This window comes from Tachysurus fulvidraco, chromosome 2, assembly GCF_022655615.1.
Source record: "Tachysurus fulvidraco isolate hzauxx_2018 chromosome 2, HZAU_PFXX_2.0, whole genome shotgun sequence".
Classification (NCBI taxonomy): Eukaryota; Metazoa; Chordata; class Actinopteri; order Siluriformes; family Bagridae; genus Tachysurus; species Tachysurus fulvidraco.
Window position 1 is genome coordinate 21,026,980 of NC_062519.1, and position 142,500 is coordinate 21,169,479.

General features: G+C 37.9%; 16 protein-coding genes, 3 long non-coding RNA genes and 1 pseudogene across 35 annotated transcripts in view; 8 read left to right on the top strand and 12 right to left on the bottom strand.

Annotated features, from left to right (window-relative positions):
• The first annotated feature begins 2,968 nt into the window (after window positions 1–2,968).
• LOC113658970 (putative nuclease HARBI1) lies at window positions 2,969–4,177 on the top strand. The gene is made up of 3 exons (XM_047809751.1): window positions 2,969–3,701; window positions 3,813–3,925; window positions 4,008–4,177. The coding sequence occupies exons 1-3, from the start codon at window positions 3,500–3,502 to the stop codon at window positions 4,125–4,127; spliced, it is 435 nt and encodes a 144-aa protein (XP_047665707.1). The 5' UTR covers window positions 2,969–3,499; the 3' UTR covers window positions 4,128–4,177.
• A 15,531-nt stretch (window positions 4,178–19,708) lies between these two features.
• Window positions 19,709–22,023, top strand: LOC113658925 (tubulin alpha-1B chain-like). Its single transcript, XM_027171418.2, has 4 exons — window positions 19,709–19,859; window positions 20,382–20,604; window positions 20,698–20,846; window positions 20,934–22,023. The coding sequence occupies exons 1-4, from the start codon at window positions 19,857–19,859 to the stop codon at window positions 21,912–21,914; spliced, it is 1,356 nt and encodes a 451-aa protein (XP_027027219.1). The 5' UTR covers window positions 19,709–19,856; the 3' UTR covers window positions 21,915–22,023.
• A 2,694-nt stretch (window positions 22,024–24,717) lies between these two features.
• LOC113651103 (histone H2B-like) lies at window positions 24,718–30,737 on the bottom strand. The gene is made up of 2 exons (XM_027159758.2): window positions 30,310–30,737; window positions 24,718–25,584 (listed from the first exon to the last, which is right to left on the bottom strand). Exons 1-2 carry the CDS (start codon window positions 30,678–30,680, stop codon window positions 25,578–25,580), a joined length of 378 nt encoding a protein of 125 aa, XP_027015559.1. The 5' UTR covers window positions 30,681–30,737; the 3' UTR covers window positions 24,718–25,577.
• Window positions 30,738–31,222: 485 nt separating this feature from the next.
• On the bottom strand, window positions 31,223–34,125 carry LOC113658969 (histone H3-like). The gene is made up of 2 exons (XM_047809791.1): window positions 33,759–34,125; window positions 31,223–31,596 (listed from the first exon to the last, which is right to left on the bottom strand). The coding sequence occupies exons 1-2, from the start codon at window positions 34,107–34,109 to the stop codon at window positions 31,276–31,278; spliced, it is 672 nt and encodes a 223-aa protein (XP_047665747.1). The 5' UTR covers window positions 34,110–34,125; the 3' UTR covers window positions 31,223–31,275.
• A 420-nt stretch (window positions 34,126–34,545) lies between these two features.
• LOC113651101 (histone H2A) lies at window positions 34,546–35,150 on the bottom strand. The gene has a single exon (XM_027159756.2). It carries the CDS (start codon window positions 34,984–34,986, stop codon window positions 34,600–34,602), a length of 387 nt encoding a protein of 128 aa, XP_027015557.1. The 5' UTR covers window positions 34,987–35,150; the 3' UTR covers window positions 34,546–34,599.
• A 562-nt stretch (window positions 35,151–35,712) lies between these two features.
• Window positions 35,713–36,515, bottom strand: LOC113658964 (histone H1-like). Its single transcript, XM_047809736.1, has one exon. It carries the CDS (start codon window positions 36,414–36,416, stop codon window positions 35,853–35,855), a length of 564 nt encoding a protein of 187 aa, XP_047665692.1. The 5' UTR covers window positions 36,417–36,515; the 3' UTR covers window positions 35,713–35,852.
• Window positions 36,516–41,772: 5,257 nt separating this feature from the next.
• Window positions 41,773–68,437, bottom strand: LOC113651104 (histone H2B). 6 transcript variants are annotated; one of them, XM_047809737.1, is made up of 4 exons: window positions 68,027–68,437; window positions 60,276–60,362; window positions 59,623–59,730; window positions 57,734–58,271 (listed from the first exon to the last, which is right to left on the bottom strand). In XM_047809737.1, the coding sequence occupies exons 1-2, from the start codon at window positions 68,395–68,397 to the stop codon at window positions 60,296–60,298; spliced, it is 438 nt and encodes a 145-aa protein (XP_047665693.1). In that variant the 5' UTR covers window positions 68,398–68,437; the 3' UTR covers window positions 57,734–58,271; window positions 59,623–59,730; window positions 60,276–60,295. The 6 variants fall into 6 exon arrangements, with proteins under 6 accessions (XP_047665700.1, XP_047665693.1, XP_047665694.1 ...); XM_047809738.1 differs by having other exon boundaries at window positions 59,527–59,730; XM_047809742.1 differs by lacking the exon at window positions 60,276–60,362.
• LOC113651105 (histone H2B) lies at window positions 44,131–49,907 on the top strand. The gene is made up of 2 exons (XM_047809765.1): window positions 44,131–44,537; window positions 49,886–49,907. Exons 1-2 carry the CDS (start codon window positions 44,167–44,169, stop codon window positions 49,890–49,892), a joined length of 378 nt encoding a protein of 125 aa, XP_047665721.1. The 5' UTR covers window positions 44,131–44,166; the 3' UTR covers window positions 49,893–49,907.
• On the bottom strand, window positions 53,515–55,846 carry LOC113651095 (tubulin alpha-1B chain-like). The gene is made up of 4 exons (XM_047809724.1): window positions 55,692–55,846; window positions 54,935–55,157; window positions 54,692–54,840; window positions 53,515–54,604 (listed from the first exon to the last, which is right to left on the bottom strand). The coding sequence occupies exons 1-4, from the start codon at window positions 55,692–55,694 to the stop codon at window positions 53,624–53,626; spliced, it is 1,356 nt and encodes a 451-aa protein (XP_047665680.1). The 5' UTR covers window positions 55,695–55,846; the 3' UTR covers window positions 53,515–53,623.
• Window positions 62,794–63,781, top strand: LOC113651098 (histone H1-like). The gene has a single exon (XM_027159752.2). The coding sequence runs from the start codon at window positions 62,839–62,841 to the stop codon at window positions 63,478–63,480; it is 642 nt and encodes a 213-aa protein (XP_027015553.1). The 5' UTR covers window positions 62,794–62,838; the 3' UTR covers window positions 63,481–63,781.
• Window positions 63,866–64,515, top strand: LOC113651102 (histone H2A-like). Its single transcript, XM_027159757.2, has one exon. It carries the CDS (start codon window positions 64,075–64,077, stop codon window positions 64,459–64,461), a length of 387 nt encoding a protein of 128 aa, XP_027015558.1. The 5' UTR covers window positions 63,866–64,074; the 3' UTR covers window positions 64,462–64,515.
• On the top strand, window positions 64,680–65,461 carry LOC113651099 (histone H3). The gene has a single exon (XM_027159753.2). It carries the CDS (start codon window positions 65,010–65,012, stop codon window positions 65,418–65,420), a length of 411 nt encoding a protein of 136 aa, XP_027015554.1. The 5' UTR covers window positions 64,680–65,009; the 3' UTR covers window positions 65,421–65,461.
• A 598-nt stretch (window positions 68,438–69,035) lies between the features above and the next one.
• LOC113651106 (histone H4) lies at window positions 69,036–69,437 on the bottom strand. Its single transcript, XM_027159762.2, has one exon. The coding sequence runs from the start codon at window positions 69,394–69,396 to the stop codon at window positions 69,085–69,087; it is 312 nt and encodes a 103-aa protein (XP_027015563.1). The 5' UTR covers window positions 69,397–69,437; the 3' UTR covers window positions 69,036–69,084.
• A 4,491-nt stretch (window positions 69,438–73,928) lies between these two features.
• LOC113651096 (tubulin alpha-1B chain-like) lies at window positions 73,929–76,466 on the bottom strand. Its single transcript, XM_027159751.2, has 4 exons — window positions 76,318–76,466; window positions 75,353–75,575; window positions 75,113–75,261; window positions 73,929–75,025 (listed from the first exon to the last, which is right to left on the bottom strand). The coding sequence occupies exons 1-4, from the start codon at window positions 76,318–76,320 to the stop codon at window positions 74,045–74,047; spliced, it is 1,356 nt and encodes a 451-aa protein (XP_027015552.1). The 5' UTR covers window positions 76,321–76,466; the 3' UTR covers window positions 73,929–74,044.
• A 173-nt stretch (window positions 76,467–76,639) lies between these two features.
• Window positions 76,640–77,864, top strand: LOC125140648. Its single transcript, XR_007139867.1, has 2 exons — window positions 76,640–77,009; window positions 77,092–77,864. It is a non-coding gene; the product is annotated as an uncharacterized LOC125140648 (long non-coding RNA).
• Window positions 77,865–81,379: 3,515 nt separating this feature from the next.
• On the bottom strand, window positions 81,380–88,922 carry LOC125140642. Of its 2 annotated transcripts, XR_007139863.1 has the most exons (4): window positions 88,140–88,922; window positions 87,920–88,006; window positions 86,289–86,417; window positions 81,380–82,172 (listed from the first exon to the last, which is right to left on the bottom strand). It is a non-coding gene; the product is annotated as an uncharacterized LOC125140642 (long non-coding RNA). The 2 variants fall into 2 exon arrangements; XR_007139860.1 differs by lacking the exon at window positions 81,380–82,172 and having other exon boundaries at window positions 85,370–86,417; window positions 88,140–88,920.
• A 325-nt stretch (window positions 88,923–89,247) lies between these two features.
• Window positions 89,248–91,858, top strand: LOC113651094 (annotated as a pseudogene).
• Window positions 91,859–96,389: 4,531 nt separating this feature from the next.
• LOC113651061 (heat shock factor protein 5-like) lies at window positions 96,390–100,461 on the bottom strand. Of its 5 annotated transcripts, none has more exons than XM_027159691.2 (6): window positions 100,302–100,460; window positions 99,528–99,980; window positions 99,260–99,318; window positions 98,963–99,070; window positions 98,681–98,806; window positions 96,390–97,856 (listed from the first exon to the last, which is right to left on the bottom strand). In XM_027159691.2, exons 1-6 carry the CDS (start codon window positions 100,342–100,344, stop codon window positions 97,815–97,817), a joined length of 831 nt encoding a protein of 276 aa, XP_027015492.1. In that variant the 5' UTR covers window positions 100,345–100,460; the 3' UTR covers window positions 96,390–97,814. The 5 variants fall into 5 exon arrangements, with proteins under 5 accessions (XP_027015492.1, XP_027015493.1, XP_047660846.1 ...); XM_027159692.2 differs by having other exon boundaries at window positions 96,390–97,963; XM_047804892.1 differs by lacking the exon at window positions 96,390–97,856 and having other exon boundaries at window positions 98,475–98,806; window positions 99,528–99,619; window positions 99,761–99,980; window positions 100,302–100,461.
• Window positions 100,462–102,013: 1,552 nt separating this feature from the next.
• On the bottom strand, window positions 102,014–105,341 carry LOC113651240. 3 transcript variants are annotated; one of them, XR_007139943.1, is made up of 4 exons: window positions 104,449–105,341; window positions 103,979–104,276; window positions 102,680–103,574; window positions 102,014–102,181 (listed from the first exon to the last, which is right to left on the bottom strand). It is a non-coding gene; the product is annotated as an uncharacterized LOC113651240 (long non-coding RNA). The 3 variants fall into 3 exon arrangements; XR_007139942.1 differs by having other exon boundaries at window positions 102,018–102,181; window positions 104,005–104,276; XR_003442622.2 differs by having other exon boundaries at window positions 102,019–102,181; window positions 104,005–104,276; window positions 105,233–105,308.
• A 32,934-nt stretch (window positions 105,342–138,275) lies between these two features.
• The window catches only part of dennd1b (DENN/MADD domain containing 1B), an 81,187-nt gene continuing 76,962 nt past the window's right edge, over window positions 138,276–142,500 (bottom strand). For all 5 annotated transcript variants that reach the window (XM_047808823.1, XM_047808818.1, XM_047808815.1 and 2 more), the window contains 2 exons: window positions 142,187–142,406; window positions 138,276–142,030 (listed from right to left, as the gene is read on the bottom strand). In XM_047808823.1, the coding sequence (XP_047664779.1) occupies window positions 141,491–142,030; window positions 142,187–142,406 (760 nt within the window). In that variant the 3' untranslated portion in view covers window positions 138,276–141,490. The remainder of the gene's footprint in view (window positions 142,031–142,186; window positions 142,407–142,500) is intronic.

The window sequence follows — 142,500 nt, forward strand, 5'->3', positions numbered from 1 at the left end:
TAAGTGAACAGTCTCAGTGTTCAGTACTAACTTTCAGACATACCTCTGATAGTCATTTGCAGTTTTTACACAAAGGAGAGAGGTGAATACTTTGCACCTTTTGCAGGAACTATAGCAGGAAATTAAGTCGCTTTCATGTTGTTACAAATCACATCAGCAACTAGTTTAAACACACAATATGGCCAAATATTTGTGGACACCTGACCATCAAACCCATATGCGACTTATAAATAATAAATATATTGGTTTTATAATAACCTTCACTTTAGGTAACCTTTAGTTTAGGGACGAACCGGATACAGATCAGATATTAAGGTGACCGTAAACATTTACCAATATTTGATAAATATTGCAAATGCGGCTATACTGAATATCAGAATCTGAGAAAAGCTGTGTTTTGGCCATGGCTAATAATTGCCCAATTGTGATTACAATATTGCTTTTAGGCAATGATTCTATAAACAAGAAATTATTATGAGTTATTATTAATGAGAGTGGATATGAGTGACCATATATTGTGATTGCAATATTGCTTTTAGGCAATGATTCTATAAACAAGAAATTATGAGTTATTATTAATGAGAGTGGATATATGAGTGACATTTAAAACACAAATGTCCTGTTTATTTTTTATAGATCCTGAAAAAGCCACACTAACTTTATGGTGCTTTAATGTTAACTTTGCTGTGGCAATGGTGTTGAACTAGGATGTGGAATTTGACTTAATATTAAAGGTAACACTGCTCGACAAATTTTGGGAAATGATCAAATTCAGAGAAAATGTGCTAACTGTAATATGATGAAAATGATGCCTTGTAAATTATCAACAAAGTATGGTAGAACTATGAAAGTTTATACATTTCTACTCACTTTGAGATGAAAGATTATTACCTAACTGTAATTGATCTTTTGTTGCAGTGTACATTTGTCTTGGCCATAGCTACACATCAGTCAGGTACATTTGGTAACATTTCCAAGAAACATTGCGTGATATTTTCCCTCAGAAACCAAGATGCCTTGAAACTGTGTAAGCAATGCAGATAACTTCTACTACATGTGTGAGGAGGTTACATATGCACCTCACAAGTGAAGTATGAAAGTAAAAAAAAAGCCATACCAACTATATTTTGAAAATAGGTAATCAAGACAAGAGCTGGGCCCCTCATTATTGTTGTAACTGATCTGAATCATTTATCTGCATCATCGTCTGCTAAACAAGAAGAAAAGGTCCATGTCTTTTGCAGTCCTAATGGTGTGGGGCAGTGAGTGATGAGCTTGGAGAAAAGATAACAAGGGAAATGGAGTTTTTCCATGCTTGTTAATTACTGCTGAATCTCTGCAGGGATGATCCTACTTCAGTTCACAATAGACTAGCCAAAAACCATGGAACCCTATCATTTATTCTGCTTGATTGTGGGCTAAGGATATGGTTTTTGTGCTGAAGTTGAATGTTAAAAAAAAAAAAAAAAGATTTATACATGGCACGTGCACACACACACAAAACAAAAAAAAATAATACACTAAATGTCTCCTTTTTGTGTCATTTGACCTCAAGTTTAAACATCTCTTGTGCCATGTGTGTGTTTTAGGAGGGTGAGAGCGAGAGGCTCACAGAATCCTACAAGAAGAGAAGGAGGAGATGATGAAGACTCTGGCACATGAAGAGGAGTTACAGTACAACATTTCTTCTCAAAAATACATGGCTACTTTTGTGAACCCTGTGTGTGTGTATGTGAGTGTGTGTGTGAACATGTGAAAGCATCTGAGTTTGAACCACGTGTGTGTTTTAGGAGTACGAGCAAGAGCAGGTGGCTTACAGTATCCTCCAGGCTGAGAACAATGAGTCCATCACTCACCTGGAGAAGGAGAACAATGAGAGGAAGAGGACTCTGATTGACCAGAAGAAGTTACTGAAGGTAATTTCTTCTCACTGAACTACGACTGCTATATATATGTACGTGTTGTTCCCTCAGGTCAATCTGGCTGAAGGTGAGGAGAAACAGCAGAAAGATCAGGAGATCATCACTCAGCTGGAGAAGGAGAACAATGAGATGATGAGGACTCTGATTGATCAGGTGAGCATCACTCAGCTAGAGGAGGAGAACAAGATGAAGAAGACTGAGTCACCAGGGGCCTGTTTCAGAAAGGAGGTTAAGTGAGAACTCTGAGTATTTTAACCCTGAGATGAGGGAAACTCTGTGTTTTCTGTTTCAGAAAGAGAGGTATGTTAAACCCGAGAAAGCAGGTTAAAGGCAGGGTCTCCGATGTTTGAAAGCCAATGTCGACATTTGAAATCACCAAAACAAACACGCCCCTAACCCAAATGGGTCCCATCCCTGTATCGATAGCTCCGCCCAAACATACATACGTAACCCAGGCGACTAACAGAAATAAATGTGTATTTATCATAGCTGAAGGGAAGAACAATACGATTGTAGATAAACAAACAAGCAAAAATGACACACAAGCATAATCATGTAAAGGACAAAGGCATATTAGTTCTGTGTAACAAAGCAAAACCAACGTTACTCACCTATCGAGAAGGAAAAAAGCGCCCCTGCGTTTTAAGTAAAGTTGAATTTCCTGAGTCAAGAACTCCTGAGCTAAACGCTGTTACTACACAAAACGCGGTTGTAGCTGCCTCTCTACATTACTACTGTACGATAGAAAAGAGGTATTTGTGTAGTAAGAGCGGTTAGCTCAGGAGTTATTGACTCGGGAAACTCCAACCTGTGAATATGTGGCCAACTTCCTGCTCCTTCAGTTCTCTCCAGTGCTCGAAAGCTGATCCTATATTAACATGTCCTACTTCTTGCCATATCATAAGCATTTCTTCGCTTTCTTTCTTTGTTTTTATCCTCCATGTCAATGCTTAAACCGCTTTCTAATGTCACACATGCGCACTGAACACTCTCTCCGCCCATATTGACAAGCCCCGCCGCTTTCTGCTCATTGGCTACATGTTTGGTTTGATTTTTGTTTATCATCTGCCTGACTCAGCTTTCTGAAACATTTCTCAAAAATCGGAGACCCTGCCTTTAAGTCAAGCCCGTTTCTGAAAGAGAGCTAGCTTATACTCAGAGTCCGTTACCATAGTAACAGTTACCATAGTAACTTACTCTGTGAACCTAACCTAGTCGGGAGCAAGTTTTCTTCAGTAAACCCAGAGTTTCTTTCGGTCTTTTCGGTTTTTTAAAGAGGAAGCGATGTTTAAACACTTCATTCACTGCACACATTTCAGTTACACAGAGAGCATCAAAGGGAATGAAATGTCCTTTTATGGACGATCCTGTTGATGAAGAGGCTGTATTAATTCGTAGGGAGTTACATTTACATCTGGAGAGGATTTTGAGGCCCAGAGTGGATTTTGTCATATCCCTATGCATTTTTATTTGAGCGGTACCGTTTTTCTTTACAGTCAATAAGATACATCCATAATCTCATCCATCCTTATATTAGAAACATCAGCCATCGCGGCCGTGCTCTTACATCTGAGCAGATGCTTTGTGTTGCCTTACGTTTCTTTGCAAATGGTAGTTTTGTGTATAACATCGGGGATGCAGAACATATTAGTAAGGCTACTGTTTTCAGAGCGGTCAGGAAAGTGTCCCTCGCTCTTAAGCGCTTTCTGACAATTTTTGTGTTGTTTCCTTGGCACAAACCAGTGAGAGTCATCAAAGAGGAGTTTTACAGGATTGCAGGTCAGTGGTGTATAAATCGGTTTAAACAAGGCTAACCTGATAAATAACATACAGTTAAGAATATCTTGATGAGACCCCTGGAAGTAACCTAATAATTAGAATTCCCTTTAGGATTTCCAAATGTGGTTGGATGCACTGATAGCACACAGATTCTGATCATTGCACCTTCTGAAAATGAAGTGGATTATGTCAACAGAAGGTCCATCCACAGTATTAATGTGCAGGTACACTGACAGCCTACTGTTTCTAATGGTCAAATACTACATCACAATACTGTACATGTCCCATTCTTTGCACTGTCCACAGATCATATGTGATGCTGCACATATAATCACAAATGTGGAGGCTAAGTGGCCCGGCTCTGTTCATGACTCAAGAATGTATCGGGAGTCAACCCTGAGTAACAGACTGGAAAGTTGTAAGTAAATGTATGTCCTATACATGTATTTCAATGTATGCACTACACCAGGGGTGTCAAACTCAAATTCACAGTGGGCCAAAATATAAAACTGAGATAAAGTCACGGGCCAAACTGAATATTTATTTAAAAATTAATTGCAACTGATATGTAATGTTCAACCTTTTTCATATGGAAACAAACTTTAGTTTTGCTTAAATACAGGATTTGGAACAACCAGAGCTTGATATTACAAACACATAAGAAATTAAATTTGAAATAAAAGATACATGGGGACACGGTGGCTTAGTGGTTAGCACGTTCGCCTCACACCTCCAGGGTTGGGGTTCGATTCCCGCCTCCGCCTTGTGTGTGTGGAGTTTGCATGTTCTCCCCGTGCCTCGGGGGTTTCCTCCGGGTACTCCAGTTTCCTCCCCCGGTCCAAAGACATGCATGGTAGGTTAATTGGCATCTCTGGAAAATTGTCCGTAGTGTGTATGTAAATTTATATAACTCTTTAACTGGCAACTGAAAACACAGTAGATTAGAGTCACATAATGTAGTTCTAAAATTCTACAGAATTAAACTGTGGCATTTACAGTAAATCACCGAACTGTGTTCATCTGTGCACCAGAAGTTGATGGACCTTCCTCCTGCTGTTCTTCCACACTTGGTGGGTGTACATTGTGAATGTGTAGATTGTTTAATGTGTAGACACATATTAACATTACCTCTGTAGGCCTCTCTGTGGCAGCATAAATTAATTAACAATAACAAAAAAAAATGAAAAAATCACTAAACAATTGAAATCAAAGAAAAAAATGCAACATGGACTCAATGTGTCGCAGCCTCGGACTTCCAATGTTCAGCTCTGTAAGTGCTGATAGGGGATACGAATAAAGAAAGAAAGCAAGTCCATAAATCAGATGTTCCTTCTGAAAACATTTAACAGCCAGAACATATCTGGAAAGCTTGAAGATTGCTATATATATATATAATATACACACACCCAGGGCCGACCCAAGGGGTTATGGGGCCCCAAGAGAGACTATGAAAATGGGCCCCAATGTTGAAAAATTGTCATAGCACTGCAATTTGACAAGTGAAAATACAGAATAATTACTATAGAGTGATATAGTGTTCTGTATACTGTTTTTGAACCTTACTATAGTGCATTTTTTTAGTATCTAATAATTTTACCACAGTATACTATAATAAATTATATTGTATAATAGTCTTTTTTTCATGTGGGTTCATTTTTAGGGTGGTGGACATTTTATGTTTTTAAATTAGCATACACATTAAACAATGTTAAGTAAAACATACCTTTACTTTGAGCTCGCTTTTCTTCCTCTGCTTTTCTCTTTTTTCACTTTTCAGCTCCTGAAAGATACCGTTTTGATGCCATAGTTTGCCTACCACCTCAACCTCACTAAAATAAGTCTTTTTATTTTAGTATTTTTTATCTGAAAGATGTAACATGATCATTACGTTGTTATATGATACTACATTAGCCATAATCCTAAACGTTTTATTTCCAAGCATGAGCAATGAGACGTATTTTGATACCTTCGCAATCGCGTCATTAACATTATACAAATTAGCCCTCTCTGCTTCTATTTTGTAAGGTTTTCTGTCTTTATTTATACTGATGTTTTGTATTTATTGTCATGTGTGGAGAGTTTATAGAGTTTATACTGTTGTTAAATCCCTGTGAGGATCTTCATCTACCGTTTTTGTGATCCCTGTGTTAATCAATAGGGTCCTTGCACACGCAGTGCGTATTAGTTGTTGATCACGACTTTGAAGCAGTCGTGAGGTGCAAAGCCAAACCTATTTTAAATCATTTTTGTCCAGTTAGGTGGATTTAGCATTGGGTAGGCTTAATGTGTTGTCTGATTTGGATATTATTTTATATATTTTGGAGAGTAGGTTTTTTGGGGAAGTTATATAAATTAGTTCTGAGATTGGCGTGTCGATTTTTGATTGAATAGATGATTTGATTTGTAAATATTCCAAAAACAATTACTCCCAATGCCGTATTTCTGGACCAAGTGGGAAAATGATGCCAAGTTGTTATTGAGGAGGATGTGTTGAAGTTGTGTGATGCCCTTATCTACCCATGTGCGTAAGTTGAGTGGCTTCTTATTACTATAAAATCTGGGTTATTCCAGATCGGGGTGTTAGATGGTGCAAGAGGGGTGTTTGTGATTTGATGACATTTCCACCAGGCTGTCAGAGATGCGCTTATTGTTGGTGTTTTAAAACAGTGATGCTTTTTGATTGTCTGACTATAGAAAGGTCATTCTGAAATGTTCAGCTCTTTACAAATTGACTGTTCAACATCTAGCCATGTGCTTTCTGATGGGTTAGGATGAATCCATTTGTGTATGTTTTGGAGCTGATTGGCCAAAAAGTAGTGGTAGAAATGTGGTGCTTCCAGTCCTCCTTGTGTTTTTGGTTGCTGTAGTTTAGTCAATTTAATTCTTGGGGTCTTATTTTTCCAATAGAATTTAGTGAGTATTGAATCTAGTGATCCAGGTGAGGGTGGGTAGTTCTGTCATTGTAAATAAATTGTTTAATTTAGGGAGTATAGTAATTTTAATTACTGATATTCTGCCCATAATGTATAGAGGTAAATTCATCCAGCGATGAAGGTCATCATTTATTGTTTTAAGTAATGGAGTAAAGTTGAGTCCAAACAGCTCTGACAGCCTGGGGGAAACATTAATGCCTAAGTGTGTTATAGTTAGTGCACAAAGGAATGAGCCAATGATTGACGATGTTTTGCTTTTACATATCTTCTTTACTTGAGTTCTGTCTATAAAATCTTGATGCAATCAATGATGGTGGCCCTTCATCTCTCATGCTATATGTGGAGTGTTGGGTCCTCCTTCTCAGCTGAACACAATAAATTTCCACGAACTTCCACGACAAGCTACAAACTTCACACACAGTACAGCAATCTACAGCCACCATGGATCACTGGTGAGGAAAATTAACTCTTGTGTTGAAGTGTAGAAGATAAAAGTGTGAATGTAAGATCAGATTAATGCAGAATTTATTAAATAATGCCTGTATGAGGCAGGTAAAGAGTCCTAAGTGCAGGTAGAGGATTATTATCATAATTTGCCTTGTGTTCTGTATTTCATCATGTCTCCTTTCCATGTTGTTTGGTCATCTTTCTTGGTAACACAGCAATTTACAGCAAAATTCTTGCTTTCTGCTCAATATTTTGCACATTTCCAATTTCATTAAATATACAAATTTGTATATACATTTAAGTCAAGTCAAGTCACCTTTATTGTCACATCACCACGGCACATGTGCCTTGGTGAGTGAAATTCTTGGGAGCGAGCTCCAGACATTGCAGAACCATTTACATACAGTAGTAACATAAACATAAATAGAACAGTTTACAGACAGGTTATATATATATATATATATATATATATATATATATATATATATATATATATATATATATATATATATATATATATATATATATATATATATATATGTAATATTATGTTGCAATGGACTGTACAGATACAGAAGTGTCCTGTGGTACCGATAGCATATTGTCAGATAGATTGTTATTTTAGATTAGATGCAGTGTGTGTATAGTCCCATACTCGTCCGCTCTGTCTGCGTCGGTAGTGAAGCGATCCGTGGTACACGGTGGCCCCGGTGCTCCCCATCGACTCTGGTAAAAGTAGGACCTTTGTGGGGTAGCAGTTAATTCTCGTACTTCACTGCGCAGTACGATGGATCTCAGGCTCACTGACAGAAACAAGTTCCCCACAGCCTTTTATACACTGTAAGAAAGATTCCTCCTCGCACTTGTCCGCGTCCCTTTATCTCTGCAAAACAATAGGAGCTCTCCGGAGCACTGAGGGAACAAACCACACGAGTGAAATCAAATCTGGTTTATTCCAAACAGCTGCTCAAAGAACTGAGCGACAGAACAGAATATATACGCAATGAAATACAGTAAGCTATGGTGTATAAGGTAAGGCGAGGGCTAAGTTTTATCAACATAGATAGGGGTATGCCAGAATGCTGCTTCCTCACAACTCTTATCCAAGCATTGAAGGTCAGAAAGCCTGTACATGAGCAAAGAGAAACTGAGTGTCCTGCGAGTAATCTCACAAGCAGGTCAACCTATCTTGTCTTCTTCATCCTGTCAAGAGCACTGAAACAAGATAGACTCAAATCAAGAACATTAAAATACATTTTTGTATAATAATAATAATAATAATAATAATAATAATAATAATAATAATAATAATAATAATAATAATCTTATAACGGAAATCAGAATGTTGACTTCTACAAAGCCAACATAACAAGCTTCGGTACTATTAGACTCGCCATTCTTCTAATCTAATGTCCTTTTAAGAGCAGCAACGGCTCTTTTAAGAGCCACCCATTAATTCAAATTAAGCGCATTTTTTCTTTGTCTCCTAACATTACATAATTATGTATATCACAAAGGATGATAAGAATGACTTTAATATAATAAAGCTTGGGTACTGTTAGACTCGCCATTCTTCACATTAGTGAATTAATACATAAAACCGCAAAGGCTTTCTCGTGTTCCTGAATGGAGGAGGGGATAGCGATTCTGTTTAGCATGCAAGAGTTTTGTGGTTCGAATCCACCCTTGGACAGTATTTTTTTTTTTCTAACACTTTATTATAAAGGTTCATTTTTATTATTTTAACAAAGATTACTAAATACAATAATTTATTGCTCATGGTTAGTAAATGTTAGTTAATACATTACATTTGCACTAATGATCCTTATTGTAACGTGATTTATATTTTTTCCCAGTAAAATCACTGATTGATGCTTTAGTTTAAGATCTTCATGACGCTTGTTTAAGGAAAAGATAAATGGATTTTCAGGTGTGCTCTTTTGTTGCAGGTGAGAAACTAGTCTGCAAATATAACCATAGTAACTGTGCAGCCATACCCTAGCAACCATGTAGTGCACGTTACGAACCATATTGCAATATAAAGAAGCCATATCTCAGTTACACAACATAAAACACTCAGCACGATGAGGGGAACTGAAGTCACGTGCAAGCACATTCACGTTTTCTTTAGGAAATGTACCGTTCTAGTTATTATTAATGTGCTTGCTAAAGCACATTCTTATTCGCTGGCATACTTCTTCTTCTGGACACTTTTTCGGCGTGTAACTTGTCCCGCAGCTTTTGTCCTAGACCCATGGATGAGGTGTCAAATCGACCGGCTCATTGAGGAGAGGTGTGCTATGTCTTTTATAAGCGATCGGAATTCTGGATTTCCCAGTATGGAAGCTCAAAGGGGTGTTTTTTCACCATAGACTTGAATGGGGAATTCTTAAAATCTCTCTGTAGATGTGCTAACATCCAAAAGAGGGCAGCAGACACCAGTGAATCTGTCAGATCACACAACCTTGTAAGTAAAGATCTAGTAAAGGTCTTTAAAGCTTGTTGCTATATTTCACAGTTGTTAGAATTGGTGAGCTTCCTGTTTCATTCATATATATATATATATATATATATATATATATATATATATATATATATATATATATATATAAAATATTAGTAGTCAACTTTTGAGATTAAAAAACCTTTAGAAATGGTAATTATGCTAACCAGAGTGTATTGTTGTACACATGAAATCGTTTATTAGGCATTCATATCATAGCTTCTTATATATGTTTACTTAATTGCTGATAATTGACACGAGTATTCAAATTTTATACATATATGCATGCTTGACATTGATAGAGATGTTTGACCAGGGATTTTACACTGACTTTTTTCCCAAGGACCTGTGCTCCTAAGTTTATATATTTTTTCTAATATATACACACATTTTAATAAACAGATTTTTTCCGCACCAGTAGGCAGTGTTATAGTTTTTTGTTGTTGTTGAGTGGAACTTGCCACGTGCAAGCACATTCACATTTTCTTTAGGAAATGCACCGTTCTAGTTGTTTTATTATTATTATTAGTAGTAGTAGTAGTATTTTTTTAATTATTATTATTATTATTAGTTGTAGTAGTAGTAGTAGTATTTTCATTGCTATTATAACTACTACTATCATCATTACTATTAATGGCTGTATCAGCATTATTATTGCATAAACTACTACTGTTTCTTTGTCCTCTTCCCCCTTCATTCCGGATGAAATGATTATATTTGTAAATATGTTTATCATTACTACTGTAATGAGTCTGTCTGTGTTTTTGCCCTGTTTCTGGCTGCTAACATGCCCTGTTGTTAATTGTTTGCTCCACCCACTCATTGGTTACCATGGACACTAATTGTACTCAATCATTCCCTCAGGTGTGTTGTCTTAGTCTCTGATTGTCTCCGCTTTGTGATTGGTTCCTGTTTGCTATATCTACTCTGTTTGTTCACTTCCCTGGTGCGAGTTGTTATTGTATGTGTTTCTGTTTCCTGTCTGCCCGGTGTTCTGCCTAGTCTTGCCTACCTGTCTGTGTTCCTGTGTCTTGTTTTGTTTATTAAATGTTTAACTGCAATTGGATCCTCACTCGTCTTTACCTCATCGTGACAGACTGACACCTACTGCGCCCCCCCAAAAAAAAAATAAAATTATAAACAAGACATACTTCATACTTAAACTTACTTTGGTAAGTTTTTGTCACCAAAACATCTGTCTTTGTATGTACTGTATGTATTTTAATGTGTGTATATGTTGCATGTTACACTTTATAGTTTATAGGTGACTGAAAACCTGTCAGCTATGCACGAGCCCAGAGCATCTGCTGAAAGACTGCCCTGATTTTGTGTTTTAAATCCCTGGTGCGAGTTGTTATTGTACGTGTTTGTTTCCTGTCTGCCCGGTGTTCTGCCTAGTCTTGCCTACCTGTTTGTGTTCCTGTGTCTTGTTTTGTTTATTAAATGTTTAACTGCAATTGGACCCTCACTCGTCTTTGCCTCATCGTGACAGACCGACACCTACTGCCCCCCCCCCCCAAAAAAAAATAATAAACAGAACACAGACAGGTAGGCAAGACTAGGCAGAACACCGGGCAGACAGGAAACAAACACCTACAATAACGACTCACACCTGGGAAGTCAACAAACAGAGTAGATATAGCAAACAGGAACCAATCACAAAGCGGAGATAATCAGAGACTAAGACAACACACCTGAGGGAAAGACTGAGTACAATTAGTGTCCATGGTAACCAATGAGTGGGCGGAGCAAACAATTAACAACAGGGCAGGACAGCAGACAGAAACAGGGCAAAAACACACTCATTAAAACTACTACTGCTAATACTATTATTACTATTTGCCATTTCTTATTAATTGGATTTTTTATTATTATTATTATTATTATTATTATTATTATTATTATTATTATTGTCACCTTCCTCATACCCCATTTTCCAGTTTTTTTTTGTTAAACTTCTTTTATGTAGTTGTTTTTTGTGTGATACTATTATCTTCATCATTGTCATTATAATTATTATTTAAATGTGTGTGTGTGTGTGTATATATATATATATATATAAATAAAATCTCTGTTGTACTTCCCTACATGCTCCTTGTGTTTTTACTCCTGGAATCTTTAAGTTTTTACTCCACACAAAATGGAGCTGCTGATTTTCACTCTTACTGACACTGGTCTAACTGGTTTGTCTGGTTTATGCTGATGTGTGTGTGTGTGTGTGTGTGTGTGTGTGTGTGTGTGTGTGCATCTATCCAACTAATACATACAGTGTACAAGATATAATAAAACATACAATGACTACACTATGCTATCATACTTGATATAAATATTTATTAAAACACAAATGACTAAACAAAAAAAATGATCTCAGTTTCCTTCGAATGATTAATTTTTATTTTTCAGAGTCTGATATCTGCAGCTGGAACATAGTCGAGGTATAGCAGTAATGAATCTAAAAATATGGATGATGGTCAACACTTTTTCACCCATCCTTTACCAGAGCAACACTGCTTCTTTATTATCACTAAAGAATGTAGTAAACAGTTTAAAAAGAAGGTTTAAATGCCTCTAATGGACCAACATTATTGCAAAGGGACTTCAGTCAGTCCATCCATACTGTTCGTTTGCATTCAATTTGTGCTGCAGAAGGTCATTTTAGGCAAGGCAAGTTTATTTGTATAGCACATTTCATACACAGAGGTCATTCAAAGTGCTTTACATAGAAATTAGAAAACAGTTTATAAAAGAGAATATATATATATATATGAAAAATAACAAACATCATAAAATCATAACAAAAACAATTAACAATTAAAGAAATTAAAGTGATTTTAATAAAAGCAGTTTAAAATATGTTAAAAAGAATAAAACAGGAGTAAAATGATTTGGATAAAAAGTGCAGTCAGTGTGAAGCAGCACAGCGCTCATTCAGTAAATGCAGAGTTAAACAGATGTGGTTTTTAATCTTGATTTAAAAGTGTCTACTGTTGAAGCACATCTGATCTCTTCTGGAAGCTGATTCCAGCTATAGGTGGCGTATTAACTAAATGCTGATGCACCTTGTTTTGAGTGAACCCTTGGTATCTCTAACTGACCTGATCCTAATGATCTGAGTAGTCTGCTTGCTTGGTTTATATTCAATTAGCATATCTCTAATGTATTTCAGTCCTAAGCCATGAAGTGATTTATAAACGAGTAACAATACTTTAAAATCTATTCTAAATATAACTGGAAGCCAATGTAAGGACCTGAAGACTGGAGTGATGTGCTCAGATTTTTTGGTTCTGGTCAGAATTCTGGCAACAGCGTTCTGTATGAGCTGCAGATGTCTAATGGTCTTTTTGGGGATCCCAGTAAGGAGTCCATTGCAATAATCCACCCTGCTGGCGATGAAAGCATGAACAAGTTTCTCTAAGTCCTGTCTTGAGACAAAACATCTAATTCTGGCTATATTTCTGAGATGATAGTAAGCTGATTTGCTAATCACTTTCACATGACTACTGAAATTAATGTCAGACTCTAAAATTACACCAAGATTTCTGACTTTATTTTGTGTCTTTAGACCCCTAGAGTCAAGGTGTGTGTTAATCTTGAGAATGTAATCTTTATTTCCGAATACAATTACTTCGGTTTTGTCTTTATTTAACTGGAGGAAGTTTTGATGCATCCAACTGTTAATTTCATCAATACACTTACATAGAGAGTCAATGGGGCTGTAGTCATTAGGGGACAGGGCTAAGTATATCTGGGTGTCATCTGCATAGCTGTGGTAAGCAATTTGGTTCTTTTTCATTATTTGACCAATTGGGAGCATATACAAATTAAAGAGAAGCGGTGCAAGAATTGAGCCCTGTGGGACTCCACATGTCATGGATGTCCACTCAGATTTATGGTTACCTATGTTCACATAGTAACCTCTCCCTTTAGGTATGATTTAAACCATTTGAGGACCATCCCAGAAAGCCCTACCCAGTTTTCCAGTCTATGTAAGAGTATGGTGTGATCTACCGTGTCAAAGGCAGCACTAAGATCTAGTAGCACCAGCACTGATATTTTTCCTGAATCTGAGCTTAAGCGAATATCATTTATTATCTTTATGAGCACTGTCTCTGTGCTGTGATGCTGGCGGAAACCAGATTGAAAATAGTCTAGATAGCCATTTGAGTATAAGAATTTTTTCTGCTGTTTGAAAACAACCTTTTCAATGATCTTGCCTATAAAAGAAAGATTTGAGATTGGTCTGTAGTTGCTAAGTATGGTTTTGTCTAGGTTACTCTTTTTTAGGAGAGGCTTAACAACTGCCATTTTTAGGGACTCTGGAAAAGTGCCTGTGAACAGAGAGGTATTTACTATTTTTAAGAAGTCAGTTTCTAAGCAGTTAAGTACCTTTTTGAGAAAGGATGTGGGGAGGGTCTCAAGGCTGCAAGTTGATGCTTTAAGATGTTGTACTGTTTCTTCCAATGTTTTTATATCCTTCCATCCATCCATCCATCCATCCATCCATGTTCTACCGCTTATCCGGGCTTGGTCGCGGGGGCAGCAGTCTAAGCAGGGACGCCCAGACTTCCCTCTCCCCAGACACTTCCTCCAGCTCTTCCGGGGAAATACCGAGGCGTTCCCAGGCCAGCCGAGAGACATAGTCCCTCCAGCGTGTCCTAGGTCTTCCCCGGGGCCTCTTCCCGGTTGGACATGCCCCAGGGAGGCGTCCAGGAGGCATCCTAAACAGATGCCCGAGCCACCTCAGCTGACTCCTCTCGATGTGGAGGAGCAGCGGGTCTACTCTGAGCTCCTCACCCTATCTCTAAGGGAGCGCCCAGCCACCCTGCAGAGGAAACTCAAACCCAAAGCTCATGACCATAGGTGAGGGTAGGAACGTAGATCGACTGGTAAATAGAGAGCTGAGCCGCAACAGATCAGTATATCGACCGCATCACTGCCGAAGATACACCAATCCACCTGTCGATCTCCCTCTCCATCCTTCCCTCACTCATGAATGAGACCCCAAGATACTTAAACTCCTCCACTTGAGGCAGGAGCTCTCCACCAACCTGAAGAGAGCAAGCCACCCTTTTCCGGCTGAGAACCATGGCCTCGGACTTGGAGGTGCTGATTCTCAACCCCGCTGCTTCACACTCAGCTGCAAACCATCCCAGTGCACGCTGAAGGTCCTGATTTGAGGAAGCCAGCAGGACAACATCATCTGCAAAAAGCAGAGACGAAATCAGCTCTGCTTCCTCAGTGGAAGACATGTCGGTGGGGTTGAGTAGAACCTCGAAGTACTCCTTCCATCGTCTGAGGATGTCCCCAGTCGAAGTTAGCAAATTCCCACCCGCACTATAAACAGTGTGGGCAGGGCACTGTTTCCCCCTCCTGAGGTTGCCAGAATTTCTTTGAGGCCAACCGATAGTCCTTCTCCATGGCCTCACTGAACTCCTCCCAGACCCGAGTTTTTGCCTCCGCAACCACCCGGGCTGAAGCTCGCTTGGCCCTTCGGTACCTATCAGCTGCCTCCGGAGTCCCCCAAGCCAACCAGGCTCGATAGGACTCCTTCTTCAGCTTGACGCTATCCCTTACTTCTGGGGTCCACCACCGGATTCGGGGATTGCCACCACGACAGGCACCACGACGCACCCTTACGGCCACAGCTCCGAGCAGCCACGTCGACAATGGAGGTGGAGAACATGGTCCACTCAGACTCAATGTCTCCAACCTCCCTCGGGATCTGGTTGAAGCTCTGTCGGAGGTGGGAGTTGAAGATCTCTCTCACCGTAGACTCTGTCAAACGTTCCCAGCAGACCCTCACAGTACGTTTGGGTCTGCCAAGTCTGTCCAACTTCCTCCCCCACCATCGGATCCAACTCACCACCAGGTGGTGATCAGTTGACAGCTCCACCCTTCTCTTTATCCGAGTGTCCAAGACATACGGCCTGAGGTTAGATGAAACAACCACAAAGTTGATCATCGACCTCCGACCTAGGGTGTCCTGGTGCCATGTGTACTGATGGACACCCTTATGCTTGAACATGGTGTTCGTTATGGACAAACTGTGACTAGCACAGAAGTCCAATAGCAGAACACCACTCGGGTTCAGGTCGGGGGGCCGTTCCTCCCAATCAGTAGAACGACGGAGTCCCCGGTCGGAGCACTTTCCAGCACCCCTTCCAGAGACGCCAAGAAGGTCAGGTACTCTACACTGCCATTTGGCCCATAAGGGCAAATAACCGTGAGAGACCTATCCCCGACCCGAAGGCGCACGGAAACGACCCTTTGGTTCACCGGGGTGAACTCCAACACATGGTTGCTGAGCTGGGGGGCTATGAGCAAGCCCACACCAGCCCGCCACCTCTCACCATGGGCAACTCCAGAGTAGTTTTTATATCAATTATGTCAAATTTTTGAGGTTGTTGTAGTGAGGTCTGACTGACCACATTACAATATGAGGCCGTATTGATTGCCATTCTGATATTAAAGCTAAATGTAAAAAAAAGGTCAAGAGAGTACAAGGAATGATTTATTTATTATGGTGGAGAACCCAGACAGAGCTAACAAGGCAGGGGCACACAAACAGACACACACAAGGAAATGAAAGAACAACATTGGACAAAATAGGAGTAATCATGCAGTTAAATAGTTTTTAATAAGTAAACTCAACACTATGCTCAAATATTTGCTAAAAAAATCCAACTTGCAAATAGTAAACTTAGTTTTAGAATTTTAAACTTAGTTATCTATTTGCAAGTTGGATTTTTTTAGTGTAACATGGAGCTGATCCCCTCAATCTAGACTGGAGTGCTAAAACTAAGGAATAGATAATAGTTCTGAACATGAATCAAATAAATTTTTAGATTTGTTTATATTTAACAAAGATAATTACTTTTGTCAATGAAAACACTGAATACATTTTCTTTGTTGTTTTGTCTGTTAAATAAAGGTTCAAGAAAAGTTTTTAGAAAGTGTTGCAAACTGATCTGTAAATTGGGTTTTTAGCAATCTGGATAGCAAAAGAACAGAAACAGAAAGGGGAAATGTAGCTGGTAGCCAAGAAAATGTAATTAAACTGAAGAATGCTTTCTTTAAAACAACATGAATTAGTATAATACATTTTATCACCTAATGTAATCAAGTCAAGTCATATCAATAAGCTTCTGTTGTCATTTCAACATAAAAGGTAGTGTGTCATGAATGATCCATGAATGATGGCCAATGGACTTCTTGGTTTTGTAAGACTCTCACAGACAGAGAAAGTAACAGACAATTTTTACAAATCAACTGGATTTTTCTCTTGAAATATGACGTATAATCCTGAAACACCATTAGTAAGATCAAATTTAGTGTTATGGCTGCTCGGTTGTTTTGTGTTTTTTTCCTTCTAGTTCTGTGAGAATTGTTCACAGAGTGATGAGCCTTATACCGTTATATTCTGTAGGATCTCAGCTTTCCAATCAACCAAGTTTGTGTTTGTATCTATGGATGAAATATTAAGATTTATTTTTCTGTCTCTCCATTTACCTGCTTAATGTTGGAATTATGCTTTATTTGGAGCTGATCCCCTCAATCTAGACTGGAGTGCTAAAACTAAGGAATAGATAATAGTTCTGAACATGAATCAAATAAATTTTTAGATTTGTTTATATTTAACAAAGATAATTACTTTTGTCAATGAAAACACTGAATACATTTTCTTTGTTGTTTTGTCTGTTAAATAAAGGTTCAAGAAAAGTTTTTAGAAAGTGTTGCAAACTGATCTGTAAATTGGGTTTTTAGCAATCTGGATAGCAAAAGAACAGAAACAGAAAGGGGAAATGTAGCTGGTAGCCAAGAAAATGTAATTAAACTGAAGAATGCTTTCTTTAAAACAACATGAATTAGTATAATACATTTTATCACCTAATGTAATCAAGTCAAGTCATATCAATAAGCTTCTGTTGTCATTTCAACATAAAAGGTAGTGTGTCATGAATGATCCATGAATGATGGCCAATGGACTTCTTGGTTTTGTAAGACTCTCACAGACAGAGAAAGTAACAGACAATTTTTACAAATCAACTGGATTTTTCTCTTGAAATATGACGTATAATCCTGAAACACCATTAGTAAGATCAAATTTAGTGTTATGGCTGCTCGGTTGTTTTGTGTTTTTTTCCTTCTAGTTCTGTGAGAATTGTTCACAGAGTGATGAGCCTTATACCATTATATTCTGTAGGATCTCAGCTTTCCAATCAACCAAGTTTGTGTTTGTATCTATGGATGAAATATTAAGATTTATTTTTCTGTCTCTCCATTTACCTGCTTAATGTTGGAATTATGCTTTATTTCAGTGAATACTGTATCTAGTATTCTAGTTTCTAGTCGAAGAGTTAAGATTCTTCTTTGTTGTTTTGTGCTGCATGTGTAGATACATTCAAGTTTTATTTGTTTATGAACCTGATTTACATATTAAGCCCCTCCCCAGGGGCTCTTCGGATGAAGAGGTGGTTAAGGCTCTGGGTTGTTGATCAGAGGGTTCAAGTCCCAGCACTGCCACTGTTGGGCCCCTGAGCAAGGCCCTTAACCTCTTACGGGCCCTGTGCCGTACACGGCACGGAAGTAGAAGTGACCACTAGGGGCTGACCCAGAAACAAGCTTCAATTCAACTTTAAAGCATCAAATCCTCCAAAAACACGAAAAAACCTATTTACCTAGTAAAGTTTATACTCTCAATAATTTTTTAAGCCCACACACAAAGCACAATATGATTCACAGCCTTCATACAATTAGAAAAAAATTTTGGACAAAACTGACCTAGGTGGCGCTAGACCGGTTTTTCCCTTACCTTTAGACGCATCTCTTTCTTCACTGGGGTAATATATTCCAACAAAAATAATCCACAAAAATCCACACAGGTCCAAGGAATTGAAATCCAAAACGCTCTGGTCGCGCCGCAAATATTCCGTTAGTGTTCTGAAAACTGGAAACAGAAGTGCACCATCATCTGGTTTTGCCGCTCTAACTCCTAATTGGGATATTCAAAAATTCAAAGTCTACATCATATTTATAGCCCAGGTCCTAACGAATCAAATAAGCCCTCATTTGAACCAATCGGTGCTTGTATGGCAGAGATAGACGGCTGGGAAGCCAATGGTGGCATGACCTAATTTTTGGGAACCCGCCTTTGACTGACAATTACTCCTTCCAATAGCAATGAAATGGGCTGGGACCTATACAGCCGTTTAGCCAATAAGCAGACGATTCCAACGGTATATGACATACCTTACATTCTTTGCCTGTGTCTGCGTGAACTGGATGCGCAGAAGAATTCTTGCGTAATCCCTGACCTTTTGTCCCTCTCACAGCTCAGGGTGTCAAGTTACAGGCCTGTTTTCACACCAGATTGATAGAGAGAGAGTCTAGGCTTATTTATTTCAAAGTTATATAGTGAACAAGTACACAAAAACGCTGCACCCGACGACCAGGGCCGTAGAAAAATATTCATATAAAATCCATTTTTGAGTCTTTTGACTTGAATTTCTTTTTGGTGAAAGCCAAGACATGTGGCTATGACTCACAGTTGTTGGTTTGTCTGACCCTGCATTCTGGCCCCAAGCTACAGAGTTGGGATATATGAAAAAATAATTTCAATGTGCTTATATATATATATATATATATATATATATATATATATATATATATATATATATATATATATATATATATATATATATATATATATATGTGTGTGTGTGTGTGTGTCTGTAATTTCTGGGCAGTTTTTGCACAGGACTGTTTTGTGTGTTTCTTTACTTGTATTTTTTTATTATTTTTATACGTACTATTCTTCTTGAGCTCTGTTTCGAGCTATTGTGTTTCATTTTGTTAAATGTTCCAGACAACCTGTTCCTTCTTTCGCTGTAAAGTTTAATAACTATTGCTTTCATCCTTTTGTTCTACTACATTGTAAATTGAAAGCTTTAATTGAGAGCATTTAAAAAACCTTTCATTAATGTCCCCAGGTTGAAAATGTTTTCAGAGGAAGAAATTATTCAAAAATTAAACGCACCAATGAAGTGCGGCTTAGCGTTTCCCCACCAATGAGAGTCAAATTAGGAAGAGGAAATGTCCCGTCTCCATGACGACAGAGCCAAGAAGTATAAATAACTCCACCCCAAATTTAAGACCATTCCGTGTTCTCGCTACAGACTCATTACATTTGAGCTGTGAGAATTCAAGGTCAAATTCAACTTTTTTTTTACAGACGCTTGTATTTAGATACACATTAAAGCCACCGTTTTCAAAATGGTAAGTATTAACTGTCTTATTATTTGTCTAACATAAATATTGCTAGCTACCGATCACTTTATTCATTCGTTATGAATGACGTTTGTAGAATCGTTATGTGGAAATTTATTTTACCTTAATGTATGCAATATAATGTTTCAATCAACTTTGTACTGAATTTACTAAACACTTTAAACTGTTTGATAATATATTTATTCTTAATAAAGAATTAAGGTTTCACACTTAATTATTTCCTTCTATGAAATAAAGACATTTAGAATCAGAATCAGAAGGAGATTTATTGCCTAGGATGCTTGTGCAAACAAGGAATTTGTTTTAGTGTAAAAAAAAAAAATAATAATAATTCTGTTCAGAAGAAATTTAGTGTGCTCTGTTTTAACAGTTACTCACTTAGTGAGGTTACTAACAATTATTAGTTGTGTTCTGCCTCTAGTTTTCTTTTTGGAGAGAGGCCAACAGCACAACAAATATGGCATGTAGCAATAATAAAATGTCTTGCATCTGTCCTTTTTGTTGCCACAGCGTGAGTGCATCTCTATCCATGTGGGTCAGGCTGGTGTCCAGATTGGTAATGCCTGCTGGGAACTCTACTGTCTTGAACACGGCATCCAGCCGGACGGACAGATGCCCAGCGACAAAACCATTGGAGGTGGAGACGATTCCTTCAACACTTTCTTTAGTGAGACTGGAGCTGGAAAACACGTCCCCAGGGCTGTGTTTGTGGATCTGGAGCCTACTGTTATAGGTAAGATTAAGATCTTATGGCACATGACTTTCAGTTACCAGTGCTCTGGATGTTAATGTAATTGATTTATATTTGATTTCTTTTTTCCTTTAGATGAGGTGCGTACTGGAATATACCGCCAGCTGTTTCACCCTGAGCAGCTCATCACAGGAAAGGAGGATGCTGCTAACAACTATGCTCGTGGTCACTACACCATTGGCAAGGAGCTGATTGACCTGGTACTGGACAGGTGCCGAAAACTGGTGAGCACCTTTTGGGCAATTATGTTGTAAAATTATCGATAATCTTTTGAGAAATCAATCTGACCAGCTTTTTAATCATCTCTCCAGGCTGATCAGTGTACAGGGCTCCAGGGTTTCCTGGTTTTCCACAGCTTTGGTGGAGGAACCGGTTCTGGTTTCACCTCCTTGCTGTTGGAACGTCTGTCTGTTGACTACGGTAAGAAGTCTAAGCTGGAGTTCTCCATCTACCCAGCTCCCCAGGTGTCTACAGCTGTGGTGGAGCCCTACAACTCCATCCTGACAACACACACCACCCTAGAGCACTCCGACTGTGCCTTTATGGTAGACAATGAAGCCATCTATGACATTTGCCGTAGGAACCTAGATATTGAGCGTCCTACTTACACCAATCTCAATAGGCTTATTAGCCAGATTGTGTCCTCAATCACTGCCTCTCTCCGTTTCGATGGTGCCCTCAATGTCGATCTTACTGAATTCCAGACCAACTTGGTGCCCTACCCCCGTATTCATTTCCCACTGGCCACCTATGCTCCAGTAATCTCTGCAGAGAAGGCTTACCACGAGCAGCTCTCTGTGGCCGAAATCACAAACGCCTGCTTTGAGCCTGCCAATCAGATGGTAAAATGTGACCCACGTCATGGCAAGTACATGGCCTGCTGCCTGCTTTACCGTGGCGATGTGGTGCCCAAAGATGTGAATGCTGCTATCGGCAACATAAAGACAAAGCGCAGCATCCAGTTTGTGGATTGGTGTCCCACTGGGTTCAAGGTGGGCATCAACTACCAGCCCCCCACCGTGGTTCCAGGTGGAGACCTGGCCAAGGTGCAGAGGGCCGTCTGCATGCTGAGCAACACCACAGCCATTGCCGAGGCCTGGGCCCGTCTCGATCACAAGTTTGATCTGATGTACGCCAAGCGTGCCTTCGTGCACTGGTATGTGGGTGAAGGTATGGAGGAGGGTGAGTTCTCTGAGGCCAGAGAGGACACTGCGGCCCTGGAGAAGGATTATGAAGAAGTTGGTGTTGACTCCATTGAAGGTGAGGGAGAAGAAGAGGGAGAGGAGTATTAAAATTTTAAATGAATGTCATTGTCTACTGTGGGATGTAATAAATCTTAAATAATAATAATAATAAAAAAATCACTGTATGCAAAAACATCAAAATAAACTTTCCAGTTCACACACTTGTTTGTCTTTAATTGCATTGTGCATTCTAATAATAATTATAATAGAAAAAAAAACTCAATTTGCACAGTTTTAGCAGGCAAATAAATATTTAACACACATTGCGAAAGTTTTGAGAAAATAGCACACTGGTAGGCATGTTGGGAGTGTTATAAGGTTCGCAATTTATTTCCCAGGAATGGCTTGGACTGTTCTTAAACATTCTGGCAGCTTTTGTTGTGTGATTTTGTTTTTGCTTTTGTGTATCATGTGTGTTGCACCGCCCTTCCATTAATCTATTAACACACCTGTTCCTTGTGTTTCAATGATAGGCACAGGTTTATATATGGATGACAGTTTTATGCTGAGTTTATCCTTTAGGTGCATGGTCTTACATGCATCAATTTATTATAGTAAAGAAGCAATTTATTTGGCAAGTATGGTTTGTCATTGGGGCTGTACCAAACCCCCACTTCTTACCACACATCCATTACCAAACCCCCATTTCTTACCACACATCCTGCTTTTCTCCATGCTGCTCTTTTTTTTTTTTTGCTGTGCAACATGCCTGAGGTCAACTGTGGGAGTACATATTATCAAAATGCATACCGTTTCTTATAAATTGAGGATTTTTGTTCGGCTGCCTTTGCTGCTGCATCAGCTTTGGCATTGCATTGTGAAATAGTCATTTTCCTGTATGTGCTGCACATTTATATAGCACTATATTTTGTTAATATGACTTCATCCAGGAAAACAGAAATCAGGCCATTATATTTATCTAAAAAGGAAAACCATGTTTCCACAATGTGCCAAAATCATGTGCTACTCTGGAAGCATATATGCTATCAGTATAAATTGTAAGACTTTTGCATTGTAATTTACATGCTTCTGTTAGAGCAATTAACTCTGCTGGTGCAGAGAGGTGTCCTGCTAGTGATTCAACTTTCACTATTTCATATTCTGTGACCATGTCTTACATAACTACTGACTTTTTTCTGGTTTCTGATGGCTGATCCATCTACAAATAGTGCAAGGTCTGGATTCTGCGATGGCACCTCCTTTAATTTGGACCTGCCAATTTAATTTTAAATTAGATAAGATTATATTCAACTTTACTGTCATTATACATGTGCAAGTACAAGTCAACAAAATGCAGTTTTGCATCTAACCAGAAGTGCAATAAGCAGCAAGTACAAGATGTACAGTATTTACAGTATGATTACAATATGAACAGAATAATAATAGGTTGGGCTCTTTAGACATGAAATATACACATTGTTATATATTATATTGACAAATATAATATTTGCAACTGTTACACAATTGTGCTGTTCTCCTTCCAACTGCTGTGAAAGAAGGGGCTGCAAGGTTTAATAGTACAGCATTCCACTTTGACATTTGGCATTTTAGAGTAAGACATTATCTCTCAACCATCGTGCTGTTTGCTGACATACTGTATGTGCTGTTTTCTGTTAAAGGAGTAGATGTTACTGCATCTGGAAATATTCACTGTATTCTACAATGTCACCAGAAGCATTGATTGCTTTTTCAGATGTTCTTACAGATCTTAAATACATAGGCAAAAATAAAGTCAGATATTAGTCAATTATAGTAAATCATTAAATCACAAAAGAGAGACTAATTCACATTTCCGATATTTTATCTGTTCACATATAACCCATACAGGATTTTAAAAAAAAATCCATAGTGTAATAAAATAATACATTTGAAGAAAAAACATGGATATTAAAAAAATGCTTGGGGAATATTATAGAAAATTAAGAAAGTAAGAGAAATAATGGCAAATATCAGGGTTGGAAGTGAAACAAAGATTTCATTATTTGTGTGATAACAAATACATTTATTGGCACAATTTAAACTACAGATTAATGTTAATGGCTGTCTAACAAATAATTATCTAAAGTTCTGCACTCAATCAATTTACACAAAATAGTAAAAAAAAAAGTCATTAGAGAGTACAAGGATTCAGAACGGTGGCATGTGCTTTTTATATATATATATATATATATATATATATATATATATATATATATATATATATATATATATATATATATATATATACACTTGTATGAAACTTGTATAAACTTGTAAAAGTGTATAAACTTGCCACTTTATACACTTTATACAAAATACTGCACATGGACATTTTAAGGACAATCATTAAACACATTTATGTATATACACTATTTTCTCACATATTTTATTATTTATTTATTTACCCAAATTGCATTCCTTTTTACTTTTATGCTTGAATAAAAAAGCATTTCACTGCTTTTGTAAAATAAATAAATAAATAAATAAATAAGCATTTAAAAAAGTAGAAAGCATTTTACTGCATGTTGTACTTTGTATGTATGTGTCAAATAAAATGTGATGTGATTTGATTGATTTGATACACACAAAAAAAATACACACGCAAATGCTCTCTCTCTCTCTCTCTCTCTCTCTCTCTCTCTCTCTCTCTCTCTCTCTCTCTCTCTCTCTCTCTCTCTCATATAGATGTGCTTTATGCAGCACAAGGGGGCTCCGTTACAATTACTACACACAACACTCAGCCGCTACAAATACATCAGTTTCATTTCAGTCTAAATGGAGCTGGAGCTGAATAAAGAAGCAATAGGCTGAATTATTGTTATTATCTAATTCATAAATACAAATTAAAATAGAGTAACATGGACAAAATATGTTAAAGAAAAATAGTGTTTATTCTTTGTTTTGTGTTTAAACAGAGCGAAAATCACCAGTGTTTATTATTATGAGCTAATTATGGCCACAGGTACAGAGCTCTAAAATTTCAATGAATGTTTGATTGCCAATTTTGCTTTTATTTGCGCCTACAATTTGCTCATTTAAGTAGTAGTAGTACTGTTGCTGCTTCCTTTATTATTATTATTATTATTATTAGTAGTAGTAGTAGTAGTAGTAGTAAAACTCACAATGGTTACAAATAGTTGCAGGTTACTATTATTATTAGTAGTAGTATTTTTTATTATTCTTTTTTTTTTACCCGGTGCTACATTTGCACATTTTAGAATACAAGAAAACAATAAAAGCAATAAATTACATAATTAAAACTTACTGTTATGAATACTATTTGATCTTATATGTTGTTGGCCAAATTTCAAAATTACAACAATACATTTAGTTCTTGACTTATAATCTTTCAAACTAGATTACACTTGTCATATACAGTTCGGTCCATATATATTTGGACACATGCACATTTTTAGGTTTTTTTTTTAGGTATTTACTGTACCAAAACATATTCAAGTTATAGTTGTATAGATATAGTGGGCTGAAATAATTTGAGGGTATTTGCATCCAAATTGGAGTAAGGGTTTAAGAATTGAGTGATCTTGAGTGTAGCCACCCTCCTTTTTTCAAGGGACCAATTTTTGTAAATTGGACATTTGAATCAAAAGCTGTTTCATGGACAGGTGTAGGCTATTCCTTCATTATTTCTTCATCAATTAAGCAAGTAAAATGGCTGGAGTTGATTCCAAGTGTGGTATTTGGTGATGTCCATGGTCTCCAGACTTCAGGCAGTCATTGCCTGCAAAGGATTTTCAACAAAATATTAAAAATGAACATTTTATTTATGATTATATTCATTTGTCTAATTACATTTGAACCCCTGAAAATGGGGGACTGTGCATAAAAATTGTTGCAGTTCCTGAACCTTTTACCTGATAATTTTGTTCAACCACTTGAATTAAATCTGAACGTCTGCTCTTCAAATGCATCTTTTTTTTTTTTTTTTTTTTCATTTTATTCTATGGCATACATAGCCAAAAGTATGAAAATTGTGCCTGTGTCCAAATATATATGGACCTAACTGTGTATATATATATATATATATATATATATATATATATATATATATATATATATATATATATATATATATATATATATATATATATATAACATGTTTCAGTTATGTCTGTATATTCTGTACTGCTTTTGATTTCTTTCTTTCTTTCTTTCTTTCTTTCTTTCTTTCTTTCTTTCTTTCTTTGTGTATGGTATTGGTTGGTTCTAAAATTCTGAATTTTGGTTAACCCTTAGTTTGAATAATGCATATATCAGTGATTAATAACCAGTTCACATTGATTTCCAGATTCTGGCTGTCACACAAACTATTAGAATCACACTTCATTGCTCTGCTTTCAGTACAATAGAGTGTACAGTGTATCAGACTCTGTTGTTCAGCTGTTGTATTGTTTATTTATAACAGAGTCTACTTATATACATGTAATCTAACATAGATGTTCAAATGATGGCCACCAAAAGGTTTTGTTTTGACCCACGTTTGATGTTTGAATGTTGACTTCAATGAGCTTTCCTTGTGAATGACACTGAGTTTTAGAATGAGATTAGTGTTGGAGAAAATGTAGCTCACTTAGACTATAAACCTTATAGATTCTGCAATATGTTGTGTTTTACAGCTGATAACATGACTCCTGAAATTACAAGTTAATTGATTTATATTTATATATGTCTCTATCTCTCCCTTTTTTTGTGGTTGTGTGTGTTTGTCTGAGTGAAAGACGTGTAAAGTCTGGTGGTAGAAACAGGATTTTTTGGCAATTGTAATTACAAATTAAAATATAGTAGCACTGATGAAATACATACCTGAAATAAAGTGTTTTCCTTTGTTTTGTTAATCTCTCTCTCTCTCTCTCTCTCTCTCTCTCTCTCTCTCTCTCTCTCTCTCTCTCTCTCTCTCTCTCTCTCTCACAGACAGACACACACACACACACAGAGAGAGAGAGAAAAGGATATTTGTACCTTTTATGAGAAAGTGGGTGGTTAAAAAATAATTTATAAAAAAGTTTCTTTTTTTCTTGCTCTTCCTATCCTCTTTCTCTATGAGTTCATATCTTTTATCCATCCAGTCTTTCTTTCCATTGCCTTTGTCACATGTATTAAAAGGACAACGTGAGTTGATAAACTTTTTCCCCTCAAGACAGATATCTTTTCTTATTTTTTTGGTCAACAGGACTTTAGGTGAATGTTCAGCTAACGTCACTGCACTGAGTCACAAAAAATCTCAGAACTGTTTATAAATTTAATTGAATTTGAATTATTATTCATATATTGTTTTTTAATTGTTGTTCTGCATACTGCTGTATTTTTTATTTTTATTGTTTTCCATTTTTCTTTTCTTCACTTTGTTCACTTTCTAGCCATTTAAAATTAGATCCAATAAATAGATTAGAAAATTAAAATTATAAACAGGTCAAAGGTTAATTTAGATCGGATTTTACAAATTAGGAACGACTTTATAAATAGGCCAAACCAAAATCATACATCTATAACATTGGGATTTAATTTGATTAGATTTTGAAATCTGCTGATATGTATTTTATATGTTCATTGTTCACATACCATTTTGGATTTAATATACAGCTTTTATATAAATATTTTTGCTAAGCTGATTACACCTTATGATGTCTGTTTGTCTTCAGTTTTTCACCACTGCTCTTCTTGAACCTACACATTTGCCCACTTACTCTTTTAATTGTCCCATTCACTCACACTCATCTAAGTCACAGGGTGGAGCTATAATTCATAAGGGTCCGTGATTGTAAATATATTTACATTATTGCATATTTATATTATTGTATGAAAATTTTCTGAAATACTCAAACTAGCTCATTTTGTACAATAGAACATGACATCACTCAGATCATATTTTTCAGATTATATTCTGATATTTGATTTGAATAATAACTGAAGCACTTGACCTGTATCTGTTTGATATTATCCATAGCACTGCTGCTGTTCTCTTATTCATTCATGTTGGAACCCTCTTTATTTTTATATGAGGTGCATTTCTTCCAGCTGCATGTTTTTTTTTTTGTTTTTTTTTTAGGTCTGTGGTTAACTGATAAAAAGTTTTTTAGAAACCTCTTGCATGTGTCTATGACATTTTGTATAGTTTTTGTACAGCCTGTCACTGACTCTGTATTATGTCTGTGTTATGTTTCTAAAAGAACAGTGATAAAGTACAGAATCTGAGAGCTTTAAACCTCTGATAATAAGTTCATTAGAGTCTCTGGTTGTTTCTGTCTCAAATATTGCTGTATGTGCTGAACTTTACATGTCTCTAGAAAACCAGGAAGTGATGCTGTTGTAGTTTAACTGTACAGATCATCAGTTCACATCAGTGACAGTGAACTGAGGCACCAATAAAACACAGAACTATTCCACTGTTGCTGTTCAACTCACTGCATCTGACTTCACCTCTTAAACATCTTTACATTGTCTTGTGATTTTTCTTTTATTGTTCATGAATCCTGGTTTTAAGTTTGAATAAATAATATGAATAAAAAACAACTATTAAATAAATAAAATAAATTAAATAAATAAAAAACATTCCTGAGACAGGAAACTTATTAAGTTTGCACACGATTTATATTTTCAGTACTTATCGAAATATACCTGCATGATCTTCAGTAATTGAAAGGTCTAGACTGCAGGCAGCCGATTTAGCACCGGACTCTTCTACGACGAAGCTATGCTATTGTAATAGCTGCAGTATTTGGTTTTCATTGTAATAATAAATTTGATGTTTTCCATTAAATGTGTGTGTGATCCTGCACACAACCTACATGCAACATCTTCTCACTCCTCACACAACTGCTATTCAAAACAAGGATACATAATGTAAGAAGTGTTTTTAAATGTTTGTCTGTTTGTTACCAAATGATAAAAAGAGCACACAGATTAAATAATTAATAAGCTAAATAATACACAAATAATAATATCATTGTGGATGGATGTTGACCGCCATCGTGTGGCCAAATTTAGGAAGTGCAGGTTACTCAAACCTTAGAAATATAATTTGTAGTAAATATTATTATTAGTATTAATAATAATAATAATAATAATAATAATAATAATAATATTTGTAGTAGTAGTAATTTATTAGTTCATTTTTATTTATTTACTATTATTGCTAATACTAATAATACTAATACTGCAATTAGACCAGTCTTACACAAAATCAAACACGATGAAAGAATACAAGGTGTAAAAACAATGGCAGGAAGAGTGGTTAAGGTTACAGCTTATGCTGATGATTAATTCAAAGTGAATGTTAATTAAAATTGTTATAAAGGTGATAATGAGACATTTCAAGAAATATTAAAAAATATCTGGCACTAAACTGAATCAAAACAAAACAGAAGCATGTATGGCTGAGCAATAGTGTTGTTCCACCCTAGACACCCAAACCAAAGAAGAGGTGAAAGTATTAGGCTTATCAATTACAAACAGTAATTGTGCTGATAAATAATATTAAATAAAAACTGAAATTGAAAACTGGAAATAGCTAATTATAAAACAAGAATTCAGTTAATTAAGACATTTGTATTGTCTAAATTATTGTCTTTGCCCCTGACAATAAAATGATAATAAAATTAAAAAAGTGTGTGTTGGTTTTATATGGGGAAACAATAGAAAAGTTACAACACAAACATTTCTATACAAACCAACAAAGTTGGGACGTCTGAGTGCTACTGATCTGGGTGATAAATTAAACATAGCTTTTTGTAAACACGTGACAGAGGCTGAAAAGAAGGACTGAATGGATAAGAGACATGAACTCATGGAGAAAGAGGATAGGAAGAGCGAGAGAAAACTTACCTTTTTAATAAACTAGTATACAGAGATTTTACATTTAAATATAAAGACTGGTTTAAACAATGTAACAAAAGTATATATGTGAAAATAAATAAGTATGAGTATAGTGAAATATAAAACATCTTACTTTAAATGAAAGTGAACAATGTATTAAAAATGTAAACTTAAAGCTTATATTATAAAACATTAGTGATGTATTATGGCTTGTAACTATTGAAGACTTGCTGTGAGATGTGTAGTTAAATATAGTTTTGCATATAGTTCATTTACAAAAGAATGCCCTGTAAATGAACAGGTAACTTCAAAACTTTTTCATTGTAACTTTGAACAATGTTTTAAACTCATGGTATCTGGAGTCTGTTACCTAGTGAACCAGCATTAATATATCCAATGATATTGTTCAATAATGTTTGAAATAAAAAGCAAAATCCTTAGCAAAGCTAATAATTGCAAATACAAATTAAAATATAATAGCACTGATGGAATAAATAGATTAGAAATTTTATTGATCGTTTACAGCCTGTGTGTGTCCTCGACTTACAGAAAGGAGATTTGCACGTTGTATGAAAAAGTAGGTGGCTCTTAAAAGAGCCTTTGTGTTGATAAAGACGGCGGTAAGGCGCTTTACTTGGAGCTGGTGTACTTGGTGACGGCCTTTGTGCCCTCAGACACGGCGTGCTTGGCCAACTCTCCGGGAAGCAACAGACGCACGGCAGTCTGGATCTCCCTAGAGGTGATGGTGGAGCGCTTGTTGTAGTGAGCCAGACGAGAAGACTCACCGGCGATGCGCTCAAAAATGTCGTTGACGAACGAGTTCATGATGCCCATGGCCTTAGAGGAGATCCCGGTATCAGGGTGCACCTGCTTCAGGACTTTGTACACGTAGATGGCGTAACTCTCCTTCCTGGTCTTTCTGCGCTTCTTGCCGCCTTTCCCTGCAGTCTTGGTCACGGCTTTCTTGGAACCCTTCTTGGGCGCGGTCTTAGCTGGTTCAGGCATGGTGTTGCTGTTCGAGTGAACTGCGCGAAAATGAGTAACACCTACCTAGCAGCTGCTGTATATACAGGCTGAGATTGTAATTATGCACAAGAGAACAAATGTGTGTTATTGGTCAAAATCCCAAAGCGCCTCCTCCCGCTCCTCCTACACACTTACTCCTCCCCACTGTTCCCGCTGTGCTTTGTTCCCCTTCCGCCATTTTACACTCAACTTCGTGTTTTATGACAAAAAAAAGGGGGGGGGGGAGAGATCCTATTTCTACCACCAGACTCTGCACGTGTTTCACTCACACTATGAAAGAAAACAAAACAAAAAAAAAAAAAGTAAAATCAAGAGGTATATACATGATTTTGCATCACACACTAGACGAAAGAAGAGAACTATAGAGAGAAATACCAAATCAATGGACTAACATTATTCGTACTCAAGAACATCGATTATATACATATATCTGATATGTTTTATACACGACTTTTAACGTCATTCGCGTCTTTTCCCGACACATACAAATACAGTAAAGAAGGAACATCTCTTTGTGGATATTTGGGTGGCTCTTAAAAGAGCCGTTGTGTTGACGTGGTTCGGAGTTGAATGTTTATCCGCCGAAGCCGTACAGAGTACGTCCCTGGCGTTTCAGAGCGTACACCACATCCATGGCGGTGACGGTCTTTCTTTTGGCGTGCTCGGTGTAGGTGACGGCGTCGCGGATGACGTTCTCCAAGAAGACCTTCAGCACACCGCGAGTCTCTTCGTAGATCAGGCCGGAAATACGCTTAACACCGCCACGGCGAGCCAGACGGCGAATAGCCGGCTTGGTGATTCCCTGGATATTATCGCGAAGGACCTTACGATGACGCTTAGCGCCCCCTTTGCCGAGTCCCTTACCGCCTTTACCTCTACCAGACATGCTGCTGCTCTCTCGAAGTGAAGCCGCGCAATAAAATACACCACACAGAGGCTGATTACTTATCCTCCATCTCCTGGACCCAGTTGAGAACAGGCAAGGAGGCGGGTCAAAGGCCAGCGCTCAAACAATAGAACACGTTCATAAACAAAGAGAAAGCCACAGCTTTTAACTTACTAGTGAATTTTTCTGCTGCAACCTCTCTGTACACACAAGGATCATCATCATCATTATTGTTATAAGACTTAGTAGTAGTAGTAGTAGTAGTAGTAGTAGTAGTAGTAGTAGTAGTAGAATTTAACCCAAGGTATGCAAAGTAAATATTTCAATAAAAATATACAGACAAACACTTAGCAATGTATGGAGGTTAGTAAAATGGTGTGGTTGGACAACATTAAACTTCACTGTTTAGATGTAAAACGTCCATTTGAGCACGTCTGTGGCTTGAGGCCTGTATTCTATACTCCTTGGTCCACTACTAGGGGGCCCGGTGTTCCCTGTTCGTCTGGGTACATTAAACCGAGTCCATGTTTAACCCTGAGAGTAGATTACAAGCAACACAGAAAGGAATGCAAAGACAAGATTCAGGGGTCATTTTATCAGCTGTAAAACACAAAATATTATATAATCTATAAGGTTTATAGTCTAAGTGAGCTACATTGTCTCCAACACTGATCTCATTCTAAAACTCAGTGTCATTTACAAGGAAAGCTCATTGAAGTCAAAATTCGAACATCAAATGTGGGAAACCAGACAGAACCAAACAATACACAAAGAATAAAAGAAAAAAAGAAAAAAAAATCAAAAGCAGTACAGAATGTACAGACATAATTGAAATACGTTTTAAATATACAGTACACACACACACACACACACACACACACACACACACACACACACACACCACACAAACACACATTAGGTCCATATATAGGTCCATACTTTTGGCTATGTATGCCACAGAATAAAATTAAAATGTAAAAGATGCATTTGCAGAGCAGACGTTCAGCTTTATTTCAAGGGGTTGAACAAAAATATTAAGTAAAATGTTCAGGAACTGCAACCATTTTCATGCACAGCCCACTATACCTATACAACTATAGTCTGTATATGTTTTGGTAAATACCTTAAAAAAAAACCTAAAAGTCTCAGTCTGGTATAGCAGGGCATTGCAGCGGGTGGTGAAAACCGCCCAGAGCATCACAGGAACTCCAATTCCTGCCATGGAGGACCTCCACAAGAAGGTCTACGTTGAGCTTTCAGCCTTTTTTAAATTTTATTTTATAGTAATAGACATCTGTATATTATATTCATAGCACATACTGTATATATTCATTTGTATATTATATTCATAGAACATACATATCTGTGAATTACTGTTTAAAGTAAAAGCCATATATTTTGTTACAGCACATATCCTTCTGTAAATCTGTTCTGTTCATCTATTATGTGCATAGTACACACACACACATCTGTAAATCACTTCCTAATTACCAATTTATTTATTTAAATCCTGTAAAAAAAAAAAAACAACAACAACAACTGTATATCCTGCACTTGCTACTATTGCACTCTGGTTAGACCTAAACAGCATTTCCTTGCCTTGTACATGTGTAATGACAAAGTTGAATCTAATCTAATCTAATCTAAAATTGTGCCTGTGTCCAAATATATATGGACCTAACTGTATATGAAAATTGTAATCTTGTTTGAAAGATTATCAGTCAAGAACTAAATGTTCTATTGCAATTTTGAAATTTGGAAAATAACTTAGCAAATAGTATTCATAACAGTATTTTTTTAATTATGTAATTTAATTTAGTTTCCTTGTTGTTGTTGAAAGTAGTAGCAATGTATTTATGTTCAATTACTCTTCCTATCCCTCAACACAATTTTCCTTACACAAACACACTGTACTGTCTTGAAATAATTTCTCTAAAGCAAATTCACGTTTACATGCATGTGTTAATATATACATTTACATACATACATATTTATATAAATTAAAGTGATGCTTACACGATAATTTCACACACAAAGACATGAAGAAGTGCTCATTTATCAGAGAGAATGTGGTGGCTCTTAAAAGAGCCTTTGTGTACATTATAGAGAATTTAAGCGCGCTCTCCGCGAATACGGCGGGCCAGCTGAATGTCCTTAGGCATGATGGTCACTCGCTTTGCGTGAATGGCGCAAAGATTGGTGTCCTCGAACAGACCGACCAGGTATGCCTCGCTAGCCTCCTGCAAGGCCATGACGGCCGAGCTCTGGAAACGCAAATCGGTCTTAAAATCCTGAGCGATTTCTCGGACCAAGCGCTGGAAGGGCAGCTTACGGATAAGCAGCTCAGTAGACTTCTGATAACGGCGGATCTCCCTGAGAGCCACGGTGCCGGGCCTGTAACGGTGAGGCTTCTTCACGCCGCCGGTAGCCGGGGCGCTCTTGCGAGCAGCCTTAGTGGCGAGCTGCTTCCTGGGCGCTTTGCCACCAGTGGATTTACGGGCGGTCTGCTTGGTTCTTGCCATTGCGTTGATCTGTGAATTTCACGGAGTAGAAGCACAATAAACGTCGCTGACGAACGCTGTCTTTTTAAGCCCTAACGCCGCCCTGTTGTCATTGGGCGTATTGAAAGCACACGTCTGCCATTGGATAGAACGTGTTACGTCACCTGATGACTATTGGATCGTTCTCTGTCACTGACAGTTCGAAACCCAAACCGCCCGCCCCTATTCTATTGGCGTTCTCAGTAACACAGCGCTTTTGTTGTCTGTCAGCAACCTACCGTCTCATTCTATCATTTAGACAGCAGGCTTCACCATCATTTATTATTATTAGTCATCAGTGTTAAAACAAGACCGGTTATTATTATCATCGTCAGATTTTAATGCTTATTCGGGGAATTGTCACACTCACAGTATTAATAAAAAACTAGGATGAAATTGCACTTTTTCAGAGAAAGTGGGTGGCTCTTAAAAGAGCCTTTTTGAGTGGTGAGAAACGCAGCAGTGCGCGAGTTTACTTGGTCTTGACGGCCTTCTCAGTCTTCTTGGGCAGCAGCACGGCCTGAATGTTGGGCAGTACACCTCCCTGAGCGATGGTCACTCCTCCGAGCAGTTTGTTCAGCTCCTCGTCGTTACGCACAGCAAGCTGCAGGTGGCGGGGAATGATGCGGGTCTTCTTGTTGTCACGGGCGGCGTTGCCAGCCAACTCGAGGATCTCAGCAGTCAGGTACTCGAGCACTGCGGCCAAGTAAACCGGAGCGCCGGCACCGACGCGCTGGGCGTAATTACCTTTACGCAGAAGCCTGTGCACACGACCCACAGGGAACTGCAGTCCAGCTCTGGATGAACGAGTCTTGGCCTTAGCCCTAGCTTTGCCGCCGGTTTTACCTCTTCCGCTCATCTTGTAGTTCAGACAAGTTCCAAGAGCAACAGCGAAATAACAGCGCTGTTCTTCTAGCGCTCTGTGATATATAACCAACACGTCAACTCTCTTATTGGCTAAGATCCTTGTGACCGAAGAACCAATCCGAAACACGCCGTAGAATTCCAGCGTCAGTCCATCATTCTATTCTACGCCACATACCCCTCCCATTCCCGTGTGTGACACTGTGTGTGTGTGTGTGTGTGTGTGTGTGTGTGTGTGTGTGTGTGTGTGTGTGTGTGTGTGTGTGTGTGTGTGTGTGTGTGTGTGTGTGTGTGTGTGTGTGTGTGTGACACTGTGTGTGTGTGTGTGTGTGTGTGTGTGTGTGTGTGTGTGTGTGTGTGTGTGTGTGTGTGTGTGTGTGTGTGTGTGAGAGAGAGAGAGAGAGAGAGAGAGAGAATGAAAATTAAAAAAAAAGACTGATTGCATACATATCATTGTAGAGAGAAAATATTTTGTCAACTGATTTATAATCAGGAGCCTTATTATTCACTGATTTTATAGCTATAAATCATATATTAGTATAAAAGAGAGTGAAGACATGCATTTGCATTTAAAATGTAAACTGGCCAATTCTCCTAAGTTGTCCATACGCTTATGTGAACGTGAATGTACAACTCTGTAGCTTCCTAAACACTCGGTACAGAATCCACTAAAGTCATCATGGAGTCATCATTTTGACTATGATGTCTATCAGAATAGTAAACAGCTCTTTAAGGGAAAATATGGGTGGCTCTTAAAAGAGCCGTTTGAGGAGTATAAAACAAACACGTTTACTTCTTCTTGGGAGCCTTTTTGACCTTCACCGCTTTGGGCTTTGCAGTCTTGGGCTTTACAGCCTTTACCTATTTGGGGGTCGCCAGCTTTTTGGCCCTCTTGGGGCTCTTGGCTGCCTTCTTGGGGGTCGCCGGCTTTTTGGCTGCCTTCTTGGGACTTTTGGTGGCTTTCTTGGCGGCAGCGACGGGCTTCTTCGTCTTCTTGGGCGACTTCTTGGCTGCAAGTTTCTTGGCCGCTACTTTCTTGGGCTTCTTAGCCGCGGCGGGTTTTTTGGCGGCTGCCTTTGTTGTTTTGGGCGCGGTTTTCTTTGCGGGCTTCTTAACTTCGGTCTGCTTGTTCAGCTTGAAAGATCCAGACGCGACGGTGCCTTTGGTCTGCACCAGAGTGCCTTTAGTAATGAGGCCCTTGACGGCGAGCTTGACGCGAGAGTTGTTCTTCTCCACGTCGTATCCGCCGGCAGCCAAAGCTTTCTTCAGGGCGGCAAGAGACACGCCGCTCCTCTCTTTGGACGAGGAAACCGTTTTGACGATAAGCTCGCCGACGCTAGGGCCTGTTTTCTTGGTCCTCGAAGCTGCCTTCTTTTTGGGCGCTTTGACCGGCACGGTGGTGGGAGCGGGAGCAACTTCAGCCATCTCTCTCTGGGAGCTAATAGTAGAATAACCGAGTGTAACGCTGTGTAACACAGGAACCTTCCTCCACTCGACCGGGAGGGGTCTGGCCTTAAAAGTAAGCATGAGAACGTTGTAGACTCAACCCGACTGTGGCTGAATGACTGCGCTTCCGAGACACAGTGACAAGTGTGTTTTCTCTCAGGCTCGGGGCTTGTAAGTCGTGTTTACAGAGTTGCTGGAGAACCTTGTGAATGACACTGATGTATTTGTAGCGACTGAGTGTTGTGTGTAGTAATTGTATTAGAGCTCCGTTTGTGCTGCGTAAAGCACATGTATACTGGAGACTTTGTTTTGTGTGTGTGTGTGTAATTATTTTTTTTCCTGCCATTGTTCTGAATCCTTGTACTCTCTAGGACTAATAATAATAATAATAATAATAATAATAATAATAATGTTATTTTGTGTAAATTGATTTTAGAGTTCCCCCTGTTGTTCTTGGTTTCCTGTGTGTGTGTGTGTGTGTGTGTGTGTGTGTGTGTGTGTGTGTGTGTGTGTGTGTGTGTGTGTGTGTGTGTGTGTGTGTGTGTGTGTGTGTGTGCTTCTGTGTTGATTGATGCAGTGCTTCAGAGAAAGAATTCATTGACAGTCATTAACATTAATCTCCAGTTTTAATTGTGCCAATAAATTTATTTGTTATCACACAAATAATGAAATCTCTGTTTCACTTTCAGCCCTGATATTTGGCATTATTTCTCTTACCTTTTAAATTTTCAATAATGTTCCCCAAGCACATTTTAATATCCATGTCCATGTTTAATATCAATGTTTTTTCTACAAATTAAATTAATTTATCACACTATGAATTTTTTTTAAATCTTCTTTGGGTTATATGTGGACATATAAAATTAGGAAGTATAAATGAATTATTTTTATATGAACATGTCATCTCCGAGCTACATGCTGAATTATTAGTCTCTCTTCTGTGATTAAGTAATTTACTATAATTTTGTGTGTGTGTGTGTGTGTGTGTGTGTGTGTGTGTGTGTGTGTGTGTGTGTGTGTGTGTGTGTGTGTGTGTGTGTGTGTGTGTGTGTGTGTGTGTGTGTGTGTGTGAATATTTAACTTGACTGTCACTGCTAGATAATCTGCAGGTAGGCAAGACAAGTTTATTTGTATTGCACATTTCATACACAGAGGTCATTAAAAGTGCTTTACATAGAAATTAGAAAAGAGCTTATAAGAGAGAAAAAATATGTGTAAAAATAAGATACACACGATAAAATCATAATAAAAACAAAGAACAATTAAAGAAAATACATGTGATTTTAATAAAAACAGTTTAAAGTATGTTAAAAAGAATAAAACAGGAGTAAAAGTGATTTGGATAAAAGTGCAGTCAGTGTGAAGCAGCACAGCGCTCATTCAGTAAATGCAGAGTTAAATTAATCTTGATTTAAAAGTGTCTACTGTTAAAGCACATTTGATCTCTTCACTTGAATTTTCACTTTCAAATATTCTAATAAAAAAAAAATCACGTATCTCAGTTCAGAAGGAGCTCTTATATGAAATGTTACTTCGAATGTTTTACTCACAGTTCATATTAAAGTCTGTAATCCACCTGAATTGACAAAGTTCACTGTTTATCAGTTCAGTCATATAAAAAGAAACCCCAGTGGGAAGAGAGATGACCCTGATGTAGAGATAAGTGTCCTGGTGCCACCCACTGTACTTTTGGGTAGTTTAGATTAGGGCATGCAGCTAGTTTTTATTTTCTGTCAATTTGGTTGCTCAAAAAAAATGGGGAAAAAGGGAAAATGTCATATTGCGATTATTGAGGTCAATATTGCGACTGCGATATGCGATTGTGATATAATAAACAAATGGTATCATGAGTCAACTTGATTGGTTCTCAAGGAAAATGCACACACAGATTACTGATAATGCTGAAAATTGTGTTTCTAAACTCAAACTAGCAACAACAACAAACAAATGCAAAACGTTTTCAAATTAAAATATAAAATAACACATTGCTGATTAATGAAAAGCCTAAGATCAAAACTCTAGGGGTGTGTGTGTGTGTATATTATATAAGCATGCAAGTTATACATGGTATTGCATACACCATTATCGATAATATTTGGAGCAATATTACATGTAAAGGTGATTATTCTGGGGAAGGATTTATCTTTTGTCCTTTACCTGGCCTTTAATCAGGAGGGCTGCTTCTTTGGTGTCTTTTCATATAACAGTGAAGTCCTTTTCTGGAGATTTTCTTCTTGTTGTTTTTTTCTCTCCTTAAAATTAGCATAAAGCCTCATAGTGTCTGGTGTTGTTTATATTGAATAAAAATCACATTCAATAACCAATAAACAAATATAATAATTCACTATAACTCTAATGTATAACATTTTTAAATGCTGTCTATGTTCAGTGGAACATTCTTGTCTGACGTAAGTGAACATTTCCTTACAAATCTAAAATACATGATTTAGTCATAATAGTTTTATTCTCTTCTTTAGATCAACCAGAAACTGATGATTTAATTGAGGACAGAGAAGATCACAGTGAATTGGTGCAATTCACTGCAGAAAATAATACTCCAGTAGTAAATAAAGTCTGAGCTCTAAATATGAATTTTTAAGTTATCTTTAGGTTAATGATAATTTTGGACTAACTGTTAAGCGGTTATATTTAATATATTAGCATGATGTTAAATATCTTTCTAAAGATAATAATAATAATTGAAAGGTAAACACGCTAGATTAGATATACCTTTATTTTTTCCCTGTGTGGACATTTCTATGTTACAGTAGCAAAGGAAAGTAAAAGTTTGGAAAAAAAATTCTGCCTCATTTTCAAAAATAATATTTGTGATAAAAAGATAATTGTGACTGTATCTCTCAAAAAACTGACTTTACATCTCAGAACACTGACTTTTCTCCTTGCGACACACATCCACTAGATGGCGACATCTGACCGCAGTAAGTGAACCACACAATGTGCTGCATCTGTTGCTGCGCTCTTTCAGTAAACTTTCATCCTCAACATTATCCAAAAATGGTTAGCCAAAGAGAGTGAGAGACAGCATAACCCAAAGACATCATCATACTATGGTGAAAACACATTAAAAAATCCGAAAACACAACGACAAGTCAGACAACCCGGAAAAGGTAGGTATAGTTTGTAGATGGAAACTTACCGATCATCGGACGAGACACGGAACAGAAATCAATACACTGATGCCGACAAAAGTATGATGACCCCGCAAAGCTAAACACAACACAGAGAAATTAAATACACTAATTAAACCAATAACAGATAGGTGAGTGAAACAAGACATGTGACAGAAAACACACTGCCGGAACACCCACTAATGTTTCGGGAGAGAAAATCCAAGCAGGAGTCTTGACAATAACTACTGATTTCACAGATCTTAAAGGCTGTGAGAGAAGACCTGTGGCACATACAGAACATGTGGCTGTTTTCTGAGGCTTTCAGTGCACTATGACAGCTACCCTGACCTCAAGGCAGGTGCATTAACCCCTTTGTGCCTTGATCCTTAACAGGAAGCAGAGTCCAACTGGAGCTGGAGCTGAGTAAAGAAGCAATAGGCTGAATTATTGTTATACAAATTAAAATATAGTAGCATGGACAAAATAAGTTAAAGAAAAGTGTTTATTCTTTGTTTTGTATTTGTGTTTAAACAGAAAGAGAGCAACAATCTCCAGTATTGATTATTATGAGCTATTTATGACCTCAGGTACAGAGCTCTAGAATTACGATGAATGTTTGATTGCCAGTTTTGCTTTTATTTGCTCCTACAATTTGCTCCATTAAGTAGTAGTAGTACTGTTGCTGCTGCCTTTATTGTTATTAGTAGTAGTAGTTGTAGTAGTAGTTGTAGTAAAACTCCCAATGGTTACAAATAGTTGCAGGTTACTATTATCATTAGTAGTGTTTTTTTTTTTGTTGTTGTTTTTGTTTTTTTTTTTACCCAGTGCTACATTTGCAGATTTTAGAATATTGCCTCTACTACTACTACTGTTAATAACAACAACAAGAAAACTGATATAAAAGCAATAAATTACATCAGTGGTCCCCAACCCCCGGGCAGCGGACCGGTACCGGTCCGTGGACGAAATGGTACCGGGCCGCCCAAGAAACATTAAATTATTTCCATTTTATTTACTGTGGTGTATTTCTCTCGGGTTTGGGCGACTTTCCATAGACGAGAGGTTAACCGGGAGCTGAGAGAAGTCACCTAAAGCCACACCAATACTGCGCATGCGCAAAATATCATGATATTGGGCCGGGTTTAGGTGGCGTCTGGAGCTGAGCGGCTGCAAGTGGCAGTGGCGTTGTAGCTTTGGTGGAGAGAGAAGGTGTGTATCGCTCTTCTCTCTGTTCACCGGTACTTTGTCATGTTTAACAGTGCTTGGTGTACGTGTATATTGTGTGTGCTCAAATTTAACCCATAAATTAGCAAAAATGAGCATGAAACAGACGTCGTTAGAAAGTTAGAAACTCTGCCGGTGTTCTGGATTAAAGTCATGGCGGAATACCAGATTGCCACCACAGCACTTAAATCCCTATTGCCATTTCTAACATGCTATCTGTGTGAAGCGGGGTTTTCTGCAGTGACGGCAACCAAAACAAAACAACGGAATAAACTGGACATAAGCAACACACTTCGGGGGTCATTGTCTCCTATTACCCCAGATGAAACCGTCTCGTTGCAAAGAAACAAGCTCAGGGTTCTCATTGATTTAGCGTTGTAGTGAGTTAAAAAGGCATGTTTAAATACAATTAAATTAACATTTTACATTTTAATTTAATTGTATAGCCGGCACCCCACACCCCCACCCCCAGCGGGCCGCGGTAAAATTATCAAACATTGACCGGTCCGCGGCGAAAAAAAGGTTGGGTACCACTGAATTACATAATTAAAACTTACTGTTATGAATACTATTTGATCTTATGTTGTTGGCCAAATTTCAAAATTACAACAATACATTTAGTTCTTGACTTATAATCTTTCAAACTAGATTACATTTTTCATATACAGTTATTTCCATATACAGTATATATTTGTACACATGCACATTTTTAGTTTATTTTAGGTATTTACCAAAACATATTCAAGTTATAGTTGTATGAAAGCCTCTCAGCTTTAATTTGAGGGTATTTAAATACAAATTGGAGGAAGGGTTTACGAATTATAGCTCTTGAGAGTAGCCACCCCCCTTTTTTCAAGTGACCATTTTTGTAATTGGACAATTGAATCAAAAGCTGTTTCAATCTACAGATGTAGGCTATTCCTTCATTATTTCTTCATCAATTAAGCAGGTAAAATAGGTGGAGTTGATTTCCATGGTCTCCAGACTTCAGGCAGTCATTGCCTGCAAAGGATTTTCAACAAAATATTAAAAATGAACATTTTATTTATGATTATATTCATTTGTCCAATTACATTTGAACCCCTGAAAATGGGGGACTGTGCATAAAAATTGTTGCAGTTCCTGAACCTTTTACTTGATAATTTTTAAAGTGAAAGTGACCACTTTAAAGTGATGTGACATACGGCTAAGTATGGTGACCCATACTCAGAATTTGTTCTCTGCATTTAACTCATTCAAAGTGCACACACACAGCGGTGAACACACACACACAGCGGTGAACACACACACGCACACCGTGAACACACACCGGGAGCAGTGGGCAGCCATTTGTTCAACCACTTGCATTTGAACTCTTCAAAATGCATTTTTTTTTTTCCCATTTTCATTTTATTCTATGGCATACATAGCCAAAAGTATGAAAATTGTGCCTGTGTCAAACACTGTTGTTCAGCTGTTGTATTGTTTATCTATAACAAACAGGGTCTACTTATATACATGTAATCTAACATAGCTGTTCAAATGATGGCCACCAAAATCCCATTTACAGTGAGGCCTGTGTCTAGATGTTTACTAAATATTTCAAGTAGAACAGTGAGGTTTTGTTTTGACCCACATTTGATGTTTGAATGTTGACTTCAATGAGCTTTCCTTGTGAATGACACTGAGAAAATGGGTTGTTTAAAAAGTAATTTATAAAAAGGTATTTTTTTTCTTGCTCTTCCTATATCCTCTTTCTCCATGAGTTCATATTTCTTATCCATTCAGTCTTTCTTTCCATTGCCTATGTCACATGAGTTGAAAGGACAACATGAGTTGACAAACTTTTTCTCCTCAAGACAGATTTCTTTACTTATTTTTTGGTCAATTTTTTGACTTTAGGTGAACGTTCAGCTAACCTCACTGCACTATGTCACTTTCTGTAGGAACTGATATTGGAAAAGTGAAGTGACTTTAATCATGTCAGAACTGTTTATATATTTAATTGAATTTGAATTATTATTGATATATTGTTGTTTAATTGTTGTTCGGCATACTGATGTATTTTTATTTGTATTGTTTTCCATTTTTCTTTTCTTCACTTTGTTGATTTAGCAGGGTTTAAATTTAAAACAGATCAGAAAAATCTAGAAGTGTTGGGAAAATATACATTCTAGCCATTTAGAATTTGATCCAATAAATAGATTAGAAAATTAAAATTATAAACAGGTCAAAGGTTAATTTAGATCGGATATATATATTATAAATAGGCCAAACCAAAATCAAGTATAACATCTGGATTTGATTAGATTTTGAAAAGTTGTCTGCCTTCAGTTTCTCACCACTGCACCTCTCGAACTTTCTCATCACTGCACCTCTTTTAATTGTCCCATTCACTCTGGCACTCATCTGTCACAGGGTGGCGCTATAATTCATAAGGGACCGTGATTGTAAATAAATGTTTATATAAAATACATGGAAAGTTACTGAAATACTCAAACTAGCTCATCTTGTACCAAAGCACAATACAAGAATGTATTGTAATATATTGTAATGTAATTGACACAAAGCTAACAAAAATGTTTTTTTTTTCCTGATAGATCCTTGTAAATATGTCTAAAATGTTAAAGCAGATATGACTACACTTATCTTATTTTCGTATTCAAGCGTATGATTGTAAAACACATGTACTTGCGAATGAGAATTTTGTAAAAGTTATTTGAAAATCGTTCAATAAAAGTTTGAAAAAAAGTCAAAATCGGCGGCGAAGCTACGAATGTATTACGAATTAAAATATAGAAGCACTGATGGAATACATAGATTAAAAATACTTTTATCGTTTAGTTATGTGTGTGTCCTACTTACAGAAAAGAAACTTGCACGTTGTATGAAAAAGTGGGCGGCTCTTAAAAGAGACTTTTTGTTGTTAAAGACGGCGGTAAGGGAATAAAGCTGATTCTGATTCTAGTATGTGTGTGATGCAAATGACGTCAAAAGCCGTATGAAATGAAATTTATAAAATAGATGCTTTTAAGTGCAGTTATACAAGTCCATTCATTTATATGCCTCTTGATTTTACTTTTTTTTTTTTTTTTCTTTCATAGTGTGAGTGAAACGCGTGTAAAGTCTGGTGGTAGAAACAGGATTTCTTCCCCTTTTCTTTTGTCATAAAACACAAAGTTGAGTGTAAAACGGCGGAAGGGGAACAAAGCACAGTGGGGAGGAGTAAGTGTGTAGGAGGAGCGGGAGGAGGCGCCCCGCATCAGGAGCCTTGGGATTATGACCAATAACACACGTTTGTTCTCTTGTGCATAATTACAATCTCAGCCTGTATATATAGCAGCTGCTAGGTGGGTGTTACTCATTCTCGCGCAGTTCACTCGAACAGCAACACCATGCCTGAACCAGCTAAGACCGCGCCCAAGAAGGGTTCCAAGAAAGCCGTGACCAAGACTGCAGGGAAAGGCGGCAAGAAGCGCAGAAAGACCAGGAAGGAGAGTTACGCCATCTACGTGTACAAAGTCCTGAAGCAGGTGCACCCTGATACCGGGATCTCCTCTAAGGCCATGGGCATCATGAACTCGTTCGTCAACGACATTTTTGAGCGCATCGCCGGTGAGTCTTCTCGTCTGGCTCACTACAACAAGCGCTCCACCATCACCTCTAGGGAGATCCAGACTGCCGTGCGTCTGTTGCTTCCCGGAGAGTTGGCCAAGCACGCCGTGTCTGAGGGCACAAAGGCCGTCACCAAGTACACCAGCTCCAAGTAAGGGGCGTTACCGCCGTCTTTAACAACAAAAAGGCTCTTTTAAGAGCCACCTACTTTTTCATACAACGTGCAAATCTCCTTTCTGTAAGTATAGGAATAAGTATAGGAAACGCACTAAACGATAAACTTTTTTTTTTTTTTTTTAATCTGTATTCTCTTAGTGGTATCATATTTTAATTTGTAATTGCAATTACTAGTTTTGCTGCCGCTTTTGACTTTATTGAACGATTTCAAAACTTTTTTTTAAATTCTCATTCACAAGTACATCATGTGCACAATCATAAATTTGAATACAAAAATCTCAAACTTACATCAGAAGTTTACAACAAAAAATACAGCAATGTAGTCATATCTGTTTTAAAATTTTAGACATTTAATTGTATCAGCAAAACACTTTTAATAAAGTCCAAGGTCATTTGTTTTTTTCATTGTTGGTTCATGCTCTTTTGTGTTTTTAGCTCACAATTTTTGTACACTACCTCAGCAGGAATATGGCACTGGTTAATCATTTTTCATCTGGTTTTCCAAATTTTAGAATTGACCATACAAACAATTAGCCAGTAAAATTACATCATATTTTTGTTAGCTTTGTGACAAAAATTACATTACAATATATCACAATACATTATTGTTTTTCCATTCACATTCATATTTAAATCTACATTTTTCACTTTGCCATATTTCTGCCATTTGATGTACAATGCAAAATCAAAATAAAATGTTAAATTCAAATCAATTGTCAAAATATGCTAAATTTGTTCATCCGCTTCAAAATCATTTACATTTACAGCATTTGGCAGACTCTCTTATTCAGAGCAATGTACATAAGTGCTTAAATCTCTATCATTGGATATATTAATGCTGGTTCACTAGGTAACAGACTCCAGATACCATGAGTTTAAAACATTGTTCAAAGTTACAATGAAAAAGTTTTGAAGTTACCTGTTCATTTACAGGGCATTCTTTTGTAAATGAACTATATGCAAAACTATATTTAACTACACATCTCACAGCAAGTCTTCAATAGTTACAAGCCATAATACATCACTAATGTTTTATAATATAAGCTTTAAGTTTACATTTTTAATACATTGTTCACTTTCATTTAAAGTAAGATGTTTTATATTTCACTATACTCATACTTATTTATTTTCACATATATACTTTTGTTACATTGTTTAAACCAGTCTTTATATTTAAATGTAAAATCTCTGTATACTAGTTTATTAAAAAGGTAAGTTTTCTCTCGCTCTTCCTATCCTCTTTCTCCATGAGTTCATGTCTCTTATCCATTCAGTCCTTCTTTTCAGCCTCTGTCACGTGTTTACAAAAAGCTATGTTTAATTTATCACCCAGATCAGTAGCACTCAGACGTCCCAACTTTGTTGGTTTGTATAGAAATGTTTGTGTTGTAACTTTTCTATTGTTTCCCCATATAAAACCAACACACACTTTTTTAATTTTATTATCATTTTATTGTCAGGGGCAAAGACAATAATTTAGACAATACAAATGTCTTAATTAACTGAATTCTTGTTTTATAATTAGCTATTTCCAGTTTTCAATTTCAGTTTTTATTTAATATTATTTATCAGCACAATTACTGTTTGTAATTGATAAGCCTAATACTTTCACCTCTTCTTTGGTTTGGGTGTCTAGGGTGGAACAACACTATTGCTCAGCCATACATGCTTCTGTTTTGTTTTGATTCAGTTTAGTGCCAGATATTTTTTAATATTTCTTGAAATGTCTCATTATCACCTTTACAACAATTTTAATTAACATTCACTTTGAATTAATCATCAGCATAAGCTGTAACCTTAACCACTCTTCCTGCCATTGTTTTTACACCTTGTATTCTTTCATCGTGTTTGATTTTGTGTAAGACTGGTCTAATTGCAGTATTAGTATTATTAGTATTAGCAATAATAGTAAATAAATAAAAATGAACTAATAAATTACTACTACTACAAATATTATTATTATTATTATTATTATTATTATTATTATTATTATTATTATTATTATTATTATTATTAATACTAATAATAATATTTACTACAAATTATATTTCTAAGGTTTGAGTAACCTGCACTTCCTAAATGTGGCCACACGATGGCGGTCAACATCCATCCACAATGATATTATTATTTGTGTATTATTTAGCTTATTAATTATTTAATCTGTGTGCTCTTTTTATCATTTGGTAACAAACAGACAAACATTTAAAAACACTTCTTACATTATGTATCCTTGTTTTGAATAGCAGTTGTGTGAGGAGTGAGAAGATGTTGCATGTAGGTTGTGTGCAGGATCACACACACATTTAATGGAAAACATCAAATTTATTATTACAATGAAAACCAAATACTGCAGCTATTACAATAGCATAGCTTCGTCGTAGAAGAGTCCGGTGCTAAATCGGCTGCCTGCAGTCTAGACCTTTCAATTACTGAAGATCATGCAGGTATATTTCGATAAGTACTGAAAATATAAATCGTGTGCAAACTTAATAAGTTTCCTGTCTCAGGAATGTTTTTTATTTATTTAATTTATTTTATTTATTTAATAGTTGTTTTTTATTCATATTATTTATTCAAACTTAAAACCAGGATTCATGAACAATAAAAGAAAAATCACAAGACAATGTAAAGATGTTTAAGAGGTGAAGTCAGATGCAGTGAGTTGAACAGCAACAGTGGAATAGTTCTGTGTTTTATTGGTGCCTCAGTTCACTGTCACTGATGTGAACTGATGATCTGTACAGTTAAACTACAACAGCATCACTTCCTGGTTTTCTAGAGACATGTAAAGTTCAGCACATACAGCAATATTTGAGACAGAAACAACCAGAGACTCTAATGAACTTATTATCAGAGGTTTAAAGCTCTCAGATTCTGTACTTTATCACTGTTCTTTTAGAAACATAACACAGACATAATACAGAGTCAGTGACAGGCTGTACAAAAACTATACAAAATGTCATAGACACATGCAAGAGGTTTCTAAAAAACTTTTTATCAGTTAACCACAGACCTAAAAAAAAAAAAAAAAAAAAACATGCAGCTGGAAGAAATGCACCTCATATAAAAATAAAGAGGGTTCCAACATGAATGAATAAGAGAACAGCAGCAGTGCTATGGATAATATCAAACAGATACAGGTCAAGTGCTTCAGTTATTATTCAAATCAAATATCAGAATATAATCTGAAAAATATGATCTGAGTGATGTCATGTTCTATTGTACAAAATGAGCTAGTTTGAGTATTTCAGAAAATTTTCATACAATAATATAAATATGCAATAATGTAAATATATTTACAATCACGGACCCTTATGAATTATAGCTCCACCCTGTGACTTAGATGAGTGTGAGTGAATGGGACAATTAAAAGAGTAAGTGGGCAAATGTGTAGGTTCAAGAAGAGCAGTGGTGAAAAACTGAAGACAAACAGACATCATAAGGTGTAATCAGCTTAGCAAAAATATTTATATAAAAGCTGTATATTAAATCCAAAATGGTATGTGAACAATGAACATATAAAATACATATCAGCAGATTTCAAAATCTAATCAAATTAAATCCCAATGTTATAGATGTATGATTTTGGTTTGGCCTATTTATAAAGTCGTTCCTAATTTGTAAAATCCGATCTAAATTAACCTTTGACCTGTTTATAATTTTAATTTTCTAATCTATTTATTGGATCTAATTTTAAATGGCTAGAAAGTGAACAAAGTGAAGAAAAGAAAAATGGAAAACAATAAAAAATAAAAAATACAGCAGTATGCAGAACAACAATTAAAAAACAATATATGAATAATAATTCAAATTCAATTAAATTTATAAACAGTTCTGAGATTTTTTGTGACTCAGTGCAGTGACGTTAGCTGAACATTCACCTAAAGTCCTGTTGACCAAAAAAATAAGAAAAGATATCTGTCTTGAGGGGAAAAAGTTTATCAACTCACGTTGTCCTTTTAATACATGTGACAAAGGCAATGGAAAGAAAGACTGGATGGATAAAAGATATGAACTCATAGAGAAAGAGGATAGGAAGAGCAAGAAAAAAAGAAACTTTTTTATAAATTATTTTTTAACCACCCACTTTCTCATAAAAGGTACAAATATCCTTTTCTCTCTCTCTCTGTGTGTGTGTGTGTGTGTCTGTCTGTGAGAGAGAGAGAGAGAGAGAGAGAGAGAGAGAGAGAGAGAGAGAGAGAGAGAGAGATTAACAAAACAAAGGAAAACACTTTATTTCAGGTATGTATTTCATCAGTGCTACTATATTTTAATTTGTAATTACAATTGCCAAAAAATCCTGTTTCTACCACCAGACTTTACACGTCTTTCACTCAGACAAACACACACAACCACAAAAAAAGGGAGAGATAGAGACATATATAAATATAAATCAATTAACTTGTAATTTCAGGAGTCATGTTATCAGCTGTAAAACACAACATATTGCAGAATCTATAAGGTTTATAGTCTAAGTGAGCTACATTTTCTCCAACACTAATCTCATTCTAAAACTCAGTGTCATTCACAAGGAAAGCTCATTGAAGTCAACATTCAAACATCAAACGTGGGTCAAAACAAAACCTTTTGGTGGCCATCATTTGAACATCTATGTTAGATTACATGTATATAAGTAGACTCTGTTATAAATAAACAATACAACAGCTGAACAACAGAGTCTGATACACTGTACACTCTATTGTACTGAAAGCAGAGCAATGAAGTGTGATTCTAATAGTTTGTGTGACAGCCAGAATCTGGAAATCAATGTGAACTGGTTATTAATCACTGATATATGCATTATTCAAACTAAGGGTTAACCAAAATTCAGAATTTTAGAACCAACCAATACCATACACAAAGAAAGAAAGAAAGAAAGAAAGAAAGAAAGAAAGAAAGAAAGAAATCAAAAGCAGTACAGAATATACAGACATAACTGAAACATGTTATATATATATATATATATATATATATATATATATATATATATATATATATATATATATATATATATATATATATATATATATATATACACAGTTAGGTCCATATATATTTGGACACAGGCACAATTTTCATACTTTTGGCTATGTATGCCATAGAATAAAATGAAAAAAAAAAAAAAAAAAAAGATGCATTTGAAGAGCAGACGTTCAGATTTAATTCAAGTGGTTGAACAAAATTATCAGGTAAAAGGTTCAGGAACTGCAACAATTTTTATGCACAGTCCCCCATTTTCAGGGGTTCAAATGTAATTAGACAAATGAATATAATCATAAATAAAATGTTCATTTTTAATATTTTGTTGAAAATCCTTTGCAGGCAATGACTGCCTGAAGTCTGGAGACCATGGACATCACCAAATACCACACTTGGAATCAACTCCAGCCATTTTACTTGCTTAATTGATGAAGAAATAATGAAGGAATAGCCTACACCTGTCCATGAAACAGCTTTTGATTCAAATGTCCAATTTACAAAAATTGGTCCCTTGAAAAAAGGAGGGTGGCTACACTCAAGATCACTCAATTCTTAAACCCTTACTCCAATTTGGATGCAAATACCCTCAAATTATTTCAGCCCACTATACCTATACAACTATAACTTGAATATGTTTTGGTAAATACATAAAAAAAACTAAAAATGTGCATGTGTCCAAATATATATGGACCTAACTGTATATGAAAAGTGTAATCTAGTTTGAAAGATTATAAGTCAAGAACTAAATGTATTGTTGTAATTTTGAAATTTGGCCAACAACATATAAGATCAAATAGTATTCATAACAGTAAGTTTTAATTATGTAATTTATTGCTTTTATTGTTTTCTTGTATTCTAAAATGTGCAAATGTAGCACCGGGTAAAAAAAAAAGAATAATAAAAAATACTACTACTAATAATAATAGTAACCTGCAACTATTTGTAACCATTGTGAGTTTTACTACTACTACTACTACTACTACTAATAATAATAATAATAATAATAAAGGAAGCAGCAACAGTACTACTACTACTTAAATGAGCAAATTGTAGGCGCAAATAAAAGCAAAATTGGCAATCAAACATTCATTGAAATTTTAGAGCTCTGTACCTGTGGCCATAATTAGCTCATAATAATAAACACTGGTGATTTTCGCTCTGTTTAAACACAAAACAAAGAATAAACACTATTTTCTTTAACATATTTTGTCCATGTTACTCTATTTTAATTTGTATTTATGAATTAGATAATAACAATAATTCAGCCTATTGCTTCTTTATTCAGCTCCAGCTCCATTTAGACTGAAATGAAACTGATGTATTTGTAGCGGCTGAGTGTTGTGTGTAGTAATTGTAACGGAGCCCCCTTGTGCTGCATAAAGCACATCTATATGAGAGAGAGAGAGAGAGAGAGAGAGAGAGAGCGCAAGAGAGAGAAAGGTGAGGAGAGAGAGAGAGAGAGAGAGAGAGAGAGCACAAGAGAGAGAAAGATGAGGAGAGAGAGAGAGAGAGAGAGAGAGAGAGAGAGAGAGAGAGAGAGAGCATTTGAGTGTGTATTTTTTTGTGTGTATCAAATCAATCAAATCACATCACATTTTATTTGACACATACATACAAAGTACAACATGCAGTAAAATGCTTTCTACTTTTTTAAATGCTTATTTATTTATTTATTTATTTTACAAAAGCAGTGAAATGCTTTTTTATTCAAGCATAAAAGTAAAAAGGAATGCAATTTGGGTAAATAAATAAATAATAAAATATGTGAGAAAATAGTGTATATACATAAATGTGTTTAATGATTGTCCTTAAATGTCCATGTGCAGTATTTTGTATAAAGTGTATAAAGTGGCAAGTTTATACACTTTTACAAGTTTATACAAGTTTCATACAAGTGTATATATATATATATATATATATATATATATATATATATATATATATATATATATATATATATATATATATATATATATATAAAAGCACATGCCACCGTTCTGAATCCTTGTACTCTCTAATGACTTTTTTTTTTACTATTTTGTGTAAATTGATTGAGTGCAGAACTTTAGATAATTATTTGTTAGACAGCCATTAACATTAATCTGTAGTTTAAATTGTGCCAATAAATGTATTTGTTATCACACAAATAATGAAATCTTTGTTTCACTTCCAACCCTGATATTTGCCATTATTTCTCTTACTTTCTTAATTTTCTATAATATTCCCCAAGCATTTTTTTAATATCCATGTTTTTTCTTCAAATGTATTATTTTATTACACTATGGATTTTTTTTTAAATCCTGTATGGGTTATATGTGAACAGATAAAATATCGGAAATGTGAATTAGTCTCTCTTTTGTGATTTAATGATTTACTATAATTGACTAATATCTGACTTTATTTTTGCCTATGTATTTAAGATCTGTAAGAACATCTGAAAAAGCAATCAATGCTTCTGGTGACATTGTAGAATACAGTGAATATTTCCAGATGCAGTAACATCTACTCCTTTAACAGAAAACAGCACATACAGTATGTCAGCAAACAGCACGATGGTTGAGAGATAATGTCTTACTCTAAAATGCCAAATGTCAAAGTGGAATGCTGTACTATTAAACCTTGCAGCCCCTTCTTTCACAGCAGTTGGAAGGAGAACAGCACAATTGTGTAACAGTTGCAAATATTATATTTGTCAATATAATATATAACAATGTGTATATTTCATGTCTAAAGAGCCCAACCTATTATTATTCTGTTCATATTGTAATCATACTGTAAATACTGTACATCTTGTACTTGCTGCTTATTGCACTTCTGGTTAGATGCAAAACTGCATTTTGTTGACTTGTACTTGCACATGTATAATGACAGTAAAGTTGAATATAATCTTATCTAATTTAAAATTAAATTGGCAGGTCCAAATTAAAGGAGGTGCCATCGCAGAATCCAGACCTTGCACTATTTGTAGATGGATCAGCCATCAGAAACCAGAAAAAAGTCAGTAGTTATGTAAGACATGGTCACAGAATATGAAATAGTGAAAGTTGAATCACTAGCAGGACACCTCTCTGCACCAGCAGAGTTAATTGCTCTAACAGAAGCATGTAAATTACAATGCAAAAGTCTTACAATTTATACTGATAGCATATATGCTTCCAGAGTAGCACATGATTTTGGCACATTGTGGAAACATGGTTTTCCTTTTTAGATAAATATAATGGCCTGATTTCTGTTTTCCTGGATGAAGTCATATTAACAAAATATAGTGCTATATAAATGTGCAGCACATACAGGAAAATGACTATTTCACAATGCAATGCCAAAGCTGATGCAGCAGCAAAGGCAGCCGAACAAAAATCCTCAATTTATAAGAAACGGTATGCATTTTGATAATATGTACTCCCACAGTTGACCTCAGGCATGTTGCACAGCAAAAAAAAAAAAAAGAGCAGCATGGAGAAAAGCAGGATGTGTGGTAAGAAATGGGGGTTTGGTAATGGATAGGTGGTAAGAAGTGGGGGTTTGGTACAGCCCCAATGACAAACCATACTTGCCAAATAAATTGCTTCTTTACTATAATAAATTGATGCATGTAAGACCATGCACCTAAAGGATAAACTCAGCATAAAACTGTCATCCATATATAAACCTGTGCCTATCATTGAAACACAAGGAACAGGTGTGTTAATAGATTAATGGAAGGGCGGTGCAACACACATGATACACAAAAGCAAAAACAAAATCACACAACAAAAGCTGCCAGAATGTTTAAGAACAGTCCAAGCCATTCCTGGGAAATAAATTGCGAACCTTATAACACTCCCAACATGCCTACCAGTGTGCTATTTTCTCAAAACTTTCGCAATGTGTGTTAAATATTTATTTGCCTGCTAAAACTGTGCAAATTGAGTTTTTTTTTCTATTATAATTATTATTAGAATGCACAATGCAATTAAAGACAAACAAGTGTGTGAACTGGAAAGTTTATTTTGATGTTTTTGCATACAGTGATTTTTTTATTATTATTATTATTTAAGATTTATTACATCCCACAGTAGACAATGACATTCATTTAAAATTTTAATACTCCTCTCCCTCTTCTTCTCCCTCACCTTCAATGGAGTCAACACCAACTTCTTCATAATCCTTCTCCAGGGCCGCAGTGTCCTCTCTGGCCTCAGAGAACTCACCCTCCTCCATACCTTCACCCACATACCAGTGCACGAAGGCACGCTTGGCGTACATCAGATCAAACTTGTGATCGAGACGGGCCCAGGCCTCGGCAATGGCTGTGGTGTTGCTCAGCATGCAGACGGCCCTCTGCACCTTGGCCAGGTCTCCACCTGGAACCACGGTGGGGGGCTGGTAGTTGATGCCCACCTTGAACCCAGTGGGACACCAATCCACAAACTGGATGCTGCGCTTTGTCTTTATGTTGCCGATAGCAGCATTCACATCTTTGGGCACCACATCGCCACGGTAAAGCAGGCAGCAGGCCATGTACTTGCCATGACGTGGGTCACATTTTACCATCTGATTGGCAGGCTCAAAGCAGGCGTTTGTGATTTCGGCCACAGAGAGCTGCTCGTGGTAAGCCTTCTCTGCAGAGATTACTGGAGCATAGGTGGCCAGTGGGAAATGAATACGGGGGTAGGGCACCAAGTTGGTCTGGAATTCAGTAAGATCGACATTGAGGGCACCATCGAAACGGAGAGAGGCAGTGATTGAGGACACAATCTGGCTAATAAGCCTATTGAGATTGGTGTAAGTAGGACGCTCAATATCTAGGTTCCTACGGCAAATGTCATAGATGGCTTCATTGTCTACCATAAAGGCACAGTCGGAGTGCTCTAGGGTGGTGTGTGTTGTCAGGATGGAGTTGTAGGGCTCCACCACAGCTGTAGACACCTGGGGAGCTGGGTAGATGGAGAACTCCAGCTTAGACTTCTTACCGTAGTCAACAGACAGACGTTCCAACAGCAAGGAGGTGAAACCAGAACCGGTTCCTCCACCAAAGCTGTGGAAAACCAGGAAACCCTGGAGCCCTGTACACTGATCAGCCTGGAGAGATGATTAAAAAGCTGGTCAGATTGATTTCTCAAAAGATTATCGATAATTTTACAACATAATTGCCCAAAAGGTGCTCACCAGTTTTCGGCACCTGTCCAGTACCAGGTCAATCAGCTCCTTGCCAATGGTGTAGTGACCACGAGCATAGTTGTTAGCAGCGTCCTCCTTTCCTGTGATGAGCTGCTCAGGGTGAAACAGCTGGCGGTAAATTCCAGTACGCACCTCATCTAAAGGAAAAAAAGAAATCAAATATAGATCAATTACATTAACAGCCAGAGCACTGGTAACTGAAATTCATGTGCCATAAGATCTTAATCTTACCTATAACAGTAGGCTCCAGATCCACAAACACAGCCCTGGGGACGTGTTTTCCAGCTCCAGTCTCACTAAAGAAAGTGTTGAAGGAATCGTCTCCACCTCCAATGGTTTTGTCGCTGGGCATCTGTCCGTCCGGCTGGATGCCGTGTTCAAGACAGTAGAGTTCCCAGCAGGCATTACCAATCTGGACACCAGCCTGACCCACATGGATAGAGATGCACTCACGCTGTGGCAACAAAAAGGACAGATGCAAGACATTTTATTATTGCTACATGCCATATTTGTTGTGCTGTTGGCCTCTCTCCAAAAAGAAAACTAGAGGCAGAACACAACTAATAATTGTTAGTAACCTCACTAAGTGAGTAACTGTTAAAACAGAGCACACTAAATTTCTTCTGAACAGAAAAAAAAAAAAAAAAGCCATGTTGGAAGCGTTTTACACTAAAACAAATTCCTTATTTGCACAAGAATCCTTGGCAATAAATTCCCTTCTGATTCTCATTCTAAATGTCTTTATTTCATACAAGGAAATAATTAAGTGTGAAACCTTAATTCTTTATTAAGAATAAATATATTATCAAACAGTTTAAAATGTTTAGTAAATTCAGTACAAAGTTGATTGAGACATTATATTGCATGCATTAAGGTTAAATAAAGTTCCACATAACGATTCTACAAACGTCATTCATAAAGTATGAATAAAATGATCGGTAGCTAACAATACTTATGGTAGACAAATAATAAGACAGATAATACTTACCATCTTGAAGACGGTGGCTTTAATGTGTATTTAAATACAAGCTTCTTTAAAAAAGTTGAACTTGACCTTGAATTTGACAGCTCAAATGTAATGAGTCTGTAGCGAGAACATGGAATGGTCTTAAATTTGGGGGTGGAGTTATTTATACTTCTCGGCTCCGTCGTCATGGAGATGGACATTTCCTCTTCTTGATTTGACTCTCGTTGGTGAGGTAACGCTAAGCTGCACTCCATTGGTGCGTTTTAATTTTTGAATAATTTCTTCCTCTGAAAACATTTTCAACCTGGGGACATTAATGGAAGGTTTTTTAAATGCTCTCAATTAAAGCTTTCAATTTACAATGTAGTAGAACAAAAGGATGAAAGCAATAGTTATTAAACTTTACAGCGATAGAAGGAACAGGTTGTCTGGAACATTTAACAAAATGAAACACAATAGCTCGAAACAGAGCTCAAGAACAATAGTAGGTATAAAAATAATAAAAAATACAAGGAAAGAAACACACACAAAACAGTTCTGTGCAAAAACTCCACAGAAATTACAGACACACACACACACACACACACACACACACACACGCACACACACACACACACACACACACACACACACACACACACACACACACACACACACACACACACACACACAGATATTTGAAAACCATCAACAGGCCTGTACCAAGTCTTCCCATTAAAATGTTTATGCTGGAGTAAACAAACACTCATACAATACTTGAGCACATATAAACTAATTAATGTGATTATTTTGACTTAAGAACATTTTTTCTATACTTTTATGTCATTTTTATACACTTTAATCCAAAGCTTGTTTACATGGCTGTCTGTCTCAACACCCTTCATTTCTTTCAAAGCACAAAGCAAATCAAGTCATTTTTAAATCAGATTTTTTAAATAAACTGGATTTATGTCTTTGTCAGCATTAGCAAGAATGTCCACGCCTTTATAATGAAATTAACCCCATTTTGGACAGGTTTCATATTTCCAATGAGATTCCATCGTTCTTTATTAATAGAATATATTAAATGTGTGTCTTTTCAATGTAATAAAGTGGACAGCATTAGCAAATTTCTCCACAATGCACCAGTTTTGGAAGAATCAGCCTCTGTTTCTGAATATGTTCCTGTCCCGGTCTTGGTCATTTGTTGACACTTGGGTATGATTGTAAAGATTTCCTCCCATACCAGTTTCACTTCTGCAACATGTTATTTAGAAATCCAAGTGCCTATGTGCCTTGGACAGTTTTATGCAAGCTTGAAAAGTTGGGGTCTGAAACCAGAGTTTTACAGTATGTTGATGTTGCATTTGGGAATAACATGCCTCTCCAAGATCTATACTTCTCCAGAGTGTGAAAAATGGCAAAGACAATCACTGTGGACCCCTCACATCCAGCACACTCACTCTTTGAACTGTTGCCATCTGGTCGACGCTACAGAGTCCTGAGCACCAGAACGACCAGACATAGGAACAGTTTCTTCCCTCAGGCAATCCATCTGATGAACACTTGACATACACAGAACACACAACACTACTCTTATATTATTTACTTAAAACACATACTTACTTATATTTCAATTTGCACATTTATATTTCAATTTGCACATTTTTCCACTGCACATACAACTGTCTATATTATACATGTGTTCGTGTCTTGTCAATGCCATTCTGTTTACACTGTGGAGCTTCTGTACTAGAACAAATTCCTTGTATGTGAAAACATACGTGGCAATAAAGATCTTTCTGATTCTGATCAATGAGTATGCACTGGCTCTTAAAAAGCAAATAAACACCTAATAAAAAAATTAAATAAATTGTCCTCCAATAATACAATTAGTTGAAAATGTATTATGTTTGAAGATTGGGAGCATTTCACCTCCCTTTCACTTTGGCCACATCAAAATGTGTCTCTATGTCTCTATGGAATCAAATTTAAGACAAAACAGCTGACTCAGCTGATGAAACATTATATATTGTAGCACAGTCAGCATGATGACACGGAAGAACAAGCACAAGAGACTGGAGTAGGGAAACCATGAGTTGGCTTTATTTTACTTTAAGGTACAGATGCAATTTTAGTGCGGACAAAACCCCTGATAAGGTGGAAACAAAACTTGTCCCTCCTTTTCCAGGGTGATAGGGGCTCTTGTGCAGGGATCCAGGGTCCCAGCCTAGTCAGCATGAGGATGGACGGCAGTAGCAAGGTGAAGCAGTCCTCTCCATGAGCGTGGTTCAGGCACAGCAGGCAGGCAGGAAGGAAGCAAATTTGTCCAGGAGAGAGCACAACAGCACATTAGTAATCCGATTTCTTTCCCCCTTACCACAGGCAGAGGGTGAGTGCCCTAGCGGCGCTCCTGATCAACTCTCTGCTTTTATCACCGTGTGATTGAGAGCATCCTGAACAACTGTGTCACAGTCTTGACAATCACCAGATTGTAAGTATACGATAGGGTCCGGTTAGCGGAGGAGGACAAAATAGATATGTTTGCCAGCAGACGAGGCAAACCTTGTGCTGGTTGCGGATGACCGCACACATGGGAACAGCAAGAGCCAGAGCCAGAATCTGCAAATAAACAAAAAAGACATACTTTATATGAAGTATAACAAGGTAATACAGAGTAAAAGCACATTTAAGCAAAACATTCAGTACAGACAGTTTATATAATCTATTCAAATTAAAAGACAAAAATGGAGTGCGTTTTCTCTTGTTATCCAAAACAGTATATTTCCCTATTACCAGCCCTTCCTCATAAACACACACACAAACACACAAAAGTTTTGGGGAAGCTTTGAACAATCACATCTCATACACATGGAAGTTTTTTAGAGCAAGATCGGAATCACAATTGATGAAATGATCTCGTGTTGAATCGATTATCTGTATAGTTACACAAAATTATAACAATGATGTCATTTTGTGACTAATGTGAATAATCCCTTGTGTTATCCCAGAGCAGAAATGACTGGAGATCTTACTGTGTATAAACTGCTTAATTTTAGTTATCAGAAGAAAAAAAAAAAATGTTGGATGGATGCACATCGATCTGTATTATTAAAGCATTTTTCTGGTTGTAATCCAGTGCACATTATAGAAATACAAATATATAAGTACATAAGTACAAATATAATGTTAAAATGCAGTATTTTTTGTCGCTGTATAACAATCATAATATACATATATTATATGCATACACACACACACACACACACACACACACACACACAAATAATGTGTGAAAGTATAATGCAACATAATAAATAAAACATTATCTTTGTGTAAGAGCTTCTGGTACACCAGCTTCGACCCACACTCTAAAAACATGCAGATGAGGTAAATTCAACTCACTGTAAATTGCTCTTAGGTGTGTGTGTGTGTGTGTGTGTGTGTGTGTGTTTGTGTGAATGCTTAGGGTGTACTGGGTGTACCCTGCCTGTACCCCGAGATGCTGGGATAGGCTCCTATCCTCCTGTGACTTTACAGAGGATAAGACATTTTGGAAAATTGATGGATGATGAATAGATGGACTGAAATTATTTAATGAAAATGTTGCAGTGCTCTGATTACTATGGTGTGTAACTTTAACACTGTATACATTTTACATCAGCTTGATGATGATTAAAACATCAATCTATAACTTAGTTAACAATATTAAAAATTATTTTATATAAGTATTAGAATGGTTTTATACTCTTGGGACAGTTTAGAGATCCATCTTTGTTAGATAAAAATTCTGAGAAGATGTTGGTCTATATCAGCTTTACTGATGCTGGCAACATTGATGTAATGAACTATTCAATATTGTACAGTAATATCATACCTTGTTGACCTGAAATGTTCTGCACGATAATGTTGAGGATGAAAGTTTACTGAAAGAGAGCAGAAACAGATGCAGCACATTGTGGGGTTCACTTACTGCGGTCAGGTGTCGCCATCTAGTGGATGTGTGTCCCAAGGCAAAAGTCAGTGTTCTGAGATATAAAGTCTGATATAAGTCTTAAGTCCTGAACTTCATACCAGGTGACTGTGGAGGAGCAGAACAAACACGAGGACGTTAGGATAAGAATAAGGACAGAATAAGACTTTTATGACTAAAAAATCATAAAATTTTGATTTTTATGAAAATGTTTTCTTACATCAGACTTAAACCCAGCAAGAATGTTCCACTGAACATAGACAGCATTTAAAAATGTTATAGATTAGAGTTATAGTGACTGTCAGTAAATTCATTATATTTGTTTAGTGGTTATTGAATGTGATTTTTATTAAATATAATAAACACCAGACACTAGATGATGCTTTATGCTAATTTTACGGGTCGCTGTGCCGTGCACGGCACGGAAGTAGAAGTGACCACTAGGGGATGACCCAGAAACAAGCTTCAATTCAACTTTAAAGCATCAAATCCTCCAAAAACACGAAAAAACCTATTTACCTAGTAAAGTTTATACTCTCAATAATTTTTTAAGCCCACACACAAAGCACAATATGATTCACAGCCTTCATACAATTAGAAAAAAAAATCGGACAAAACTGACCTAGGTGGCGCTAGACTGGTTTTTCCCTTACCTTTAGACGCGTCTCTTTCTTCACTGGGGTAATATATTCCAACACAAATAATCCACAAAAATCCACACAGGTCCAAGGAATTGAAATCTGTAAGCCAAATATTCCGTTAGTGTTCTGAAAACTGGAAACAGAAGTGCGCCATCATCTGGTTTTGCCGCTCTAACTCCAAATTGGGATATTCAAAAAATTCAAAGCCTACGTCATATTTATAGCCCAGGTCCTAACGAATCAAATAAGCCCTCATTTGAGCCAATCGGTGCTTGTATGGCAGAGATAGACGGCTGGGAAGCCAATGGTGGCATGACCTAATTTTTGGGAACCCGCATTTGACTGACAATTACTCCTTCCAATAGCAATGAACTGGGCTGGGACCTATACAGCCGTTTAGCCAATAAGCAGACGATTCCAACGGTATATGACATGCCTTACATTCTTTGCCTGTGTCTGCGTGAACTGGATGCGCAGAAGAATTCTTGCGTAATCCCTGACCTTTTGTCCCTCTCACAGCTCAGGGTGTCAAGTTACAGGCCTGTTTGATCTATCACCAGATTGATAGAGAGAGAGTCTAGGCTTATTTATGGCTCGTCAGACTGAGCCTGCAGCCTTTTATTTCAAAGTTATATAGTAAACAAGTACACAAAAACGCTGCAACCGACGACCATGGCCGTAGAAAAATATTTTTATTGAAGCCATTTTTGGGTCTTTTGACTTGATTTTTTTTTTTTGGTGAAAGCCAAGTCATGTGGCTATGACTCTCAGTTGTTATTTGGTCCCTAACATGTTCCAGAAAAATAAGATTAATCAGTTTATCAGGTAAACAACCCAGGCGGAAATGAAAATCTGCATTCAAACCCTGTAACTTTGTGCCAGTAAGGCCTAGAATCAAAACTAGAGAATCTCTTCTTTCAAATGAGCTCACCCCTGTGTGTCAAAGTATGTGGGAGCTGTACCACTTTTTGTTGGGTAGGTCATGTAGGCGAAAAAGCTGCAAAAGGGGGGCAATGCTTAAAGGGGTAGGGGGGAAAAAATCTCCCCAAAGGACTTGACTATTATATGAAAAAACACTAAAGAAGCAGCTCTCCTGAGTAGAGGCCAGGTAAAGGACAAAAGATAAATCTGTTCCTTCCCCAGAATAATCAGCACACTCTATTACATAGAATTTGTATTAGTATCATTTACTTAAAGTGGATACTTTATTACTAGACAATTAATTATATATACTGATTTCATATCTATATATATATAAGAATATATATAAGGGGTGAAAATCATGAAAATTTAGGAGGGGAAAAGCAGCTACTGTATGGGCAGATTATTACTTTAATGATTCAAATGACAAGAAATTACAGACAGAACATGAGGACTCAAGACACAAAGGGACAGGGGAGCTAGACTCACAAAGGTAGGAGAACATGGACAGTGTAAAGAAATGAACAGAAGTAAAAACAGAGCCTCGTGTAGTCCGTTTTTTTTTTAATAGCTAAACAGATTAACAGCAAAGATAGGCTAGCTGCATACCCTAATCTAAACTACCCAAAAGTACAGTGGGTGGCACCAGGCCTCTACATCAGGGTCATCGCTCTGCCCACTGGGGTTTTTCTCTCTCTCTCTCTCTTTTTTTTTTTTTTTACAGTAGACTTTAACACGAACTGTGAGTAAACATTTGAGGTGTCATATAAGGGCTGGTTCTGACCTGAGATCTCATGATATTTGAATGTGAATGTTAGAAGGTGAAAATTTGAAATGAATTCTTGAAAAAAATGCAATTAATTTTGAAGATTAATAAGGAATTTGTGAAAAGTGAAAAGTTTATTGTTTTATTCCTTTACTGTTGTAAATTATTTTTAACTACTTTAATGTAATTGATCACTCAATCATCGGTACTAATTAATTTAAAATAATAGTGTTTAATTTCTTTATCACTACCTGAAGTTGTATTGAGAGCTGTCAGGGAGAAGGGCGTCTCACTTCGACACACGCAAATGGACATCCACAACTCGCTCTGACTGTCTGTCTGTCTGCAGTATACATGTGCTTTACGCTGCACAAACGGGGCTCCGTTACAGTCACTACACACAACACTCAGTCGCTACAAATACATCAGGGTCATTCACAAGGTTCTCCCGCAACTCGGTAAACACGACTTACAAGCCCCGTGCCTCTTTTTGTCTAGTTTTTACACGCCAGATCGCCCCAAATGCGCTGCAAGCCGGAGAGAGCCTCAAACGCGCCGTACACTTTTGTGTCCGCTGCACGACATTGTCCTTTTCCCCGAGACCCGACGTGAGCTCGTAGCGAGCAACAAAGTCCCTGCTCAACAAACATACTGCTGAACGCTCGGGATCTTGTCTGCGGCGTCGTATTTTCGCCGAGAAACGCCGTGAGAAAACACACTTGTCAGTGTGCCTCGGAAGCGCCGTCATTCAGCCACGGCCAGGTTGAGTCTACAACGTTCTCATGCTTACTTTAAGGCCAGCCCCCCGGTCGAGTGGAGGAAGGTTCCTGTGTTACACAGCGTTACACTCGGTTATTCTACTATTAGCTCCCAGAGAGAGAGAGAGAGATGGCTGAAGTCGCTCCCGCTCCCACCGTCGTGCCGGCTAAAGCGCCCAAGAAGAAGGCAGCTTCGAGGACCAAGAAAACAGGCCCTAGCGTCGGTGAGCTCATCGTCAAAGCGGTTTCCTCGTCCAAAGAGAGGAGCGGCGTGTCTCTTCCCGCCCTGAAGAAAGCTTTGGCTGCCGGCGGATACGACGTGGAGAAGAACAACTCTCGCGTCAAGCTCGCCGTCAAGGGCCTCGTTACTAAAGGCACCCTGGTGCAGACCAAAGGCACCGGCGCGTCTGGATCTTTCAAGCTGAACAAGAAGCAGACCGAAGTTAAGAAGCCTGCAAAGAAAGCCGCGCCCAAAACGACAAAGGCGGCCGCCAAAAAACCCGCCGCGTCTAAGAAGCCCAAGAAAGTAGCGGCCAAGAAACTTGCAGCCAAGAAGTCTCCCAAGAAGACGAAGAAGCCCGTTGCTGCCGCCAAGAAAGCCACCAAAAGCCCCAAGAAGGCAGCCAAAAAGCCGGCGACCCCCAAGAAGGCAGCCAAGAGCCCCAAGAAGGCAGCCAAAAAGCCGGCGACCCCCAAAAAGGTAAAGGCTGTAAAGCCCAAGACTGCAAAGCCCAAAGCGGTGAAGGCCAAAAAGGCTCCCAAGAAGAAGTAAACGTGTTTGTTTTATATTCCTCAAACGGCTCTTTTAAGAGCCACCCATATTTTCCCTTAAAGAGCTGTTTACTATTCTGATAGACATCATAGTCAAAATGATGACTCCATGGCAGTGGATGACTCCATTAGGCAGCTACAGAGTTGTACATTCACCTTCACATAAGCGTATGGACAACTAGGGAGAATTGGCCAGTTTACATTTTAAAGCCATATGCATGTCTTCACTCTCTTTTATACTAATATATGCTTTATAGGTATAAAAATCAGTGAATAATCAGGCTACTGATTATAAATCAGTTGACAAAATATTTTCTCTCTACAACGATATGCATTTAGTCTTCTTTTTTAAATTTCATTTTCTCTCTCTCTCACTCACTCACACACACAGAGTCACACACGGGAATGGGAGGGGTATGTGGCGTAGAATAGAATGATGGACTGACGCTGGAATTCTACGGCGTGTTTCGGATTGGTTCTTCCGTCACAAGGATCTTAGCCAATAAGAGAGTTGACGTGTTGGTTATATATCACAGAGCTCCAGAAGAACAGTGCTGTTATTTCGCTGTTGTTCTTAGAATATCTCAACTACAAGATGAGCGGAAGAGGCAAAACCGGAGGTAAAACTAGGGCAAAGGCTAAGAGTCGCTCATCCAGAGCTGGACTGCAGTTCCCTGTGGGTCGTGTGCACAGGCTTCTGCGTAAAGGTAATTACGCCCAGCGCGTCGGTGCCGGCGCTCCGGTTTACTTGGCCGCAGTGCTCGAGTACCTGACTGCTGAGATCCTAGAGTTGGCTGGCAACGCCGCCCGTGACAACAAGAAGACCCGCATCATTCCCCGCCACCTGCAGCTTGCTGTGCGTAACGACGAGGAGTTGAACAAACTGCTCGGAGGAGTGACCATCGCTCAGGGAGGTGTACTGCCCAACATTCAGGCCGTGCTGCTGCCCAAGAAGACTGAGAAGGCCGTCAAGACCAAGTAAACTCGCGCACTGCTGCGTTTCTCACCACTCAAAAAGGCTCTTTTAAGAGCCACCCACTTTCACTGAAAAAGTGCAATTTCATCCTAGTTTTTAGTAATTCTGCGAGTGTCAACTTCTAAAGACAATTCCACAAATAAGCATTAAAATCTTACACTAACAATAAGTGGTATTGTTTTAAAGACGGATGACACACAATATTATAATAATAATAATAATGACGACTAAATAATAATAACCTACGCCGCATTTTCTTTAATAAAGCCTGCTGTCTAAATGACCGAAAGAGACGGTAGGTTGCTGACCGAGAACAAAAGCGCTGTGTTACTGAGAACGCCAATAGAATAGGGGCGGGCGGTTTGGGTTTCGAACTGTGTCTGTGACAGAGAGCGATCCAATAGTCATCAGGTGACGTAACACGTTCTATCCAATGGCAGACGTGTGCTTTCAATACGCCCAATGACAACAGGGCGGCGTCAGGGCTTAAAAAGGCAGCCTTCGCCAGCGACGTTTATTGTGCTTCTACTCCGTGAAATTCACAGATCAACGCAATGGCAAGAACCAAGCAGACCGCCCGTAAATCCACTGGTGGCAAAGCGCCCAGGAAGCAGCTCGCCACTAAGGCTGCTCGCAAGAGCGCCCCGGCTACCGGCGGCGTGAAGAAGCCTCACCGTTACAGGCCCGGCACCGTGGCTCTCAGGGAGATCCGCCGTTATCAGAAGTCTACTGAGCTGCTTATCCGCAAGCTGCCCTTCCAGCGCCTGGTGAGAGAAATCGCTCAGGATTTCAAGACCGATTTGCGTTTCCAGAGCTCGGCCGTCATGGCCTTGCAGGAGGCTAGCGAGGCATACCTGGTCGGTCTGTTCGAGGACACCAATCTGTGCGCCATTCACGCAAAGCGAGTGACCATCATGCCTAAGGACATTCAGCTGGCCCGCCGTATTCGCGGAGAGCGCGCTTAAATTCTCTATAATGTACACAAAGGCTCTTTTAAGAGCCACCACATTCTCTCTGATAAATGAGCACTTCTTCAAAGTTGTGTGAGATTATCGTATAAACATCACTTATTTATATAAATGTGTATGCATGTAAATGTGAACTTGCTTTAGAGAAATGATTTCAAGACAGAGTGTTTGTGTAAGGAATATTTTGTTCAGAGATAGGAAGAGTAATTGAAAATAAATAAATACACATTTATTTGTATAGCACTTTTCAGAAGGCTGAATTATTATTATCTAATTTGTAATTACTTATTAAAATATAGTAGCATGGACAGAATGTTTTGTGTTTGTGTTTAAGCAGAAAGAGAGTGAAAATCACCAGTGATTATTATTATGAGCTAATTATGGCCTCAGGTACAGAGCTCTAGAATTACGATGAATGTTTGATTGCCAATTTTGCTCCTACAATTTGCTCCTTTAAGTAGTAGTAGTACTGTTGCTGCTTATGCTATTATTTATTTATTTATTTATTTATTTATTAATAAGTACTAGTAGTTGTAGTTGCCATTGTGGTGGTATTAGTAGTAAATTGAAATAAAAATAAAAAAGAAACTCAAAATGGTTACAAATAGTTGCAGGTTACTATTATTAGTAGTAGTAGTAGTAGTTTTTTTTTTTTTTTAACCAGTGCAACATTTGCACATTTTAGAATATTGCTACTGCTTTCAACCACAACAACAAAAACAACAAGAAAACTACTATAAAAGCATTAAATTACATAATTAAAAATTACTGTTATGAATACTCTTTGCTGTTATAAGTTGTGGACCAAATTTCAAAATGGCAATAGTACATTTAGTTCTTGACTGATAATCTTTCAACCTAGATTACAATTTTCATATACAGTTAGGTCCATATATATTTGGACACATGCACAATTTTAGATTAGATTCAACTTTGTCATTACACATGTACAAGTTTCAGGCAACGAAATACAGTTTAGGTCTAACCAGAGTGTTTACAAGAATTTACATAATATGTTCTATGAATATAATATACAAATGAATATATATATATATATATGCGCTATGAATATAATATACAGATGTCTATTACTATAAAATAAAAATTTTTATGCTGCGAGCTCAACGCAGACAGCGCTTCTTGTGGAGGTCCTCCATGGCAGGAATTGGAGTTCCTGTGATGCGCTGGGTGGTTTCACCACCTGCTGCAATGCAATGCGCTCTGCAACAGAGCAGCTCCTATACCAGACTGTGACTTTTAGTTGTTTACCAAAACATATCCAAACTATAGTTGTATAGGTATAGTTGTATAGGTGTAGCTGAAAGTGCACTCTCTCAGCTGTAATTTGAGGGTATTAATATATACACAATATATAATATATATTATTAATAAGTATTATTAATATATAAAAGTGAGCCTGTGTCCTAATATATATATGGACCTAACTCTGTGTGTGTGTGTGTGTGTGTGTGTGTGTGTGTGTGTGTGTGTGTGTGTGTGTGTGTGTGTGTGTATACTGTATATTTAAAATGTGTTTCAGTTATGTCTGTACATTCTGTACTGCTTTTTATTTGTTTATTTGTTAATTTATTTATTTTATTCTTTGTGTATTGTTTGGTTCTGTCTTCAATTCTGAATCTTGGTTAACCCTTTGTTTGAATACAGCATGTCACAGTGATAACCAGTTTACATGTTGATTTGTCACACTTCAATGCTCTGCTTTCAGTACAATAGAGTGTACAGTGTATCAAACTCTGTTGTAGATAAACAATACAACAGCTGAACAACAAACAGATGCCATTCTAGCCATTTAAAATTCAATCCAATAAATATATTAGAAAATTAAAACTATAAACAGGTCAAAGGTTAATTTAGATCAGATTTTATAAATAGGCCAATCCAAAATAAAGTATAACATCTGGATTTAATTTGATTAGATTTTGAAATCTGCTAATATGTATTTTATTTGTTCATTGGTTACATACCATTTTGGATTGAATATACAGCTTTAATATAAATATTTTTGTTAAACTGATTACACCTTATGTTGTCTGTAGTTTCTCACCACTGCTCCTCTCGAACCTACACACTGGCCCACATACTCTTAATGGTCCCATTCACTGTGGCACTCATCTGAGTCACAGGGTGGCGCTATAACTCATAAGGGGTCGTGATTGTAAAGAAATGTGTTATATATATATATATAATGTTATTGCATGAAAAGTTACTGAAATACTCAAACTAGCTCATCTTGTACCAAAGCACAATACAAGTATATCGTAATATACTGTAATGTACTTGACACAAAAGCTAACTTTTTTTTCTGATAGATACTTGTAAATAGGTCTAAAATGTTGAAGCAGGTACGACTACGTCTTTTTTTTCGTATTCAAATGCAAGTTTGTAAAAAAAAAAAAAAAAAAAAAAGCAAAGTCGGCAACGAAGCTAGTAATTGCAAGCACAAATTAAAATATAGCAACACTAATAGAATACACAGACACGTGTGTCCTACTTACAGAAAGGAGGTTTGCACGTTGTATGAAAAAGTGGGTGGCTCTTAAAAGAGCCTTTGTGTTGGTAAAGACGGCGGTAATGCGCCTTACTTGGAGCTGGTGTACTTGGTGACGGCCTTTGTGCCCTCAGACACGGCGTGCTTGGCCAACTCTCCGGGAAGCAACAGACGCACGGCAGTCTGGATCTCCCTAGAGGTGATGGTGGAGCGCTTGTTGTAGTGAGCCAGACGAGAAGACTCACCGGCGATGCGCTCAAAAATGTCGTTGACGAACGAGTTCATGATGCCCATGGCCTTAGAGGAGATCCCGGTATCAGGGTGCACCTGCTTCAGGACTTTGTACACGTAGATGGCGTAACTCTCCTTCCTGGTCTTTCTGCGCTTCTTGCCGCCTTTCCCTGCAGTCTTGGTCACGGCTTTCTTGGAACCCTTCTTGGGCGCGGTCTTAGCTGGTTCAGGCATGGTGTTGCTGTTCGAGTGAACTGCGCGAAAATGAGTAACACCTACCTAGCAGCTGCTGTATATACAGGCTGAGATTGTAATTATGCACAAAAGAACAAATGTGTGTTATTGGTCAAAATCCCAAAGCGCCTCCTCCCGCTCCCTCCTACACTTACTCCTCCCCACACACTTACTCCTCCCCACTGTCCCCTCTGTGCTTTGTTCCCCTTCCGCCATTTTACACTCAACTTTGTGTTTTATGACAAAAGAAAGGGGGTGGGGGGGAGTGGGGGAATCCTGTTTCTACCACCAGACTCTGCACGTGTTTCACTCACACTATGAAAGGAAAAAAAAAAGAGTAAAATCAAGAGGCATATACATGAATTGACTTGTATGATACTCCATTTAAAAAGTATCTATTATATAAATTTCATTTTACACGGCTTTTGACGTCAATTGCATCACACACACACACTAGATGAAAGAAGAGAACTATAGAGAGAAATACCAAATCAATGGACTAACATTATTCGTACTCAAGAACATCGATTATATACATATATCTGATATTTTTTTATACACGACTTTTAACGTCATTCGCGTCTTTTCCCGACACATACAAATACAGTAAAGAAGGAACATCTCTTTGTGGATATTTGGGTGGCTCTTAAAAGAGCCGTTGTGTTGACGTGGTTCGGAGTTGAACGTTTATCCGCCGAAGCCGTACAGAGTACGTCCCTGGCGTTTCAGAGCGTACACCACATCCATGGCGGTGACGGTCTTTCTTTTGGCGTGCTCGGTGTAGGTGACGGCGTCGCGGATGACGTTCTCCAAGAAGACCTTCAGCACACCGCGAGTCTCTTCGTAGATCAGGCCGGAAATACGCTTAACACCGCCACGGCGAGCCAGACGGCGAATAGCCGGCTTGGTGATTCCCTGGATATTATCGCGAAGGACCTTACGATGACGCTTAGCGCCCCCTTTGCCGAGTCCCTTACCGCCTTTACCTCTACCAGACATGCTGCTGCTTTCTCGAAGTGAAGCTGCTCAATGAAACACACCACACAGACGCTGATTACTTATCCTCCATCTCCTGGACCCAGTTGAGAACAGGCGAGGAGGCGGGTCTAAGACCAGCGCTCACACAATAGAACACGTCCATAAACAAAGAGAAAGCCACAGCTTTTAACTTACTAGTGTATTTTTCTGCTGCAACCTCTCTGTACACACAAGGATCATCATCATCATCATTATTATTGTTAAGACTTAGTAGTAGTAGTAGTAGTAGTAGTAGTAGTAGTAGTAGTAGTAGTAGTAGTAGTAGAATTTAACGCAAAATGAATATTTCAATAAAAATATACAGACAAACACTTAGCAATGTATGGAGAGGACACGCACGCACGCACGCTCTAAACGATAAATATTTTTTAATCTATTTATTCCATCAGTACAGCTTTACTCGATTTTTGCTTTTTATTTCAACGATTTTTTTTTTAATTCTCATTCACAAGTACATTGTGTTTTTACAATCATACATTTGAATACAAAAATAAACTTACAAAAAATCAGTTACGAAAAAATACAGAAATGTGGTCATATCTGTTTTTAAAAATTTAGACATTTAATTGTATCAGCAAAACACTTTTAATAAAGTCCAAGGTCATTTGTTTTTTCATTGTTGGTTCATGCTCTTTGTGTTTTTGGCTCACAAACAATTTGTTTGTACACTACCTCAGCAGGAATATGGCACTGGTTAATCATTTTTTCATATGGTCTTCCAAATTTGACCATATTGACCAATTGACCATACAAACAATTAGCCAGTAAAATCCCATTTTTGTTAGCTTTGTGTCAAAAATGACATTATTATAATATATCAAAATACATTATTGTTTTTCCATTCACATTTATATTTAAATCTACATTTTTCACTTTGCCATATTTCTGCCAATAGTGTACAAATCAAAATAAAATGTCAAAAATGTTAAATTTGTTCATCCTCTTACTCGTACTTATTTATTTTCACAAATATACTTTTGTTACATTGTTTAAACCAGTCTTTATATTTAAATGTAAAATCTCTGTATACTAGTTTCTAAAAAGGTAAGTTTTCTCTCGCTCTTCCTGTCCTTTTTCTCCATGAGTTCATGTCTCTTATCTATTCAGTCCTTCTTTTCAGCCTGTGTCACGTGTCTACAAAAAGCTATGTTTAAATTATTACCCAGATCAGTAGCACCCAGACCTCCTAGGTTTGTTGGTTTGTATAGAAATGTTTGTGTTGTAACTTCTCCATTGTTTCCCCATATTAAACCTACACACACTTTATTTAATTTTATTGTCAGGGGGGAAAGACAATAATTTAGACAATACAAATGTTTTAATTAACTGAATTCTTGTTTTATAATTAGCTATTTCCAGTTTTCAATTTCAGTTCTTATTTAATATTATTTCTCCTCCCGGTTGTGTTCAGCACAATTACTGTTTGTAATTGTTAAGCCTAATACTTTCACCTCTTCTTTGGTTTGGGTGTCTAGGGTGGAACAACACTATTGCTCATCCATACATGCTTCTGTTTTGTTTTGATTCAGTTTAGCACCAGATATTTTTTAATATTTCTTGAAATGTCTCATCACCTTTACAACAATTTTAATTAACATTCACTTTGAATTAATTATCAGCATAAGCTGTAACCTTAACCACTCTTCCTGCCATTGTTTTTACACCTTGTATTCTTTCATCGTGTTTGATTTTGTGTAAGACTGGTCTAATTGCAGTAGTATTAGTATTATTAGTATTAGCAATAATAGTAAATAAATAAAAATGAACTAATAAATTACTACTACTACGAATAATAGCAATAATAATAATAATAACAATAATAATAATAATAATAATAATAATAATAATAATAATAATAATAATAATAATATTTACTACAAATTATATTTCTAAGGTTTGAGTAACCTGGGGGCCAGGATCGGGGTTCGATTCCCGCCTCCCCCGGTCCAAAGACAGGTTGATTGGCATCTCTGGAATGTGTGTGTGTGTGTGCGTGTGTGTGTGAGTGGTTGGCACTCCGTCCAGGGTGTATCCTGCCTTGATGCCCGATGACGCCTGTGATAGGCACAGGCTCCCCGTGACCCGAGGTAGTTCGGATAAGCGGTAGAAAATGAGTGAGAGGTTTGAGTAACCTGCACGTCCTAAATCTGGCCACACGATGGCGGTCAACATACATCCACAATGCTATTATTCTTTGTTACCAAATGATAAAAAGAGCACACAGATTAAATAATTAATAAGATAAATAATACACAAACAGAGAAACATTTAAAAACACTTCTTACAATATGTATCCTTGTTTTGAATAGCAGTTGTGTGAGGAGTGAGAAGATGTTGCATGTAGGTGGTGTGCAGGATCACACACACATTTAATGGAAAACATCTAATTCATTATTACAATGAAAACCAAATACTGCAGCTATTACAATAGCATGGCTTCGTCGTAGAAGAGTCCGGGTGCTAAATCGACTGCCTGCAGTCTAGACCTTTCAATAGTTAAACTACAACAGCATCACTTCCTGGTTTTCTAGAGACATATAAAGTTCAGCACATACAGCACTATTTGAGTCAGAAACAACCAGAGACTAACGAACTTATTATCAGAGGTTTAAAGCTCTCAGATTCTGTACTTTATTACTGTTCTTTTAGAAACATAACACAGACATAATACAGAGTCAGTGACAGGCTGTACAAAAACTATACAAAATGTCATAGACACATGCAAGAGGTTTCTAAAAAAACACATCAACTTTTTATCAGTTAACCACAGACCTAAAAAAAAAAAAAAAACATATGCAGCTGGAAGAAATGCAGCACATATAAAAATAAAGAGGGTTCAAACATGAATGAATAAGAGAACAGCAGCAGTGCTATGGATAATATCAAACAGATACAGGTCAAGTGCTTCAGTTATTGTTTTTTATTCAAGCATAAAAGTAAAAAGGAATGCAATTTGGGATAAAAAAAACAAATGAATGAAATAAATAAATAAATAAATAAATAAATAAATAATCAAAAATAGGTAGATAAATAAAGTTTAAACTATATAAGATCTATAAAATATGAAAATATCAAAATATGTGAGAAAAGTGTATATACATAAAGTGTATATGCATAAAGTGCAGCCCCTTCTTTCACAGAAGTTGGAAGGAGAACAGCACAATTGTGTAACAGTTGCAAATATTAAATTTGTCAATATAATATATAACAATGTGTATATTTCATGTCTAAAGAGCCCAACCTATTATTATTCTGTTCATATTGTAATCATACTGTAAATACTGTACATCTTGTACTTGCTGCTTATTGCACTTCTGGTTAGATGCAAAACTGCATTTTGTTGACTTGTACTTGCACATGTATAATGACAGTAAAGTTGAATATAATCTTATCTAATCTAAAATTAAATTGGCAGGTCCAAATTAAAGGAGATGGCATCACAGAATCCAGACCTTGCACTATTTGTAGATGGATCAGCCATCAGAAACCAGAAAAAAAGTCAGTAGTTATGTAAGACATGGTCACAGAATATGAAATAGTGAAAGTTGAATCACTAGCAGGACACCTCTCTGCAACAGCAGAGTTAATTGCTCTAACAGAAGCATGTAAATTACAAGGCAAAAGTCTTACAATTTATACTGATAGCATATATGCTTCCAGAGTAGCACATGATTTTGGCACATTGTGGAAACATGGTTTTCCTTTTTAGGTAAATACAATTCAGACACAATGGCCTGATTTCTGTTTTCCTGCATGAAGTCATAACAAAATCTAGTGCAATTTGTAAATGTGCAGCACATACATGGAAAATGACTATTTCACAAGGTGATGCCAAAACTGATGCAGCAGCAAAGGCAGCTGAACAAAAATCCTCAATTTATAAGAAACGGGGTGCATTTTGATAATATGTACTCCCACAGATGACCTAAGGCATGTTGCACAGCAAAAAAAAAAAAAGAGCAGCATGGAGAAAAGCAGGATGTGTGGTAAGAAATGGGGTTTTGGTAATGGATGTGTGGTAAGAAGTGGGGGTTTGGTACAGCCCCAATGACAAACCATACTTGCCAAATAAATTGCTTCTTTACTATAATAAATTGATGCATGTAAGACCATGCACCTAAAGGATAAACTCAGCATAAAACTGTCATCCATATATAAACCTGTGCCTATCATTGAAACACAAGGAACAGGTGTGTTAATAGATTAATGGAAGGGCGGTGCAACACACATGATACACAAAAGCAAAAACAAAATCACACGGCACACAACAAAAGCTGCCAGAATGTTTCAGAACAGTCCAAGCCATTCCTGGGAAATAAATTGTGAACCTTATAACACTCCCAACATGCCTACCAGTGTGCTATTTTCTCAAAACTTTCGCAATGTGTGTTAAATATTTATTTGCCTGCTAAAACTGTGCAAATTGAGTTGTTTTTTGTTTTTTTCTATTATAATTATTATTAGAATGCACAATGCAATTAAAGACAAACAAGTGTGTGAACTGGAAAGTTTATTTTGATGTTTTTGCATACAGTGATTTTTTTATTATTATTATTATTATTAAAGATTTATTACATCTCACAGTAGACAATGATGTTCATTTAAAATTTTAATACTCCTCTCCCTCTTCTTCTCCCTCACCTTCAATGGAGTCAACACCAACTTCTTCATAATCCTTCTCCAGGGCCGCAGTGTCCTCTCTGGCCTCAGAGAACTCACCCTCCTCCATACCTTCACCCACATACCAGTGCACGAAGGCACGCTTGGCGTACATCAGATCAAACTTGTGATCGAGACGGGCCCAGGCCTCTGCAATGGCTGTGGTGTTGCTCAGCATGCAGACGGCCCTCTGCACCTTGGCCAGGTCTCCACCTGGAACCACGGTGGGGGGCTGGTAGTTGATGCCCACCTTGAACCCAGTGGGACACCAATCCACAAACTGGATGCTGCGCTTTGTCTTTATGTTGCCGATAGCAGCATTCACATCTTTGGGCACCACATCGCCACGGTAAAGCAGGCAGCAGGCCATGTACTTGCCATGACGTGGGTCACATTTTACCATCTGATTGGCAGGCTCAAAGCAGGCGTTTGTGATTTCGGCCACAGAGAGCTGCTCGTGGTAAGCCTTCTCTGCAGAGATTACTGGAGCATAGGTGGCCAGTGGGAAATGAATACGGGGGTAGGGCACCAAGTTGGTCTGGAATTCAGTAAGATCGACATTGAGGGCACCATCGAAACGGAGAGAGGCAGTGATTGAGGACACAATCTGGCTAATAAGCCTATTGAGATTGGTGTAAGTAGGACGCTCAATATCTAGGTTCCTACGGCAAATGTCATAGATGGCTTCATTGTCTACCATAAAGGCACAGTCGGAGTGCTCTAGGGTGGTGTGTGTTGTCAGGATGGAGTTGTAGGGCTCCACCACAGCTGTAGACACCTGGGGAGCTGGGTAGATGGAGAACTCCAGCTTAGACTTCTTACCGTAGTCAACAGACAGACGTTCCAACAGCAAGGAGGTGAAACCAGAACCGGTTCCTCCACCAAAGCTGTGGAAAACCAGGAAACCCTGGAGCCCTGTACACTGATCAGCCTGGAGAGATGATTAAAAAGCTGGTCAGATTGATTTCTCAAAAGATTATCGATAATTTTACAACATAATTGCCCAAAAGGTGCTCACCAGTTTTCGGCACCTGTCCAGTACCAGGTCAATCAGCTCCTTGCCAATGGTGTAGTGACCACGAGCATAGTTGTTAGCAGCATCCTCCTTTCCTGTGATGAGCTGCTCAGGGTGAAACAGCTGGCGGTAAATTCCAGTACGCACCTCATCTAAAGGAAAAAAGAAATCAAATATAGATCAATTACATTAACAGCCAGAGCACTGGTAACAAAGTCATGTGTCATAAGATCTTAATCTTACCTATAACAGTAGGCTCCAGATCCACAAACACAGCCCTGGGGACGTGTTTTCCAGCTCCAGTCTCACTAAAGAAAGTGTTGAAGGAATCGTCTCCACCTCCAATGGTTTTGTCGCTGGGCATCTGTCCGTCCGGCTGGATGCCGTGTTCAAGACAGTAGAGTTCCCAGCAGGCATTACCAATCTGGACACCAGCCTGACCCACATGGATAGAGATGCACTCACGCTGTGGCAACAAAAAGGACAGATGCAAGACATTTTATTCTTGTTGTATGCCATATTTGTTGTGCTGTTGAACACATTATTTAACTTCAGATATGAAAATCAGATAACTTTCTATCTCCACATTGAACATATATAATGTGTGTGTGTGTGTGTGTGTGTGTGTGTGTGTGTGTGTGTGTGTGTGTGTGTGTGTGTGTGTGTGTGTGAGAGAGAGTGTGTGTGTGTGAGAGTGTGTGTGAGAGAGTGTGTATGAGAGAGTGTGTGTGCATGTTCATGTGTATATAGCATAACTGGCCTCTCTCCGAAAAGAAAACTAGAGGCAGAGCACAACTAATAATTGTTAGTAACCTCACTAAGTGAGTAACTGTTAAAACAGAGCACACTAAATTTCTTCTGAACAGAATAAAAAAAAAAAGCCACGTTGGAAGCATTTTACACTTAAACAAATTCCTTATTTTCACAAGAATCCTTGGCAATAAATCTCCTTCTGATTCTGATTCTAAATGTCTGTTTATCTCATACAAGGAAATAATTAAGTGTGAAACCTTAATTCTTTATTAAGAATAAATATATTATCAAACAGTTTAAAATGTTAGTACAAAGTTGATTGAAACATTATATTGCATGCATTAAGGTTAAATAAAGTTCCACGATTCTACAAACGTCATTCATAAAGTATGAATAAAGTGATCGGTAGCTAACAATTTGTATGGTAGACAAATAATAAGACAGATAATACTTACCATTTTAAAGATGGTGGCTTTAATGTGTATCTAAATACAAGCTTCTGTAAAAAAGTTGAACTTGACCTTGAATTCTCACAGCTCAAATGTAATGGGTCTGTAGCGAGCACACGGAATGATCATAAATGGGGGTGGAGTTATGTATACTTCTCGGCTCCGTCGTCATGGAGACGGGACATTTCCTCTTCCTGATTTGACCCTCATTGGTGGGGAAACGCTAAGCTGCACTCCATCGGTGCTTTTTAATTTTTGAATAATTTCTTCCTCTGAAAGAAAGAAAGAAAGAAAGAAAGAAAGAAAGAAAGAAAGAAAGAAAGAAAGAAAGAAAGAAAGAAAGAAAGAAAGAAAGAAAGAAAGAAAGAAAATGAATGAATGAATGAATGAATGAATGAATGAATGAATGAATGAATGAAGGAATGAAGGAATGAATGCCTGCAGGAAGAAGAGGAAGTCGAGTACCAGGACAAGGGAGAGGAGTTAGAATGCGTGGTGGCGCTCAAAGAAGGACCAGAGCTAGGGTAACTGATCAAAGAGCTACAGTACTATCATTGACCATGTCATAAACCATGGGCTATCATACAGAGAGGCTGGTGAACGAGTACAGCCAAATCTCAGCCGGGACACAGTGGCATCCATTGTCCGTATTTTCAGAGAAACCAACAGATATGATATTGCTTCTCCTACAGCAAAGTGTAAATAATTTTACTATTTACTGTATTAGAGTGACTGTATGCCTCTGGTCTCTAATATGTAACTGTATTTTGTCCCTCTAAGGATTCAACATCTACCTCCCTCAGGGGGCAGAGGAAAGCTCTTGAATGAAGAACAGGAACTTGCTATTGTCAACATGGTGATTGCTGACAATGAAATAAAACTGAAGGACGTTCAGTCCAGAGTTGTAGAGGACAACCTTGTCTTTGGGAACATTGCAGCAATCAGCATAAAATCATTTCTCAGACTCGAACTAAACACAGAGTCCGAATGAAACAACTATACAAAGTTCCTTTTGAAAGGAACAGTGAGCGCATCAAAGAACTCCGTCACCAATTCGTCTAGGTAAGGTTATGCAATAAGCCTGGTTTGACATCCATCCAAGGATGATGTCCCATTTCCTTGATCCTTACTCCCCTTTCCTCAACCACATTGAGGAGTTTTTCTCAGCCTGCTGATGGAAGGTTTTTGACCATCGTCCACATGACCAAATGTCCCTCCTGGATGCAATGGATGCTGCATGTCAAGACATCACAGCTGAACATTGCCAGGGGTGGATAAGGCATGCCAAAAGTTTTTTTCCACGATGCCTTGCCAGAGAAGATATCAGGTGTGATGTGGAGAACACGTGGCCAAATGCAGAAGACCGGGCAGATTAGAAGATTACTTTGGTTTTTTTTTTTATGTTTTTTGTTTGTTTGTTTGTTTGTTTGTTTTTTACAGTATTATAATTCCGGTGCTTTCTTTATAATGTCAAAAGACTCTTTTATAAAGTCAATTCTGTGTCTGTATTTTTTTTTAAATGTACATTTTATAAAGCTACTCTGAGATGGTCATTCATTTTTTTGTATTGAATTTCTGCAGCAAAAGGAACAAAATGCATGCATTTACTAAACCCAACAAAACAAAAATGTAGAGAGGCTTCAAAAGAAACCACAGTGCAAAACACAATCAATGATCAATACATTTACATTTACATTTACGGCATTTAGCAGACACCCTTATCCAGAGTGACTTACAACTGAGCAACCGAGGGTTAAGGGCCTTGCTCAGGGGCCCAGCAGTGGCAGCTTGGTGGACCTGGGGTTTGAACCCATGACCTTCCGATCAGTAGCCCAACACCTTAACCACTGAGCTACCACATCCCCAATACAATATACTGTCTATTGTATACGGGCAGACCTGACACATAAAATAATGCAGTTTCTGTAATTTCAGCTGATGATAGTGTTTTTTTTTTGTCATTGTGTTATGATTGACTAAATATTCCTGTTGGAAGAGAACATGTGTTAGTGTTTTGAATAATTTGCTTTTGAAACATGTTGACAGTGTAATTGTGTTAGTTTATTATTGTATTTTGAAAATGAGTTTTGGGGTTTAGTTGACAATGTGTGATTTTGAGCATGAAATTAACCGTTTTGCCAATTGTGAGTTTTAGGTGTGTTGGTGCGTTAAGAGTTTAGGAAACTTGTTAAATGTATTGAAAAAACGGTCATAGCCATTGTAAAAAACTGTAAGCGTGTGTGTGTGTGTGTGTGTGTGTGTGTGTGTGTGACCAATGCAGGAAAGATATTCGCACCTTGTATGAAAAAGTGGGCGGCTCTTAAAAGAGCCTTTGATTCAAGTCTTCTCTATCTCGCAGTTCACTCGAACAGCAGTGATGACGGCCGTGATGATAGAAATTTTTATACTTCTGCATAAATAAAGACGGACTTCCCGAATTCTCTTCACGCCACCGCCTGCCTCTTCTCCTCATCCTCCTGCTGCTTCTCTACCAGCGCGCGTTCCAATTCTTCGGGTCGGTCCTCGGAGGGCGCGGGGCTGTTGCCGTCGTTGAGGTCAATACCGTCGGCGGCGGACAAGGCGCTACCAGTTTCAGAGTACTGGTCCAGGCATGGTGTTGCTGTTCGAGTGAACTGCGACAGAATGAGTAACACCCACCTAGCAGCTGCTGTATTTATAGGCTGAGATTGTAATTATGCACAAGAGAACAAATGTGTGTTATTGGTCATAATCACAAAGCTCCTGATGCGGGGCGCCTCCTCCCGCTCCTCCTACACACTTACTCCTCCCCACTGTCCCTTGTTCCCCTTCTGCCGTTTTACACTCAACATTGTGCCTCATGACAAAATAAAGAGGGGGATGGGGGATCCTGTTTCTACCACCACTTTTTACACGTCTCTCTCTCTCTCTCTCTCCCTCACACACACACACACACACACACACACACACACATACACACACACACACACAATATGAAAAACAGAGAAAGATAGAGAGGTTTATAAATATAAATCAATGAAATTATATAATATTGTACACTTATAATATTGAGAATCTATTATCTAATATCGGATATTTCATTTTGGAGCCAGTTTATTTTTCACTATGGAGCCAGATTAAATAAAACAATTCTACAACAACCAACACGCAGATGACGTCAAAGATGCCATGTTGTATTGAGATGATGATGATGATGATGATGATGATGATGATAATAATAATAATAATAATAATAATTATTATTATTATTATTATTATTATTATTATTATTATTATTATTATGTTTGCATTTTTCAAAGACTTTACAGTTTTTTTCAGTTGCTAACAAGCAATTGTTCAATACCGAAACCACATTTTCAAAACTCTTCACACAGTCAGCGAAACAGAAGTCAATGCAGACCAAACTGTGCACCATTCTTCATTGCTTTCAGACAAAATGCATTCAGTGACCACACTTTTCAAAATTCAGGAACTCTCAGGAACATTCGTACTCCACAACATGCAAAATACTATGTATTTTCAGCACATTTTTCTAATGCTAACACACTGCATTCGAAATGATTAAAAACACATTCAAAACAGAATGATGGCAGATTCCAAGCATTTATGCCGTAATTATTTTATAATATTCTCAAATTTATAGCCACAAATTAAGAAAAATAATCATTACAAGGTAATTGCAATTAAAAAAAAAAGTCAGAATCTGTTTTGATGTGCAAGAAATAGCCATTGTGAATATGGTATTTGCCAACAATGCAATAAAACTCCGGGAAATTCGGGAGAGAGTGCTGGCGGACAATGGCACTTTTGAAAATGTGAATATGGTTGGCACAACAACAATTGCCAGAGTCCTAGAGAAACATAAAATAAGGATGAAGCAACTGTACACTGTACCCATTGAGAGAAACAGTGAATGTGTGAAAGAACTCCAATGTCAATGTGTCCAGGTAAGATGTCTGTTCAGTAACCAAACAGGGTACAGTACATACACATTGATGCATAATGTCAATTGCTGTGAAACTGTCTGTAATTTAGAAAGTAATGGAGATGGAAGCCAGACGAACTCCACATACTTTTATCTTTGTGGATGAAGCTGGACACGACGCAGGGGAAGAAATGTAATGGGACAGAGAGCGACTGTGGAGGTCCCAGGCCAAAGGGGAGCTAACATCACCACGTGTGCAGCAATGTTCAATGAAGGTTTGCTGTTACACAAACCACTCATTGGCCCCAACAATACAGAGAGGCTCATTTCGTTTCTAAATAACCTACATATTCCACTTGTGCCAGCAGAGGATAGAAGCCAAAGGGCATCAAACTTCCCTTCCTTCATTGTTGTGTGGGATAATGTGGCATTCCACCACTCTGCTGCAGTCACAGAGTGGTTTGCGGCACATCCCAGGATGTCACTATTATACCTGCCTCCATACTCCCCTTTCTTAAACCCCATAAAGGACTTTTTTATCTCCGTGGAGGTGGAAGGTGATGTTGATGATAATTTGTGGTCAAATGCAAGAGAGAGAGCAGACTAGAACCATCACTGTAATTTACTATAATGAACAACTACACATGTTACAGTAATGTGTAGAATGCATTTTATTTATTCTTTTTATTATTATCATTGCAGCCCTGGAGATTTTCCCTCTTCTTTCAACTTTTGGTTATAATTTTCAAGTACTATATTCATATAAAAAAATACATTTTGATTAATTTCTGATTCATTCGTGTTACAAATGCTTTCAATACAGTGAGATTGTGTTACAGTATTTTATTTGAAGAACTGATTTATGTGGAAAATCATTGAAACTTTGAAAAAGAAAAGTTCATCAATTATGTAATGCTTCCTGTTGTTAGTGTTTTTTAGGCCAGTGTGTTGTGAATGAGTGTGTTTTCTGAAGGAGAATTGTTGCCAGTGTATGTTGGTCTGAGTTTTGTAGGTGAGATTAACTGTTTGGCCAACATTCATGCTGGTAATGTAGACTGTGTGAAGGGTTTTGAAAATGTGGTTTCGGTATTGAACAATACTTGTTAGCAACTGAAAAAAAACTCAGTTCAAAACAAACATATATGGACATATACTGGAAAATATAATACAATATATTAAACAATACATTCTCTTTGTGTAAGAGTTTCTGCTACAGCAGTTTCTACCAACAGTCTAGAAACATGCAGATGAGGTAAATTCAACTCACTGTAAATTGCTCTTAGGTGTGTGTTTGTGTGTGTGTGTTTGTGTGTGAATGCTTAGGGTGTACTGGGTGTACCCTGCCTGTACCCCGAGATGCTGGGATAGGCTCCTATCCTCCTGTGACTTTACAGAGGATAAGACATTTTGGAATCATTGATGGATGATGAATGGATGGACTGAAATTAGTTAATGAAAATGTTGCAGTGCTCTGATTACTATGGTGTGTAACTTTAACACTGTATACATTTTACATCAGCTTGATGATGATTAAAACATCAATCTATAACTTATATAAAATAATTTTTAATATTGTTAACCAAGTATTAGAATGGTTTTATACTCTTGGGACAGTTTAGAGATCCATCTTTGTTAGATAAAAATTCTGAGAAGATGTTGGTCTATATCAGCTTTACTGATGCTGGCAACATTGATGTAATGAACTATTCAATATTGTACAGTAATATCATACCTTGTTGACCTGAAATGTTCTGCACGATAATGTTGAGGATGAAAGTTTACTGAAAGAGAGCAGAAACAGATGCAGCACATTGTGGGGTTCACTTACTGCGGTCAGGTGTCGCCATCTAGTGGATGTGTGTCCCAAGGCAAAAGTCAGTGTTCTGAGATATAAAGTCTGATATAAGTCTTAAGTCCTGAACTTCATACCAGGTGACTGTGGAGGAGCAGAACAAACACGAGGATGTTAGGATAAGAATAAGGACAGAATAAGACTTTTATGACTAAAAAATCATACATTTTTGATTTTTATGAAAATGTTTTCTTACATCAGACTTAAACCCAGCAGGAATGTTCCACTGAACATAGACAGCATTTAAAAATGTTATAGATTAGAGTTATAGTGACTGTCAGTAAATTCATTATATTTGTTTAGTGGTTATTGAATGTGATTTTTATTAAATATAATAAACACCAGACACTATGATGCTTTATGCTAATTTTAAGGAGGAAAAAATACAACAAAAATAAAAAAATCCCCAAAGGACTTCACTATTATATGAAGACACTAAAGAAGCAGCTCTCCTGAGTAGAGGCCATGTAAAGGACAAAAGATAAATCTGTTCCTTCCCCAGAATAAGCACCACACTCTATTACATAGAATTTATATTAGTATCATTTACTGACAGTGGACACTTTATTACAGTTTTTTTTCAGTTGCTAACAAGTATTGTTCAATACCGAAACCACATTTTCAAAACCCTTCACACAGTCTGCATTACCAGCATGAATGTTGGCCAAACAGTTAATCTCACCTACAAAACTCACTCAGATCAACATACACTGGCAACAATTCTCATTCAGAAAACAAACATTTCATTCACAACACACTGACCTAAAAAAACACTAACAACAGGAAGCATTACATACATTACATTGATGAACTTTTCTTTTTTAAAGTTTCTATGATTTTCCACATAAATCAGTTCTTCAAATAAAATACTGTAACACAATTTCACTTTATTGAAAGCATTTGTAACACGAATGAATCAGAAATTAATCAAAATGTAATTTATTTATATGAATATAGTACTTGAAATTATAACCAAAAGGTGAAAGAAGAAGGAAAATCTCCAGGGCTGCAATGATAATAAAAAAAGAATGAATAAAATACATTCTACACATTACTGTAACATGTGTAGTTGTTCATTACAGTAAATTACAGTGATGGTTCTAGTCTGCTCTCTCTCTTGCATTTGGCCACAAGTTCTCATCAACATCACCTTCCACCTCCACGCAGATAAAAACTCCTCTATGGGGTATGGGGAGGCAGGTATAATACTGACATCCTGGGATGTGCCGCAAACCACTCTGTGACTGCAGCAGAGGTGGAATGCCACATTATCCCACACAACAATGAAGGAAGGGGAGTTTGATACCCTCTCCTCTGCTGGCACAAGTCAAATATGTACTGTAGGTCATTTAGAAACTAAATGAGGCTCTGTATTGTAGGAGCCAATGAGTGGCTTGTGTAACAGCAAACCTTCATTGGACATTACTGCACACATCGTGATGTTAGCTCCCCTTTGGCCTGGGACCTCCACAGTCGCTCTCTGTCCAATTACATTTTGTGTGTTTTTGCCAGGTTGAATCCAGCTTCATCCACAAAGATAAAAGTATGTGGAGTTCGTCTGGCTTCCATCTCCATTACTTTCTAAATTACAGAGTTTCACAGTAATTGACATTTGCATCAATGTGTATGTACTGTACCCTGTTTGGTTACTGAACAGACATCTTACCTGGACACATTGACACTGGAGTTCTTTCACACATTCACTGTTTCTCTCAAAGGGTACAGTGTACAGTTGCTTCATCCTTATTTTATGTTTCTCTGGGACTCTGGCAATTGTTGTTGTGCCAACCATATTCACATTTTCAAAAGCGTCATTGTCTACCAGCACTCTCTCCCGATTTTTCCCACAGTTTTATTGCATTGTTGGCAAATACCATATTCACAATGGCAATTTCTTGTGCATCAGAACAGATCCTCTCCCGGGAAACCTTTGGATCCTACAGTAAATCACAACTATTACTGTATTGTTTTTTTTTTTTTAAATTGCATTTACTGTAGCTTGTAATGATTTTTTTTTTGACTATAAAATTGAGAATATTTATTGCCATAATTCTGTTTTGAATGTGTAATGATTTTGAATGCAGTGTGTTAGCATTAGAAAAATGTGCTGAAAATACATAGTATTTTGCATGTTGTGGAGAACAAATGGGAAAAGCGTTCCTGAATTTTGAAAAGTGTGGTCACTGAATGCATTTTGTCTGAAAGCAATGAAGAATGGTTCACAGTTTGGTCTGCATTGACTTCTGTTTCGCTGACTGTATGAAGAGTTTTGAAAATGTGGTTTCAATATTGAACAATTGCTTGTTAGCAAGTGAAAAAACTGTAATAGCATCACTCCCCAGACACGATTCACCTCTGACTTTAGTGGAAAGTCAGCCACAGATTATATTAAGTAATATTTAAATAATATTTAAAGTAAACGTTAGACTCTTATAAATGTATTATGATTTATTGCATTTATATACATATGTATATATATATACATATGTATATATATATACATATATATATATATATATATACACATATGTATATATATACACATATGTATATATATACATATATATATACATATATATATATACGTATATATATATATACGTATATATATATATACGTATATATATATACCTATATATATATACACGTATATATATATACATATATATATATACATATATATATATACATATATATATACATATATATATATATATAAAAGCATTACTTTAGTAAAATTTACAAACAAAGAGTCAATAAAATGTACTCGGAAGTAAACTTAACTTAATTAAAACTACTAATAATTATGTTTAGGCTTTTACATTTGCAAATGTTTGTACATTTTCTGAGTGAAAAAAGTTTTCAAGTGAATCCTACTGCACATCCAATCTCCACAGAATTAGACAGGGATGCAGAAGGTCAACAACCCAGCAGCAGAACTGCTATCTGCTCTTAAGTGTTAGGAGGAACATGATGTGTTCCTCCAACTCCCCTGGTTTACAAGACCAGTGCTCTAACCACTGAGCTATGGAGCCATTGTATATAATTATAACATAATATTTTAAGTATATGACTGTGAGCCACGTGATATCCAAATCTGGAAGAAGAAAAAAACTGGAGCCATTTTGTGATTCACATTTGAAGACGGTGGAAAGAGGTAAGCTTAACTTTCTATAAACTAAGCAAAATATTCGATTTTGAGGTTTTGACATTAATAAACACTTGTTTGTAGTGTTAGGTGAATATATTTTCTGAAACACAAAGAGACGAAGACACTGAGAAGAGTTAAGATTTGTCGTTTTAACATACATTCGTTTATTTGTGTTAATGTGTTTGTGGTCAAGAAAGAAACTGTTTTAAATTGAATTCCTGAATTGCTACGAATTTAGCTTCAACAATTAGAAACGTGTTACTTGAATACTAATGAAAGTCCAGTTTGTACAAGTAAGTTATTGTATGAAAGGAGGAACGAGTGTGCACGCAATTGTCCGCCCAAAATCAGTGTGCCTCCATTGAATGAATGTACTAGTGGTTAATTTGTTTATTTCAGAGGTACAGTATATAACCATGCATCGCGTTGGCACGTTTGCATTGAGATAAGGGCGAATTCGGACGAAGCTGTTCCCGCCCTGGTCCGTGTAACGCTTTGCAGTTCTTTGTTCAATTCCCACCATCAAAATGAACCAAATGAAAAGTTGGCTTCAAACTTTTCATTCATTCATTTTCTACCGCTTATCCAAACTTCTCGGTTCACGGGGAGCCTGTGCCTATCTCAGGCGTCATCGGGCATCGAGGCAGCATACACCCTGGACGGAGTGCCAACCCATCGCAGGGCACACACACACTCTCATTCACTCTCAGACTCCGGACAATTTTCCAGACATGCCAATCAACCTACCATGCATGTCTTTGGACCGGGGGAGGAAACCGGAGTACCCGGAGTACTCACTTGCAAAACATTGAGCAAATAAACAAAGTTTGAGTGCCAAACAAAATGGCCAGCTAGCAGACTTTCATTAATAGCTTTCTCTGCAAAGAGCTAACTTTTGGAGAAAATTTCAAAGCATCCAGTCCAAGAAATACTTTCTGAAACACTTCAAATGTGTTTCTTAGCTTTGAAGTATAGCTTAAGTTCAGGGAGTAAATGAAGCCCATGAGCAGAAGGCAGGCATTTGTGAGATTCTTGCATCCCGACAGTACCTCAGTTCCCTCAATGACGATGATTACGTCAGCTATGTTAGCATCTTCCTCTCCTGTGGTGCTGCCCAGTACAATGATCTTCATTACATGATTGGTGAAGCTATCTTCAATAATGTCTCTTCTGACATCCTGTCAAATACACAAATGAGTGAAAAAGTTGTTACAATACTGTACAGTAAGTTGTGTATTCTCTTTATTTTTTATGTGATAAGTGCCCTACACAGAGGTTAAATCTGTTATTAAATGAAGAATGAAAAAATTAAGAACTGAAGAACTCCAAGACACTTAAAAAACTACTTGCAAAGCTTCAGTACTGTAAAACAATTAAAGGCATTTGTGTAAATATTCTGTAAAGTGGGGATGTCTTTAAAATGTTTTCATAAATTAATTTTCATTTACCTTCTATTGACTAAATCAATATTTGGTGAGATCATCCTTTGCACTTAAAGGGTTAGTTCACCCAAAAAAAAATTCTGTCATTAATTCCTCCCCCTCATGTTGTTCCACACCCGTGAGACTATCGTTCATCTCCAGAACACAAACTGAGATATTTTTGGTGAAATCAAAAGGGCTTCTGATCCACACATAGGCTTAATACCATTGCACCTTTTGAGGTCCAGAAAGGTAGTAAAAACATTGTTAAAAATAGAGAATGTGACTGCATTGGTTCAGCCTTAATGTTGTGAAGCGACGAGAATACTTTTTGTGAGCAAAAACAAAACTATAAATAACGACCATAGTGAAACTGTGTTTACATCCGAACGCCGATACGGTAATGGCCGAAGCTTAACATGTGAGCACCACGACGCATGGGTGTGATGCTGACACAGGAGCCGGCCAATAAAATGAGCCGCCGTTTGGACGTAAACACGGAAGCCACTACGTTCACTACGTCAACTGCATATGACAACAGTTCAAATTGTTGAATAAAGTCATTATTTTTGTTTTGTTGTTGTGCACAAAAAGTGTTCTTGTCACTTCACAACATTAAGGTTGAACCAATGCAGTCACGTTCTCTATTTTAACAATGTTTTTACTACCTTTCTGAACCTCAAAAGGTGCAATGTACGTAGTTGCTGCCTATTTGTGGATCAGAAGCCCTTTGATTTCACCAAAAATATCTCAATTTGTGTTCTGGAGATGAACAAAGGTCTTACGGGTTTGAAATGGCATGAGGGTGAGTAATAAATGACAAATTTTGGGTGAACTAACCTTTTAAAGTAGTTTTTGGCCTACAGTAGGTACATTTGATATAGTTCTTAAGGTAACTGCATGTAAGTTTTTTTAAGCATTTTGGAGATATTACCACAGTTTTTCTTGATTTGGGCTGTCTCAATTTTATCTCTTTCTTTGTGTTATAATAGACAGACTCAATGAAATGTGAGATCAGAACTTCTGTGGAGCACCAACTGTATGACTCCCTGTGCATACAAAAATCTCACTTGAATATTACAAATAATGGCAAAATGAATGTTTTGGAATGTAAACTGATATTTCATGACAAACTACGGCAAAAAAGTAAAAAATAAAATAAAATAAAAAATTAGGATGAAAATGCTAGTGCCTTAGACCTTTGCAGTACTGTACACATACGAAGTCAAGACAAAATTTGAATGTATCTAATAATGTACCTGGTAGGCTTCAATGAGCTCCTCAGATGATTCTCCCAGGTAGGAAAGCAGGCACTGAATCACAGCATCTCTCTTATCTTCAACTTGCTGTTAAAACAAAAGAAAATTGCAGCGAACATTAACAGTGTACAACTAGGTTCTTCAAAGTAGACACCTTTTGCTTTGATTACTGCTTTGCACACTCTTGGCATTCTCTTGATGAGCTTCAAGAGGTAGTCACCTGAAATGGTCTTGAAATAGCCTGAAATAGCACTTGTTGGCCCTTTTGCCTTCATTCTGCGGTCCAGCCCACCCCAAACCATCTCGATTGGGTTCAGGTCCGGTGACTGTGGAGGCCAGGTCATCTGGTGCAGCACCCCATCACTCTCCTTCATGGTCAAATAGCCCTTACACAGCCTGGAGTTGTGTTTGGGGTCATTGTCCTGTTGAACAGGGGGTGTGTCCAAACTTTTGGAAGGTGTGTCCAAACTTTTGGTCTGTACTGTATGTTAGCGTTAGCGACAAGCATATGTACATGCATACACACTTATATAAACAGACGAAAAAATCACCTGAGACATATGCTAGCGTTAGCGACATTAATATGAACCAACAGAAAAAAAAACTTATGCCAGCAAAATACAATCGTAACTGGAAACTTATAACACTGGATAACATTATTAAATGTTGACAGAAATAGCACAAATAGGACATGTCCCCCGCACTTTTTATAAAAAGTAAATTCGTCCCCCTCACTTTTTTAGTGGAGAGTTGTGTTCACCACATGTTGAGGTTTTAATGGAGCAATGTATATAAATGCAGAGTGATTTAAAATTCAAAGAGACAAGAAAGATTAAGATTGTCTATCCTTCCTCTTGTGTTAGGGTCAGCATTGACCCGTTTTAAGGATTTCAATGCATAAAAGTGCCACATAAATTTGATTATTGCATCAAGGTTTTTTTTACTTTGTCAGAAAACTCTATTTAAACAAAATAAAAAAAATAATTTTACTAAATTATAAAATGCTTTGGTGAAAATTATGACCTTTGTGTTGTTAGGGTCAGTTTTGACCCAGTTATAGTATAAGATTGTAATACAATAATTAGTGCCAAATCTGAAATCATAAACAAACTGTCAGCTCACTAATACTGTCAGCAAACAGCCCACTGACAGCCAGCTTCTCTTTCAAACCTGTGAGCTTTAGTTAGGGGCTTCTCTCTTCACCTGTTTGTCACCTTTCCTGAACAAACAAAACAAACAAACAAAGACGGACATGTCCAGACATGCAAGGCATGCATAAGACCAATTCAGTTTAGAGTTAGTGACTTGCAGAGTACACATCTCCATTTTGCAGCATACGAAATGAAAAGATTTACAGCAAGCCAAGCTCTGGATCATATCTTTGCTGGAAATGAGGTAGAGGACACTGAACAGAATAGTGATATGGATGAGCAGGTTTCTGAGGAGGAAGATAATGTAGAGTATCAACCGGAAGACACAGACACATCTGATGAGTCTGATGGGGTGGTTTCCGATGCTGAAGCTGCTCCCGCTCCTGCTGAAATATTCAAATCCAAAAGTGGTAACATCTATTGGAGCTCAGTACCTCCTGACTTACATGGCAGGGCAGCTGCTGCAAATGTCATCAAAATGATCCCTGGAATCACAAGGTTTGCTGTGACGAGAGTAAGTGACATCAAGTCATGTTTTGATCTGTTTATGCCATTGTCACTAAAAAAAGTCATAATTTCTATGACAAACCTTGAAGGGAAAAAAGTCCATGGCGACATGTGGAATGACATTGATGAGGAATGCCTGAAGTGTACAGATCCAGCAATGAGGCTACTGATAGTCTCTGGGATGCGTCGACAGGCAGAAATATCTTCCGGGCAACAATGTCACTTCAGAACTTTCGAATGATATCAAGAGTCCTCAGATTTGACAACAGAGATACTAGAGCAAAATCTGACAAGCTTGCTCCCATCAAGGATGTCTGGGAGAGATGGGTGCAGCTCCTTCCACTGATGTTCAACCCAGGGCCAGAGGTGACAGTAGATGAACGTTTTGTTCCTTTCCGTGGAAAATGCCCCTTCCGGCAGTACATGCCCAGAAAGCCAGGCAAATATGGCATAAAAATCTGGGCAGCCTGTGATGCAAAAACCAGCTATGCATGGAATCTACAGATTTACACAGGCAAACCTGCGAGTGGCATCCCTGAGAAAAAGCAGGGAAAACGTGTAGTCCTTGATATGACTACTGGACTGCGTGGTCACAATATCACATGTGACAATTTTTTTACCAGCTATGACCTTGGACAAGACCTTCTCAAAAGGAAAATTACCATGGTGGGAACAATAAAAAAAAATAAACCTGAGCTGCCCACTGAAATTTTGCAGGTGAAGCACAGGGCTCCTCTTTCTTCGAAATTTGCTTTTACAGACACCACCACTGTTGTTTCATATTGTCCAAAAAAAAAACCGGAATGTTGTACTTATGTCCACTTTTCACAAAGATGCAGCTGTGTCATCAGGAAGTGACAAAAAGCCCATACTAATCCTGGACTATAATAAAAACAAAGGAGGAGTGGACAACTTGGACAAGCTGACTTCCACCTACACTTGCCAGCGAATGACCAGGAGATGGCCAATGGTTGTGTTTTATAACATGCTAGATGTGTCTGCATACAATGCATTTGTGTTATGGACCCACATTCACCTAGGGTGGAACTCAACCAAAAAAAACAAGCGAAGAATGTTTCTTGAGGAGCTAGGAAGTTCCCTTGTCAAGGCACACATTGAGCAAAGGGAACGGGTGCCCCGAGACCCAGCTGCCGCAACCTTGGTCAGGCAGGTACAGAGTTCACCTAGCACCCCATCCATGCCATCAGCAACACAAAGAGCATCAGTGCCTGCATTCTCCTCCGCCAGCCCTGTCTCAACCTTATCCAGCACAGCCACAACCCCACTGAGGCCACCTGTTTCTAAAAGAAAGCGGTGTCAGGTCTGCCCTAGCAATAAGGACAGAAAGACAAGTACATTGTGCTTTTACTGCAAAATATATCTCTGCAAAGAACACACTAAAAGTGTCACTTTTTGCCACACATGCATCTAAACACACATACTCATGCATGTTTATGCACACAAAGACTAAGTAATGAATTTCTATTGGTTTGATTTGCTTGATTGGTTGTTGTGATTTGCTTGATTGGTTGTTGTGTTTTGGACCTTGCAAATCTACATTTTGTGTTATTACTTGTTCTGCTTTTCATTTTGTTTTTGTATTAATGTTTTATTATAAAAAATGACTTTTTGTAAAGTAAAAATATATGGGTCAAAATTGACCCGTAACACCATATATGTTACTATAGTTAATAATATTAAAATAAAAAATATATAAAACAAATGTATTTAAGAGATGTGTCCTAATACCCCTCCGTAATAGTCTGGTAACATAACAAACTTTCATTTATTTATGAAATTCTCTTGAGGTTAATTACACCATTTTATGGTGATTGAAAATATAAAGTATGCTGTCAATAGAAAGGCCCAGGGGTATCTAAGAGGTAAGAAACATATCAGATGATAAATTATTGTTTTGAGGCTATCTTATGACTGATTTAAGACACGGGTCAAAACCGACCCGTTAACATAAGAGATAGTAACAGAAAGCTAACATAAGAGGAAGGCTATACTTGTGCTGCACGATTAATCATATCGCAATCGCGATATCAAGCCTGTGCGATTATATGACGCAAAATGCTGCGATTTTATGAAATAAATAAATGCGTGTGGACATGACAACCCATTCTCTCTGAAAGCGATTGCCTATTTCATACACTACACAGCTATCCGATAATAAAAAAAAAAAAGACCTGTGAGTTTCAGTTTAGGTAGTGGCACGTGTGGCGCGTATGACCATGTTGTGACTTTTTCCGGTGTGCAGTGCGGAACTGGATGCTGAACAGACTGACACTGAACTGGTGGCCAGAAAAAATGCTACCTCTGTTATATGTAGTGTTATTTTCGTCAGACGAGACAAAACGAAATATGTTCATCAACAATCTTTTTTTATGACTAAGACGAGACGATGACAAGACTGCACCACTGTCCAGAAACGCTGACTAAGACTAAATTAACATGCATTATTGTTGACGAAAAAAGACAAGACGAAAATGTTTTGTATAAAATAAAATGTAAGATAAAATCTCTCTTCATTTCCGTCTACAATTGTCTCTGCTTTTTAATCAGCTGTTACGACTTAAAAATATTCGGAAAGAGTTCGCGGCTTCGCACTGTTGCTCGTTACAGGTCTCATACGCCTGTGGCTGCAACACGAAACTGCGGAACAATTGTATTGCTTCCGCTAAAGAAAATAGTGCGCTCCGTCTCTATGGTTAGAATCCTGGGTGTCCATGGCAACGCTCTGTTTTTCATGACAACGGTGCGTTATAATTAGCAGCGGTCTGTTATCAAGAAATAAAATTGTGCGATAGAAAGAATTTGTACACACGCCGCTCAAAAAAAAAAAATCCTGAGCGCAAGTTCACCGTCTAGGCGGCTTTTTGTGTTAAATGATATTTCCTGTCGCTGCGCAGGCGCTTTTATTGTACATGACAGCTTATGTCCCGATGACCGGTCTTTACATTACGATTAAAAGCAGTATCAATAAAGTAAAAAATGTGATGTGCAGTCAAGTTGGAGTGTATCCACTGTTTAAACGAGTGTTCTCAACTTCTCAATGATACTTTTGTGATTCGCAGAGTTTTGACAAGTTTTATAGCCATGATATTGTTTCTTATTCAAAAGTGGTGACAGAAAAAACTCTTTACCCCCAACCTGAAACCTCTTCCCATGCCCCCGTCACAATCACACCATAATCAAAATTAATAATTAGGCAGATGTATATGTAAGCGAATGAAGTTTAACAATTACATGTAATATCATCATTAATGGTGTTTGCAATACCATGTATAACTTTCATTTAAGTTGGCAATTTACTTATAAATTTACTTATAAATATATATATATATATTAGGGCTGGGCAAGTTAATGCGTTTTTATCATGTTAACGCATTAATTAATTAACACCGACAATTAGTTTATCATGCGTTAACGTACTTTTTATTTGGAAAGTCCGTTGCTCACTGCGTTTGAATACACATAGATAGACTGTAATAATACAATCGACTGTAACAACACAAACCATGGGTCACAGCAGGGGTGGGATGTTTATCAGTAGGCTACTGTCTGCTTGGGATGAGCGTTATCACGTGTCTCAAACATTTGTTGTGTGCCTAAGAGAGCTACAGCGCAAAACAGAAAATATCTGGTGCGTACAGAAAAAATGGAAAAACCTACCGAAATCTTAAATGGACATTTACATGGACAGCTATTTGTAACCACTGCACAGTTGATGCCAGCAAATCACCCACCCAAACAAACAGTGGAGGAAGGCTTCCGAACAATTTTTTTTTATTTATATGTTAATGTTTTATGTAATAAAACATTAATGTTTTAATGTTTTATGTATATGTTAATGTTATATTTAATTTGATTAAATTAATGTTTAACTTAAGATTTACAAGAAGTGTTAACTGCTTCTAACTCTTAACTGCTGTAAAAAAGCACTTTATTTGTTTAAAGTTTTGACAAACCAAATGTTATTTCACTTTTGTTCATACAGCAGTACTTTGAAAGAATAAATAATACACTACTTTTGATTTCATTATTGAATTTTGCGCATGCTGCGATTAATCACAATTAATCACAGAAAAATCATGCGATTAATCGCGATTAAAATATTTAAATGTTGCCCAGCACTGTACACCTACAGTTTTGATGTTAGGCTTTTCATTAATCAGCATTAATGTGTTATTTTATATTTTAATTTGAAAACGTTTTGCATTTGTTTGTTGTTGTTGCTATTTTGAGTTTAGAAATACAAATTTCAGCATTATCAGTGTGCATTTTCCTTGAGAACCAAGCAAGTTAACTCATGACTCACCATTTGTTTATTATATCGCAATCTCAATATTGACCTCAATAATCGCAATATAACATTTTCCCTAAATCGTGCAGCCCTGGTCTATACATGACGTTCACGGCAATCAGTCACTCACTTGTCACGTCATCATCACACGCCCCAAGTGCTGTAGCTCAAGTCGCACCCGCGGTCCAGCATTCGGTTACGATGAGCTCAAACCGGAAAAAAACGCTTCACTCCTTTTTTTATAAAAATATCAAGCAGTGCAAGTTGGCATATGGTGTCCGAATTGTGTTGCACAATGTTTAGTAACTCTGCCTGTTGCTCTTGTTGAATAATTAGCAAGTTTTAATTCAAAGGATTATAAGCTGCTTTGACAAACATTATATAAACTCTTTTATAACGTTTTTTTGTTTTATCAAAACCCTTCAAATAAGAATAAAGATAATGTTGAACTGAGATTTTACAGCATGCTTAACTCTGCCAATTCTACATAATATCAAGTATGTGTCACTGTATGTACACGACAGAGACGAGGACGACGAATAGTGACATTAAAGATGTCATTTTAAGGGTACTGTCCCAGTGGCAAGCTGTTCTATTTCTTTCTTTCTGTTTTATAATCATATATAATCATAACGCATATAAAGCATGATTAAAAAAATTAATGATTAAAAATAAAACCTGTCATTTACACAAGGGTTAACTGAAAAAAAAAAGAAGAAGAAAAAAAAATAAATAACACTAGACATTTCGTCGTCGTCGTCGTCGTCGTCGTCCCGCCTCTGTAAGTCACCTCTCTAAAATGATTGGCCTTTGCCATTTTTTGAGTCCTGCCTCTCTAACCCACGTCGCTGTTTGATTGGCTTTGTCTTCTCGCTAATGTGTTGAGGGCGGCTGCAGCTAGATTCCGTTGTATGAAGCAATATGCAACGTGATTATGCAGGCTACCGGTATGAGAGTAAGAAAGTATTCTTATAACAACAGTTTTATGCACAAAATACGGGGAATGTTGTCCCCACCATTGTCAAATTATGTCCCCACCAATGTCAAAATCAAACTTTCGCCATTGGCTACGCCCCTGGTTCACACACATGGAAGTTACTAAACTGAACAACCTAAAAGTTAAAAAAAACATCTTAAACACATTAGTTAAAGTATAAAACTAAGGGACAAGACAACTAGGGTGTCAACCCTAAAATGAACGACCTGTGTAACTTAGAAAGCTCACCACCCCACTACTGCTCATCAATACAAACAAGATGATTAAAAGCCAATAATTATAAACATATAAATTACATTCAACTAAAAAACACAGTAGGCTAACGTTCGTGTACTTGCAAGCACTAGAGTTTAGCTTAGTCTGACAGTGAGAATTATTATTCTTTCTTTTTTCTTTTTAAATGTTCAAACATGCGCACTTCATTTTTCATTTGACGAGACAGAAAGCGGCTGCTCTGTACCTCTCTCACACGCAGCTAAAGGCACAAGTTTGAAATAAATTTACTTTTGCCTTAATCCACGACACTACATATAACGTTCATTTTTCTAGCTGATAATAACAGCCATAATGTCTAATTTATATACATTCAGTCTACAGAATAATGTTACCTCACCACTTTATTCCCCAGTGGTTAACTTACCGCAAAAAGATGCTGTGGGAAGAACTTACAGTAAAGAAAGAGAAAACGTTGTAAGCACCAAGAAAAGCTTAAGTTAACAGATAATGTTTATTTATTTATTTTTTTTAAATAAGGCTTAAAATATGGTCTCACAGTACACTTAACACTGTCAACTGTTAACGTCTGTTCATTTCTTTCTTTTTTACATTCCAACCTACACGAGTGACAACAAAACCTACAACTAACGTAATTTGGCTGATACTTCATGCACTATCACATATATTTAAAAAAACAAACAAAAAAAATCAGTCATTTAAGTGACAAATTTGGACATTTTAAAACTTACCACTGAATCCGCAGAGACGCGAGAACTCAAAGATAGCGCCAGCGCGGGAGGAATCTCACAGACGCGTCCTGTGATTTCGCTGATGGCACTATTTTCACAATAAAAGTCTCAACACTGTACTATATTTGACATGTCACAGTTAATGCCTGTGAAATGCTAATACTGTAAGCTACTGTGAAATATTTCAGTTTAAAAAAATCAATATAATAGGTGTCTATTTATAGTAGGTATATACACAGTCAGTTTTAGAATTATTGGCACTTTTAGTAAACATTAGTATGAAAAATGTATTGCCATCTTGTTGGAACACACTCATTAAACACTATTAAACATCTATGTCTTTCTTTTTTCTTTCTTTCTTTCTTCTTCTTCTTCTTCTTCTCATTATTATTATTATTATTGTTATTATTATTATTATTATTATTATTATTATTATTATTATTATTATTATTATTATAAAGTAAATGTAAAAAGTTATAAATGTAAAATGTCCAGTAAATTTTCAATAAATATTCTGACATCCTAAAAAAAAAGTCAGATGACGATTTTTAACATGCTTTTTATTTTTTCTGCAACATTTTATATCTGTATTTATGTCGTTTTGGTTATTCTAAAATTCTGTCATGTGATTAAATTATTGATTTATTTACTCTACTTAATTGCTATTCACTTTTTAAATCATTTCTGATTGAAAACCTCATCCTAACTTTCTCTCACTTCTTATGCACCGATATTCAAACCGACATGATTCTGTTTGAAGCTGGATGCTCATTTACTCTAAAACTAAAAGGATTTACACTCAAACTAGGAAAAACATGTATTATATTGTTATATAGTGACTAGTCACCTAAAATAGCCGCCGCCTCAGAAGGAAAAATACAAAATGGCCGCCGACCCAGGAGTGACGTCACGAACCAGGACGTGTGGGAAGAAGTGCTGACAAATATGGCTTTGAGTTAAGAAGAATAAAACACCTCAGGATGTTCTGATACTATATGATAAACTATATGTTTGTTAGTACAGTATTTCTGCTTCATGTCAGGCTGTATCACACCTCTCCACTCTTAATTGTTCATAACAAACCTGTAAATGCTTTGGCAATAACATGTAGTAGTGCAGGTGTACTTCTAATTTACTGTTTACCGTCTTTACTGAAATAGCATTGTACCTTATATCACATCCCTTTACTAGTACAAATTCAATCTTTGTGCATTCTACTCACTAAGCTGGACAGTTGAAAGCATCTACAACTCAGTGTTTTATGATTTATTATACACACTGATATTAGATCAGAAACATCATCACTAATGTGAACTACACCTTTTAACTAGATTTACATCAAGGCCTGCTGTCTGTTACACCTTGCATGTCCTACAGTATCTTAAATGACGTCCGTTCAGAGCACTTTGTAAAGACTGACCAGTGTCTGTAAGTTAAACCTCTATGGCACTGTTTAAAGCTTCATACATGTTCTACACCACCATCAGCCTATAAATAATTCTTAGGCAAAATATTAAATTTTCTCCTGCATTGATTCTTGTTTCAGATTATTTGATAAATATTAGAATGTTATTCATAACGTATTTCCAAACATTACCACATGAGTGTATAGAAAAGCTACAAAAAATAAATTACTTTGTTGAATAAATCATTTAGTACATTTCATGCATCAGGGCTCACATTTCTGTGCATTGTTTCATACATACACCTTTATAGTTAGAATAGAATACCGTTCCTATTGTATAACTAGGTCAAATTTGCATTAAAATATTACCTGTCAAAGTCCCACTAAATTTCTATTAAAATCTAAAAAGAATGATCAATACATATAATGTTGTACTTGAATAGTTCTTCTTAAATATCAATAGTTATGATTAGACTAATTTACAAATGTTAAATTCATACAAATATCACATTGCATTTAATATAATAAATGCCTCTGCAAGAGTTATTGGTATTGTCTTCATCATAAGTCGACATCAGTAAGCAGAGTGAAGAAAGCAGCAGCCTGAATAAGGAGAAAACACACACACACACACACACACACACACAGATCTCAGCCATCCCAACAATGGACTCTTTTCTTTGTTGCATTCAGGGAAACGCTTCTGCTCCCTGAAAGCAAACACAGAGAGAATGAGGAGAAGCTTCTTCCTGCAGGCCATTCGGAGTCTAAATGAGGATCTAGTACTGGACCTCTCTCTCCATCTACACTGTTTTCATACACACCTTTCTTTGCCTGAACACTTCAACTCTGGACTGTCACTGTCACTTTAACTCTGGACTTGCACAGCACAGTGCCTCTTTATACACTATATACACTATTTACACACCATACTGCACCTGGAAACTTTAAGGACACTTTAATCCTGAACTTGCACAGCACGGTGCCACTCCGTACACTTTTTGCACTATATACAGTACTGTACACTATTTACACACAATACTGCACCTGAACACTTTAAGGACAATTCTTTAAAAAAACCATACACATTTATGCATATGTATATACATTATTTCTCAACGTATATTTTCATATTTTTTTAATATTTTTTTAATATAGTTTATACTTTTTTTATTTATCTCCTTTTGGTTTTGGTTTATTTTTTATCCTAAATTGCATTTCTTATTTTTTTCTTTTATGCTTATATACCGGACTGTTGCAAAAAGCATTTCACTGCATGACGTACCCTGTATGTATGTGTATGTGACAAATAAAATTTGATTTGATTTGATTTTGATACACACACACTATTAGCACAGGGTCTGTTAATGATGGGGAACCATCTAATCTGACATAACTGTATAATAATACTTTCTGTATAACCTGACCTCCATTTGATCTTCCACATCGAATACAGTGTCCAGGTTCATGTGACTCTTCCTGGGATCTGAAGCATCAGCTGATTGCCACTTTGGATTCTGGACAGTGTGCAGGATTTGGCTAAATGAGTGGTCCTGGACAATAAGTGGTAAAATTCTGTGTTACAGCACACATTAATGTTTTACCTTTACATTCTTACCAAATCTTATTGGAGCTACACAGGCTAAAATAATTGAAGTAACAATTCCTTTTGATTTGTACGTAAACTAAAAAAGTTTCTCAGTTCTCACAGGATAACAGCCAGAATCAGCGTCGGAGGCAACTTCTTGCTGGGAGCAGGGCATGTTTGAATCCAATGAGCCCGGGCCAGTATGCAGGATTTGGCTAAATGAGTGGTCCTGGACAATAAGTGGTAAAATTCTGTGTTACAGCACACATTAATGTTTTACCTTTACATTCCTACCAAACCTTATTGTAGCTACACAGGCTAAAATAATTTGCAGTGACAATTCCTTTTGATTAGTACGTAAACTAAAAAGTTTCTCAGCTTTCACAGGATAATAGCCACAAGGAGCATCAGAAGCAACCTCTTGTTGGGAGCAGGGCATGTTTGAATCCAAGGAGCCCAGGATACAGCAATGATTCTCTGCAACAAAATGAACACAAACAATCACATAGGTAGTTAGATGCAAGGAATAGGACATATGATGGACTGGCATCTTAATCAGAGCACCCAGTTTTATTTTGATAGGCTCTGTAGCCACCTTGAAACTGACCAGAGTAAAGTGATTACTAAAAAAGAATGAATATATAAATGAAAGAATAAATTATAGTTTGTTCTGCACATCTACTTACCGACCACAGCAGAGCTCTCTGGTGAATTCAGCATCGGATCATGGGAAGGACACGACTGTGTGGACACTTCTGGCCCGGCGGCAAGCTTGGCCCTGTTGGAAGGCGTGAGTCGCTTTAGGTTGACCAGAAGCTCTGGGTTTGCCCGTTTGAAGTTCGGGTTGTAAAAGTGCTGTATAAAACTGACTTTCGTCAACGAGATCTTATAGTCTGGGCACACTTTTCTGAAGCCATACAGGTTTAGCTGGCGAACAAAACTGATGAAATTTGTCGTTCTGAAGTACTTGTTCATCTTCTTGTTGGCTGTAGATAGCACTTCAGCTTTGAAGGCCTCCGGACAGATCAGTATTCCTTCCCCAGTATCATCCCAGCAGATTGAACAAATCTGAGGATCAGTCACCAAATGCCACAGGTTGCTGGGAAAGTTTCTGTGGTTGATCCAGACTTCCATCCCAGCTAAATGATTTGTAACCAACAGATAGGAGCTCATTGTTATTGAACTATAGTGTTTATCCAACTAGACAATTGCTAACTAGATTGTGAAAGTTGATCTCTAGCGCTAGTTAGCAGGGCGGCTATCAAACACATTAACCTATCTTCATTAACAAATTATTTGTTAAATAAAGAAAGAAAGATTAAGAACTTAATACAATTGCCATCAACACATTAGCAACAGCTCTCCTGAGTTTTCTGGCTTCCTGAGTGTAAAATAAATAAAAACACAACAGAAACGCGATGAGATTATTTCTGATATCTGACTATATCATATACAAACACCTGATATCTCAGCTCCTTCTGTAGAAACCTCGTTTCCGCTCATGATCACAAGTTTAAACAGAAACTCTTAAGCACTCGGCGGTCCTCGGAACTTTAAATACAAATGGAAAGAAGTGGAGGCGCTGAATTTCTAGAACGTTCTGATGACATCGAAACAGAGTGAAACAAGAGACTGAGACAATAACAAAGTGAATTCCTGCTGTGTAGTAAATTGTAGCTCAACAGAGTAAAGACGCTATTTGACAAGATTTCATTTTAAATTTGTTTTCATTTATTGTGCTTAAATACATAAGTAGTTTCAAATGGAACTGCCCAAGTAATATTTACTTAGTGTTTTGTCATCTAATGAACTAATGCAAAAAATGACAATCACAAGTAAAACCTCCACGAAGCCAGGCAATCTTTGCGCATGCGCTCTTGTCCCGAAGTGGCGCACAGACGCAGAGGAAAGCAACGGGAAATCTTCTCCAGGAATAAAGTGATTTTTACAGATAACTTATGAAATATTTGCTTACTGGTCAATTTAGTGACTATTGCAGAAAAGCATAGTGCTTTTAATCTGTCTGCAGTGGAAGAAGTGCAAGAGTTAACGCGTTAACTGTTGATATAACGTTGTTAAGAGACAAAACCCGGATAGCAAACTGTCTCCGGAACGGATCTTCCGCGGAGGATCACAAGCTGCGGAACGGATCAGCAAAACGGTCCGGAACGGAGTCCACTTGCACAGCGAAACGAATCGGGAACAGATAAAGATTGCGGATCCAGACCAGATCCGATCTGGACCCGTTTATTAGTGGGTCATTTGGTCTGCAACCCTTTCAGATCCCTCATTCAAAACTAGTATTCTGCCTAAAACTATCTACAGAAATCTATTAAATCTAATGGTTGACCAACATTAGATAGACTGGATTGCTCTATAAACTTGAATCAAATTAAATCAAATCAAATTTTATTTGTCACATACACATACATACAGGGTACGATATGCAGTGAAATGCTTTATGCAACTGTCCGGTATAAGAATAAAGAATATCAAAAAAGTATTTAAAAAAAAAAGCAAAAAATGAAAGAATAAAATAATAAGAAAGTATAAACTATATAAGAAAACTATATAAAAACTATATAAAAATATGAAATATGTGGAGAATATGAAATAATGTTGAATCTGTGGTGTGTCTTTATTGATATTAATTAAACATGAAATCATTCAAAACTTGAAAACCATCATTTTTAACCAGTAACAAAAAACTATATAAAAAAGTAGGTAATTACAGACAATAAATGTAGCCTATTTACTATTTTTTGTATAAGAATAAGTGATCCTTGACCCATACTCAGAATTTGTTCTCTGCGTTTAACCCATCCAAAGTGCACACACACAACAGTGCACACGCACACACACACACACACACACACACACACACACACACACACACACACACACACGGAGCAGTGGGCAGCCATTTATGCTGCGACATCCGGGGAGCAGTTGGGGGGTTCGGTGCCTTGCTCAAGAGCACCGAGTCTTGAACCCACAACCTTAGGGTTAAGAGTCAGACTCTCTAACCATTAGGCCATGACTTCCCCATAAATATTTATTATAAATAAATATAGTTTTATCCATGTATATATTGAATAGACATTACAGAAAAATTAAATTCAACCAAAAATTGTACCAAGAACATAGTTTTATTTAATGAAAAACATTTCACTAAATGAAAAAGAACATAAAATAAAACACTACTCTTGGGTCAAGATGCTGACAATGGGACGGCTCCTTGAGCTTCCCCTATCTGCTGCCAGGTTGAACCACTGTATTACATGCTTCGTAATTTCCCCATCGGTGGCGGTGCAGGAGACATGGTTCTTTCTCACAGCATCTGTAACACACAAGCAGATTTTCACTAAATGTCATGTAATTACATTGGTACTACCAGGTTGTTTTTTTAAAGGATAAACATAACCACTGCATTTAAAACAAAAGTGTACAGTCCAATCTGACATTCATAAGTAACTTTTGGCGCTCTAGCGGTTAATAAACAGAATCGTGTGCGTCTTGCAGTAGAACATTGTAGCCTGAGCTACTTCTCTGTTTATTTCTATAGCGAGTCATTCAGGTTAAGGATACTCTGCAGTGGTTGGCATCCCACGCTGTCTAAAATAGTCAGAATATATAATTAGAAGTGTTTATAGGTGTATTGTAGGTGATTCAGGATAAGACAAAAACACACTTTGGACGATAGATTCATGTACTTGTTCCTTACATAAATGTTTTAAGTTTTAAACAGAAAAATTACATAATGTACCTAGTGTAAGGGATAATTTTTTTTTTTTTCTTATATTTTTTTAGCCAGACAATATTTATTACATTCACTTACACAGTAGTAACTTCTCGGACTCCATCAGATATTTTTTTTCCCATTCATGCCCTTGCAATTGATCATCCTCCCAACATCGTCATGGACATGCGGGAAAGCAGGTTCCATGTGACACCTTTGGTGTCATGGCCCCCAATAGGGAGGACATCTAATATCTAATAAAAATCTGTTATTTATTATAGGCATAACAATATGACTTTCTGATTGGCTGGCAGACCATTCAAAAGATTTATAAAATGGCTGATTATATATATATATATATATATATATATATTATTTTTTTGCTTAAAAGGATAATAATAATAATAATAATAACAACAACAACATGTTTTATTCACACCCCAAGGTTAACATGCACTGTAAACAAAATGATCATAATTTTATTAAAGTGCCCCTATTATGGCTTTTTAATATTCCCTCTCATGCAGTGTGTAACATACGTAGCTGTTTGTGAATGTAAACGTTCTGCAAAATTGTAAATCCAAGATAAATAAAGTTATTGTCTCCCAAAAGAATGAATCGACTCTGAACAAAATTAAAATAGGAAATATTAAAATAGCATAATAGGGGCACTATAACAGTAAAACACTGTGAAAATGCTAGAATGTATTGTAAACTTACACCTTAATGAGATAGGATTATATTATATATTTCCCTTAATGGGAAAAACAACTTGCCACACTAAACTTTGTTTTATTATTTGCTGGATTTTTTTTTAATCCACTACTCAAAATTCTCCACTTCTTCCATTGATGTTAATGGAAACTTCCATGAGGCATTTCCATGTCTTGGCCTGCTGGGTTCAACTTGCTCGTCTAATAATTTACTTCAGACATGATTTGCTCTTGTTGTTGTTTTATTATTTCCAGCAAGCTCATTATGTGGACTTCTGCAGCTGTAAAAAAAAAAAAAAAGAAAGAAAGAAAAATGTTTGTAATATATAAATAAATTTCATTATGCATTGGTCAACTCATTAAGGCATAATTCACTTTGGGAAGATGGAAATTATATATTTATAGAAACCTAAAATAAATTAATTTAGGTTTTTATTCACATATAAACATTCATCATCGAACAAACAGAAGCTCAACTAAATTGATTAAGTGATTATCATTATACAGCATGACAAAATAAAACTTTCATTGAATAAAACTAGAATAAAATTCACATACATTTAGTTGACTAAAAAGAAAGAACCAAATAAAAACAGGATAAGGTTGACAAAATATGATCAAATCTAAAAAGTAAACAGAATACATACAAAAATAGCTAACAAAATAAACACTATTTGAGTCTTACAGTATATCCAATGAGGTATTGCTCACCAGAGCAGGCAATACTGTCTGATCCAAATCTTCCCCCTGCCAGGTAGGGCTGTAGACCCTGCTTGCAGAAGGGGTTTTGCTCTTCTGCTGGTCTCTGTGAACAGTGAGGCGGGGAAATGGGTGGAGGTGGAGCAGCTATGCCGCTACTTGGGGTAAAAGGTGGTGGTGAGATAACAGGAGCTGGTGGTTGTGTTAAGAGTTTGCTTGGACCCCTGGCTCTCTTTTTAGGAGCGCCTTCCTCTTCACTGTCATCAGAGTCTCCCAAGAAATTACTATAAAATGGGTTGGGAAAAAAACAACAAGGAGCAGTAAACATCTTACCTTTATCTGCAGATGCTCTTATTAATAATTACAGAAACATCTTCATTGGCCTAAGATCTTAAGTTGTAAATCAGTGTAATTGGTTGAAAATGGTTTCTCTGAGAAACCAGGAAACACACTGACCATTTAACTCCATTTCAGCTGGCTTCACCTGTGTGGTGGTTGTCAGGGTTATCATATAACACTAAGATGAACTAGGGAACTAAGATGAAATTAAGCAGAATTTAGTGCTCACTGGAAAACACATATGTATACTGTATGGACTGTATAGGAACATGAATCTTCGCAAGAACGCAGGACAAAACCGATTTAGGGTTTTGTCCTGCGTTCCTGCGAAGATTCATGTTCCTATACAGTTCCTATTCATGTTCCTATACAGACTATAGGGGGATCACACTCCTCAGCCTCCCCGGAAAAGTCTATGCCAGGGAACCTCGGATTCAGGAGGTGTCAGGGTGCAGGAGGGTATGGACCCAAAAATGCAGAACACATACGACTTCCACAAAAAATAGATTTAATAAGGGAATGTATATAATGTCAGGGAATAATCCAACACAGAAATAAATAGTCACAGAAAAAACAGGCCAAGCAAAATGTTCCAACAAGAGACTAAGAGAAGAATCCACAAACAAAATCAAGAAGAGCGAGTCCAGGAAAAATTCTTGAAGAAAACAAATGAATAATCCAACAAGGCCCTTAAGTCCACAGAAGGAAAAACAAAAAATAAATCCCACCAAAATGTCAGAAAAATAGGACTGATCCACAAACGAAATAAGCAAAAATACAAAAAAGGGTCTCTGGCCGACAAAGGCAAAATTGAGTAACCCAAAAAATAACAAAAGGGAAAATCCACGGTTTGACACACACCCGGCTGCAATCCAACACGGGAAATGAAAGTGAAACTTACAGGCCGGAAAGGCATACACGATCGGTAACGCGATGAGACAATCTGGCAAGGAGTGTTTGCAGACCGCGTGCTTATATAGTGGATTATAAAATAATGTAACCCGGAAGTGCCACAGCCAAGATGGCTGCCGCCCGGAAGTGGGCGTATAACATCCGACAGGGTAGGAAAATATGACAGGAGGAACAATGCGGGTTTCGTCCTGGTGGTGGAACACTGGACCATCTCTATACCCTCGCCAGGTTGCTGGAGGGTTAATGGGAGTTTGCCCAACCAGTTCACATGTGTTTTGTGGATCTGGAGAAGGCTTTCATCTGTGTCCCTCGTGGTGACCTGTGGGGGGTGCTCTGGGAGTATGGGGCCACAAGGCGAAGCTCTCTATTTACCGGTCGATCTACGTTCCTACCCTCACCTATGGTCATGAGCTTTGGGTCATGACCGAAAGGACGAGATCCCGGATACAGGCGGCCGAAATGAGTTTCCTCCGCAGGGTGGCTGGGCGCTCCCTTAGAGATAGGGTGAGGAGCTCAGTCACTCGGAAGGAGCTCAGAGTAGAGCCGCTGCTCCTCCACATCGAGAGGAGTCAGCTGAGGTGGCTCGGGCATCTGTTTCGGATGCCTCCTGGACGCCTCCCTGGGGAGGTGTTCCGGGCATGTCCAACTGAGAGGAGGCCCCGGGGAAGACCTAGAACATGCTGGAGGGACAATGTCTCTCGGCTGGCCTGGGAACGCCTCGGTATTCCCCCGGAAGAGCTGGAGGAAGTGTCTGGGGAGAGGGAAGTCTGGGCATCCCTGCTTAGACTGCTGCCCCTGCGACCTGGCCCTGGATAAGCGGTAGAAGAAGAAGAAGAAGAAGAAGAAGAAGAAGAAGAAGAAGAAGAAGAAGAAAAATTATTAGTGAATGAGACTTTCAGTGAAATGTGAGATTTGTTTGTACTTTCAGAACAGTGTTAAGTGCTGTAATGTTTAAATGTGGAGTTTCAAACAAAATTGAGGAATCTAGGGGTAATATTTGATGCCAATTTAACGTTTGAGCCACATATCCAAAATACGGTTAAAACTTCGTTCTTACATCTCAGAAATATTGCCAGATTGCGTCCAATGCTGTCATTTTCTGTTGCCTTAGAGACTGATCAACTCTTTTGTGTTTTCCCGTATTGATTACTGCAATGCCTTGTTGGCTGGGGTGTTTAAAGCTACCTTAAACAAATTACAGGTAGCGCAAAATATGGCGGTGAGAATACTTACTAGAACAAAGTTAAAAGATCACATTACTCCCGTTTTGGAGTCCTTGCACTGGCTCCCTGTTAGGTTTAGGGTTGATTTTAATATTCTGATGCTTACGTACAAGGCCTTACATTGGTTAGCGCCTCAATATTTGGCTGATCTTTTAATTCCTTATATTCCATCTCGCGACCTTCGTTCTTCTGAAACTGGTCTTTTAACTGTTCCTTTAACTTGTTTAAAATCGATGGGAGATAGGGCCTTCTCTTCACTAGCTCCAAAACTGTGGAATTCATTACCAACCGATATAAGGCAAGCAACATCTCTTTTCACTTTTAAATCTCAGCTCAAAACATATTTTTTTAGGGTAGCTTTTAATTTGACTACTTGTAATTTTATAACGCTTATTTTATAGTCTATTTTTGTTGCTTTAATTTTAATCTTTATATTATGTTTGTATTTTTGTTGTCTTTATTCTGCTTTTGTAAAGCGCTTTGAGATGTTCTTTTAAAGGCGCTATAGAAAATAAAGGTTATTATTATTATTATTATTATTATTATTATTATTATTATTATTATTATTATTATTATTATGTGGACCTGTGTCAGTATTTGACTAAATAACTGGCAAAATCAAATTTGAAACAGTATTTAATCTTACTTTACTCAGTTGTCCAGAAAATATGTAACTCCAAAGAGTGGTGGCACTTGAACGAACTGTACGCTGCAATATAACACACACACACACACACACACAGACACACACTACCATGATTTAATATAATATTAATTAATTTTCTGAAACAAAATTACATGGGGTGCTAGAACTGTCAAAATGTAAACAAAAATGGACTATAACTAAGAGAAATTCAGTGAAAACACTAGGTAACGTTCGGCCTTTAACATGATCATTTCTCACCTGACATTTTACTCGAAGCAAGAGAAAATCTGCACTCAGGGTTTGATAAAAATCCGGACAGCTAACGTTAATAAAATCATCTCACCCCCCAAAGAGAAAGATAGCTTCTGTTTTGCTCTGACAGACTGAGATGTGTTTAAAGCTGCAGCCACTCTGGAGGACTTTCGTCAGTGTACAGCGTACAGGACTATGCTGAGTATGTGACCGGGTACAGTACATCAGCACTTGTGTCGATAACATCAGGAAGTTTCCAAACCAGATGACAAGGCAGCCTACAGGAGGGAGGTGGCCATTCTGGTGTCATGGTGCAGAGACAACAACCTCACCCTCAACACAGACAAAATGAAGGAAAGATAGTGGACATGAGAAAGGAGAGGAGAACGCATCAGCCACTGTTCATCCGTGAGCTTGAAGTGGAGAGTGTCAGCAACTTTAAATACCTGGGTGTCCACATCAGTGAGGACCTCACTTGGACACCTCATGTCAAGCAGCTGGTTAAGAAGGCCCAACAGCAGCTGTATTTTCTGAGGAGGCTGAGGAAGTGTGGCATGTCGCCTAAGATCCTCAGCAACTTCTACAGCTGCGTCATCAAGAGTGTCCTGACCAACTGCATCACTGTGTGGTACGGCAGTACTACTGTCATGGAACGCAAACACATGCAGAGAGTGGTGATGACTGTACAGAAGATCATCAGGAGTCCACTGCCCTCTCTGCAGAGGTGAGCTGCTTCCATCCTCAAAGACCCCTCCCACCCACAGCACGGACTGTTCACACTTCTACCCTCAGGACGTGGGTACTGTACAGAAGTGTGAAATGCAGGACCTCAAGACTGAAGAACTCTTTCTTCCCCTCTGCCATCAGACTCCTAAACAGCTGACAGAAGTTTGCAACCATAACTTTTTAACTGTTTACATGGACATAACCGTTTACATTGAATTACATTTTTGCACATTCATTTTTTCAGAACTACACTACCTCACCGAGAACTGCACTACCTCACTTTATTGCCTTATTCAGAACTGCACTACCTCACTTTTTATTGGCTTTATTAAGAACTGCACCTCACCTTTATTGCCTTTATTGCTCTTATTTTTTGCTCTTTTTTTATTCTATTTTATTTTACTTTATTTTATGACATTTCGTGTCGATGGAAAACTAAGAATTTCATTGTGCAGTTAAACATGCTGTCTGTGCATATGAAAATAAACACTTTGAATCTTGAATCTTGAATATTTTTACTCAAAGTTATTAGTAATTACAAAATACATTTAACTCAAATCTACGCTAATGACAATTTGCTAGCTTGGTTCCACAATCATTTCAGAAATAAAAACATTAGTATGTTGAATGTTATGAACATTATTGTTACAGGCTAAGTAATGTTAACTATAGAAATAAAGCAGATTTTAATTATTCTTACCATGTTCCGTCCTCGCTGACCTGCAGCTGACGTCTTGCGTCGGGTGGGGGGACAACTTCACGCTGTTCTTTTACCAGGTATGGAGAATGATTCAGTGATGGCGACAGAATGATTCACAGGTGGAGAATGATTCAGTGATGGCCACAGAATGATTCACAGGTGGAGAATGATTCAGTGATGGCCACAGAATGATTCACAGGTATTGATAAAATCGATAAGATTTGCTGCATATTAATCAAGTTAAACAGAGATTACAGTCCAACATGTACAATTACATGTACAATATTCTAGTACTGTATGTGTTCAGACAGCCTTAAGATTAGATTACATTAGATTCAACTTTATTTATTATTACACATGTACAAGTACAAGGCAACAGAATGCAGTTTAGATCTAACCAGAGTGCAATAGCAGCAAGTGCAGGATATACAGTTTTAAAAGATTTAAATGAGTTAAATAAAGTGGTAATATAGAAGTAATTTACAGATGTGTGTGTACTATGAACATAATATAAAGATGGCTATAATTATAACTGAAATTTACAGAAGGATGAAACAAAATATATGGCTATTACTATAAACAGTAATGTACAGATGTGTATGTACTATGAATATAACATACAGATGAATATATATGTACTATGAACATAATATACAGATGAATATATATGTACTATGAATATAATATGCAGATGGCTATTAGTATAAACTGAAATTTACAGAATGGTATGTGCTATAAAATATATGGCTATAAATATAATATATTGCTGTTACTATAAGCAGAAATCAGGTGGATATATACAATGGTAAGGCAATGGGTGAGCAGCAGTATAAAAAAAGAGCAAGTGTGCAAGTGAGCATAGTTTGTGTAATAGTCCATTAGTGCAATAACGTCCATTTTGTAAACAGTCCATTAGCACAATAACGAAGTGTGAGGGGGGAGATGTAACAAGGTATGAAGGACATTGACAGTATGATCAGCGACTGGCAGAGTTCAATAAAGAGACAGCTCTAGGAAAAAAGCCGTTCTTTAGTCGGCTGGTCCTGATCCAGAGGCACCTGAAACGACTGCCAGAGGGCAGAAGTAAAAACAGTGCCGGAGGGCAGAAGTAAAAACAGTCTATGGGCGGGATGAGAGGAGTCCTTAAGAATGCTGCAAGCTCGACACAGACAGTGTTTCTTATGGTTATTGTCATTGCACCATGTGGCTAGGTGCTGGATCTCCTCCCTGTAGGCAGTCTCATCATTGTTGGTGATAAGCCTGATCACTGTAGTGTCATCTGCAAACTTGATGATGGAGTTAGATCCATTCACAGGCCTGCAGTCGGACGTGAAGAGGGAGTAGAGGAAGGGGCTCAGCACACAGCCTTGTGGTACACTAGTGTTGAGTGTGATGGTGTTGAAGCAGATGGAGCCTGATCGAACCTGCTGGGGTTTGTTGGTCAGAAAGTCCATAATCCAGTTTCAAATCGTGGTGTTAATGCCCAGATCTACTAATTTGGCTATTAACTTGAATGGAATGACTGTGTTAAATGCTGTGGAAGTGCAGCGCCATGGAAACTGCATCTTCTGTGCTCCTATTGCTGCGGTAGAGTTAATTTAAAAAATTTAGTAAATTCGCTGCATAGCAGATTGTGTGAGAGTGTGTGTGTGTGCCCTGCGATGGGTTGGCACTCCGTCCAGGATGAATCCTGCCTTGATGCCTGATGACGCCCGAGATAGGCATAGGCTCCCCATGACCCGAGGAAAGTTCGAATAAGTGGTAGAAAATGAATGAATGAATGAATGAATAAATAATTGAATGCTGCAAAACAATTTTGAATTTACTCAACTTCCGTGGTTAAAGTTATGCCAAATCATTGTAGAAAGTGGTTTGAAACTGCTAGTTTAAGTTAGGTATACCTTCCTCAGTAAGTTCATCTAACTAGTCATTATGAGTTTGATTAAAGTCAAAAAGGGGGTTGAGGGAACTTTAAGAAACAAGTAGGGAGAACTACAGCCCTGAAGTTCAGTAAACTCAAAACTTAAAGCTTTGCAGCAAATTACCTCAATTTTTTAAGTTGGTTCAACTTAATTTTCTTCTTTTAATGTACAGCTTTAAATCTTCCTTTCAAACTTCTTCCACAAATTCTTGTATGGCATTCACATTAAAAATCAAACACAGAAATTGCAAACCATCATTTTTACAGAAAAATATTTATTTTGCAATTCTGCCAAGTGACACATTTTCTGTCAACATGAACTGCAAAAATTGGACTCAGGTATAGTTCTACTCCAGTCATCAAAATAAAATAAACAATAAAAAATAAAAAATATATAAATTAGTTATAAAATAAAAAGCAAAAAAAAAAAAAAAGGCAAACATGTAATGCATTTAAAATGCTGGAGTAAACCAACACAAATGCTTTTAAACTGTTGAAAAAAAAAATACAAAAAAACACTTTTAAAGTGCTGGAGTAAAAAAAATGCCAGAATAACAATCTTAAAATGCTGCAGCAATAAACAAGCAGAGTTTCAACACCTGCTATGCATAACATGCATACAGCTACAAAACAAACATTAACAAATCAGAACTTGCACTTGTGATTAGCCACTTGTGATTAGCACTTTAACAATTTGTTTTTGAAGGACTGGACTCTTGCAGAGCACTGGCGGTCAAGGCCAATAAACACTTTCTGAATAGTTTAGTTCTTTAGTTCTTTCAACATTAACATAGCTAATGTTGATGGCATAAATCAAGCCGAATATGAGAGCAACAGCTGTAGGGAAGTCTTGCACATTATCCAGCATAACTTGTTCCTCTACAACTATAGACAGGCACCTTAAATTTGGGTTTGAATGGTTGGTGGCAACATCATCTTCAATGACAGTTAAGACCCCCATCTTCATCCCTTTTGTATGAGTCTCTACTGTGTCCTGCAGTAAAAAGCAACATAAAGACAGAATTATAACCCATAATTTATTGAATTCTGCTAGACCACAAAGAGATTTTTATATTGTTTGAGATAGGTCACCCAAAAATCACACATGCCACAATTTTCCATTGTGTTTGCTTGGATATACACCATGTTGCCAAAAGTATTGGGACACCCCCCTTCTAATTAACAGGTTTGACTACTTTGGTACAAATAATGTTTAAGCAAATATTAATATTCGATGGAATTGTGTGCTTCTAATTTTATAGCAAGACTTTGAACAGGACCCTTTTCTATTCTAAAATAGCAATGCCGTTGTGCATAAGGAAATATTTAAAAAAGAAGTGACTGATTCAGTCAGTGTGGAAGAACTTGACTGGTCTGCAGAAAGCAAAGGCTTAATCCCAGCTGAATACCTCTGTTGGGAATTTAAATGCAGACCTTGAGCCAAAAACATCACCAAACATCAATGACTTGTACTGTACTTACACCATATGGACAAAAGTATTGGGGGACACCCTTCTTTACAACAGAAAAAAGGCACTTCCAAAATCGTGGCAACAAAGATAAAAATATAATTCATGTATATACAAATTGTATTTCCATCTCTGTTGTAACATTTTTGAAAGTGTCTAAATTGACCACCCATATGTACAAGTCATTGGTGTTTGGTTTGAGTTTTTGTCTCAAGGTCTGCATTTAAAGTCATATCAAAGGTGTTCGGCTTTGATTAGGATTTGGCTTTATGCAGACCAGTCACATTCTTCCACACTGGCTGAATAAATCTATTTTTTTTTAACCTGTTATCGCACACGAACGATCGGACGAAATTGTATACAAAACAAAAAGTGATACAGCTCCCACATACTTTAACACACAGGGGTGAGCTTGGTCTCATTGGAAAGAAGGGATTCTCTAGTTTCAGATACAAGTGTCAGATTGATTCTAGGCCTTACTGACACAAAGTTACAGAGGCTAGAATGGAAAATTTTGATTTTCGCCTGAGGTTTTTAATTTATCTTATTTCTCTGGAACATGTTAGGTAACATTTAACACCTGAGGGTCATAGCCACATGTCTTGGCTTTCACCAAAAAAAAATCAAGTCAAAAGACCCAAAAATGGCTTCAATAAAACTATTTTTCTACGGACATGTCCATCCAGTCACGTGTTTCTTGTTTACTTGTTTACTGTATAACTTTGAATTAAAAGACTGCATGCTCAGTTTAAATGGCCAAAAACAAACACAGCCTCTCTCTCTACTATTCTGTTGTGTAAAGAGGCCTGTAACCTGACAACCTAAGCTGTGAGAGTGTGAAAAGTTCAAGGATTGCGCAATAAACCCATCGCGCACGATTTTCACGCAGAAGCCAGCATTAGAGAGGCGGGTCGTGGCATACCGTTGGAATCGTCTCCTTATTGGCTAAAGAGCTGTATAGGTCCCGGCCAATTTCATTGCTATTGGAAGGAGTAATTGTCAGTCAAAGGGAGGGTTCCCAAAAATGATGTCTGACCTCATTGGCTTCTCAGCCGTCTATCTCTGCAATACAAGCACCGATTGGCTTAAGCGAGGGCTTGTTTGATTCGTTACGCCCTGGGCTATAAATATGACGTAAATTTAGAATTTTTGAATACCCCAATGAGAAGTTAGAGCCGAAACAATGATGGTGGCGCACCACTGTTTCCAATTTTTCGGAATATTTGCGGCGCGACCAAAGCGTTTTGGATTAAAAGGCTTACAGATTTCAGTTCCTTGGACCTGTGTGGATTTTTGTGGAATATTTGTTTTGGAATGTATTACCCCAGTGAAGAAAGGGATGCGTCTAAAGGTAAGGAAAAACTGGTCTAGCGCCACCTAGGTCAGTTTTCTCCCAAAAATTTTTTCTAAGAGTATGACGGCTATGAATCATATTATGCTTTGTGCGTGGGCTTAAAAAATATTGAGAGTATAAACTTTACTAGAAACATAAGTTTTTTCGTGTTTTTAGAGGATTTAATGCTTAAAAGTTACAATGAAATTATGCAGCTTCAGCCCCTAGCGGTAGTGTTCCACAGGTGGAACGGTGTTCAATAACAAGTTTTAACCTTGCCTTATACACAGAGGCTATTTTCATGTTAGAAAAGAAAAGGGACCCATCAAAACGGTTAAAAAGTTAAAAGCACACAATTCCATAGAATATCATTATATGCTTATACATTATGATTTGTACTCATGGAAGTGACTAAAGTAATCAAAACTGTTCTTAAAGGGGAGTGTCCCAATACTTTCGGCAATATAGTGTAACACTTTAAATTGTGCTGTCAGACTCATTACTGATAGGTATTCAACCAGGATTATTCAATAAATACTTTTTTGCCAACACTTTGCCTGATCCATTCCACTCTTTCCCCTGCCGTTTAGCTTATAGAACAGTTAAGCAGATTCGTTTCGGACACATCAGAAGCCTGAAAGACACAGAAAAGCTTTTATGCATGTTATATTTAAACAAAAGTTTAGGGCTTACACCTTTAACCTCTTAAGGATCTCCGCCTACATGACTTACCCAACAAAAAGTGGTACAGCTCCCACATACTTTGACACACAGGGGTGAGATTGATTCTAGGCCTTACTGGCACAAAGTTACAGAGGCTAGAATGGAAGGTTTTCATTTCCGCCTGGGTTGTTTACCTGATAAACTGATTAATCTTATTTTTCTGGAACATGTTAGGGACCAAATAACAACTGAGGGTCATAGCCACATGTCTTGGCTTTCACCAAAAAAAAATTCAAGTCAAAAGACCCAAAAATGGCTTCAATAAAAATATTTTTCTACGGACATGGTCGTCTGGTGCAGCGTTTTTGTGTACTTGTTTACTGTATAACTTTGAATTAAAAGGCTGCATGCTCAGTTTAAAAGGCCTAAAACAAGCATAGACTCTCTCTCTATCACTCTGGTGTGAAAACAGGCCTGTAACTTGACACCCTGAGCTGTGAGAGTGACAAAAGTTCAAGGATTACGCAAGAATTCTTCTGCGCAGCTTTTTCACGCAGATCCTGGCAGAGAAGACACGGCATGTTGCATATCCTTGGAATCGTCTGCTTATTGGCTAAAGAGCTGTATAGGTCCCGGCCCATTTCATTGCTATTGGAAGGAGTAATTGTCAGTCAAAGGCGGGTTCCCAAAAATGATGTCATGACATCATTGGCTTCTCAGCCGTCTATCTCTGCCATACAAGCACCGATTGGCTCAAGTGAGGGCTTGTTTGATTCGTTAGGTCCTGGGCTATAAATATGGCGTAAATTATGACGTAAGAATGTTTGAATACCCCAATGAGAAGTTAGAGCGGCAAAACAAGATGATGGCGCACTACTGTTTCCAGTTTTCGGAACACAAACGGACTATTTGCGGCCAAAGCGTTTTGGATTAAAAGGCTTACAGATTTCAGTTCCTTGGACCTGTGTGGATTTTTCTGGATTATTTGTTTTGGAATATATTACCCCAGTGAAGAAAGGGACGCGTCTAAAGGTAAGGGGAAAACCGGTCTAGCGCCACCTAGGTCAGTTTTGTCCAAATTTTTTTTCTAATAGTATGAAGGCTGTGAATCATATTATGCTTTGTGTGTGGGCTTAAAAAAATATTGAGAGTATAAACTTTACTAGGTAAATAGGTTTTTTCGTGTTTTTAGAGGATTTGATGCTTTAAAGATGAATTGAAGCTTGTTTCTGGGTCATCCCTTAGTGGTCACTTTGACTTCCGTGCCCCGACCCGGGCCAGTATTATGCTCATTCACAGGGTACAAATTTTACAATATATTTACATGATTTGACACTAAGTAATTAATGAACAACCTTCTAAATAATTACTTGATCAAGTTGTTCTAGTAGGGTCTTCATTTCATCTCCATAGGCTCCACCACGTGATCGGTACAACATGATGATCTTTGGTGCTTATTCATCCAATGAAGACAAAAAAGTACTCTTCAGGTTGGTTTGTGTAATTCTATAAAACTCGGCACAGACCTTAAAACACACACACGCAGTGAACAGTAAGAATTAAGACTACACAAGTTAATTATTCATTCATTCATTCATTCATTTTCTACCACTTATCCGAAATTCTCAAGTCACGGGGAGCCTGTGCCTCAGGTGTCATTGGGCATCAAGGCAGGATACTCCCTGGATAGAGTGCCAAACAATCGCAGGGCACACTCACTCACATTCATTCACTCACGCAATCAAACACTGCGGACAATTTTCCAGAGATGCCAATCAACCTACCATGCATGTCTTTGGACCGGGGGAGGAAACCGGAGTACACGGAGGAAACCCCCGAACATGCAAACTCCACACACACAAGGCAGAGGCTAGGAATCGAACCACTAACCCACCATGCCCCCCACAAGTTAATTAATCTTTACATAAATAAATAATCTCAAATACACAAACTCACCTGATCTTCCAAAAGCAATGCTTTAAAACACCTGCTTTTGTCTTCTGCATTAGGAAGTCATACAGGTTTAAAATGTAATTTAAATTTCCCAGAACAGTTCCTTCAACCTGTGACATACTTTGTTACGTTAAAGTTCAATTCAGGAATTCATTGTGTGGCTATGTGAAAAACAATTAATGGAGACGGAATCTCTTTAGTGCAATCATGTTCCTTCCCTGAACATTTACAGTATATGATGTGAGAGTATGAGGATCATTTAGATCCTCTGGTTCAAGTATTTCAATTGCACTTGTTTCAGAAAACTCATAAAACCTGTAGTGCTCAATGTACCATGACGAAAGCCTTTTGCAAAGAAAGGCCACCTTGTTAGCATTGACAAGTACACTGAGTATTCTGAAAAAATCAGGCAAGCCACTGCATTGACCTTAGGACAAAATCATGCCTTTACTGAAGTGAATTCCATGCAAATGCACATCAGACGCAAGCGACAAAACTTGTGCGGGTATTTTTTTACGAACTGCAGTCTTCTGCAGTTCTTCCAATGTACAAGTTCTTACAGTTTTTACCTTAGTTTTACCACAGACAAAGGTGATGAAAAGCGAGTGGTGTTTTGGGCGCAATTTCAAGTTTGGGAATGTGTCTTTGAGCAGTTGTCGGTGTTCTACAATTTTTCCTTCTAAAAAGCATAGCGTTGCTTCTGACAACTTTACGGACATGACCAACTCCACTATCTCTCTGAGGTCCATCAAAATTTCCCAAGCAGGCTCAGAATTGGGTTCAAGATTACCAATCAGTAATAGTAATAAGCGTAGTAATGCCCAATTCTCATGACCATTCCCACCTATGGTTTTCTTTGAGAAACTGGACTGGAAAATTAATTTGGGTCTGTTTACTTTGTCTGTGTCCTTGTAAGAAAAGGACTTAATACATTTGTTCAGAGTATCAAGAGTAAAATGTCTCTTTGTGATTAGTTATTTCAAGCAAACTGATAACTCAAATGGAACAATTCCCTCCAAAGTGTCATGTAGAACATCTGGCGGGAACCCTGTTATTTGGTGAAAGAAAGAAAGGTGCTTACTGGGAACACATTCTTTTTTCACCCCCGGTCTGCTCTGAAGCTCACGGAGGTCCCTCAGTTCATTTGTAATGGAGTTGTGCTGTTCAAAGGTTCGAAGCTGAAAACAACTAGCATAATGTGTCTGTATGTCATCTTTGCTGACTTGGCAAAATCTACACAGGTTTTCAGCCTGAAAGCTTTCTTGAAACTCAGCAAAACTGTGAGCCCCAAGATTGTCAGCACATACTGTACACAATTTTGTTCCTCTGAGATGTGCATTCAGTGCTTCAGCAAACACACCTTTCTGCTCCAGGTCTTTCATGTCTTTTAACAGTGGATCAAAAAATTTGTCATAGCTGAACCATTTTATATCACTGCTTTTTCCAAGCAGAGCAAGTTGTATTGAGTGAAGAGTGGAACGGAATTTGGCAGGCAAATTCAGAAGCACCCAATAAACGGCTGTGATTTTGTGAATCTTTTTTTTTGACTCTGAAATGCAATCACTTTGTACCCCTAAAAATTGGTTTTCTTTGTAATACTGTCCACTACGAGTTGATGTGTACTGTCCTGGTAAATCCTCCTCAACAAAAACTGCTTTTTCCAATACATCTGCTCTGCTTAGCAACACTTCAAGAACCCTCAACACTGGGACATACACAAAGCTATTTTGGTGTACTCCAGGGGTCAAGGGAGCCACATGAGAAACCTGAATTGTGTCAGAGGGCCACAACAACGATAACTTGAACTTAATTCTGCTCAAATTTCTTCCATTGTAAAATGCACTAAATTATATATTTTGAATAGCTGGTACTGATAATCTGGAAGAATAAAACTATTCTGTAAATATTTATATTAGGCAACGTGAAATTGTGGTGTATAGGTCAAATAAGAAAACAAAAGCAATTGTTGAATCAGTGCAATTTATTTTTAACTTGTTAATCTCCACAAACAATGACATACGTCCATACTTAAGTAATACAAACGTAACGCTTTTCAAAATAAAATTTCAAAAATAAAAACAAAATAAAACACGACACAGATATTTGGTTAATTTATGTTGTAATTTATTAGGGATGCTCCGAAATGAAAATTCTTGGCCAAAACCAAAAACCAAAAATGAGGAAACCAAGGCCGAAACCAACACTGAAAGAAAAGATTGTCAATTATTAGAACCATTGTATTTATGGCTATGACTGTGTACTAACTTGTTAGGGATTAGCGCAGATCCGTGATGGATCTGCGCAGACTTATGGCCATGTGCGTTTGTGTTTGTTTATGTCACGTGATTGCCCCGTCTTTGTCTGCTCCTCCCGGTCATTACACCTGTTCCCCATTGTGTGTGATTGTCCGTGTCGCTATATATGTGAGCCGCGTTGCATTAGGCAGCATGGCTTCATTGATATTGTCTGTTCCCTGTGTAGCGCGGTATATGTTTGTCTTCCTAATGTATTAAACCCCTTTCATTTGAAGCTATCCTGCCAACGGGTCTGTCTCAACACCACCTCCGTCCGGGGACCTGACATAAAATACTAAAATACTAAAATAAATGCATTGCAATTCAAAGAATAAATCAATTGCAAAAGTTATTTATTTATTATTATAAATTATTATTATTGATTTGTTACCATTCATAGTATTGACAGACAGACAGTGGTCATTTATTTATTAGCAACGGTCTGTTAGACGAAAATAATTGACCGCCGAACGTTTGGAAGGCCCATTCAAGTGAATGGAACGTTCTAATCTACAGCATTAAGAAGAGCCATGTAATAAATAATATTAAATTATAATAATAATTATTTTCGGGATCTACAGGGAATGATTTGGTTGGCGACCATAGATCTAAGGCAATGAATTCCATATTTTTTTGTGTTGTGCCTTTTGCCTTGGCACCATCACTGGAAACTTTCTTGCCTTTTCAAAAACGTCCGCTACAGACGGAGTGGGCATGCTGCTCGGATTGACTTTTCTTTTCTGCGCCGCATTCTTCTCATATTTAGAATAGTAATCGGGATGTTTGGAATTCAGGTGATAAATTAAACCTGACTTGGAGAAACTCTTCACCCCCACTTGAAATTTCAGAATTGCATGTTTTGCAAATCGCTATCCGTGGATCTTTCTCCGAGACATTGAAATAAGTTCACACCGCAGACATGTTGGCTCTTATCCAGATAACCGTGTGCTGGCTGAGCTTTTTAATTGCATCATTACAATTGTGTTTCGGCCGTGTTGTTTCTGTGATTTAGGTATTTCGGCCGAAAATTTTCGGAGGTCGAATTTTCGGTGCATCCCTATAATTTATGATTGGCCTCACGCGGGCCGGACAGGGACGTACAAAGGGCCGGAAGTGGCCCGCGGGACATAGTTTGCCCGGGTCTGGTGTACTCCACAGGATCGGTACTCCAAAGGATCAATTACTTGAAAATGATCTTTAAAATAAGCATTCCATCTGTATTCTATTGAGAGAGTACCCTTCTTTGCAGTGGCTGTAAAAACAGGATTTGTTTTGAGCACTTCTTGTAAATGGCTTTCATCCTTTCTTATAATATCCCTCATTGATTGTTTTGCTGTATACCGAGACAACAAAACAATATCACACATCCAACTTAATATCTCCTGAATTGCATTTTTTGAAACATGCAAAATTGTCTGCATGTAAAGGATCAATGATGCAAGTTTGTGCTCTAGAGCCCTATACTCTACAGGCTCTAAATACACGTTTATGCACTCTATACACAAATACAGACATTTGTGATAATTCAACATGATATATTTTCTGTTTTAGACCGGATGTTATGTAAAGCACGTTATGTTGTACGTCTAAGATCAGAAATAACCACATGGTTAACAAGGTAAAGAATACTCTATAACTTACTTAAATGTAAAATACTGTTTTTCCCCTCTATTTAACAATACTAACTTACAATAGTGACGACTTTCCTTGTTGATCGTGTGACGGTATTCACTCAGGTATATTGCATTGTTCCCGTAAGTAGTGCTTTGTTTCGTGGCATAGCTGGATGATCAATAATCACATGTATAGCATTAACGTTAGCCAAAACTGATTTACACAAAGCAAAACGTGGATGGTGAAATAAAACTGACCAGATGGCAGAGGACTCTGCCTGATCTTAAAGCCTTCCTCTAATGCAAATAAAGCAAATATTTATCAAAAAAGAAATTCATTCTCATTAGCATTTGTAATTGGCATTAGGCGTTTGATTGTGTTTCATATGGCTTTTGTATGCTTCTCTGACTTAAATACTGTACTAGAAATTCTATTAAATCCATCCACAACACACAAGCCATTTGAATACAATTTATTGAAATAACTGTAACTTACACAATAAAATTGTGTATTTTGATACATTTCATTCAAATTTTACAAAGTGATCTGAACATGACCTTCAAATGAAGCACATTAGCTGTCTGAGCTCATTGGAAAATATCATTACATTACTTAAATTAGCCTTTCCAGAACACAACTTTACATTATATGCATTTTTTTGTAATTTATGGTTCAGAACCTTAGCATGAACTCGCAAACTTCAGTACCATGGTCAGCGCCACTGGGAACGAAAGTGAGGCGGAGCGGAAAAAACTCCCGCCAAAACACACGGTCCAATCAGGAGTGCCGCTGGAGCATTGACCCTCCAGGAGGACATTTCTCCTTACAAAACATCTCCAGTTTAGTTACGTTTGATGGTTGCGTGAGCATGGACAGCCTGCTTCAAATCACCCCACAGATGTTCAATGATATTCAGGTCTGGGGACTGGGATGGCTATTCCAGAACATTGTACTTCTTCCTCTGCATAAATGCTAAGGTGGAGACGAACAGACCCGTACACAGGATAGCTTCAAATGAAAGGGATTTAATACATGAGGAAGACAAACATAAACCACACTACACAGGGAACTAACATTATTATTAATGCTCCCTTTATGCGGCTCACATATATACGGACAGGGACAATCACATACAATGGGGAACAGGTGTGATGACCAGGAGGAGCAGACGAAGACGGTGCAATCACGTGACCCAAATAAACACAAACGCACATGGCCATAAGTCTGCGCTGATCCATGACGGATCTGCGCTAATCCCTGACAATATCAGTGTGCATGTGTCTGTCCATAGGAAGTGGACATTTCTGCCTTTATGAGCCTTTATTGAATTCACCTGCCTTTGACTGCATATATAATTATTTCTAAATATTTCAATAAATATTGTTAATAATATAAATTCAGAATAATAAGATAAATTAACCTTGTTTCCTTTTTGAATCTGTGACTCCTTATTTAAAAAGGTTGTCATATTATTTTGTCCCTTTACTTATTTAATAGGTCAAAGAGAAGTTACGTCAGATAACAATATTTTCCCTGGAAAAAAATCATGCTTAAGCTTGACAGTTGCACATCCCGTCTTCTGCAGCTTGTGTGTGCCAAAGGGGATGCTGTAGGTACCAGGATGCATCCTCTCCTTAACACTGTAAATAAGTCATATTGTTTAACTTTTGTCTCAAAAGTGCAAAAACTAATTTGTAGGCTGCCTCATTGAATATCTAGGAGAGCCCCAAGAAGAGCTCTTTCAAGACTCCCAGGTAAGTTACAAAATGATTGATCTACACAAGGTGTTTACAGACAGGCTGCTTGTGATCCATCATCCCATGACTGAGGACAATCCGGTAGATTATTGTGATAGAGAGCTTCCAAATGATAAATGGGTGTGGATACAACACCAAGGCATGCATGTTGTTGATGGGTTTGATCTATGCCCTCAATCTTGAGTATCACAAGAAGCTCAAGAATACTTTTAAAGTATTTCAGAAACTTCTTTTAGAGCTTGGTGGAAGCAAGTGTCCACTGTCCACCATTTCCACTAGAAACACTTAGTTGAAAAAGTAGACACTATTTTAATTTGAGCAATGTTAGCCTAATCTCTATTTTCTTTATTTGCACTTAAATAGAAAAAAAAAAGCAAATTCTATGTTCCTGTGTTCAGGAAACTCATCTGCATTTGAATCTGCAGAGAAAAAAATCATGATCTACTGTGTCTGATAACTTTTTAAGTTATATAAGTGGTATATAAGTGGTAAAGTGCTGTGTTACAGCACACATTAAGGTTTTACGTTTACATTCCTACCAAAACATATTGTAGCTACACAGGCTAAAATAATTGCAGTGATAATTCCTTTTGATTAGTTAGTAAACTAAAAAAAGTTTCTCAGCTCTCACAGGATAATAACCATAATGAGCGTCGGAGGCAACTTCTTGTTGGGAGCAGGGCATGTTTGAATCCCAGGAGCCCGGGATACAGCAACAAAACGAACACAAACGATCACATGTTACCAACATCTCACTAATACATTATTCTAGAACAATATTACAATACGATGCAGCTCCTAGTGCCCATCAACTGGACTTCTGGCAAGGTGAAATATCAGGTTTTATAATAGCTGTGTTTCCCAATGGTACTTAAAAGTGACAATGTATGTATGTACTTAGATTTCATACCTCCTACATCCTCATGAGCATGCTCAACGTCCTTTAGTGTAAAGGAATAATGATGGATACGCCCAAGATTACGTTGTGCAAACAGGAGGACGTCATCAAACATCGTCTTCAAACATTGCCTCACTGAAATACACAATGCGCACTGTGGCCTTATTCCCCCAAATGATTTAAACGAGGGGGGCAGTGACAGCGTACCAGATACACTTGAGAAAAATGTACAACACTTACTGCCTATAAAAATAAAATACAAATGCTATCAAAACTTAAGTAACAGTTAAATCAAATGAGGTAGAATATCAGTTATGAAACCGTTGCATTGCCTCTAATTCTTTGTGCAAACATAAAATGGAAGTAAGGAAGTCAGACAATTTAGTCTGGAACTGTACAAGTAAACATTTTAAGAGTTAACTAGAAATCCATGTGGCAGACACATCACAGTCAGAGCTTTAGATTATTTTTCATGAACACCAGCATATTCACAGACATTGGCTTAAGAGCTGATCTTTGACAAGTTACTATATTCCCGCCATTGCTGAATATCCTCTCGGAGGCAGCACTGGTGGCAGGGATGCATAAGTATTTCTTGACTAAATGGCTGATCAAAGGAAAGTTCACCTCATTCGTCTTCCACCACATATGACGATCACTCTTACTGTCTGCTGGTGGGCAGTTCAAGTATCTGCGTAATTCAGCCGTGATTTTCTCTGTCTCAGACATGGCTGTCTTCTCTGTTGCTGCACCCTTGTAAAACCTTCTAAGGGTCTTTGTTGGTCTCTTGAAGGCACCTTGAGTCAGTTGGGTGTCTTCTGCTGTTTCAAGAGGGGGATCCACCATAGTAGCTGCATTGACTTGAATGGATTCGTTCTCACTTTCGCTCATGTAATCAGTGCAGAAACGTTGGTCAAGCAGAGTTGCCAGATTGATCAGTTCCTCAGTTACAGTTTCTCTGTAACTGTTGTTCATGTAGTCTAGTACAGACTTCTTGATTGCCTTTGTGAGGTCTGTAGTGGCAATTCCTTTGCCTGTAGGATGTTATTATTGAATGACACAAGAACAGGCTTAATGCATGAGATGGTGACATAGTCTTCAGCAGAGAATGCATCAGTAAATTCAAGGAGAGGCCTAGAGCCTTGCTTACAGAATCAAGGACTTCTACATCTTGCCACGTTAGTATCAGGTGTCTGGTTGACCTGTCTGCAGCTAAAACCTGTGTGATGACCGTTTCTTGTTCCAACAGCTGATGGAACATCTTTTGTATTGATCCCCATCATGTGGGAGATTCTGTGACCAATTTGTGATGAGGTAAGCCCATTTCCACTTGAGCATTCTGGAGCTCCCTCTGCCGCTTCCAGCTGTGAGCAAATCCAGCCAGAATCTTTTTTACAACTCAATCAATCATAGAGTCTTTCATATTCCTCTCTGAAGATAAAGAAAGACAGTTAATCTATCTCTCTCTTTCCTCCTCTCTCTCACTCACTCGCTTGCATGCATGAACACACAAAATGTGACAGCCATTTTGCATGTGCAGACAATGCCCAACGCATGACAGTCTGGTCCAGTTATTGAGAGTGATGGCTTTAACAACATTGGCTGCGCTGTCTGTTGTCACACACACTAGTTTGTCCTTTTCTAGATGCCATGAGTTAAGAAACTCCCTTAGACCACTCGCAATATTTACACCCGTGTGATCCTTGGGAAAGTAACTTGCCTCAAGTCAGGAGTTGTGTAGCTTCCAGTCGTTGTCAATGTAGTGCATGGTCAGGCTGACATATGGTTCCGCTGTTCAGCTCGACCACATATCCGTGGTTGAGGCAAAAATATCCATTGACGATAGCGTAGCTGCTAATTTGTCACGGCATACTTCATACATCGCAGGCAGGGATGTCCTTGAAAAATATGTTCTATGTGGGACGTTGTACCTTGGGTCAAGCTTTTTAACCACTTGCTTAAATCCCTCCTTTTCCACCATTTGGAATGGCTACATATCCTTGGCCAAACAATATGTAACCACATCAGAAATTTAAATCCACCGTTTACTCTTTCTGTCATATGGAGTGCAACTAGCGAGCAACAATGCTCGGTTATTTATTTACTTTTGGTCCGCACATCACCAGCTGCTAGTATCTCCTCCTCGCGTACCTATATAGCCTGGTTGTACTTGACGGTATGTTTTTGATTCAAGTGGTGAAAAAAGTTTGTTGTGGTAATGATAACCTCTTGTAACCAAACCACCTCCATTCCATTGAAGTAGCTACCATTTTTGGTACAAAATCTTAGTCATCGGAGGCTGACCTACTGCTCTTGCTTTTAGGTGTTGTTGCTGTGCTTGCAAGGGAATGTAAATGCGTCATACGTCATTTTGTCACAGCCGTCAATATATCGTTGATATCGAAAGATGACACTTTTTTTACACCCGTATTATCATGGACGGTATGATATGGCACACCCCTAACCTGGACACACACCTAAGTTAACTGCAAGCCAATGTGAGGATGAAATGCTGTGTTATTGTGAAAACTTGTCCACTATTTTGTCTTAAAATCCATAAGCAGGTGAAGGAGGCACTGACTAAAGTGATGCAAACAGATCTGCACAATCTCAAACCAGGTGACTGGGTGGTGGTGAAGGATTTCAGGAGCTGGAGAGCCAGGTGATGGTTGCAGAGAGAGCGATGTGGATTCACATTGCCAGAGCCAGGAGAAAAACCAGCAAACTACAGCTGCTAAGAAGAACATCAGGGCACACAGTGACAGGCTAATAACCTCTCCCATTAGCTCCAACTGACTTTCTACGATGCATAAAGTGTTTGAGTCAGAAGAAAACCCAGATATAGCACAGCTTGCTGACAGGGAGAGCAGATGCAGCTTCATCTGAAAGAATAACACCGATAGGGGCACACACAAATGTGAATTAAATAAATAAACTAAACAAAAGAGATAAATGTGACAGCCATTTATGACAGCAGATGATTATACATTAGTATGTACTGACTGTGACACCTCATCCCTTACATGCGCACACAAACAAAGATCTGACTTCATAGGCGATCGACAGAGATGTGTTAGAAGCTCCTTTTAAGATGAGGAGCTATGATTATCACCCTAGAGTCCAAGGGACTGTTGGCATGATCTGCTTGTTAACAGGAGAGAATGTATAAAAGACTCCAGAAAGTGACAAGCCTACCTTTATTAGGTCTTGCAGAGACATGAATGAAAACACTTATTGGCAATTGGCAAACTACACTGCCAGAATGATTACAAATGACTCTTGTTATGTGTGTATGATGGTCCCCACGGAGGATCCCCATGAGAGGTAATGGTAGTGAATTGAAGGCCATAGCCCAATATTGTAGAAATTCTTGGACTGTACAGGAACATGAATCTTCGCTCTTTTCTCTCTGCTGATCTACAGTACCTTTGCGTTACTCCCCATACAGCTAACCTAACATGCTCAAGAAAACATGCTGAAACATGTAACATCTTCAAGAAAAATGTAAAGTGACACTCCCACCAATCATGGAATGATGAAGCAACAGAACAAACTGAAAATGAATCAGAACATGATTCTGGACCTTTACATGACCTCCATTCAGTTTCATGAATGTATGTAATGACTAGAAAGCATTTTAGAAATAATTACTTGGTCTGATGTGAGGTTATCACCCAAGCCATTAACAGTCACTCTTCTTCAAAAAGCACCACCAATTTCTGGATGGGCCTTTCAATGATTGTGGGCTTGAACGGTTGATCACGTTTTCTTCCTCCTACTTGTATCTTCACTCGCCTAACATCACTCTCTTTGACAGTTTCAATCACTCTGCCTAACTGCCACTGACTTCTTGGGAGCAGATCTTCTTTGATGATTACAACATCATTTATTCTGAGATTTTGGCAAGGAGTATGCCACTTTTGGCACGTTGAAATGGTAAGAAGATACTCCTTCTTCCAGCGACTCCAAAACTGCTTGACTAAGTATTGGACTCTACGCCATTGTTTTATAGCGTCTTCTTTGACAAATTTTCCTGGAGGTGGAAGTGCAACATCAGACTTCATCAATATTAAATGGTTTGGAGTCAGAGGTTCAAGTGAATTTGGATCATTAATGCTATCCACCTTTAGTGGACGACTATTAACTATGGCCATTGCTTCGTAGAACAGTGTTTTGAGTGAAGCATCGTCAAGCCTACCTGGGCACTGAGCAAGTGTGGCATTGAGTACATTTCGCACTGTACGAATTTGATGCTCCCAAATGCCTCCAGCGTGAGATGCATAGGGAGCATTAAATACAAACTTGCATTGTTTCTCAGAGAGAAACACTTCCAGAGCTTTGGGGTCAACTTGTTTCATTGATTCTTTGAGCTCATTTCTGGCTCCCACAAAGTTGGTACCATGGTCACACTGAAGTTTGCATACTGCTCCTCTAAGACTGATAAAGCACCTCAAGGCATTAATAAAGGCATCTGTGGACAAATCTTCAATCATTTCAATATGAACTGCGCAAGGTGATAGACAAGTGAATATTAGGCCGTATGTCTTGTATTCCTTGCGAGTTCTCTTTATGACAAATGGCCCAAAACAATCCATGCTGCAGAATGTGAAGGGAGCAGATACTTCAACACGTTCTTTGGGAAGTTCTGCCATTCGCTGTTCTTCTGTTGGTCGTCTAAGTTTTCGACATTGCACACACTTGTGTATCAGCTTCGCAACTGACTTACTGCCCCCAATGATCGAAAATCCATTCATTCTAAGCTCCATTTGAGTTTGGTTTCGACCCTGATGACAAACTTTGATGTGGTAATGTGACAGAATAAGATTGGTGATGTAACTCTCCTTTGGGAGAACCACTGGATGTTTTAGTTCAGGACTGAGTGAAGACCTTTTCAGTCTTCCGCCTACACGAAGAAGACCTTTGTCAAAAATAGGATCTAGGTGGTATAATGCACTAGAACTTGGAAGAAAGTTCCCCTTCTCAATCATTCTTGGTTCTTTGGAGAATGCTTCCTGCTGCACAAGCTTAATCACTGCTTTGGCAGCCTTCTGACGCTAGGGAATTTGATTGTTTTGATCCCAGTCTTTTTATCCTTGCAACAACCTTTAGAAGCATTGACCAAGAAGAAAATCAGCTGAAACGACTAAGAATGTCCATACTGTTGCTGATTGTGGTCACAAATGTTTGGACAACAAGCAGGTTGACGGATGTGTATGGTGTTGGACTTACTTCTTGTTCCCACAGAAATTTGGGTCCTGATAACCAATTCGATGAAGAGATGTCAGATGCGTGAAGCCCTCTAGAGGCATGATCAACTGGGTTTTCTGTTGTATTAACATAATGCCAGTGACTCAGATCCGTAATGTCTTTTATGAGCTGCACACAGTTAGCAACAAATACATGAAGTGCTTCATTGTTAATGTATGCCAGAACAACCTGTAAATCTGCCCAGAAGAACTCTTGGTCAATCTTCATGTCAAGCTCTGTTTTCAGCATGACACTCATTCTTGCAGACACAACAGCTGCTGCAAGTTCCAATCTCGGTATACTTGTGATTTTTGTAGGTGCAACTCTGGACTTTGCCATCACCAAACTGCAATGCACTTCATTCTGGTCATTTTTGAAACGGAGATAGGAGCAAACTCCATATCCAGCATTACTTGCATTGGAGAAATGGTGCAGTTCCGTTTTGATCATTTTATTGAAAGCAGTTGGGTGATAACATCTTGGTATAGCAACTTCCTTAAGCCTTTGAAGTCCATTTTTCCAATCCTCCCACCGTGAACATAATTAATCTGGAAGCTGATCATCCTATCCTATGTCTCTTCTGCACAGTTCTTGCAGGATACACTTTCCCTGCAGAATGAACGGTGAAACAAACCCTAGTGGATCATACAGGGAAGCAATGACAGATAAGATACCACGGCGAGTTGATGGCTGATCTTTAAAGTTGATGTTGAATCTAAAAGTGTCATCCTTTGTTGACTACTGAATTCCAAATACACGTCCTGTTGGTGTTGCTTCAAGGTTTAAGTCAAGGGCCTTAGATGTGATATCCCTTTCTGATGGGTCTATGCAGCAGAGAACGTCTTCCTCATTTGAGTTGAATTTATGAAGCCGTAAGCCTCCACGTTTACACAGTGCTTGAGCATCTAAGATCAGTTCTTTGGCTTCATTGACAGAACGAACACTGTTCAAACCATCGTTTACATAGAAGTTCTTTTCGACAAACACTGAGGCTGATGGGTGTTTGGCTTTGTGCTGCTGTGCCAGGTACTTTAAACCGAAATTTGCGCACCCAGGAGATGATGTAGCGCCAAAGAGATGGACTGCCATGCGACAGTCTTGAGGCTGTTTCTCTAAGTCTCCTCCCTCCCACCATAGAAACCGTAGAAAATTGCGTTTGTCTGGAGGGACAAGGAACTGATGAAACATCCTTTCTATATCTCAAGTGACTGCCACTAGTTCCTTTCTGAAGCGACAAAGTACTCCCACTAAAGAGTTAATTAGGTCAGGTCCAGTCAGAAGAGTGTCATTTAGTGATATACCACAAAACTTAGCTGAACAATCAAACACAACCCTCAGCTTATCTGGTTTCTGAGGGTGGTACACCCCATGGTGTGGAATGTACCATACATTCTCTCCTTCAGGTATCTCTGGGGCTAGTTCAGCATCACCAGATCTCCTCCATAAAAGCCTTGTAATGATCAGAATATTGCTTGTTAGACTTGAGCCTTTTCTTCAAATGCTGCAAACGGGCCTCTGCTAGCCGCTTGTTATTTGGCAGTGAGGGTTGGCCATTACACTTGAAAGGGAGAGGAAGTTCATAATGTCCATTATCCTTCTGTTTGATATTGGCACTAAGATGCTGTATGAAACGAACATCCTCTTGGGATGCAGTTTTATCCTCATAACCTTTCTCGTTAAAATCAGACTCTTAAATCTTCAAAACATCGTTGGGTAATGGAACTGGTATTTCTTTCACCGCAACTCTATGAACGAATCTTTGATTTCCCTGTCTGTGTAGGTGTGGATTGGAAAGGCCTATAATACTCCAGCCAAGTTCAGTTCTTTGTGCAAATGGTTTATTTTCACCATCTATTATGACTTCGAGAGGGGCTAGAGCTGATGAGCAGTCATATCCAATTAAAAGTCCAACTTCACAGTTCTGAAGAGGTGGCAATTGATTGGCCAGATGTCTGAGGTGAGGCCATTGCAGTGCTGTGTTTTTGGTTGGGATATAAGACTTGTCAACAGGAATGAAGTCTCTAGTATATGCTTGGTGTAGTTGAATAGAGTTCGCTGCTTGAAGCCCTCGAATTCACAGCCCACTATCCCTTTTACTTGCAGTGATGGTGTCAACAGCTGTCATAGTGCTGAGTCTAAGTTGCACTGGTTGAGTGATTGTATTTAAGTCATCAAGAAGTTCTTCCAAAATGAATGATGAGTCACTCTGCGTGTCCAGTAGAGCATAAGTAAGGACTTCTCTTTGTGGCTCTTCCACTGTAGAAATGAGGATTGGCACGATACTGGAAGTAGCACAAGAACTTTGTGTGAGCACATGGGCCATGACCTTGTGAACTTCTTGACTTGCTTGAACTTCTGTGGAAGTTTTCTTTGATGCTTTCAAAGACACTTTATCTCTTTCTTCATGCAAGCAGGTAGGGTGATTTCGGCCACATGTTCCACATTTATGTCGTCTTTTGCAGTCTTTAACAATATGCCCTTTCCTGAGACACCCGAAGCAGAGGTGATTTTCTTGAACATAAGTCTTCTTGTCTTCAATGGTTCTTTCTGCAAATGTAGGACATCAAGCAATGTTGTGCTTTTCATCTTTACAGATGAAGCAAGTCACTTTTGGCTTAAAGCTGGATGTTTCAAGCCTTTTAGAGCTGAAATCTTTCACATCAGCCTTTGTACTGAGAGCCTTAGCTCACTTGGGAAACTTTTCATCTAAATTTTTCAGATTCATGAAGACTGGGGAAGTGATGGGGTTGCATGCTATTCTGGTTTCCTTTTGCATTAACTCTGTAAAGTGTTTGAAACTTGGATAGTCGCCTGACACATCAAGCTTTTCCACCACAATTCGATTCCACTTGCGTATAATACATTCGGGAAGTTTCTTTAGCAGCTTGTGGTTTTCTTCACAGTCATTTAGAATGGTTAGTCCTTTAACGTGAGGAATTGCCTCAACACATCCTTGAAGGAAGTCTGTGAAGTCTCGTAGAACGAGAGGGTCATTTCCCCTAATTTTGGTCCATCTCATCAACTTGTCTCGAAAAGCCCTTTGCAGTGTGAATGGGTTCCCATATCTATCTTGCAAGACCTTCCAGGCACCTTGGTATGCGTCCTCAGAATTTCTGTAGAAATATCCCTCCACCACTTTGCGAGCTTCTCCAACAAGGTAGTTCTTAAGATAGAACATCTTTTCAGCAGGTGGGAGGGGCTTTTGATCAATAAGGGCCATGAAGGACATTTTCCAATCTATGAATTTCAAAGGATCGCCAGCAAAGATGGTGGGTTCGGGAACAGGCAGTCGATGTGTGCTTAGTGAATCTGCTATCGCTTGAGCAAGAGCAACATTATCTTGAGATGGCTGGGCTTTATGCTCTTCACAGACTGCTTGCTGGGGTAAGAACAATTCAGCTTCTGGGTTTAGTCGAAATGTGGGTTCTGTCCTGTGACAGCCAATGTGAGTGCTAGTGTCTAGTTCTTCATTATTGCCTTGAATGACGCCTTCAAGATCGTTATACACCTTGACATGAGCTGCTGCTACTTTTACATCTTTGTCTACTTGCAACTGATGTAACTGTTTTATTTCCTCTTCTAGCTTTAGCTGCATTTCGATCTTCCTTTGTTTTATTTCTGCAAGCATTTTAGTTTCACAAAGCTTCTAATCACTCTCCATCTTATCAAGCTTCAATTGTTGATCATGGATTTCTTGCATAGCTTTAGCTCGTTTTGCTGCAAGTTCTGCCTCTGCATCAGCTTGTCTACTTGAGATCATGGAAGAAGTCTTTGATTGATTACAGGATCCATGTGATGATTCTGAAGTGACTGTGTTTGTTACTGTAAATCCAAAGACAGATCCATACTCATCTTTATTTAGCAACTGTCTCACTCTTTCCTTCAGAAGCACTTCATTATAATCTTCATCTATTGTCTCCAGCCGTTTACTCACAAGATCACTGATCTCAGCGGTCAGTGCAGCACAAGCTTCCATACGATTGACAATGTCTGGAGATGTAGCATTGTTATGCAGTATTGGTTCATAGTGCTGATAAACTGAGTTTTGCCTGCTTTGAATGTCTTGCAGTATTCTTTCAAGATTCTGAGGTGAACAGAACATTTTCAGTCTAGACCTAGTCTCTTTTGCAGTCTCCTTCCAAAAGTTATAAGCCTTATAGAAAGCTTTCTCTTTCTTCTTAGCTTCCGGTTCACACATAGACCTTTCTGTAGACCTTTCTCTGTCAAGCTTCTTTCACGTGAACTTGATCTGATTTGCTGTGCACGTGGGTTGCTTATTTCTACTGCTGGGAGTGACATCTCTTTTATTAGTTCGACAATTCTTACAACAGTATCTTCCACGGCCTCCTCTACATTTACAGCTTCCATTATCGGGGAGAAATTTAAATAGTAAGTGATACCACTCTCGTCAGACCTCTAGTATGTATGCACCCAATAGATATTAGCAAGCAGGATAAATGCAAATACAAACAGCAATATATGTATACAACATTCAAAGATTAGCTTGTAATAGCAATCACCAGAAAGTGTCAGATTTCACAAAATGTAACTTTGAATACTCTATAGATTCAAGTTTCTTTAAGCAATGCACAAATTTTACTCAAATAATGTATTTCAGTCTTTAAACTATATACAATAGATGTGTTGCATAGCATGGATTGTTTCTTTCAATTTACACAGTTCAGGTAACAGAATGCAACATGATCTTAAACTCTCTTATAACTCAAATTCTCACTGCATCTGCGACGTAGAAACGAAAAAACTGCCACCTTTGCTCTTTAAGGCTCTCCAATGACGTCACGACACCCAGCTGCTTGACTCGAAGAATGGTCATGCTTTAGAGATGCGACCGCGTGAAGACAACGACAGCAGCGATGTAACAGATGCATGGTTCCTTTAAGCACAGAGTTTCACTGTAGCTGCCCATTGGTATCCATAAAAGAGACGCAGAGAGTTTCCTTTCTCTATTTCGCTCGCAAAGAGCGCCAATAAACTTTTATTTGCGTAGCACCGTGAAACTACACAAAGAAGCAACATAACAAATAAATACGACTCATATCCAAAAAAATACGATAAATAAAGTTCACATTTGCAGAGAAACATATAAAATATAAATGATAAAGTGGATGAAGACAATATGAAACGATTAATTAACAAAAGGAACTCGATGATTAACATTTACATGCTAACACCTCGCTCCGCTTTACCAAAAGGAACTAAGATGAAATTAAGCAGAATTTAGTCTCTGCTCACTGGAAAACACATATATGCACATGGACTGTACAGGAACATGAATCTTCGCTCTTTTCTCTCTGCTGATCTAATTACTTTTGCGTTACTCTCCCTACAGCATAACCTAACATGCTCAAGAAAACATGCTGAAACATGTAACATCTTCAAGAAAAATTTAAAGTGACACAAGCAGTCATTTACATATTCTATTAGCTAAGGAGGGAGGTGTATGGACCTAATGACGATGACATGGATCCATCTCTGACACACTGCATGACATTCACAAAGTAGAACGTGGAGATTATAGTTGGGGACTCTGGTACACACTATCTATCATAGTAGTGAGTGAATGATTATATGGCCATAGGGCTGTCTACCCCACCGCACAAGGGGAAAGGCCTTAAGGATAGGAAGTGACAGCATCTGGGCGTGGCTGAGAGGGCAAACAGTCTTTTGACCGTGTGGTGGTGTGCCATATAAGAGAATGCTTTAATTTAATTGTATATTTTTATTTTACTTCAAGTTTTCTGTAACATTACAACAACATCAATAAAAGGTCAATTCTCAAAAGACTGCTCTGGGTGGATATACTTGGATCAAAGGAATATTGGATCTGAATAGCAGATACGGAAGTCTAGGAAGTGCATGTGCCATCGTGGATTGTTTGAAGGCCGAAGCCAATCCTAGTGAATCCGAAAGAATCGGTATGTGAAACAAAGAACTTTTTAGGGTGCTTTCACACCTATAGTTCGGTTCATTTGGTCCGGACCAAAAGCAAAAAATGATACATTTGTATATTTTTAGCAGTTTTGGTTCCTTTTCACACCACACTGATCGTTCTGTTCCGCACCAGTTGAAACGAACCAAAATTCAGTCATGTGATAACATCCACATCACTCATTGGCCACATGTCTTTGAGTGTATTTCCTAAACTGCTTCTCGATTGGTCAGAATAAACGTCCGGGAAATTTCAACAAAACTCCGGAAGTAAACAAAAAAAGGAAAATACAGCATACAGTACACCATGGAGAGACGACTGCGCGCTGCAATTATGTTCGTGGTTGTAATCTGCTACATCGCTTGTATACAGCACTCTATGCAAAGTCTTAATTTTCAGAATGAAGGGCAGATGCGACTTGAAAATATCATTTTAATGCAAATGGCGAAGACGCATCGCAAGACACTTCAGGAGGCGGCGAGCATTACTTTTGCGAAACTGTGACATGCTCATCTTCCAAAAATATTGCCAATGACCCACTATGGCAGCTGGTTTACTCCAAAATGCGCAATACTTTTTGCAGTTAGGCCTATTCGATCTCGGATCCTGTTCTCACCACAAACGAACCGTACCAGAGTTCGTTAGAAAGCGTACCGAGACCACCTCTTCAAGGAGGTCTCGGTACGCTTGTTTGGTCCGCTTTTGGTGCGCATCAGAGTCATTCTCACCTGCCCAAACGAACCGCACCAAATAAGCAATTGAACTCTGGTACGATTCAACCGAACTAAACAAGGCAGGGGTGAAAGCACCCTTAAGGAACTTTTCTCTGTGAATTAAAGAGAATTCATTTTGATGAACATTGAGTTATATTTTTGGAAGAAAAGGGACCTTTGAGTTTGCCACATGGAACAAAGAGCCTCAATCAATATGGATGTTGCACCTGTTGAGGAAGGAAGGCAGGAAGAATTGTTTGAGTTAGAAAAGAAGAAGAAAGAAGCAAGAAATGCTAGAAAGAATGTGTGCTGCATTGACTCGTAAAATGAATAAAACAACTGAGCTTTTGTCTGATCCAGTTAATTTGGAGAAACTAAAGGAGAATGTTCAGAAATACACAGAAATGTTGGAAGAATTGAATGACCTGCACAAATGTTACCAACAGTTACTCTCAAAAGATGAGGGTGCTGACGAGACACTGAACAGTGGTATGAGCCAAAGTTGATAAACATCAATTAATTTAAGTTTAAGGCTGACTAGTGGATTCACTCCTGTACTGGTCAACCACTGCCAGAAAGCGGAGATGAAATTGCTCAGCATCGGCTCGTTTGGTGGCACATGCTGAGAAGGCAGCGCTTTTAGCTAAGGCTGCTGCTTTGAAAGAAAGGCATGCTTTGGAAGAAAAGGAAGAGCACTTAGCTAAAGAAAGAGAGGAAGTAAGAAGGCAAAAGGAAACTCTGAACTTCGCAGCTGAGTTGTCTGCTGCAAATGCAAAGCTTGCAGTGTTGAAGGGCATGGAAGAACAAGTTTATTCCACCCCAGTCGATGGCATGAACTCATACTTTCACGAGAGGAACTTGGAACTCGCCAACATGGAAACTCTGCCAACAGAGCCTCCAGCAACCAATGTGTATGAACATAGGAGTGTGCGCCCAAATGACAGTGCACAGCATCAACAGCTGCCATTGTATCGACTATCACAATCTCTGCAGGCAGAAGGTATAGCTAGAGAGGGTGCTAGGGTAGTCCCATGATCAATCCGACAGAGTGGAACTCAGTACAGAATATAGGCAGCTGGCGGAAGACGTTTTTGTTAAACCATATGCAGACAGAGCAGATCCTATGTTATCAGAACAGGAGCTTGTGCAGCGCAAACCATTAGAGGACAGTGTACGTTCCAATAGTCTCATTGCTGTCTTAAACAGGCAAAATGAAATTACATCTATGCTTCTCAAACAGCAGCAATTGTCATTATTGCCACCTAAAGGTGTAATCATATATGATGGGGACATTTTACAGTTTAGATCATTTATGACATCTTTTAAACACAACATTGAGATGAAAACAGACAGTGGACAAGATAGGTTGTTTTACTTTGAGCAATTTACTAGAGGGCAAGCTAGAGACCTAGTAAGCATATGGATGGAGATCAGGGTTATCTCAGGGCAAAGTGCTTGTTGCTTGAACATTTTGGCACTGAGTACAAAATTTCCACAGCCTATATTGAAAAGGTTCTTAAATGGCCAAATATAAAACCTACAGCCTTGAATGAGTGTTCCCTGTACCTCAAAGGATGTTGTAATGCCATGGCGAAGATGAACTACATGGAGGAATTGAATGTAGCCTCTACCTTGAAAGCCATTGTTATGAAATTACCCTACAAGCTGCAGGATAGATGGCGGACTAAAGCTCAAGAGAAACTTGAAGACGACAGCAGGATTACATTTACAGACCTTGTACAGTTCATTGAGAAACAGGCCAAGATATGTTCTAACCCGATATTTGGAGATATACAAGAAACTGTTGCAAGCAGGAATAAAAGGCCCAATGTAAGTAGAACCCTTTTTAGGCCCAAGTCTACCTATGCAAGTAAAGTAAACACACTGAGCACTCCAGCTGCTCCAAGCATAAATAGGGATGTGAAAACCCCATGCCTCTGCTGTGATGGTGCTCATTGCCTGGAGAACTGCTCCCACTTCAAGAAGATTTTTACCCGCTACTGCCAGAAGAATTGTTCGGGATGCAAAGAATAACCCACAACTTGGAGAGAAAGACAGACTGCTGGGAAAAAGTGTTGTTGTTTCAAGGAGCACAATAAGGAGGGACTTGAACGCAAATGACCTGCATGGGTGAGTTGTCAGGAGAAAGTTATTACTGCGCCCATGCCACAAAAAGTCCTGTCTTCAGGACAACAGACAGCACCTAGACAAGACTCACAGCTTCTGCAGCAGAGTGGAGGGATGAGACCAAAATTGAACGTTATACACTATGGTTGGAGAGGAGTCACCCATCCTCGCAAGTCGCTCAGGTTTGCAGACTGTGAAGTGGTGCGACTCTTTAAATCTCTGGAAGCCCTCATGTCTGTCACCTTCTGACCTTCTGAACGTTGTAGTCATAACCATAAACACTATTGTTCTGCATGGTTAGCCAGTGACTCATGGGATTACTGTGGATGGAGCCGCCTGGAGACTGTCATGCCTTCTTTGAACCATTTTGTTGTCAGTTAGCTGTATGGTCTTTAATTCCTCCTGAAGTCTTCAAATTATTGCTCATAGTGTTGGGTCTGTGGTGAACTCAGAGTTTACGATGACCCATTAGTTCCCCAGGAGCTCTCTGTTGTACTATTTTAAACTGTTGTAGAAAGAACATAATTTACATTGACATTGTTTCCTGTCCAGTGTCACCCAAAAATAATTCAATTATTTTTTTTTTTTACTAGAAAATGATTTTTTGCAAAATATATGTTAATATGTTGGAAACTATAAAGTGAAAAAAAAGGCATATATAATTATATATAATTATTTTTTATAAGCAGTAAAAACAGACAAGGTCAACTTGACTCAGCGCTCCTAATTTGCATAGGAATGCAGACGAGGTCTGCGGAATAAATAAAGTTAATAAAGTTTCCTTTATTATGTTCTCAGAATTTTTTTAGAAGGCCATCGTTGATGAATTAACAATATTATCCAAAAACTACAAGGCAAACAAAGACTCTTTAATGATGTGCACCAAATAATGTACAAACACACATACACTGAAAAAATCAGGAGATGATCTGCTCACATCCCAGTTGTGTTGTTTAGACACACATTACTGAATATAGTCAACATAAACAACCTAACTTGGAAAGATTATTACAGTTACTAGGCACTTTATTAGGAACAATTCATGCAGGTATACAATCAGCCAATAATGCGGCAGCAGCACAATGCATACAACCATGCAGATACGAGTCAGGAGCCTCAGATAATATTCACACCAAAGAAAGAAGAAGTCTGATCTCTGTGACTTAACCATGACATGGATGTGGATGGATTTTTAAAACAAAAGTATATACAGGTGCGTCTCAATAAATTAGAACGTCATGGAAAAGTTCATTTATTTCAGTAATTCAACTCAAATAGTGAAACTCGTGTATTATATAAATTCAGTACACACAGACCGAAGTAATTTATGTGTTTGTTTCTTTTAATTGTGATGATTTTTGTCTCACATTTAACAAAAACCCACTAATTCACTATCTTAAAAAAATTTGAACACTTCATAAGACCAATAAAAAAACATTTTTAGTGAATTGTTGGCCTTCATTTACTGTATATGTACTCAGTACTCGGTTGGGGCTCCTTTTGCTTTAATTACTGCCTCAATTCGGCACGGCATGGAGGTGATCAGTCTGTGGCACTTTTTTTAATGACTTTTTTTTTTAACAGCTTGAAGACACTGCATAAAAAAATCATGGACACGTGAATCTACACAAATTATCAGATGTCCACTGAACTGAATTAATTATGTAATCAATTCAACCCGTCACTTTCCTTTAAGAGAAAAAATGACAACACATCCAGTAAAAATCACTGTTAAAAAAAAAAAAAAAAAGCTCCAGTAATATAGAAAATGAACCCAGGACCCCATGTATACTGTCTGTAGAGGGCTTAATGCTATCCTTTGGCAAGCAATTATACATTATAAGTGTTTCCAATTAGTAAAAGCTTTCATACTCAGAACAAAGATACTCGAATAATATGACCGAGAAATAAAATCGTTTTTCTTTTAATAAAGCACATTCCTGAAACAGATTTTTTTTTAGAAATAGATCTAGCATTTAAAAAAAAAAAAAAAGTAAGATGCATGTATGATGACAATCTAAAAAACAGTGTCTCTCAATTTTATTAAGATGACATCACCAGTTTTATCAAAGATGATATTTCCTTTTGAAAGGTTTTTGCCACCCACATGGTGTCTAGTGTTGTTAAATAATTACCAGGAATCATTTACATATTTGCCATTTGATTATTATGTTCCATAAAAACTTCTGTGGTGTTAAAACCAGAAGAATAAGGACCCAACACCGTGTTAGTGATCAACCCAGTCTCACAGCCGTGAGACTGGGTTGTAGTGATATGCAGATATGCATAATTGAAAACTCTTAGTTATTTAACTGATCAAGTGCAAATATTAATACAAATGACAAAATGAGCTTTATTTTTTTTTCAGATACTGACAGTTGAATTAAAAAATGAGATGATAATGAAATGAAAAACCAAGAAACTCTTTAAGCTCCCATAACAGCTTCAAGTCATCTGTGCATTAGATTCGACACGTTTCTGGACAGAGGAATGCCTCTCGTCTTAAAGCTTTGTCCTCAGCTGCTATTTTTGATGACGGTGGTTATGATAAGTGCTCAATTTCACAACATAGCATATGATGATTTATCATTTCATACTCATCAACGCACTCAGTGAGAGTCCTTGTGTATGTGGGCGGAGTCATTCTGGGAGAGACATCAGGATAGAAGGGAACAAGTGTAATGCCATGATGTCATTCTTAATAAAATACAGTATATATGAATGGAGGGATTGATTAAGGAACACCGTGAGTTACATTCAGTTAATAAGGCACATCCATACTGCTTGAAGTTAATTAACCAAACTACTTTTCCCACTCAAATAATACTGAAACCTCTCACTAGAAAAAAGTCTTTCCTTATTCCGTAACAACAATTTTTACTTTCAACAATTAGAAAATAACACAATTAGAAAAAAAAAAAATGAACAGAATAAATGTAACACCTAATATAGTGCTGCTAGACTTTTACTGACAGACACCTTTATTTAGAGCAAACACCACCTTTTATTTTGTATAGCAGTAGTGGCTTGGTGATGGGTTCGAACTCTTGACTTTCCAACATTTCAGACATCTTTATGCATAATTAACTACTACTTTGAATTTTCAGTACCAATGATGTGCACAATGTTACAACAACAACAACAATGTTATTTAAAATTTAACATTCAGATATTTGGCTCTGTAGTTTTGCACTAAATAAATCGCACTCATAAATTGTTTTGTACGGATGTATACTGGTGTTCGTAAAAATCCTGCCATTTTGAAAAATAATAATAATAATATATAATAATAAATAATCCTCAATCAAATCGTTCAGCTGAATATTTTCCATATTTTTTTATAATAAAATCACTTTTTTATCATTAACATTATGTTCTGTAATATTTTTATTGGCACAGCACTGAGTCAAAATAATGTACACCGGTTTTTCAGGAGTGTTTGTGGGGATCACTGCATGCAAACCAGCTGTGTCAGGAACATGCTTGGTTATTTTACGGGTGATTAACTTTCATCGACATACACAAAAAAATACCACCATTAAGTAATACCACTTTTACATGATGGGTCATAATATAGTAGAATATTTAGTTTTAATGTAAAAATTGAAACAATTCAGAATAACAGTATCTAACAAACTCTGGCGGTGAACTATCACACAAATACAGGGTTTGATGACTTGACCATACAGAAAGAAAAAAAAAAACGTCCTGGCTATACAGTGATGAGGAAACCAGGATCATGTTTTCACTATACATACCTGTGTTCACCTCCAGCTCAGCTGACATGTGCTTTAGAGGCAAGTGTACTAAAAGAAAAATACAAGGCTTTCTTGTGCATTAGATGCTGTGCAGCAAAGGTCACGATGTATTTGCAGAAAACACCGACCTGAGAATAGTCTTGGGAAACGAACCACACGTACGTTGTAACAAAATGTGCTGTTACTTCTGAATTATACATGTACACCACAACAACAACAACAAAAAAACAACATAACTGAGGAGTAAGAATGACCTAAAGCTACAGACATCGAAGGCAGCATGAGTCCATAGAGCACAGAGATTCACAGTTAATGAACACTGCATAGTACCAGAAGCAAATCAGAAATACCTTTAAGGCGTACTGTCTTGTTCAAAAATAGACTTTTGTAAAAATATATTATGTGGACATAAGCTCATTCTCTAAAAATTTTGATTTACAGTGATTAACTTAATGTACCTGTTTGGAAGTGCAAATTACTGGCTTGGAATCGCCTCGCTCACGTAGAGTAAGCACTTATACAACTTATATACTGTACCCAGGACGGGCGGCCAGTCCACCACTGGGCACCGTGTGAACACTGAGCAATTTATTTAAACCTAAGATTGAATTTTCTGAATTATCTTTTTTTGGAGGTTGGATGAAACTGGAGAACCCAAAAGAAACCCATACAGGAAGACAGGAAGAAAAGGAACAAAACTCCACACAGTAACCAGAGCTCAGGATTAAACCAGGGATCCTGAAGCTGTGAGACAGAAATGCAACCCGCTGTGCTGCTGCTGTGCTTCCCCGTACAATCACCTATGATAACTAATCATTTTGCCAAACAAACATTCCAATACCCATTTATAAAACAATTGTTAAACACAAGTCAAATTTAGCAAACGATACAAAAGTGGCTCTGATACAGAATGATTATGGTGTACAGGAAAGAAAGGAAGAAGAAGGAGGAGGCTGAAATTCTCAGGCCTACGCTGTACTGTACTGTTGTGGTCTGGCATGGGTTACAAGTTAGAGTTCAAAGCCGCACTGAGACGACACTCAATTTCCTCCAGCAAGCCTTGTTCCTGAACCTTGGCCTCCCCTTCTTCTCTATTGCCTTTGTTTTCTATTTCCCAAGGAATAAGCAGTGAAGGCTGCCTGTTGCTTCCCCCTTGCTGTGAACGCTCTTGGTAGTGCCTCAGAGTCTCTTTGGATAGGACTTTCCTCCTCAGGCCACTGGAGCCCTCCGTCACCTGACTCTCTGGGCTCAGCTTCAGGTCCGAGGGAAGCTCTAGATAGACAGAAGGGCTGGCATTCGTAACCAATTTGCATGCCAGAGGCTGAGTGGGAGGCATCATGAGAGAATTCCTCATGTCTGAAATGGTCTCGCTGGGTTTGGTAGAATCTGGCAGCGAGCGGGTGCTGCACTGGCGACGAGGAGAAGGAGGGAGGTGCTTGCCATTGATGGCGCTGTCATCCTGCCCCATGTTCCATCCACTCTGATCTCCACTGGTGGCCATGCCCACTTCACCAGTTTGAACTGGACTAGTCTTAGATAGAGACTAAAGCAAATGCACATACAGTACCATATGACTTGTTAGTGTTAAAGGCTTTATATGAATTTGCTCAGAGAGTACAAAGCATACAATGTAAGATAATTATTTAATGCATATTAAAAAAAAATTTAAAAAATGATACAGAAATTAAGCTTGCCTCACCGTGGTACAGCAGTCGAGCTCATCCATAGACCGGAAAAAGTCAAGGCTCTTGGCTGAGGAGAGCTTTGAACCATGATCTAACGTGGTGGTGCTGAGTGAATCTAGGATTTCTTCCAGCAAATTCATTTCGCCTGTCTGACCTGCATCGTGCTCGAATTCGCACGAGTCGTCACTGTCCACCATGTAGAATGGCACTTCCTCACTGTCCTCAGAGGAGATTCTAAAGCCAAACACACACACACACACACACACACACACACCAGGAAACATACCAATCTTCAGTACAACAGAGGTCAATGTGAGATAAATAATGA

What these genes read in the sequence shown, in the direction of transcription:
- LOC113651095 (XM_047809724.1), bottom strand. An exon ending in TCTGGAGCCTACTGTTATAG is followed by an intron (nt 54,841 to 54,934) that starts GTAAGATTAAGA and finishes TTTTTCCTTTAG; the next exon opens with ATGAGGTGCGTACTGGAATT. An exon ending in TGGACAGGTGCCGAAAACTG is followed by an intron (nt 54,605 to 54,691) that starts GTGAGCACCTTT and finishes TCATCTCTCCAG; the next exon opens with GCTGATCAGTGTACAGGGCT.
- LOC113651098 (XM_027159752.2), top strand. Translation starts at nt 62,839, where the DNA reads ATGGCTGAAGTCGCTCCCGCTCCCACCGTCGTGCCGGCTAAAGCGCCC.
- LOC113651061 (XM_027159690.2), bottom strand. Translation starts at nt 100,344, where the DNA reads ATGAGCGGAAACGAGGTTTCTACAGAAGGAGCTGAGATATCAG. An exon ending in TGCCCTGCTCCCAACAAGAG is followed by an intron (nt 99,071 to 99,259) that starts GTTGCTTCTGAT and finishes CTTATTGTCCAG; the next exon opens with GACCACTCATTTAGCCAAAT. An exon ending in CTGATTCTGGCTGTTATCCT is followed by an intron (nt 98,807 to 98,962) that starts GTGAGAACTGAG and finishes CTTATTGTCCAG; the next exon opens with GACCACTCATTTAGCCAAAT.
- LOC113658969 (XM_047809791.1), bottom strand. Translation starts at nt 34,109, where the DNA reads ATGGCAAGAACCAAGCAGACCGCCCGTAAATCCACTGGTGGCAAAGCG. An exon ending in GCGCCATTCACGCAAAGCGA is followed by an intron (nt 31,597 to 33,758) that starts GTGACCATCATG and finishes TCACTTCGAGAG; the next exon opens with AGCAGCAGCATGTCTGGTAG.
- LOC113651102 (XM_027159757.2), top strand. Translation starts at nt 64,075, where the DNA reads ATGAGCGGAAGAGGCAAAACCGGAGGTAAAACTAGGGCAAAGGCTAAG.
- LOC113651103 (XM_027159758.2), bottom strand. Translation starts at nt 30,680, where the DNA reads ATGCCTGAACCAGCTAAGACCGCGCCCAAGAAGGGTTCCAAGAAAGCC.
- LOC113651106 (XM_027159762.2), bottom strand. Translation starts at nt 69,396, where the DNA reads ATGTCTGGTAGAGGTAAAGGCGGTAAGGGACTCGGCAAAGGGGGCGCT.
- LOC113651099 (XM_027159753.2), top strand. Translation starts at nt 65,010, where the DNA reads ATGGCAAGAACCAAGCAGACCGCCCGTAAATCCACTGGTGGCAAAGCG.
- LOC113651101 (XM_027159756.2), bottom strand. Translation starts at nt 34,986, where the DNA reads ATGAGCGGAAGAGGTAAAACCGGCGGCAAAGCTAGGGCTAAGGCCAAG.
- LOC113651105 (XM_047809765.1), top strand. Translation starts at nt 44,167, where the DNA reads ATGCCTGAACCAGCTAAGACCGCGCCCAAGAAGGGTTCCAAGAAAGCC.
- LOC113651104 (XM_047809737.1), bottom strand. Translation starts at nt 68,397, where the DNA reads ATGCCTGAACCAGCTAAGACCGCGCCCAAGAAGGGTTCCAAGAAAGCC. An exon ending in ACCAAGTACACCAGCTCCAA is followed by an intron (nt 60,363 to 68,026) that starts GTAAGGCGCATT and finishes TTTGGCTTACAG; the next exon opens with ATTTCAATTCCTTGGACCTG.
- LOC113658925 (XM_027171418.2), top strand. An exon ending in TCTGGAGCCTACTGTTATAG is followed by an intron (nt 20,605 to 20,697) that starts GTAAGATTAAGA and finishes TTTTTCCTTTAG; the next exon opens with ATGAGGTGCGTACTGGAATA. An exon ending in TGGACAGGTGCCGAAAACTG is followed by an intron (nt 20,847 to 20,933) that starts GTGAGCACCTTT and finishes TCATCTCTCCAG; the next exon opens with GCTGATCAGTGTACAGGGCT.
- LOC113651096 (XM_027159751.2), bottom strand. An exon ending in TCTGGAGCCTACTGTTATAG is followed by an intron (nt 75,262 to 75,352) that starts GTAAGATTAAGA and finishes TTTTTCCTTTAG; the next exon opens with ATGAGGTGCGTACTGGAATT. An exon ending in TGGACAGGTGCCGAAAACTG is followed by an intron (nt 75,026 to 75,112) that starts GTGAGCACCTTT and finishes TCATCTCTCCAG; the next exon opens with GCTGATCAGTGTACAGGGCT.
- LOC113658970 (XM_047809751.1), top strand. Translation starts at nt 3,500, where the DNA reads ATGCTTTGTGTTGCCTTACGTTTCTTTGCAAATGGTAGTTTTGTGTAT. An exon ending in GGAGTTTTACAGGATTGCAG is followed by an intron (nt 3,702 to 3,812) that starts GTCAGTGGTGTA and finishes AATTCCCTTTAG; the next exon opens with GATTTCCAAATGTGGTTGGA. An exon ending in TCCACAGTATTAATGTGCAG is followed by an intron (nt 3,926 to 4,007) that starts GTACACTGACAG and finishes CACTGTCCACAG; the next exon opens with ATCATATGTGATGCTGCACA.
- LOC113658964 (XM_047809736.1), bottom strand. Translation starts at nt 36,416, where the DNA reads ATGGCTGAAGTTGCTCCCGCTCCCACCACCGTGCCGGTCAAAGCGCCC.